The following is a 144,179-nucleotide window of genomic DNA, read 5'->3' as shown; positions in this document are numbered from 1 at the left end:
CCATGCGTTACACTAATACCACACGTTACACTATTATTACCATGCATTACACTATTACCATGTGTTGCACTATCGTAACCGTGCATTACACTATTACCATGCGTTACACTATTACCATGCATTACATTATAATTACCATGCGTTACACTATTACCATGTGTTACACTATTACCATGCATTACACTATTATTACCATGCGTAACACTATTACCATGCGTTACACTATTACCATGTGTTACACTATTACCATGCTGTTCTTCTCTGCATGAATGGACGAGAGGTACAGATTTTAAACAATGGGTCTGTATTGAAAATTGTTTCTTATCTATCCCCATTAATAAAGCTCCTTGGATACAGATGCCACCATCCCTGATACATCCGACGATTTCTCCTACGCTATCATGTTGGCTAAAACACAGGACTCTCCGACACATTTCCTCCTCATCTTCACCTCTTACTTCTCTCTTCCATCCACACTCATTCCCACATTGGTGCACATCTCACCCAATTCGCCTTGGTCAACTGGTGTAGAAGGACACTGTTGTCCCCTTCCCTGTCCTTTAGGAAAGATGGACTGGCGAATGGCGAGATATGGCGATACCTACAAGTGAAACCATTTATACAAACATGTCTTAGGAAATTCTCACTCCCTTTGAAGATTTATGCGCCTCTTCTGTAGTCACATACTTTCCGATGTATATAAATTGCTAGCTGAAATTCATTCTAGTTCTCTTCCCAATTTTATCACAGTCTGGCAGAGGGATACGGGACTCGCCATTTCTAGGAAAAAAAAAAATCTTTATACTCAAGTATCTTCTCAAAGTATATCCGTGATTGAGATGCACTTTAAATTTCTCACCAGATGGTATTGGTGTCCAAGTGTCTTGTGTAAAATGTTCCCGGGTCTTCCCAATTCCTGTTGGCGCTATGGAGATACACCAGGGTCCCCCTTCCATATTTGGTGGACTTGTCCTAAGCTCCGGGAGTTCTGGAATATGATTATTCAGATCACCAAGGTGGTGGTTGGAGACTGGGGGCCTCTTTCAGAGGCGGTTGGAGGATGCAAGCGGTTGCTCAGAAACTGGGCGGCCACTTGCATCCTGACCACCCGGCTCTGTTGCGGTCGTTTAGAGCTGTGGGTTAACACCCACAGCTCTAAAGACCGCTCCGGCGATGGTCAGAGACCATCACGACCATCGGGGCTTACGACGAGACCCTAGGGTAGGGTCTCACTTGTCGTAAGCCCTGGAGAGCTTCTGGCTCTGTCAGAGCCGGAAGCTCTCCACTGACATCACTAGTGATGTCAGTAGGGCCGCCCCCAAATGGCAGGCGTTCCCATGGGAACGCCTCCGTTTGGGCTGCCACCCCCCCGGCCAGCCTTCCAAACGGGGCGAGCTGTCAAACAACATCGACAGCTCGCTCACTTTGGATCGAAACCCGCTACGACCGGCGCTGTCGGTCGTAGCGGGTCTCACGCATGCGCACGACGGCGACGGCGCCGTCGTGCGCATGCTCTGTGGGGGCCATCGACCCGGTCCGAGCGCATCGGCGCTAATGACCGGGTCTGAATGACGCCCTGGGTGTCGGCTGACCCTGGTTCCTGGTTGCTTGACCTAATAGACTTACCTATCTCTGGATATAAGAAGTCTCTGCTTAAACATTTTAGATAGAGAGATAGATAGATATATAGATAGATATGAGATTGATAGATAGATAGTATGAGATAGATAGATATATATGAGATAGATAGATAGTATGAAATAGATAGATAGATATTAGATAGATAGTATGAGATAGATAGATAGATATGAGATAGATAGATAGTATGAAATAGATATGAGATAGATAGATAGATATTAGATAGATAGTATGAAATAGATATAAGATAGATAGATATGAGATAGATAGTATGAAATAGATAGATATGAGAGATAAATAGAGAGATAGATATATAGATAGATATGAGATTGATAGATAGATAGTATGAGATAGATAGATATATATGTGATAGATAGATAGTATGAAATAGATATGAGATATATAGATATGAGATAGATAGATACATAGATATGAGATAGATAGATATGAGATAGATAGATACATAGATATGAGATAGATAGATATGAGATAGATAGATATGAGATAGATAGATAGATACACATTATATTGAACGTGTTCATATATGCTCTAGAATAGATGATAATTAGAGAGAGAGTGATTGATCTTCACCTCCTTGTGATATAATGAATTATTTATGTGCAATTTAACTTTTTTTTTGTCTTAAGAATAAAATAAACATAACTTGCGTCAGGCTTATTCCATTATCGTTAAATAGACATGATTGATTAGGCGGCAGGAAATGTGTTATTACATGCAGTAGGAGACAGTGCCACCTTCTGGAATTACCAGTTAAATGCAGAATTATGACCTATTCCTGTGATGAATACCAGGGATTTTGTATTTTCTATAGCTGTTTAGTAATGAATAATGGGTGCTAAAACAGCGCACAGTCTACCTATAGCCTGCAGTCTACCAGCTGTTGTGTATTCTATAGCTTGTGCTCTGACAACTGATATGGACTCTGGGCCTGATTCAGAACCGCTCGCGAGCGCTGAGCGGTTCTGTGGGAGTCAGTGGGAGTGCTTTTGGCTCTACCGCAAGGGTCTCGTCGTAAGCCCGATGGTCGCGATGGTCTTGACCATCGCAACCATCATTTTGGCCGCTCGCTATAGCTGTGGGTGGTCACCCACAGATATGCGAGCGGCCAAGAGGCCACTCCAAAAAAGAGCAGGGACGGCCCTGATTCAGAGCGAGCGCTCTGTCAGAGCGTACGGCTCTGAATCAGGGCCTCTGTCGGATGCGATATACCACCTGATTACAGTAGTGTTGAAAGATTTCTACAGAGGTTTAATTTTGACCAAAAACAGTGCACTTGATTATTTACGTGGCATAGTCCATTTTCTTTTTCATTTTCTACTATACTAGATAAATGATAGCTAGAATCTATTAAATGTGTCAAAATAATTCACTGTGATGATTTATAACCATACTTACCTACATTGCTGGGCAGCTTTCCGGGAGCAGCAGGAGGGGACCTGCTGCTCTCCTCTTCGGGGGGCGGGGCCAGATGATAGACAGCATTAGGCCCCACCCCCTTTACAGAAAACCCCTGTGATTCGTGGGTCCGTGAGGAGGGGGCGGGGCTAAATGACGCGATTTGCCTAATTTAGCCCCGCCCCTTCCCGACTGACCCGATAATTTCAGGTAAAATCTCCCCATCCTGCCCACTTCACTAGGAAGTGGGCGGGATGTGGGAGATATGCCTACTCTTCCGGGATCGCGGGGGGTTACCCGAAAAATCGGGAGCCTCCCGCGATTCCCGGGAGAGTAGGCATGTATGTTTATAACACAGGTTCTCAAACTTGGTTCTCGGGACCCCGAACAGTGCATGTTTTCCAGGGCTCCTCACAGAATCACAAGTGAAATAATTAGCTCCTCCAGTGGATTTTTTAAACCGTGTCAGTGAGTAATGAATACACCTGTGCACCTGCTGGGTGACCTGGAAAACGTGACCTGTGTGGGGTCCTGGGGACCGAGTTTGAGAATCACTGCTCTACATCAAATCAGTGTTTGGTGTGACCACCCTTTGCCTTCAAAACAGCATGGCATCACATATAGATACCAAGATCATACATCTCAAAAGGAATACAAACCAATAACACATCAATTGAAACAATAACACACTAATAGCACCAATACCACACCATTAACACTAATTGTAACCTTAATAGCATATTAGCATACAAATAACACACCAATAACACATCAACAGCACCAATACAACACCATTAACACAAAAAATACACCAATAGTGCTAATAGCACAATAATGCACCAATAATACCAATAGCACACTAATAACATACAGTACCAATAACTAACAAATAGCACCAATAATACTGCTTTCATACCAAAATTCCGGGTCTGACCCGGAGGTTAGAACAGGGTTCCAATCCGGATAAGACCCGACACTTTCCCTGGGATATTCCCGAGTCGGCGCCGTTCTCACTGGAGCCGAGTCTGTAGTGACCCGGCTCTTCCAGCCTTGAAGTGGACGCTTGGAGATGACGTCATCTCCAAGCACCACTGAAGCCGGACAATCAGCCGGTATGCGGCACGATCCGGGTCATCATGAACAAGATCGCGCCGTTTACACTGCAGCGTGGCACGGGAACGACCAGTGGCCAACCCTGCAAAATACTCGAGTTGGATTCCCGGGTCCCTGGACCCAGGTGGATTCATTTAAAATCCTGTGTTGATGCTCATCAGCCCGGGATTTTTAGCTCGGTGTAGAAGGGGTATAAGACACCAATACAACACCAAAAGCACCAATAATACACATATAGAACCAATAACACATCAATAATACAAATAATACCGCTTTCAGACATAAGGACGTACCCAAGAAATACATGGGTACGTCCCAGACCTCCATTCACACTACGCCAAACACCCGGGAAATGCCAGGGTCGGATACGTTCACACAGAACCCGGGTCTGCCCTGGAATTTGGTGTGGATTTAAAGGAGACGCTTTGTTTTTTCTTCACAGTAATGACATAATATAAAAATTAGCATTTTTAGATTAAAGGCCACGAAGTTTGTTTGTTTACAATCTTTGTCTTGAAAACCATTAAATGTTTTATATCACAACAATATAAGAAAATTTTAAAAACTACTATAGCCTCTAGAAAGTTCTGTCCTATACAACGACACAAAATAATACACACTTATATTCGTTTGCTCTCCAGTCATGTGGTCTGGGCGCCTGAGGTTGATGTCATCTGCAGGCGCTCCAAACAGCCAATGAGAAACACATAGCGAAAACCTGGATTGATGTATGTTCACGGCCAAATACCGGGCTTTTGCTGTATGTCTGAAAGGGGTATAATACACAAATAGCACCACTAATGCCAATAGTACCCAAATAGAATCAATAATGCACCACTAATACCAATAACATTAACACACCAAAAGCATAAATAACACTATAGTAACACACCAATAGTACCAGTAATACCAAGAACATTAACAGCACCAATAACACACCAAAAGCATAAATAAAATTACAGTAACACACCAATAGTACCAGTAATACCAAGAACATTAACAGCACCAATAACACACCAAAAGCATAAATAACACTACAGTAACACACCAATAGTACCAGTAATACCAAGAACATTAACAGCACCAATAACACAAAAAAAGCATAAATAACACTACAGTAACACACCAATAGTACCAGTAATACCAAGAACATTAACAGCACCAATAACACAACAAAAGCATAAATAACACAACAGAAACACACCAAAACAATAGTACCAGTAATACCAAGAACATTAACAGCACAAATAGAGCCAAAAGCACTCCAGGTCTTGCGGCAGCGAGACCCTACCGGAGGGTCTCGTCGCAAGCCCAATGGTCGCGATGGTCTTGACCATCGCGACCATTTTTTTGGCCGCACGCATAAGCTGTGGGTGGTCACCCACAGCTTTGCGAGCGGCCAGGAGGCAGCTCCATTTTTAGGTAGGAGGGCCCTGATTCAGAGCGAGCGCTCTGGTCAGAGCGTCCGGCTCTGAATCAGGCCCAGTGCTTCTCCCCAAATTACCTGCTGCCTAGTACAGTGACACACAAGTCCCCTGCATTAGAAAGAAAGTGCTTCAAATTAATATTAGGCCCACAGGTTAGACAGTGAATAGTTAGACAGGGACAAAAGTCAGACACACTAAAGTTAAACATGTAAAAAGGTTGACATGTACAAAAGATCGACAGGGTAAAAAGTTCAATATGAAAATGGTCGACATATTTTTTATTATTAATTTTTTAGCCCTAATCTTCACCCTAACCCTAACCCTACCCTTAGTGCCAAACCCTAACCGTCTAGTAAGTGCTTAACCCTAAAAAAATAAAATAAATATGTGTTGATCATTTTTGCATTATCCATTTTCATGTCGATCTTTTGACCCTGTCGACCTTTTGTACCTGTCAACCTTTTTACATGTCTAACTTTAGTGTGTCTGACTTTTGTCCCTGTCTAACTATTCACTGTCTAACATCTGGTGTCTCTCTAAACATTGTCTAATTACTGTCTGTCTATAGTCGGGAACCCTGTATAGGCGCCCACATTAGGTGCATTGCGCCGACATATCCCCTTAATGGCATCGCAGCACACAAAAATGATGCAGTGGTGGCCCTTATAGCTGCATGGCTGGGGGCCCCCAACCCCAATATCAGTAAGATTAAATGTGATCACATGATCAGTGGTGGTGGAGGAGGGGGTCTGCTGAGTCTCTCGCAATCCCACCACCCAAAAAGGGTTATTTTTGTAGGGGTATTAGGGCCTGATCCAGAGATGTACGCTAATGCGATTCCGCAAGCAGCTGATGCGCGGATATATGCTAATGCTGTAGCCGGCTGGAAATGCATTGAGACGCTCACCGGCAGCTTCGCAACTGCGCACAAATGCACAGCCGCCCTCGCAGACCATTCACTAATCGCCCATCTGAGTAGCCCTACGGTTATGCAGAATGACCACCTGAACTGAGCCGTCGGAACCACTTTATCTGCGTATTGGGATCGCAGACGCGGACTACGACACATCTCAAAAATGTCCGGGACTAATCTTTCATATCTAGGCCGAGCAAACTTGGTCAAAATGATCCTATTTCCTAGACTACTATACCCTCTTCAGTCACTCCCCATTTTATTAACTAAAAAAGACACAATGGAGATTGAGAGGTTGATGCGCACATTTATTTGGAATGGTAGGAGAGCAAGAATCGGACTTGTAAAACTCCAACAACACCGGTCTAATGGTGGCATTAATCTACCCAACATCAGTGCATATAGGGCCTGATTCAGAGCCGGACGCTCTGACCAGAGTGCTCGCTCTGAATCAAGGCCCTCCTACCTAAACTTGGAGCGGCCTCTTGGACGCTCGCATAGCTGTGGGTTACCACCCACAGCTTATGCGAGCGTCCATGATGATGGTCGCGATGGTCAAGACCATCGGGCTTGCGACGAGACCCTGCGATAGGGTCTCAGTAACCGCAAGCCCTGGAGTGATTTTGGCTCTATCAGAGCCAAAATCACTCCCACTGACAGTGCTGGCGGCGATGTGTGTATTAACCACCAGCCAATGAGAGTCAGACGACTCTCATTGGCTGCTGCTGCTACTGCACACACATCGCTGCCGAGCGGCAGCGATGCGTGTGTGAATCAGCAGCCAATGAGGTCAGACAGACTCTCATTGACTGCTGCAGGCCCACTGCAAGAGCTGGTTCCCTTCCGGCTCCTGCAGTGGGTAATGGGAGAGACGTCATGAAGTCTCTCCCATAATGCAGAGCGCGCCAGCCCAGGAGGACTGACGTGCAGTGGGAGCAGTGGCCGGAGCTGGAGCGTGGATTCAGGTAAGTTTATTTTTTTGTGTAACTTGTGTGTGTGCACTACGCGGAACGGGGGGAGATACTACTACTACTGGGGGGCACAATTATTGGGGGGGAGATACTACTACTACTACTGGGAGTACCATTATTGAGGGGGGAGATACTACTACTACTGGGGGCAACATTATTGGGGAGGGAAGATACTACTACTACTGGGGGTACCATTATTGGGGGGGGAGATACTACTACTACTGGGGGGCACAATTATTGGGGGGGAGATACTACTACTACTGGGAGTACCATTATTGAGGGGGGAGATACTACTACTACTACTACTGGGGGCACCATTATTGGGGAGGGAAGATACTACTACTACTGGGAGTACCATTATTGAGGGGGGAGATACTACTACTACTACTACTACTGGGGGCACCATTATTGGGGGGGAGATACTAGTACTACTGGGGGCACCATTACTGGGGGGGGATTCTGCTACTACTACTACTGGGGGGGACCTCTACTGGGCGTGGGGCACTACTGGGGACTACAACTTGGGGGGCTACTACTGGGGGCACTGCATCGGGAGGGGGAACCTCTACTGGGGACGACTACTGGGGGGAAACTACTATGGGGGGGCACTATATAAGGGGCTTTCTACTAGGGGACCCACTACTGGGGGCACTAAATAGGGAGGACCACTACAGGGGGCACTGCATGGGGCGGGGACTAATGCTGGGTCACTAGGGGCACTGCACTGGGGGGACCACTACTGGGGGCACTGTATAAGGGGCTCGATAGGGGAATCACTGCTGTGGGCCTTAAGGAAACTATATTTGAAAATCTATACACTCCTGCCTATACCTTCTAATATCCTGCCTATAAACCTCTAAGGATGACGCTAATTTTGCGTACGCAGTCATACAGTAAATAATGACTCCAGACCTAGAACCTGTGGTTCAAAAGCACAAAGTATTATTCAAGAAAAAGTACAGTCAGTTACACGCTATGATCTAAGGGGGTCATTCAGACCCGCTTGCGAGCGCAGGACGCTCACAAGCGGGTCGATGTTGCCCCACTGTGCATGCGCACGATGGAGGGAGCTCCGTCGTGCGCATACGCGAGACCAGGATAGCGACGGGCTCTCCGTCGCTCCGGGTCTCGCACCATAGGGGGCGTGCTGTCGATGTTGATTGACAGCACGCCCCCTTTGGTGGGCGTGCCGGGGGCGTGGCTGCCAGACGGAGGCGTTCCCAAGGGAACGCCTAGCGTCTGAAACCGGCCCCACTGACATCACTAGTGATGTCAGTGGGAGTGATTTTTGGCTCTGATAGAGCCAAAATCACTCCAGGGCTTGCGGCAGCGAGACCCTACCGCAGGGTCTCCATCGCAAGCCCGATGGTCGCGATGGTCTTGACCATCGCGACCATCATCATGGACGCTCGCATAAGCTGTTGGTAGTAACCCACAGCTATGCGAGCGACCATAAGGCCGCTCCATTTTCAGGGAGGAGGGCCCTGATTCAGAACGAGTGTTCTGGTCAGAGCGTTCGGCTCTGAATCAGGCCCTAAGTACAATTTAACGCAAAGAAATTATACAGACCCAAGTACAGTATACATACGCAGCGCTCTGGACCAGGTGTAGGCATCAGCAAGAAACCCCTTGTCAATCAGCATTCAGCACGAAGACTAGAAACCCAGGGTCAGAGTACACATTAATACCCCCCAGAAATAGACAACACAATAGAGAAGTTTGTTGCTAATACCATTGGTCCTAAAGGAGAGGGCATATGTTACAAGGCATCTAATAAGTTGGTTCAAATAGACACAGTACAGCCTCTAACAACTGGTGGTCTCTGGTTTCCTGCCTCATGCAAATATAATGTACATTTTGTTGCTTGAAGTCTCTGCGGTCCATAAGTTGAGAATGCCTGTTGCGATCTCTACATCGATGTTACCGGAATACTGTTGAGAGAGTACACATCAGTACAATACCAAACATGGCTTACTTATCACGTATAAAACCTTAGTTATGAAATAACCTTTATTTCCTAGCAATGATAATAAATGTGCATACTCAAATCTTATACCTTATAGCTTATGGAACCTTGTATGTGAATATGCAATGTGTGAGTATGTGGGGTTTGATGTATAGTTAACTTGGGGCAGATGCGTGTGCATGGAGCTAATATTCAGCGTTTTCATACAGGGTCTTATGCATTCGCTAATATGTGACTAGTTAACAGCGCAATTGTGCGTATTAATGTGTGTATGAGAAATGGTGAAAGATGCAATTGCATGATGCTAATAGTAATATCGCCACATGTACTAAAGTGTGAGTTTATCTAAATTGGTGCTTAGGTGGCCATTCGCAAAATGGCGTCTTGCGATCTCATTTCCAAGATGGCGTCTTGCGGCCAGTCGCAAGATGGCGTCGCTGCGATCCAATTCTAAACTGATCTTGTCTCAGCCAATTATTCAGCTTCGACAGTCCACCCTTTGATAGCGAACAACATGCTATCACAATCTGATTTTAAAATATAATTTAGGCTTACATTTATATACTATTTAGAGTTATTATGGGATGGCACAAGGTGGTTCTTAATCCATCAATAATGTGTCTCTGAGTGGGGACATAAAACTACTATTATACGCACACCGCGGATCTTGGAAGATCATGTGAAAGGTGTGGGGATACACCAGTCCTATACTGGCAGTCTTGAAGGGGAAATTTGAGACTTTACATTATCTGAGGTGATTTAAAATAACTTTTCAATAACACATTCTATGCATGTCTAAATATAATACATTAAATGATGGTATTTCCTAGTTCAGGGTTGTAATGCAGTTCTGTATTTACCTCGGTATTCATACTGACCACCATCATAATTTCGTTCTTTCATTTCACTCTATTTTTACATTTTCCACACTTCAACACAATAGGAACACACCGGACACATATGCCAATTATTAAGATGACAATCAGTATAAGGATTAAGAATTTGCCGATGCTGGCGATCACTTCCTGGACCCATTCCCCTAGACCTGAGAACCATTTCACTGGGTTCAGCCATGAAACCCATCCTTCTATCTTCTCCCCTACTTCAGCCACTGAAGCATTATGGTTCTTACGAAATTCCCACTTTAGCTGCAGAATTTCATCCATCTTCCGGTCTATCACTTCCTTAGGGTCGCTGGTATCATTGGTGACATAGGTGCAACATTTTACTCCAAATTGGGTGGCCAACATTACGCAATACCCTCCAGTAACAGCAGTTAAATAATTTAACACTAGCCTGTGTTGCACCAGTTCTTTCTTGTACGCTTGCAATTCTCTCCCTGTATACCTGAATGTGTCATCGTACATCTCGGTGATATTATCTATTAATTTAGCAAGTTCCTGAATATATCTAAAGTTTAATGTACCCCGAGCGATCCTGGTGGGATCCAATGCGACTAGAACTTGAAAGCCAGTTATCTCACTAATTAACTGAGTGGCTTTGTGCACATCACCAGGTATCATATTTCGTTTGCCTCTGTGTTCATATTGTGTGTGAAGATATGGTGACGGTGTGTTTTTATGTATACCAAGCATTTCAACATGTGTGAGGGTCATAACTTCTGGGACTACTCTTCCCAGGTAACACAAACCTTCAGAACTCGGGGAGAGACACTTATACGCTTTTCTTCCACATATAAAATATACATTATCAGGTAGAACATAAGGAATGGTATGCATCATTATCATTAAGCACATTTCCCTTGCAAACAATCCTATTTCTGGGTCTTCCATCTGGTACATGCAAGTTTCTGGCTGTATTATTTTAGCACAATAACCATCTGGCACATTACCAATAATTTCTTTAGTGGAACTCAATGCATACCGGTACCTAAAATGTCTCCCACTAGATTTAATTGAGCGTAACAAATCATGGTTTATTGACTCATTATCAGCTCTTTGTGAGAAGGTCATCGTCTGATTATTCCCTGTCACTTCCCAACTCCCGGGTTTATTGGGGTTGGTTATGTTTAAACACAAAAGTGATCTATCTACTTGGAATTGATAGAGTTTGAAATGAGGTGGTTTGGATGAGAGGAATTTTCCATCCAAGGTTTTCCCTTTCTGGAATTCTAAAATTTCCGTGATATTCAGCGGAAATGGCACCAACCCTACATTATGCTGTCCCTGTGGCACATGTGAACACATCCAGCAATCAGTTTGATTTAACACTTTGCCTTCCATGCCATGATAATCCTCTAAAGGATACCCACCCCAGTACGGGTTATATTTAGGCTGGCACCGCTGGATACAATTCTCATCAACTAGGGACCCACAAAGCTCACAAATACAGGAATCTTCACACGATAAACCTCCACACCGTCCCCCGAGTATCCGGAATAACAGCTCTCTTAACAATAACAGTACTAAGATTGGTCAGACACTCCCCTGATTGGCATTGCACTCCTTCCGACTCCACTCCATCAGCACTGCCATCAACTCCCCTCTCCACAATCGGTCCCCTTTCACAGAAACCGGATATTCCTGAACCGACCAGGATGATGAACACTCTAAAAGAGAACATGAAAATGAACACAGCAGGCCCGTCCATTGCCACAACAAGACCTGCAGATTTCTTTTAGTTCAGGTATCTCACTACAACCTTTTCAATCCTCCCGGAACAAGTTTGCGAGCGACAGGTCCACGTTATCAGCCTAGTCTCCGACTTGTTTCTCCACCGGTTGATTGACCTTTTTGCAGTGAGTGGAATGGACCCAGGTATCTCTCTCAGCCACCTTCAACGATGTAGTACTTGTCAGCAGCACCTGGTACGGACCTTCCCACCGATCAGTCAAACAACCTGAACGCAAGAAATTTCTGATCATAACATATTCTCCTGGTTGAACATCATGACAGTTAGTTTCAGGCATATCATTGGACAACAATTTCAGTTTCTGCTGCTGTTGTTTTAACTGCTTACTCATTGATATAAGATACTTTACAGTTACCTCGTTGTTACCTTTCAAGTCTTCCTGTGGACTTATAATCAAATGAGGTTGTCTACCGAACAGTATTTCAAAGGGAGACAGATTTAGAGGGGGTCTGGGAGTGGTCCTTATACTATGCAGGACCAACGGTAATGCTTCTGGCCAACCTAGTCCAGTCTCTGCCATGATTTTACTTAACTTATTTTTAATAGTCCCGTTCATCCTCTCTACCTTGGCACTGGCTTGCGGTCGGTAGGGGGTGTGAAATCGACTATTAATACCAATCAGCTTACACATATTTTGAAAAATATCACCTGTGAAATGAGTACCCCTGTCACTCTCGATGATTTAGGGATACCGTATCTGCATACAAATTCCTGAACTATTTTCTTGGCGGTAAACGCAGCAGTATTAGTGGCCGCTGGGTAGGCCTCAACCCAATTAGAAAATACATCAGTGCACACTAATACATACTTAAGATTCCTGCAGGGTGGTAATTGGATGAAATCAATTTGTATCACCTGGAAAGGTCCATCAGTCGGTGGAATGTGGGACGGTTCGGTAGGAATCGCTTTCCCTATGTTCTTCCTCAAGCAGGTCAGACAGGACATTGCTATCTTTTCTGCTTGTGGAGAAAAACCTGGTGCGCACCAGTATGCTCTCACCAACTTGCACATAGCTTGTTTTCCCAGATGAGTCAGACCGTGTGCTGCCTAAGCCTTGGGGGCTACTGGCTTACCTTGTCCGTCCCTCCAGAGCCCGGAGGACTCTTGTCCACATCCCTTGGACTTCCAAATGGACTTTTCCTGAATTGAACACAAATTTTGCATCTCAATTAATTTCAGCATATCAATTGTTTAGAAAGACATAATTTTTTCAGTGGGAGAAAACATTTTTAACCCTGCTGCCCATTTTGCAGCTTCATCGGCTCTGTTGTTGCCCAGTGACACTGGGTCATCCTCACATGTATGGGCTTTACACTTGATTACTGCCACCGCTTTGGGCAGTTGGATTGCTTCTAAAAGATGTTTTATGTGTCGGGAATGTGCAACTGGTGTGCCTGCTGCAGTCATAAAATTTCTCAGCAGCCATAGAGCCCCGAAATCGTGCACCACCCGGAACACGTACCTCGAGTCAGTGTAAATGTTAGCAGATTTGCCTGCTGCCAGTCCACACACTCAAGTTAGTGCTACTAACTATGCCACCTGGGCTGAGTGAGGAGGACCAAGAGGTTTGGCTTCTATGATGTCTGTGTCATTTACAACAGCTTAACCTGTACATAATTCACCTGTGTCTGTTTGTCTATGACAACTCCCTTCTGTGTAAAAAGTCACATCTACATTCTCTAAAGGTGTGTCGTGTATGTCAGGTCTAGCAGTAAAGGTCTGGTTTAGATATTCCATACAATTGTGTGTATCATTATGTCCGCTGAACTCACCCTCCGCCAGCAACTCGTCTCCTTCCACCCTTTGTACATCATGTTGTACATATGGTAAATACGTTGCTGGATCCCATTTGGTAAACCTAGCCGAAGAGATGTGTCTGGTTTGAGCAGAGTTCAGCAGAGCAGATACAGCGTGGGGAGTATAGACAATCATATCATGACCCAATACTACGTCCTCACTTTTACTCACCAATAGAGCAGTAGCTGCTACACTTCTCAAACAGGTGGGGAGTGATCTCGCCACAGTGCCAATTGGGCACTGTAGTATGCTACGGGCCCACTGGCATCACCATGTTTTTGTGTAAGCACACCTGCAGCACAACCATCGGCTTCCGTACAATACAATCAAAAGGTTTTTCATAATCAGGTATTCCCAATGCAGGTGCTTTGGTCAGACTATCTTTAAGATTAAGGAAAGCCTGCTCTGACTCCTCTGTGTGTATGACACAATCGGGCTTTGAGGAAGAGATTAAGTCCTGTAAAGGCAAGGCCAAAATAGAAAAACCTGGGATCCACATTCTACAGTATCCATACATTCCCAAGAAGGTACAAATTTGCTGTTGATTCTGCGGCAGTGTCATGTTCTGTATAGCCTGGATTGTATCATTTGTGAGATGTCTTAACCCCTGGGTTAGGCAGTGTCCCAAATATTTTACTCTGGTTTGGCACGGCTGTAGTTTGTCCTTAGCCACCTTGTGTCCTGTATGCGAGAGATGAAGCAACAAAAGTTTAGTATCATTCAAACATGACATAAACGAATCAGAACACAGCAATAAATCGTCCACATATTGAATTAGAACAGATCCATTTGCAGGTTGAAAAGATTGTAAACAGTCATGCAATGCCTGGGAGAAGATACTGGGGCTGTCTATGAAACCTTGGGGAAACCGTGTCCATGTATATTGCACACCTCTGTATGTAAATGCAAATAGATACTGACAGTCAGGGTGGAGAGGCACAGAGAAGCAGAACAGAGGTCAATGAAAGTGAAATGGGTTGCGTTTGGAGGGATCTGCATAAGAATGACAGCTGGATTTGGCACTACGGGGAATTGGCTTTTTACTACCTTATTAACACCTCTAAGGTCCTGTACCAGCCTATAATCCCTCCCACCACTCTTCTTCACTGGAAAGATGGGACTGTTGGCTACACTAGCTGTACGAACTAAAATTCCCTGTTGCAATAATCGTTCAATTATTTCATCTACCTGGGATGGAATTTCATTTAAACTAGTAGAGTGATACATTATCCTTTGGGGAGTGTCCAACATATCCCGCACCTCGTGCGCAACTCCCTCAGGGATATCTAAAAATACACCATCAGGGGTGCAATATATAACACATCCCATCTTACTTAACAAGTCTCTACCCAGCAGGTTAGTAGGAGCCGCAGCAGCCAGAAGGAAAGAATGCCTGGTATGCAACGGCCCAATAGTAACCTCTGTGGACTTTGTTAAAGGATAATGTTGCACTTTACCTGTTACACCCATTGTTGGTACTGTCTCGTTGGTCACCTGCAAATTAACGGGAGATTTTATCACTGACCTGGTCGCCCCTGTGTCTACAAGAAAAGGATATTCAGTACCAGCTACATCAACCATCATGACTGGTTCTTCCCTAGTACTTCCCGTTAACCTGACTATCTGTAGACTACAGGTATGACCTGACCCCTAGCATTGGCTACCATTCTCCAATAAAGCATTAAAGACCTCATTCAGAGTCGGTCGAAGTGGCCGCTCAGTCATACGGGAAAAGGGTCCGGATATGCAAATGATTCCCTCGCATTACACGTCATCTCCGGGCATATAAGGATTAATCGAGACCATCGGGAACCATCGGAACTGGTCGTAGAGCTTAAGGTTGACCATACCCTCTCTTAAGCTCTACGATCATGTCAGTGTAAAAACCTCCCATGTCACATGTGCCATAACGCTACTTTGTTAATTATGCACTCCCATAAACCATATGCACTCCCATAAAACGCTGTTCGCATAATTAGGCACACCTGCGTTCGGATCTCCACTCCCCCGTTTTCAAGCACCTTCCCGTTACCACCCACAAACGCCTCATTCTGTCACTCAATCTACCGACCTGGCTGTGTTCAAGGAGAGAGAAATTTCTGATCGTAGCAGCTAGTTTGCGCACACGCATTGTGAACTTTACGCATGCGCAGTTTAGCAAACATCGGTGGCGTACGACCGTGCGGCCGCAACGACCGACTCTGAATGAGGTCCTAAATATCCAGTGCTGTTGCTTGGTTGATATTTGCTGGTCTCTGTGTGTATCCCTTATGGGGATATCCAAGTACTCTCTGGTTTGGGGGTCCTACCCTTTTTACTCTGCAGGTTCTACTTAAATGTCCTGGCTGGTTACAATTAAAACATATTCGTGGATCGGATGAAGACACGGGTTGTTGTGAAGTTTGAGCAGGGGGAAGAGGTGGTGGATATGGGTAGGGATATGGAGGATAAGGGTATTGTGGGGGATATGAAGTTTGTGAGTAGTGTGGGACCTGTGGTTGTGTAGGGTTAGTAGAATAGAGCTGTGTTTGCTGTTGCGTGGGATTAGTGAGGGCATATAACTGTTCAGGTGTAGGTGTGTGTGTAGATGGAAGTGTGTCTGTTGGCTGTGATGTTACCGTCATTCCTTCCAGAGCTTGAATACTGACAGCCATTAGTTTTTCGCTCTGGGTCTCTCTCTTCTTTGAGATGTTCTTATCATGGTCTATGGCAGATTCTATGAGGGTATCTATTGTGACTCCCCTCCAGCCAGGTTGTGAGGTCTGAACCTGAGTCTTTAAGTTTTCCTTAAGACCGTCCATGAGTACCGTGACTATCATTCCCCTGTGGTGAGTGCTATCTTTAATATCTTCTATCCCAGTGTACTGGGTGATAGCCTGCAGAGCCCGGTCGCAATACTCTTTTGCAGATTCACTCTCCTTTTGCTTTATGGTGAAGATTTTGTTCCAGTTAACTACTACCGGAAAATATATACCCAATTGAGTTACAATGCGGGAAATATTACCTTGGTTTACTTGGTCCGTGAAGAGAACGTCACCATCCAATGCACAATGCTTGATCAATTTTGTCACATCGGTATTGCGTGGTAGACAGGCCCTTAACACCACACACCAATCTTTATTAGTTGGCTCATGAGAACTACCCAAATTCCTTAAAAATCTCTGACATTTGGCTAGTTCCTTTTTGGGATCGGGGAAATCATTTATGATGGAATTTAGGCCCTCATTCAGAGCCGGACGCTCTGAGCAGAGCGCTCGCTCTGAATGAGGGCCGTCCTCCATAAAAATGGAGCGTCCTCCTGGACGCTCGTATAGCTGTGGGTCACCACCCACAGCCTATACGAGCGTGCAGGTTGATGGCCGCGATGGTCTTGACCATCGCCACTGTGAGCCGGAGCCTGCGGTTGAGTTTCTCAACCGCAAGGCCCGGAGTGATTTTGGCTCTATCAGAGCCAAAATCACTCCCACTGACATCACTAGTGATGTCAGTGGGCCGGCTTCTGACGGTAGGCGTTCCCTTGGGAACGCCCCCGTCTGGGAGGCACGCCCCCGGCACGCCCACCAAAGGGGGATTGCTGTCAATCAACATTGACAGCACGCCCCCTTTGATCAGACACAACGAGCGAAGGAAAGTCCTTCGCTCGTCGCGTCTGGCGCATGCGCACGACGGAGCTCCCGCCGTCGTGCGCATTCGCAGTGCACACCATCGACCCACTTGTGAGCGGACAGCCGCTTGCGAGTGGGTCTGAATCAGGGCCTTAGGCCCTGATTCAGAGCCGGACGCTCTGACCAGAGCGCTTCTCTGAATCAGGGCCCACCTCCATTAATATGGAGCGTCCTCCTGGACTCTCGTATAGCTGTGGGTCACCACCCACAGCATATACGAGCGTGAAACTGCGAAGAAAAGCCTGCGGTTGGGTTTTTCAACCGCAAGGCCAGGAGTGATTTTGGCTCTATCAGAGCCCAAATCACTCCCACTGACTATCACTAGTGATGTCAGTGGGGCCGGCTTCAGACGGTAGGCGTTCCCTTGGGAACGCCTCTGTCTGGCAGGCACGCCCCCGGCACGCCCACCAAAGGGGGCGTGCTGTCAGTCACCATCGACAGCACGCCCCCTTTGATGAGACACTCCGAGCGAAGGAAAGGCCTTCGCTCGTCGGGTCTCGCGCATGCGCACGACGGAGCTCCCTCCGTCGTGCGCATGCGCAGTGGGGACCATCGACCCACTTGCGAGCGGACAGCCGCTCGCGAGTGGGTCTGAATGAGGGCCTTTGTTCTGCTCTTGTCCAAGGACAATGCATTACCACTTCCCTCGTGGGCACTGCACCGTTCGCATCTGCATTTCCATTCGGAACAGTTATTGTCCGAATGGGATGCAGACCGGTAGAGCTGCTACCTTTGACCTGGTTACCTGGCTGGGGGTTTAATCTGTTGCTGCTACATGTGGTATTGACAACTTCCTCTACGGGTGCAGAGGGTGTTAGCACTTCCCTTGCTGTTACCGATGGAGATGGCGGCACCACTCGTGATTGTCGTGGCGTAGCATCTATCATTTGTACAGCATGGGAAATGGCAGACATTACAATAGGCTCATCATCCACATCATGAACATTTCCTTTATAGTTGCTTAAGAGAGGGTACAAATTGCTTGTTACATTTTTATGGGTATTTTTGATAACTGTACTTGCACCTCCATCCACATAAGGTGGGGGTGGTGCACGTGAACTGCTGGCAATACCTTCCGCAATGCTACCTTGCTGCACGTGCACGCCATTTTGCGGCTCGCCCGCATTGCAATTCAGCGTTGCGGATATATTCTCTGGCAATGCTTTCACAACGCTAGTTTGCGTCGCTTGCGCATTTTTAAGCCACGCATCCCCTTCATGCTGCCACAACTTTAAACATTCATAATATTTGACCTTTTTCTCTCGGGAGCGCATCAGACTGATGTGATCCCGGACATTATCTAATACATCTTTATCAAAACTACCAATTCTGGGAAACGGTCTAACACTCTTCTTCGTCATTTTAAACCATACATCACAATACCTTATTGCATAAGTACCGTACTTAGTATGCATAATATGACGGGCCAATCCAAACGGCGCTTCCATTAGCAGCACATCATTGTCTAACATCTCTATTGTTTGCATGGCTCCCATTCTGAGACAACTCCTATGTTTTTCAATAAAGATTTAAACTGGTGAAAGACAGTCAAGATACTTTCACTTACCTGTGGACGATTTAAACGGCAGCACCCACACACCTGTGAAGATTTGAAGACGGCTACTCCACACACCCGAATAAGATTTAAGAAGGCAACTTCCACACCTATGGAAGTTTAAGTCAGCTACTTCCACACACCTCTCTACAACAAAGACAACATGTATACCTGCTACTGTGTATAGAACAGTAAGCTACTTACCGAGCGGCTAGCACTTAGCCCTTAAAGGTCATACAGTACCTCTAACTTTAGGGAACAAGTTACCCCTACCAACAAATACTCACTGTTACACACTTTTTTCCTGCGCAAAAAAACTACACGTTAACCCAGATATTGACAACAATTGAAAAGAATGTAAACCTCAATGGCTTTGTTTAAACATGTGGCAGCACGACCGGAAGTACGTATACGCTATTGTGCGACCAGTCGCATACACAATAATGCGACTACCACACAACCGTATGACAACCTTTAGCTGCATACACAAAAGTGCATCTTTACTGTGCGCAAAACTGCGACTCAGCCGCGTGTTCAATACTGCGGCACCCCTTTAAATGTTAGGTTCTATCAACAAAGGAAAACAAACTTTTTCCTCTCTTGTCCCTGGATTCTAGTCAGCGTCCCTGACTCACACGAAAACGGGTAGCGATCTCTCAGTACCGAGCGGTTGCAGGTAAACCCTGCATGTGGCCACTCCACCCTTTGGTGAGAAATCGATAACCATAAGTGCCGTGTGAGCGGGTAAGTGACTTCACTACGAGCCCTGAACTAACGATACTGCCTTTGAACCTCTAAATACCCCTGCCTATACCTTCTAATATCCTGCTTAGAAACCTCTAAGGATGACGCAGTCATACAGTAAATAAAGACTCCAGACCTAGAATCTGTGGTTCCAAAGCACAAAGTTTTATTCAAGTAAAAATTCAGCAGTTACACGCTATGATCCTCATATAATCTTAGCGCAAAGAGATTATACAGACCCAAGTACAATTATACATACGCAGCGCTCTCTGGTCCAGATGTAGGCATCAGCAATCAGCATTCAGCACGAAGACTAGGAACCCAGGGTCAGAGCACACATAGGGGGTCATTCAGACCCGCTCGCGAGCGGCAGTACGCTCGCAAGTGGGTCGATGTTCCCCACTACGCATGCGCACGACGGAGGGAGCTCCGTCGTGCGCATGCGCGAGACCCGGGGAGCGACGGGCTTTCCGTCGCTCCGGGTCTCGCACCAAAGGGGGCGTGCTGTCGATGTTGATTGACAGCACGCCCCCTTTGATGGGTGTGTCGGGGGCGTGCCTGCCAAATGGAGGCGTTCCCATGGGAACGCCTACCGTCTGAAGCCGGCCCCACTGACATCACTAGTGATGTCAGTGGGAGTGATTTTGGCTCTGATAGAGCCAAAATCACTCCAGGGCTTGTGGCAGGGAGACCCTACAGCAGGGTCTCCGTCGCAAGTCCGATGGTCGCGATGGTCAAGACCATCGCGACCATCTTTTTGGCCGCTCGCATATGCTGTGGGTGGTCACCCACAGCTATACGAGCGGCCAGGAGGCCGCTCCATTTTCATGGTGGGCCCTGATTCAGAGCGAGCGCTCTGGTCAGAGTGTTCAGCTCTGAATCAAGCCCATATTTATACCCCCCAGAAATAAACAACACAATAGAGAAGTTTGTTGTTAATACCATTGGTCCTAAAGGACAGGGCATATGTTACAAGGCATTTAACAGGTTGGTTCAAATAGACACAGCCCAGCCTCTAACAACTGGGGGTCTCTAGTTTCCCGCCTCATGCAAATCCTAACAGTTGTTCATATAATGTACATTTTGTTGCTTGAAGTCTCTGCGGTCCATAAGTTGAGAATGCATGTTGCGATCTCTCCATCGATATTACCGGAATACTGTTGAGAGAGTACGCATCAGAACAATACCAAACATGGCTTACTTATCACGTATAAAACCTTAGTTACGAAATAACCTTTTTTTCCTAGCAATGATAATAAATGTGCATACTCAAATCTTATACCTTATAGCTTATGGAACCTTGTATGTGAATATGTAATGTGTGAGTATGTGGGGTTTGATGTAAAGACGCTAGTTAACTTGGAGCAGATGCGTGTGCATGGAGCTAATATTCAGCGTTTTCATACAGAATCTTATGCATTCGCTAATATGTGACTAGTTAACAGCGCAATTGTGCGTATTAATGTGTGTATGAGAAATGGTGAAAGATGCAATCGCATGATGCTAATAGTAATATCGCCACATGTACTAAAGTATGAGTTTATCTAAAATGGCGCTTAGGTGGCCATTCGCAAAATGGCGTCTTGCGATCTCATTTCCAAGATGGCGTCTTGCGGCCAGTTGTAAGATGGCATCGCTGCAATTCGATTTTAAACTGATCTTGTCTCAGCCAATTATCCAGCTTCGACACTACGCTACAGACAAAGCTTCCATACACGCTCACCGCCTATGGTCTATGCTACAGGCAAAGCTTCCATACATTGCTCACCGCCTGCCGGTCTATGCTACTGACAAAGCTTCTGTATAGGCTCACCGCCTGCCGGTCTACGCTACAGACAAAGCTTCCATACACGCTCGCCGCCTGCTGGTCTACGCTACAAAGCTTACATACACGCTCACCGCCTGCCGGTCTACGCTACAGACAAAGCTTCAATACACGTTCCCCGTCTGCCGGTCTATACTGTTCCCCTCTGCCGTTCTACGCTGCAAAGCTTCCGTACACACTCACCGCCTGCTGGTCTACGCTACAGACAAAGTTTACGTACATGCTCATTGCCTACCGGTCTAAGCTACAGACAAAGCTTCCATACACGCTCACCACCTGCCAGTCTACGCTACAGACAAAGCTTCAATACATGTTCCCCGTCTGCCGGTCTACGCTACAGACAAACCTTCCATACACGCTCACCTCTTGCTGGTCTACGCTACAGACAAACCTTCCGTACACGCTCACCGCCGGCCGGTCTACGCTACAGACAAAGCTTCCGTACACACTCACCACCTGACGGTCTACGCTACAGACAAAGCTTCAATACACGTTCCCCGCCTGCCGGTCTACGCTACAGACAAAGCTTCCATACACGCTCACCGCCGGCTGGTCTACGCTACAGACAAAGCTTCCATACACGCTCACCGCCGGTCGGTCTAAGCTACAGACAAAGCTTCCATACACGCTCACCGCGGGCCGGTCTATGCTACAGACAAAGCTTCCATACACGCTCACCACCTGCCGGTCTATGCTACAGACAAAGCTTCCATACATGCTCACCTCCTGCTGGTCTACGCTACAGACAAAGCTTCCGTACACGCTCACCACCTGCCGGTCTACGCTACAAAGCTTCCATACACGCTCACCACCTGCCGGTCTACGCTACAAAGCTTCAATACACGTTCCCCGTCTGCTGGTCTACACTACAGACAAAGCTTCCATACACGCTCACCGCCGGCTGGTCTACGCTACAGACAAAGCTTCCATACACGCTCACCGCCGGCCGGTCTAAGCTACAGACAAAGCTTCCATACACGCTCACCACCTGCCGGTCTACGCTACAGACAAAGCTTCAATACACGCTCACCTCCTGCTGGTCTACACTACAGACAAACCTTCCGTACACGCTCACCTCCTGCTGGTCTACGCTACAGACAAAGCTTCCGTACACGCTCACCTCCTGCTGGTCTACACTACAAAGCTACCATACACGCTCACCGCCGGTCGGTCTATGCTACAGACAAAGCTTCCATACACGCTCACCGCCGGCCGGTCTAAGCTACAGACAAAGCTTCCATACACGCTCACCACCTGCCGGTCTATGCTACAGACAAAGCTTCCATACACGCTCACCGCCGGCCGGTCTACGCTACAGACAAACCTTCCATACATGCTCACCTCCTGCTGGTCTACGCTACAGACAAACCTTCCGTACACGCTCACCGCCTGCCGGTCTACGCTACAGACAAAGCTTCCATACACGCTCACCGCCGGCCGGTCTATGCTACAGACAAAGCTTCCATACACGCTCACCACCTGCCGGTCTACGCTACAAAGCTTCCATACACGCTCACCACCTGCCGGTCTACGCTACAGACAAAGCTTCAATACACGTTCCCCGTCTGCCGGTCTACACTACAGACAAAGCTTCCATACACGCTCACCGCCGGCTGGTTTACGCTACAGACAAAGCTTCCATACACGCTCACCGCCGGCCGGTCTAAGCTACAGACAAAGCTTCCATACACGCTCACCACCTGCCGGTCTACGCTACAGACAAAGCTTCAATACACGCTCACCTCCTGCTGGTCTACGCTACAGACAAACCTTCCGTACACGCTCACCTCCTGCTGGTCTACGCTACAGACAAACCTTCCGTACACGCTCACCTCCTGTTGGTCTACACTACAAAGCTGCCATATACGCTCACTGCCTGCCGGTCTATGCTACAGACAAAGTTTACGTACATGCTCACTGCCTACCGGTCTACGCTACAGAGAAAGCTTTCGTACACGCTCACCACCTGCCGGTCTACGCTACAGACAAAGCTTCCATACACGCTCACCGCCGGACGGTCTATGCTACAGACAATGCCTGCGTAGGCGCTCACTGCCTGCCGGTCTACGCTACAAAGCTTGTGTAGATGCCCACCACATGCCGGTCTACATTACAAATAAAGACACGCATCTTTGTAAGTACATACCGTATTTATTCCGGACCAACATTTACCTGTATATCCTTTCATAACTTACCTTTTATGTGTGAAACCATTTTGCAGATAGAGCCTATTTTTGGCGCAGTTATTATGTATAGAGTCAGCCCAGCAGGAGTCGCCATTTTATCATCACTTTTTTTTTGCTTGTATAGATTTGCTCAGAGTCCTTTGTAATATGAAGTGTTTTCCCGGCAGGAGACACATCACCCCCGGCTGCTGGCACAAGTGAAATGTGGAAATAAACTCCTTTGACAGGTATTTAGCTGCCTGGGTAAAATGGGCATGAGAGTGACATCTGTCATTGAAAACGCCCCAGGGGTGTCTGTATTATCTCTGCAATGCTCTGGTGTGTATGTACTAAGCAGACGGCCTGCAGTGTCCTCGTAACCAGAGAAAGGCGCAGAGTGGATCTGGGCCTCCGATGATTAAAGATCCTTGTTCTGATGAGAATAACATTACTGAAACCACAGGGAGACCTGCTCCTAATAACACTCAGATACACGGGGCGATTGTGCTGCTGCTGCTTCTGTCTCCTTCATAGCTACCAGAAGCCAATTCTCCAGCACTTGACGTGACATTCAAAACATCTTCATGCTGAAGACCACCTACCGCTCGCAGCTCATTAAAGTAGCAAATGACAGAGCCCCAAGGGGGATCCCAGATTGCCTATAATGCAATGGCTTCTGGAAGATATTCCAGCTATAGATTAGGGACCCGCTGTGCGTTTTAAAGAAAATTGAATTAAAAAAACAGCTCTCAGTGGTCAATGAAGACTCCACCCCTTTTCAACAGGCTTCTGTTAGCCCCCCCTCAAAACAACTCCCTCCTATGGAGGTCACTTACCAGGCCTTGACTTCGTTATGGTCTACTCAGCGACCAAGGAGGCGTGCAAGAGTGTAAGGGCCTGATTCAGAGCCGTTCGCTATTTGTGGTCGTTCGTTCAAAAACAAGGGGTGGCTATTCAAATGATCCGTTCGCAAATTGCAGTCTGTTCCCACCTCTAAGTCTGAACGAGCGAGCAAAACATACGCTCGTTTTTTTGATAAAAACGCCTCCTGGCCGCACGCACCATACGTCATGTCCGCTATTTATTAGATTAATCGAGTACATCGTACAGCGTATGAACTGCTCGCTATTCTTGTGGTTGGTGTTTTCAACCGCTATTTTGCGAGCAGTTCTGAGTTAAAAAAAAACAAGTGACGTGGTCAATGACGCTGCTGTATTAATTATGCACTCCCTTAAAACGCCCGTTTTGACCTTTAAGCACGCCTGCGTTCGGATCTCCACTCCCCGTTTTCAAGCACCTTCCCCTGTTACCACCCACATACGCCTCATTCTGTCACTCAAAATAGCAGGCCCTCGCTATATTGCGTACCAACGATTTTCGGCCGCACTGACTGGTTCGCGCATGCGTACTAAAAACCGTACGCATGCGCAGATGTGCGAACATCGCTCGGAACGAGCGTACTGCCGCTAGCGAGTGGCTCTGAATGAGGGCCTAAGTGTCATGTCAAAGTACATCATTCCACCCCGATCAATAATGTACCTTTTCTTCTGAATAGGGATGGACAGTGTAAACCGATGGTTAGCAACCATCGATGTTTCCGATTCGATGGAGGTACTTTTTCCATTGAATACCGGGAATTTGATGGTTGCCAGCCATTGGATGCAGCTTTCCGATGCCCATCCGATGGCTGGCTGTGGGTGTACAGAATGAGATGCGCACGGCATCTATTCAGTGTTAGGGGGAGCCTGGGGGCAGCCCAGCTTCTTGGAGAATGCTGGGCACGACCCCACAGTGACATGGGCGGGGGAGCCACGAGGCTTTAAGGACTACAGGTGACGTAATTAGTACCTCGGTCGATTTGATTTAACCACCTGTGCTCCACCATAGATATCTCTAAAACCTGAACTGTTGGGGGGTCTTCTTAAGCAGCACCTCCGGTATAAAAATGTTGCCCTGTGCTATCATGGCTGCTTCCAGTCACGGCTATTAAAGGCCTAGTTGTGTGTGGCTCACAAGCCGGCCCCAGTATAGATGTTCCCCTCTGTGCCAGGGAGGTGGGTGCAATGTAATTGTGTGTTGGGCATATATGGTGACGTAGGGACTTGCAGAGAGTTGGGGTACCTTGATGAAGGGCTGCAAGCTTATGTTCCCCTGGTGTATATGCCTGAGTCTGAATGAGCAATCACTGAGACCCCCACTCTCAGCTTCTCTGCGAGCCAGTGATCAGGGACACGCGCCCTATTGACACTTAGAGCAGCCCTACGGCAGGTGCAGTTTCTCTGACTGAACGCAGCCTCTGTGGCTGCGTCTGAGAACACACCCGCTATCACTGACACATCCGCAGTCACTGACACACCCGTTGTCACTGACACACCCGCTACCACTGACACACCCACTATCACTGACACACCCACAATCAGCCACACCCGCTACCACTGACACACCCACTATCACTGACACACCCACAATCAGCCACACCCGCAGTCACTGACACACCCACTATCACTGACACAACCGCAGTCACTGACACACCCGCAGTCACTGACACACCCGCTACCACTGACACACCCGCTACCACTGACACACTCATTGTCACTGACACACCCGCTACCACTGACACACCCGCTATCACTGACACACCCGCTACCACTGACACACCCACTATCACTGACACACCCGCAGTCACTGAGACACCCACTGTCACACCTGCTGTCACATCCGCTATTACTGACACACTCGCTGTCAATGACACACCCCAAATCACTGACACAACCGCTGTCACTGACACACCCGCTATCACTGACACACCCACAATCAGCCACACCCGCTATCACTGACACACCCGCAGTCACTGACACTCCCGCAGTCACTGACAAACCCGCTGTCACTAACACACCCACTAACACTGACACACCCATTGTCACTGACACACCCGCTACCACTGACACACCCACTATCACTGACACACCCGCTATCACTGAGACACCCACTGTCACATCCGCTATTACTGACACACTCGCTATCACTGAGACACCCACTGTCACACCTGCTGTCACATCCGCTATTACTGACACACTCGCTGTCAATGACACACCCCAAATCACTGACACAACCGCTGTCACTGACACACCCACTATCACTGACATCCGCTATCACTGACACACCCACAATCACTGACATCCGCTATCACTGACACACCCATCAGCCACACCCGCTATCAATGATACACCAACAATCAGCCACACTCGCTATTAATGTCATACCCACTGTCATTGACACACCCACAATCAGCCACACCCACCATCACTGACACACCCCACTATCAATGACACACCCGTTATCACTGACACACCCACAATCAGCCACACCCACTATCACTGACACACCCGCAATCACTGACACACCCACAATCAGCCACACCCGCTATCACTGACACACCCACAATCAGCCACACCCGCCATCACTGACACTCCCATAACACGCCCATGAGGTGAAGATTTTTGCATTAAATTCAGATCACTTTCCAGTCACCGCCCGGGAACGCCCATCACTTTGCCGACCCGATTCTGATACCATCTGTCCCGGACGCAGCAGCATCTTACACGTCAGGGTTAGAATACTGACACTTTGTTGGTCGGCATCCTAACCCTCCTCCTCTCCCTACCCTAACTTCTCCCCCCTTAGTGCCTAACCCTCCTCCTCCCTACCCTAACTTCTCCCCCCTAAGTGCCTAACCCTCCTCCTCTCCCTACTCTAACTTCTCCCCCCTTAGTGCCTAACCCTCCTCCTCTCCCTACCCTAACTTCTCCCCCCTAAGTGCCTAACCCTCCTCCTCTCCCTACTCTAACTTCTCCCCCCTTAGTGCCTAACCCTCCTCCTCTCCCTACCCTAACTTCTCCCCCCTTAGTGCCTAACCCTCCTCCTCTCCCTACCCTAACTTCTCCCCCCTAAGTGCCTAACCCTCCTCCTCTCCCTACCCTAACTTCTCCCCCCTTAGTGCCTAACCCTCCTCCTCTCCCTACCCTAAGTGCCTAACCCTCCTCCTCTCCCTACCCTAACTTCTCCCCCCTTAGTGCCTAACCCTCCTCCTCCCTACCCTAACTTCTCCCCCCTAAGTGCCTAACCCTCCTCCTCTCCCTACCCTAACTTCTCCCCCCTAAGTGCCTAACCCTCCTCCTCACCCTACCCTAACTTCTCCCCCCTTAGTGCCTAACCCTCCTCCTCTCCCTACCCTAAGTGCCTAACCCTCCTCCTCTCCCTACCCTAACTTCTCCCCCCTTAGTGCCTAACCCTCCTCCTCCCTACCCTAACTTCTCCCCCCTAAGTGCCTAACCCTCCTCCTCTCCCTACCCTAACTTCTCCCCCCTTAGTGCCTAACCCTCCTCCTCTCCCTACCCTAACTTCTCCCCCCTTAGTGCCTAACCCTCCTCCTCTCCCTACCCTAACTTCTCCCCCCTTAGTGCCTAACCCTCCTCCTCCCTACCCTAACTTCTCCCCCCTAAGTGCCTGACCCTCCTCCTCTCCCTACCCTAACTTCTCCCCCCTTAGTGCCTAACCCTCCTCCTCTCCCTACCCTAACTTCTCCCCCCTTAGTGCCTAACCCTCCTCCTCTCCCCACCCTAACCCTCCTCCCTACCCCACCCTAACCCTCCTCCCTACCCCACCCTAACCCTCCTCCTCTCCCTACCCTAACCCTCCTCCCTTAGTGCCTAAACCTAACCTGATGGGACTGTAGCTGATGGCAGACACGCAGACTTAGCCACAATCAAGTTTGCCAAGAGCCGCGGTGGGCCCGGTTAACAGGGGGCGTGGCCTAATCGCGGCAGGCGTGGCCATGCCCTCTTCGAAAAAAAAAAAGATTTTCAGCGGCGCGAGGCGGCGCTGTTCGCTGGCGAGGCGGGCGCTCTGAGCCCCCTCAGCCCGGCACAAAGCCGGGGGGGGCGCGATAAGTGTGATCGCTCCCCCCCACAGGCATAGGAGACTGCTGTGGCTGCTGCTCAGCAGCCACGAGCAGTCTCCCACTGCAGCTCAGCACACGCTGTGTGCTGGGCTGCTGTGAGGGAGGGGGGATGGCATCGGACCCGGGCCCTCGCCAGGCCCCTCAGGAAGCCCAGGCCCGAGTAATTTGCACCCGCTTCCCCCCCTTCTCTGCGCCCCAATTTTGTCCAGATCAGGGCCAAACAGGACCTGTCCATTAAAGCATTCCGAACTCTTTTTGGAATCCACGTCCGCTTTCCAAGAGCGCAACCATAGGGTGCGGCGATCCGCCGCTGCTGCCGAGGAGATTCTGGAAGTGAGGAGACCTATATCCAAGGCTGCCTCATTAATGTACATGGCTGAGTCTCTGAGATTACCCACTAACTCCACCTGCTCAGGTGTCGAGTCAGAGTCCAGAGACGCCTCCAAGCTATCAGCCCAACGCTCCATGGCTCTGGCCACCCAGCACACGGCCATATCTGGTCTGGACGCCCCCCAGCAAGGGAATAGATGGATTTCAGGCATATTTCAACCGTCTGATCTGTAGCAACCTTTAAGGAGGACATGGAGGGCATGGGCAATGTAGCACTCCTCACTAGGCACGTGACATGAGAATACACTTGTGGAGGAGTTTCCCACTTGGAAAAATAATTATCCGCAAAGGGGTATGCAAAGGCCAAAAGTTTTTGAGTCTGGAACCGCTTACCCAGATTTTTCCATGCCTCCTCTAAATGATCCACTAACTGAGCAGATAGAGGGAATACAGTGGCATCAACTTTAATATCCTAAAAGAAGGAGTATTTGAATTTGGCCAGGGGGGGATCTTCATCCTCAATAACCAAGGCCGCACTGACTGCCCGTATAAGGCCAGGTATATAGACTTTAGACTTAGACTCCGCCTCCTTAGCACGAAGGGGCTCTTGGTCTGAAAAGTCAATAATTTCACCGTCATCAGACGACATATAATCCTCATCATACTGAGCCGTCTGAGCCACTAAAGGCCGCAATGATGACTCCCCCTGTAAAACGTCCAACAGGTGTTGTACCATGTTGGACAATGAATTCACCCACACAGGCTCCTGCGAGACCTGGGGGAGGTGAAAGCGGGAGACACCGGGGTATCATCAACTGCCTGGGGAACCCCTGCATAGGTGATGACACTACCGACTGCTGTGATAACCCCATCTGGGGGAACGCAGGGGGCGTCGCCAGCTGGCCCACAAGGGTTGTAAGTGCCTTAGCAAAACAAGCCAAGGGCGGTTCCTGCACAGGCGCAGTGACAGAAATCGGGCATGATATAAGGTAACATGCCCTACATAAACCCTTAGTGTTTCCATCACCCTCCGCTAACTGTACAATGCATGTGGTACACTTTAGCTGAAGAGGAAAATCACGTTCACTCTCAGACATGATGAGTGTAACGGAGTGTGTGTGACTCCCCTCACAGATAAATGCTCTTACTGTGAGGCAATGACCACCCTGCAACACCTCACCGCAAGGGCTTTAGCAGAGGAAGAACAGGGATAGTAAAATGGCTGACAAGTCAGAAGTGAAAGTACAGGCAGACAGCGTTAGCATTAAGTCACATACAATGCAGAAATAAATCCCTGCACTACCAGCACTGAGATCAACTACACAGACACAGAGCCTGGTAGGAAACAGTGCTGCATACTCTGACCTTAATCGCAGGAGAGGTATGCGGAGGCACCCGGACCGCAATGCCACCTGTATCTAGCATCCAGCAGCGTTTGCAGACTTCATTAAAAAATGGCCGCCGAGGAGCAGAGAGGAGGCGGGCCCGGGGGAGGAGCGCTGACACAGACCGCTATGGAAAGGCACTGTGCAGCGGGGGAGGCGCCGGCTGTGAGACAGGGAACGCGCTCTCCCCTGGCATGCTATTAACCCCTGGGAAGCCGCGCTGTACCACACATGCTGCGGCCAGCTGTCCCTGGTGGTCTAGTGGAAGCGCAGGTTAATACCTGGCACCACACGCAGCCTGTCCCCATGGAGCCCCTGCCTGGGGACTTAGGACTGTGTTACCGGCGGGTACCTTTCGCGGGACCCCGCCGCTTACCTGCCCCCTTGAATCCGGCCACAGTCCAGGTAATCCGGGGTCACCTCTAGCTGTGACCCCAGACCCCCACCAGCATCCCCGGATCAGTACCGGCGTTCTGGTCCGGCGGGGTGGAGGAGAGACAGCATAGACGTCAGTACTGACTGTCTATGCTGTGAGGCTCATCTTGTGTAGCCACAGCCCCCCTCTGTTCAATGGTGATCCGACTCTGAGCCGGGCACCTAAGAAACTAGTTTTTCTTGGCTCGGGGCGGGGTATAGGAGAGGGACCCCAGTGCATCCTGGGAGGCTGAAAACTTTAACTCTGTGGTGCCCGATGTCTGACGTCATCCGCCTATACCCCAAGGTATCCTGTGGAACCCCTATGGACCCTGAAGTAGAAATTGGAGATATCTGTGGTGATTCCCTGTTTTAAACAGCAAAAGCAGCCGCCATAGGAACCTATGAGCTTGTCCCCAGTAGCTAATGACATCTGAGGCACTCACCGGTCACGCCTGAGCAGTCAGCACACGCACATTGGGGTACCGGGCCCTGGAAAGTAAAGTGTTCGCTAATGAGATCACTTTACTGTTACACATCGCAGGGTCAGGCTCCTATCAGAGATCAATAATACATCAAATTATAATTATTGTCTCAAAACCGGGATAAATGGGCCTCTTTGTCACATGTCAATGAGGGCTGATCCTTCTATTTCTGCGTCTGTTGCCAGAGTCGCGTCTGCGATAACATGCAAATGGTAGTTTCAGCCTTCCCCTGGTGTGAGAAAGGAAAATGCTCGCATTCAGTTTTAGCCATATTGCATATGGTGCCTATAGGTGAGTGTGATAGATGTGTTTGCTGGCTCAGTCCCCCCACTAATAATGCTCTCACTATGGTCAACAACGACCTGCCAAATGTTTCAACCAGGTAAATTCTCCAGTTGCCCTCCAGCCCTTGGTTACACCTCTGATTAAAGAAACCTACTCTGGTTTTCAAACTATTACTGTTATATATATATATATATATATATATATATATACACATATATATATTCAACGTTGCAAGAGTATATCACCATGCGCAGAGTAGTAGTCCCAATTTATAATGTAAAAAAGAACACAAACTCAGCGCTTCCACTCCAGTAAACACAATAAAGAATAATGTGTATTTAGATAGTGTACTAAGGACAATAACCTAGCAATGAGATGTATAAAAGTGAGCATTTATTAGCCAATACTAATACATAAAACCAATAATCTAGACAATAAAAGAAAGATAATAAATAACATTAAAAAAATACATAAAACGCAAACAGTAAACCAATAATGGGACATGAATGTAACCCAGTTATTGGTATACCTAAGCACTGTGCTCCTTGTTACACATCATAAGTAACCTTGGCCCTGATTCAGACCCACTCGCGAGCGGCTGTCCGCTCGCAAGTGGGTCGATGTTCTGCACTGAGCATGCGCACGACGGAGGGAGCTCCGTCGTGCGCATGCGCCAGACGCGACGAGCGAAGGAAAGTCCTTCGCTCGTTGTGTCTGATCAAAGGGGGCGTGCTGTCGATGTTGATTGACAGCACGCCCCCTTTGGTGGGCGTGCCGGGGGCGTGCCTCCCTGACGGGGGCGTTCCCACGGGAACGCCTCCCGTCAGAAGCCGGCCCACTGACATCACTAATGATGTCAGTGGGAGTGATTTTGGCTCTGATAGAGCCAAAATCACTCCGGGGCTTGCGGTTGAAAACCTCAACCGCAGGCTCCGGCTCGCAGTGGCGATGGTCGCGATGGTCAAGACGATCGCGGCCATCAAACTGCACGCTCGTATAGGCTGTGGGTGGTGACCCACAGCTATACGAGCGTCCAGGAGGACGCTCCATTTTTATGGAGGGCGGCCCTCATTCAGAGCGTGCGCTCTGCTCAGAGCGTACGGCTCTGAATGAGGGCCCTTGTGTTAACTTTGATACAAAATAACTATATGCTCCTGTGAGCTAGTGCTATAGCAGATAAATGTGGCTCGATATCCAGAAGGTTTTGATATAAGGAAAAATATTTATGGAAATCAGACAGTCTGTCCAAAAACATATATGTTTTTTGTATGTTTCCTTCCAGCTTTCAATAAGCAATCTCTGTAGATAAAATCAAGATGTGATGTCGGCTCCTATTAGCATATTCTGAGGCATGTATTACAGACTGCGCCTATTAACACTTCCACCGCTAATCGAAAAATAAATAAAATTCAAAAGCCACATTTATCTGCTACAGCACTAGCTAAATACACATTATTCTTTATTGTGTTTACTGGAGTGGAAGCACTGAGTTTTTGTTCTTTTTTATATCTATTATTTTTGCAAATATACACAGAGTTTGCAACTTGGCTGCATTACTCCAGTAATATACTTATAAATATATTTATTATAAACAGTTCAACACTAATCGGTACAAGCGCCAGTACTTCGGTGGTTCCAATTTATAATGTAGTGAGCGTCCTCTTTATGTATTCACTGTTTGCAGCACTGGTTATTCTCCAAGCCTCCACCTCAGGAATTAGTTTATGGAAATTTCTGGTCAAAGAAGGAGAAGAACGGTGCGCACCACAGTAAGTATAGTAAAATTCTCTTTAATTACAGCACACATCTAAGTTTCCAGCAATCAGCATACAGGTAACATCAATAATCGCGGGAGTCCCGAGGCACAGGAGCAGCGCCAGCAGCTTAGATATTGAACGCAAAGTTTTGCTCGCACAGCAGTGTTTAGCGGAGACCGCATCCCGGCTCCAGCTCCCTAGCTCAGACCTCACTCAGATCGCGGCGGCGGCGTCACGACGTCACCAAGCCACGCCTCAAACGCGTTTCGTCAAAAGGACTTCGTCAGTGGGTGTGGCTAGACAGTGCCTTAAGCCCTTTTTAAAGTGCTGGCACTTTGCATATAACAATTTGCATAATACAAATGATCATTTATAATAATAATAATACATTCTGCCTTCTCATATTAACACCATAGATTATGTTCTTTTTGTGGTCATATCTTTTTCATGGTTTAAAAATAGCCATACAGTCCGCTGCTCCCATTGAAATAATAATCAGTGAGACACCATTTTTTTGTAGTCTCTTTTGTAATTCATTCTGTTTGATATTTACAAAGACTTGTCTCCAATAGTGGAAAGCGCCATTTTGCCATAGAGGATATATACTCATAGTATTTTTAAGGGAACCTTGTTCTGCACAGTCACTTTCTCAGAATACAAATTACATTTAACACATTATGTAAAACATACTTAATATACTATACACTTTGATAAGGAAACCAAACAGATAAATTAAATATCTATTTAAAGTAATTTTTTATAATTCGAATTTTTTTATATATAGATGAATTTTGTAAAGGAAAAATTTTCATATATGAAACGTGACACCGCCGCCGCGATCTGAGTGAGGTCTGAGCTAGGAAGCTGGAGCCGCGACGTGATCACCGCTAAACACTGCTGTGCGAGCAAAACTTTGCTGCTAATACCTGCTGGTGCTGCTCCTGCGCCCAGGAAATCCCGCGATTATTGCTGATTGCTGGAAACTTAAATGTAAGTTTTTTTATGTGTGCTGTAATTAAAGAGAATTTTACTATACTTACTGTGGTGCGCACTGTTCTTCTCCTTCTTTGACTATATATATATATATATATATATATATATTAGGGTTAGGTCTAAAATCCGCTGAACATGCTTTAATGACCGCACCCTCCCAAACACTAAAACGCCACGGCACGCTCCACCGTCCTTTGTACAGCAAACGTTACGTAACAAACTTTTCTTATTGATGAAGAGACGGATCCGTCTTATTAGGAGATGTATATTTTCCAGGGAGTGAATTTAGCTGTGCTGTGCAAGGTTACGTCACATTCAATTGAGTTGTTTGGGGCATTTACAAAGCAATTTATCTCCGTCTGTTTGTACACTGGGATAGTAGGCCCGGGGCCCCGGCGTTCTAAATCAGTTCAGCTGTTTTCACTCCTGGGATTTACAGAAGGAAAGGCGACATCACAGATGGAGGAGGAACGTGCTCCTAAGGTTTCCTGATACATTTATTTTTAGCCCCATATTGTGGCGAGGACAGGAGGGAAATAATTGGGAGATTCTTCATAGTCGCTTGTGTGATTTATTGCGGGCGTTTTGCGTGTTCTGACACTGACGTCACTAGACCTGACCAGCTATCCTTCTGCACGGAACGCTGGGAACCCATGTCTTGTGCAAGTTACAGCTCTCCGAAGACCTGTCGCCAGCCTAACAGAGGCGTATTAGCTTATTGCAGCCGATTAATCCAACTTTTGAAAAAAAAAACAACACTTTCCCACGTCTCCCTCAATTACAAATCTGGTCCATGTAATGGTTCTGATTCAGAGGTGGATGCTATTACAGCCTTTATGCTAATGTTGCAGTCAATGGGCTTCCTAATGAGGCGCCGACCGGCTGCACCACTAATCCACCGCTGTGCGTAGACAGACATACCATCGGTTGCACCATTGGACATTCACGCCAGCCCTAAGGAGGCGTGGAATGTCGGTCTGAACGTGGCCGCCGATGACAGTGCTGACCGCGACACGCCCGTGTCTGGTTAGCCACCCCGTTACCTTCCGGAAACGCCCATTCGCCCATTGAAACTGTCTCTCCTCATCCAAGTTTGTTCTGCGTCTCCCGGCGGTAACTCAGCAGGACCGGCCTGTGCGCAGCCAGTAGTAAAATATCCTCTATTTGCAAGTGGTGTAATTTTTTTTTTTTTTTTGTCTATAAATGTTCAGTAAAATAGATAATTGTAATGGGAGCTGCCATCCCGATTTTTTAAACAAGACATCAACAATAAGCTCCAATTCAACACTGCCCCCCGGTGGCTAAATGTTTATTACATACAGTATGATCTTGCATGACTTTACCCACAGATAACTTCTAAAGAAAGCCCCTCTCAAGCATGGGAGTAATCTTGTTTTATTCTGCATATCGTCTTTTAAAACAAATATCAGCGTTATCCCGTAAAATAACAGTAAGATGCAGGACATTCGGACTTCGACTACAACTCATCATTAATTCTGCAAGTGACATGTAAAACTCAAGAGGCTCCTCATGTAGTATTCCTCTATTACCATGTGCATGATATGTATCAAAGGGGAAATAGGCTAAATCTATGTATCTATAATAAAGCAGCACAGCAATCATTTGCGGAAACTTAATGAATATTTTCTTAGAAAAAGTTACAGCTTACGTTATCTAAAGAAACACAACTTAGCAGTGTCCTGACCAATGATCATGTAATGTATAAAGCTACATGTATGACACATGATAATTAACCGTGTCTGCCAGGCGGGTACGTCCCATAACATATGGCGCCGGCTTTCCTGCCCTCTCCTCTTACGCTGAAGCCCCTAAAACCAGCATGGCAGCCAGATGAGAGTGCTGAGGGCGGAAGTGGTGAGAGCTCCGGCCAGCAGGCCCAGCGTCATTTGTTCTCCAAACGCGTTGCGGTCGTCTCTCACGATGACATGCGTCAGTCCAGGAGCTGGAGGGAAAATCGGTGGTTTAGACAGCAATAGTGAATATATTATTATTATTATATTTTATGTATAGAGCACCGACATATTACATAGCGCGGCACATTGAGGGGGATTATAATATATATATAATATTACATTGTACCACATAGGTCTATTGCCAGGTTTCTATGCCATGCAGCGCACCCATGCTTCATCCCTCTGATAGAACAGTCACAGACAAGCTTAATTGCGTCGCTTCAAGACCATCCTGCGCACTGATCAGCGCCGCGTGTCCCAGGGGGGCCGAGGTTTGGTGCATGTCTGACACGTTCTCCAAATCACCCTGTGCTGTGACAGTGCCGGGGTATTGGGTCTCCTACGGAAGAACGGCCCCAAATCTCCATCAGCTGGGGCTGTAAGGCCCTTTAGGGCAGGAGCGGTCTAAGAAAGGAGGGGTCCCGTGTGCAGTCTGCAAGCGCCCCCCGCCCCCACGCTAAAGCATGTTCTGAGTAGGCTCTGGCACTTTGCCAGCGTCTCACTTTGCCCACGCCATTTTCCCCGGTGTTTACAGCGGCATCGCTGGGGAGTATAAGTTTATGGGTGCAGGGTGTTCTGTGTGGTCCGCTCTCGACCCATGTGCACCGCACACCCTCCCCCCATTAAAGATAAGGGCCTCAGGACCAGGTCTGCCGCAGCATCTATGGTGTGCCGGTGGTCTACATACAATGTGATTTCAGCATCCGCTGTGTGTAAGGGACAAGTCCACATTCAGCGTAAAGAGACTGCAAAACAGTGCAGTCAGCTGATAGGAGAATCCATGAGGTTTCTACATTGTAAGAATATTACTGGTGAGCAGCGATTAGTAAACTGCCAGGATGGTGCAGAAATAGCTTCTTGTTATGTTCTGTGACCAGCAGAGGGCAGCACTGCACTATCCATACGTAGAACAGCAGTTCTCTATCATTTCCCACCTTGAGTACTCTCAGGCAGCCCATTTACGTTAATTTGTACCCCCCAACATCCGCGTAGCAATACATCAGCACTGACTATAATTGTCATTAGGTGAAATGTGCAGACACCGCTTAATAAATGTGCTATAAACATGGTATGAAAACAATGTCACACAAGTGTAACCAATCAGATTCTAGCTACTATGTTCTAGAAGGTGCTAGATAAATGAGAAGTAGAGTGTGATCGGTTGCTATAGGCAACAACCTACACTCCTATAAACCAACACTTTAGTAAATATAGCCCTTACTGTGATGCACGGGGCCAGTGCTCCCTCGGACACTGCTTTCCCTGTGTGCAATAATTATAAGTCCTACTCCGCTATTATAGTACATTATAGACCACATATTATTACAGACCACCGAGGGCCCTGCTCTCAAGAGCTTACCTTCTAGTATGTATTTAATGGGCCTGATTCTGCGTCACACGCAGTCCGCATGTGGCCACATTCGGAATCTAGATACTATGCCACAGGTTCTCAAACTCGGTCCTCAGGACCGGAAACAGTGCATGTTTTCCAGGTCTCCTCACAGAATCGCAAGTTAAATAATTAGCTCCACCTGTGAAACTTTTAAAATGTGTCAGTGAGTAATGATTACACCTGTGCACCTGCTGGAAAACATGACCTGTTTGGGGTGCTAAGGACCGAGTTTGAGAACCACTGTACTATGCTAACAGAATGCTAATGCAAATTTCTCGTGTGTACAAATCACGCTGCGCCACATTTACAGTGCGCTATTGCAGCCGCCATCACTAGTATCACCACTTACACCTTTCTGTCTGAATCGCCCAGAGACAGGCTACACTGCAGATGATCGCTGTGACGCATGTACCATTTGCTAACATTCGATATTTGCAGCCGCATACGGCCCTGCGCGCGACACAGAGTAAGGCCCAATATGTTGCGCGACATTTGACGCAAAATCTTATAAAAATTAAAAGTACGTTCTCACTGGTGCTTAAACATCCAGCTGTGGCGCATTTCCCTCCGGCGCTAACGTATTCTGCAGCAGACGCAGGAAATGCAAATACTACTAATATAGAAAACTAAGGGCCTGATTCAGACCCACTCGCGAGCGGCTGTCCGCTCGCAAGTGGGTCGATGGTGTGCACTGCACATGCGCACGACGGAGGGAGCTCCGTCGTGCGCATGCGCGAGACACGACGAACGAAGGACTTTCCTTCGCTCGTTGTGTCTGATCAAAGGGGGTGTGCTGTCGATGTTGATTGACAGCATGCCCCCTTTGGTGGGCGTGCCTGCCAGACGTAGGCGTTCCCATGGGAACGCCTACCGTCAGAAGCCGGCCCCACTGACATCACTAGTGATGTCAGTGGGAGTGATTTTGGCTCTGATAGAGCCAAAACCACTCCGGGCCTTGCGGTTGAGAAACTCAACCGCAGGCTTCTGCTCGCAGTGGCGATGGTCGCGATGGTCAAGACCATCGCGACAATCAACCTGCACGCTCATATATGCTGTGGGTGGTGACCCACAGCTATACGAGCGTCCAGGAGGACGCTCCATAATTATGGAGGTGGGCCCTGATTCAGAGCGAGCGCTCTGGTCAGAGCGTCCGGCTCTGAATCAGGGCCTAAGATTTGTGCCTCCTAACATGTTCCTCTGTCAGGGATCTCTCACCAGAAGGATTTGGGTTACCAGACGCTGGGGGAAATTTATCAAATATTGGAGAGAGATAAAGTACTAACCAATCAGCTTGTAGCTGTCATTTTACAGGCTGTGCTAGTAAAATGACAGTTAGAAGCTGATTGGTTGTTCTGAGCAACTTCTATGCAAGATTTGATAAATCTCCCCCTATGGACTTGTAACGTGTTACTATGGTAACAGGATAAGTGACAGCATTTTCATCACAGCACAGGACAGAGGCAGGTCAGCACAATCAGCAAAGCTAATGCTGGGTACACACTGACAGATATATTGGGAGATCAATATATCTGCTGCCCGTCGGCCAGTGTGTACCAGCGATATGTCTGTGAACGTTGGTGTTGACAGACATATCGCATTGGCTGCGCTGCACAGCCGATGTACAGATACGTCTGCAAACTGCCCATACACACACAGCGGCACTCGCCCCCGACCAGGACCCGCTGCAGCATGCAAATGATGGTTGTTCAGTGGGTATGAACGCCCATCAACGGCAGATATATCGCTTAGGTATGTACCCACCTTAAGGGGCATATCCAATTAGCTGCAAGCTTTTTCAGGCTGAAATGAATGCGCCTATCGCGCCCAATTTCCGATTAACACACCATCCAATTGAAAAAAACTTGCGCAGTCACTTCTGATGTTAACAGCCACATTAATTATGTTGAAAAATGGGGAAATCAGGCTGTACCCCAAAACACTGCAAATAAATATTGGATAAAAGTATAGATGTCTCTTACTGACCAAATGCTAAATTATTGGCGCTTTTAAAAAGTTACAAATGGCTGTTTTTTGTTTATATAGCAACAGCAAATTAATGCTCTAGTTATATTAATGAGTCTAAAATATGTCTGTAAGTATATTTTTGAGTCATTTAAGCCATTTAAAAAAAATAGTTAATATACACCTATAACTCCCACCTGCAATCTTGAAGACATCTGTCCCATCCATACAGCACCCCCATATACCTGTCCCATCCATACAGCACCCCCATATACCTGTCCCATCCATACAGCACCCTCATATACCTGTCCCATCCATACAGCACCCCATATACCTGTCCCAACATACAGCACCCTCATATACCTGTCCCACCATACAGCACCCCATATACCTGTCCCACCATACAGCAACCCCATATACCTGTCCCATCCATACAGCACCCCATATACCTGTCCCAACATACAACACCCTCATATACCTGTCCCACCATACAGCACCCCATATACCTGTCCCACCATACAGCAACCCCATATACCTGTCCCACCATACAGCAACCCCATATACCTGTCCCATCGATACAGCACCCTCATATACCTGTCCCACCATACAGCACCCCCATATACCTGTCCCATCCATACAGCTACCCCCATATACCTGTCCCACCATACAGCAACCCCATATACCTGTCCCATCCATACAGCAACCCAATATACCTGTCCCATCCATACAGCTACCCCAATACACCTGTCCCATCCATACAGCACCCCCATATACCAGTCCCATCCATGCAGCACCCCCATATACCTGTCCCACCATACAGCAACCCCATATACCTGTCCCATCCATACAGCACCCCCATATACCTGTCCCACCATACAGCACCCCCATATACCTGTCCTACCATACAGCACCCTCATATATCTGTCCCACTATACAGCAACCCCATATACCTCTCCCATCCATACAGCTACCCCCATATACCTGTCCCACCATACAGCAACCCCATATACCTGTCCCACCATACAGCAACCCCATATACCTGTCCCATCCATACAGCACCCTATACCTGTCCCATCCATACAGCACCCCCATATACCTGTCCCATCCATACAGCACCCCATATACCTGTCCCACCATACAGCACCCCATATACCTGTCCCACCATACAGCACCCCATATACCTGTCCCATCCACACAGCATCCCCATATACCTGTCCCATCCATACAGCACCCCCACATACCTGTTCAATCCATACAGCACCCCCATATACCTCTCCCACTATACAGCACCCCCATACAACTGTCCTACCCATACAGCAACCCCATATACCTGTCCCATCCATACAGCACCCCCATATACCTGTCCCATCCATACAACACCCCAATATACCTGCCCCACTATACAGCAACCCCATATACCTGTCCCACCATACAGCACCCCCATATACCTGTCCTACCCATACAGTACCCCCATATAACTGTCATACCCATATACATGTCCCTCCATACAGCAACCCCATATACCTGTCCTATCCATACAGCACCCCCATATACCTGTCCCACCATACAGCACCCCCAAATACCTGTCCCATCCATACAGCACTACCATACACCTGTCCAACTATACAGCACCCCATACACCTGTCCAACCATACAGCAACCCCATACACCTGTCCCACCATACGGAACCCCCATATACCTGTCCCACCATACGGCACCCCAATATACCTGTCCCATCCACACAGCACCCCCATATACCTGTCCAAAACATACAGCACCCCATATACCTGTCCTATCCATACAGCAACCCCGTATACCTGTCCCACCATACAGCACCCCCATATACCTGTCCCATCCATATGGCACCCCCATATACCGGTCCCACCATACAGCACCTCCATATACCTGTCCTAAACATACAGCACCCCATATACCTGTCCAATCCATACAGCAACCCCATATACCTGTCCCACCATACAGCACCCCCATATACCTGTCCCATCCATACAGCACCCCTTTATCTGTCTCACCCAGACAGCACCCCTATATCTGTCTCACTATACAGCAACCCCATATACCTGTCCCACCATACAGCACCCCCATATACCTGTTTCACCATACAGCACCCTCATATACCTGTTCTAACCATATAACACTCCTGTATACCTGTCCCATCCATACAGCACCCCCATATACCTGTCTCATCCATACAGCACCCCCATACACCTGTCCAACCATACAGCACCCCCATACACCTGTCCAACCAAACAGCAACCCCATACACCTTTCCCACCATACAACAACCCCATACACCTGTCCAATCCCTACAGCATCCTGTCCCATCCATACAGCACCCCCATATACCTGTCCCGCCATACAGCACCCCATATATCTGTCCCACCATACAGCACCCCCATATACCTGTCCCATCCATACAGCACCCCCATATACCTGTCCCACCACACAGCACCCCCATATACCTGTCCCATTCATACAGCAACCCCATACACCTGTCCAACCATAAAGCACCCCATATACCTGTCCAATCCATACAGCACCCCCATATACCTGTCCCATCCATATGGCACCCCCATATACAGGTCCCACCATACAGCACCTCCATTTACCTGTCCCATCCATACAGTACCCCCATATACCTGTCCCACCATATACCTGTTCCATCCATACAGCACCCCATATACCTGTCCCATCCATACAGCAACCCCATATACCTGTCCCACCATACAGCACCCCCATATACCTGTCCCATCCATACAGCACCCCTATATCTGTCTCACCCAGACAGCACACCCACATACCGGTCCCACCATAAAGCACCCCCATATACCTGTCTCATCCATACAGCACCCCCATACACCTGTCCAACCATACAGCACCCCCATACACCTGTCCAACCATACAGCAACCCCATACACCTGTCCAACCATACAGCAACCCCATACACCTGTCCCATCCATACAGCACCCCCATATACCTGTCCCACCATACAGCACCCCCATATACCTGTCCCACCATACAGCACCCCCATATACCTGTCCCACCATACAGCACCCCCATATACCTGTCCCATCCATACAGCACCCCTATATCTGTCTCACCCAGACAGCACACCCACATACCGGTCCCACCATAAAGCACCCCCATATACCTGTCTCATCCATACAGCACCCCCATACACCTGTCCAACCATACAGCACCCCCATACACCTGTCCCACCATACAGCAACCCCATACACCTGTCCCATCCATACAGCATCCCCATATACCTGTCCCATCCATACAGCACCCCCGTATACCTGTCCCACCATACAGCACCCCCATATACCTGTCCCACCATACAGCACCCCCATATACCTGTCCCATCCATACAGCATCCCCATATACCTGTCCCATCCATACAGCACCCCCATATACCTGTCCCACCATATACCTGTTCCATCCATACAGCATCCCATATACCTGTCCTAAACATACAGCACCCCATATACCTGTCCCACCATACAGCACCCCCATATACCTGTTCTAACCATATAAAACTCCCGTATACCTGTCCCATCCATACAGCACCCCCATATTTTTGTCCCACATCTTTTAACCCATAATTCTGTACTTTGCAGAATATCATTCCAAAAATGACGTAATTATTAGCCAAAGTAAGCTAATTAAAAACTTCCAAATGCCGAATTGATTATTATGGGGAAGGTGTGTGCCCCAGGGGTTCTGACATTTTTTATCTTAAAATATAGATTTTTTCCTGATTTTGCACTCGCTCTGGGGCTGCACGAAAAAAGCAGCATTAAATCCTACTGAAAGTTAACGCAGCTAAATTTGCGCGGCAGATTGAATACCAAAAGCCTTGCGCCCGGCCATGTCAATTCGCAAATCGGGTTAACGCGGCTAACTGAGTATGCCCCTAAGTCTGCTTCGGCAGTGCTTCGCCCTGTATTTAGGCACAAATCACAGTGTACAAAATCAGTTTTCTTCCAAACTTCCCAATAAACTACAGTGCTCCAGTACCTGCCGCGCTCACCTGGGGGAAGGGCAGGTTTATGCCAGTTATACAGTCACATTATGTTATCCCCTTCCCTTTGCTTGGGACCTGTTGTTCCGTTTACTGACACAGGAGGGGTGAGCGTTCATAAATTACTATTTAAATTCTCAAAATATTGCATTGATACAATGCAATGTAATAAGTTAATTAAAACAGTCTGTGGCCGGAGGCTGGCCACATGTGGTTAATGGCGGCCGCGGCACTGAAGGGGTTAATGCAGGAACCAGACAGCAGACAGGGTGTACTCAGATACGGCAGGAACACAAACTGGAGGCAGCGAGGTGGAGAACACTGCAGGTAACATTAGCTGAATGCAGACTGACACGACTAGACAGGACTGTGGTAATAATATAGCAGGACTGAGTACTGACAGGATCAGGATACAGGAACAGTTGAACTTGGTAAACTGGCAAGAACTCAGGTAACAGAGCAACATACACTGGTAGTCAGACAGTATAACCGGTACTGAGTGCAGGGTTGGCTGTAACATAGGAGATGCAGGATCCAATCAGAGCCATTTCCAGCAGAGAGCTTTTCCTAATCACAGGCTAGTGTGCACCTGAGCTCTGCCCAGAGACAGATGATAAATCAGTGGGCACCAGAGATCTGCACACACAGGCACCAATGACAGGCTATGAGCTGCACACAGACAGGCAGTAATGACAGGTTATGAGCTGCACACACACAGGCAGCAATGACAGGCTACGAGCTGCACACAGACAGGCAGCAATGACAGGCTACGAGCTGCGCACAGACAGGCAGCAATGACAAGCTATGAGCTGCATACACAGACAGGCAGCAATGACAGGTTATGAGCTGTACACAGACAGGCAGCAATGACAGGCTATGAGCTGCACACACACAGGCAGCAATGAAAGGTTATGAGCTGCACACAGACAGGCAGCAATGACAGTATATGAGCTGCACACACACAGGCAGCAATGACAGGTTATGAGCTGCACACAGACAGGCAGCAATGACAGGCTATGAGCTGCACACACACAGGCAGCAATGACAGGTTATGAGCTGCACACAGACAGGCAGCAATGACAGGCTATGAGCTATACACAGACAGGCAATGACAGGCTATGAGCTGCACACAGACAGGCAGTAATGACAGGCTATCAGCCGTACACAGACAGGCAGCAATGACAGGCTATGAGCTGTGCACAGACAGGCAGCAATGACAGGCTATGAGCTGCGCACAGACAGGGTCACTGACAGGCTATGAGCTGCGCACAGACAGGCAGCAATGACAGGCTATGAGCTATACACAGACAGGCAGCAATGACAGGCTATGAGCTACACACAGACAGGCAGCAATGACAAGCTATGAGCTATACACAGACAGGCAGCAATGACAGGCTATGAGCTATACACAGACAGGCAGCAATGACAAGATATGAGCTGCACACACACAGGCAGCAATGAAAGGTTATGAGCTGCACACAGACAGGCAGCAATGACAGGTTATGAGCTGCACACAGACAGGCAGCAATGACAGGCTATGAGCTGCACACACACAGGCAGCAATGACAGGTTATGAGCTATACACAGACAGGTAGCAATGACAGGCTATGAGCTATACACAGACAGGCAATGACAGGCTATGAGCAGCACACAGACAGGCAGTAATGACAGGCTATCAGCCGTACACAGACAGGCAGCAATGACAGGCTATGAGCTGTGCACAGACAGGCAGCAATGACAGGCTATGAGCTGTGTACAGACAGGGGCACTGACAGGCTATGAGCTGTGCACAGACAGGCAGCAATGACAGGCTATGAGCTATACACAGACAGGCAGCAATGACAGGCTATGAGCTACACACAGACAGGCAGCAATGACAAGCTATGAGCTATACACAGACAGGCAGCAATGACAGGCTATGAGCTATACACAGACAGGCAGCAATGACAGGCTATGAGCTGCACACACACAGGCAGCAATGACAGGCTATGAGCCATACACAGACAGGCAGCAATGACAGGCTATGAGCCGTACACAGACAGGCAGCAATGACAGGTTATGAGCCGTACACAGACAGGCAGCAATGACAGGCTATGAGCCGTACACAGACAGGCAGCAATGACAGGCTATGAGCCGCACACAGACAGGCAGCAATGACAGGTTATGAGCCGCACACAGACAGGCAGCAATGACAGGCTATGAGCTGTACACAGACAGGCAGCAAAGACAGGTTATGAGCTGTACACACAGACAGGCAGCAATGACAAGCTATGAGCTATACACAGACAGGCAGCAATGACAGGCTATGAGCTATACACAGACAGACAGCAATGACAGGCTATGAGCCGCACACAGACAGGCAGCAATGACAGGCTATAAACCGCACACAGACAGGCAGCAATGACAGGCTATGAGCCGCACACAGACAGGCAGCAATGACAAGCTATGAGCTATACACAGACAGGCAGCAATGACAAGCTATGAGCTATACACAGACAGGCAGCAATGACAAGCTATGAGCTATACACAGAGAGGCAGCAATGACAGGCTATGAGCTATACACAGACAGGCAGCAATGACAGGCTATGAGCCGCACACAGACAGGGGCAATGACAGGCTATGAGCCGCACACACACAGGCAGCAATGACAGGCTATGAGTCGCACACACAGGCAGCAATGACAGGCTATGAGCTGCACACAGACAGGCAGCAATGACAGGCTATGAGCTGCGCACAGACAGGCAGCAATGACAGGTTATGAGCTGCGCACACACAGGCAGCAATGACAGGTTATGAGCTGCACACAGACAGGCAGCAATGACAGGCTATGAGCTGCACACACAGAGGCAGCAATAAAAGGTTATGAGCTGCACACAGACAGGCAGCAATGACAGGATATGAGCTGCACACACAGGCAGCAATGACAGGTTATGGGCTGTACACACACAGGCAGCAATGACAGGTTATGAGCTGCACACAGACAGGAAGCAATGACAGGCTATGAGCTGCACACACACAGGCAGCAATGACAGGCTATGAGCTGCACACACACAGGCAGCAATGACAGGTTATGAGCTGCACACAGACAAGCAGCAATGACAGGCTATGAGCTATAGACAGACAGGCAGCAATGACAGGCTATGAGCTATACACAGACAGGCAGCAATGACAGGCTATGAGCCGCACACAGACAGGAGCAATGACAGGCTATGAGCCGCACACAGACAGGCAGCAATGACAGGCTATGAGCCGCACACAGACAGGCAGCAATGACAGGCTATGAGCCACACGCACACAGGCAGCAATGACAGGCTATGAGCTATACACAGACAGGCAGCAATGACAAGCTATGAGCTATACACAGACAGGCAGCAATGACAAGCTATGAGCTATACACAGACAGGCAGCAATGACAAGCTATGAGCTATACACAGAGAGGCAGCAATGACAGGCTATGAGCTATACACAGACAGGCAGCAATGACAGGCTATGAGCTGCACACAGACAGGCAGCAATGACAGGCTATGAGCTGCACACAGACAGGCAGCAATGACAGGCTATGAGCTGCACACAGACAGGCAGCAATGACAGGTTATGAGCTGCGCACACACAGGCAGCAATGACAGGTTATGAGCTGCACACAGACAGGCAGCAATGACAGGCTATGAGCTGCACACACAGAGGCAGCAATAAAAGGTTATGAGCTGCACACAGACAGCAATGACAGGATATGAGCTGCACACACACAGGCAGCAATGACAGGTTATGGGCTGTACACAGACAGGCAGCAATGACAGGCTATGAGCTGCACACACACAGGCAGCAATGACAGGTTATGAGCTGCACACAGACAAGCAGCAATGACAGGTTATGAGCTATAGACAGACAGGCAGCAATGACAGGCTATGAGCTATACACAGACAGGCAATGACAGGCCATGAGCCGCACACAGACAGGCAGCAATGACAGGCTATGAGCCGTACACAGACAGGCAGCAATGACAGGCTATGAGCTGCGCACAAACAGGGGCAATGACAGGCTATGAGCTGCGCACAGACAGGCAGCAATGACAGGCTATGAGCTATACACAGACAGGCAGCAATGACAAGCTATGAGCTATACACAGACAGGCAGCAATGAAAAGCTATGAGCTATACACAGACAGGCAGCAATGACAGGCTATGAGCTATACACAGACAGGCAGCAATGACAGGCTATGAGCTGCACACAGACAGACAGCAATGACAGGTTATGAGCCGTACACAGACAGGCAGCAATGACAGGCTATGAGCCGCACACAGACAGGCAGCAATGACAGGCTATGAGCTGCACACACACAGGCAGCAATGACAGGCTATGAGCTATATACAGACAGGCAGCAATGACAAGCTATGAGCTATACACAGACAGGCAGCAATGACAAGCTATGAGCTATACACAGACAGGCAGCAATGACAAGCTATGAGCAATACACAGACAGGCAGCAATGACAGGTTATGAGCTATACACAGACAGGCAGCAATGACAGGCTATGAGCCGCACACAGACAGGAGCAATGACAGGCTATGAGCCGCACACAGACAGGCAGCAATGACAGGCTATGAGCTATACACAGACAGGCAGCAATGACAGGCTATGAGCTGCACACAGACAGGCAGCAATGACAGGCTATGAGCTGCACACAGACAGGGGCAATGACAGGCTATGAGCCGCACACACACAGGCAGCAATGACAGGCTATGAGCTGCACACAGACAGGCAGCAATGACAGGCTATGAGCTGCACACAGACAGGCAGCAATGACAGGCTATGAGCCGCGCACACACAGGCAGCAATGACAGGCTATGAACTATGCACAGACAGGCAGCAATGACAGGCTATGAGCTGCACACAGACAGGGGCAATGACAGGCTATGAGCTGCACACAGACAGGCAGGAATGATAGGCTATGAGCTGTACACAGACAAGACAGGATTTCCAGTTGCCTGCTGCAGCCCGAACAAGGACAGGACATGATGCAGTGTCCCAGTCGCAACTATGGCTGGGACCTGCCACAAAGATGATCCGCTACCGGGGAAGCTGGCTCCCAGTGCAGTGCGGCAGCAGGACTGTCCAGGTTAGCTGGCGCACTGGGGGACCGGGCTAGCCGGCTCCCTGTGCGGCACTAGACGGTGCACTGAGGACTGGGAGCCTAGCTAAGGGCGCCCCAGCTCCACAGTGCAGCGTGGCCGGCAGTTAACCCTCGGTGTGCTGCACCAAGAGGAGGACTGAGATAGTTGCACGCTGGAGGTCAGGAGCGTCGGCTCCTTGTACCCCAGAGCTGCCAAAGGAGAGCATGGCTGGGGCTAGTGCGATGGGGACCGGGAGAGTAGCTCCCCGGAACCACCAGCGCTAAAATGGTCAAAAGGCTGAGCGCTGGGCACAGAGTAAAATGTCAAGTAAATATATAAATATGCTTTAATTGCTGAAGTGTGTAACAGCCTTTTGCAGGGCACAGGCTTGGTGTATATATAATAACATATAATGTATTTTAAAAGTGTATATTTAATGTATGTATCAGTTTCAAGTGCACTCACCTTGATTTCTCTGGACGTCCAGGGGATCCCGAGTCCTCAGTGGGCTGCTGGATCCTCCAGCACCTTCCAGAGAAATAAACTGTCCTCCTATGCAGCCTTATGCCTGAAAGTGGTATAAGAAGGCTGGCTAATGCAGCTAGCTAATTGTTTTCAGGGAGCTCCAAAGGAGCTTCCACTCCGTGGCCAGGAAACTCTGCCCGGGGACCTTAGTTGCCTACCTCTGGAGCTCAGATTCAGGTAGAGGTGGCAGGCTTGGTCCCTTAGCAGGTTCCTGGCAGTCCATTTTGGAGGGAACAATTTGTTCATCCCAGTCGGGAGAGAGCCGGTAGCGTCGCTGAGCCCTGCGGGTGGGCTCAGGCACAGGGGAGTGACCACTCCCCACCGTGAGTATCTTCTTGAACATCCATGACTGAACTGCTGTAACATCTGTATGCTGACCCCCTTAAAGCAGAGGGAAGAGTCTTTTTTTAAGACTATTGAGCAATAAACATCTTTGCCTTTACAACGACTGCATCTAAGTCCTTCAACAACAGAATTGCGCAAAACGCTATTCCGCTCTTCGGCTGTTCTGGGTTGAGCCCAGGTATCTCCAAGCTCAAGCCCTCTGCCAGCTACCGTGCAGAGCCTGGTCCATTGCGAGTGATCAGGTGGAATCAGCCGACACCAATCAGGAGGTGCTGCTGCAGCTCGTCGACACATACGCAGCAACAGCGGTTCAAGGTGCCGGCGGTAGGAGCCTGATCGTACGTAAGAAGCGGTTCCAAACGCCGATGGTAGAGTTTGGTGGTGGCAGCATCGTTACACGCCCACTGCGCCGTGGGCAGAGTCAGTGACAGGCGGTTACTAACGGTAAGCGGGAATCCCTGATACCCCAAGATCCAGTGGGGATCAAAACCCAATCTGTGATCGGGTGTCAAGTTGAGGTCATCTGGTCACACAGTCCATAAAAATAAACCGTGTTTAGTCTCCATCACCCACATGGCACAAACACCTATGGACTGCTGAGACCTGCCCCTCACCGTGACCAGTAGGATCATTCCTACAGTAGTGACGAGATTATATACATCCTTCTCATTGAATGCAGAGACAGCAGCGATTATTGGACGCGGCCTGAGATCACCATGGGAATGGTGCTTCTCCTACAAACTGCTCAGGCCCTAAAAATAAAATTTCTTACATGTTTATGGAACATACCATAGCCGTGCCCATAGTAGCCTTGATCGACGTAGACGGCCTGGTGAGCGTTTATTGGAACCGTCTGGTAATTATCATCATATGGGTTGTACTCGTGCACCTAGAAGAGGGAACACAACTGTAATCATTAGTATGGCCTCAGCTTTCTATGTTTGTCATCAGATCAGGCTCTGTATAATACACTGCTCATAAAAATAAAGGGAAGACTAAAATAACACATCCTAGATCTGAATGAATGAAATATTCTTATTAAATGCTTTGTTCTTTACATAGTTGAATGTGCTGACAACAAAATCACACAAAAATTATCATTGGAAATCAAATTTATTAACCCATGGAGGTCTGATTTTGGAGCCACACTGAAAATTAAAGTGGAAAAACACACTACAGGCTGCTCCAACTTTGATGTAATGTCCTTAAAACAAGTCAAACTGAGGCTCAGTAGTGTGTGTGGCCTCCACGTGCCTGAATGACCTCCCTACAACGCCTGGGCATGCTCCTGATGAGGTGGCGGATGGACTCCTGAGGGATCTCCTCCCAGACCTGGACTAAAGCATCTGCCAACTGCTGGACAGTCTGTGGTGCAACGTGGCATTGGTGGATGGAGCGAGACATGACGTCCCAGATGTGCTCAATTGGATTCAGGTCTGGGGAACGGGCAGGCCAGTCCATAGCATCAATGCCTTCGTCTTGCAGGAACTGCTCACACACTCGAGCCACATGAGGTCTAGCATTGTCTTGCATTAGGAGGAACCCAGGGCCAACCGCACCAGCATATGGTCTCACAAGGGATCTGAGGATCTCATCTTGGTACGTAATGGCAGTCAGGCTACCTCTAGCGAGCACATGGAGGGCTGTGCGGCCCCCCAAAGAAATGCCGCCCCACACCATTACTGACCCACTGCCAAACCGGTCATGCTGGAGGATGTTGCAGGCAGCAGAACGTTCTCCATGACGTCTCCAGACTCTGTCACGTCTGTCACATGTGCTCAGTGTGAACCTGAGCACATGTGACAGACGTGAAGAGCACAGGGCACCAGTGGTGAATTTGCCAATCTTGGTGTTCTCTGGCAAATGCCAAACGTCCTGCACGGTGTTGGGCTGTAAGCACAACCCCCACCTGAGGACGTCGGGCCCTCATACCACCCTCATGGAGTCTGTTTCTGACTGTTTGAGCAGACACATGCACATTTGTGGCCTGCTGGAGGTCATTTTGCAGGGCTCTGGCAGTGCTCCTCCTGTTCCTCCTTGCACAAAGGCGGAGGTAGCGGTCCTGCTGCTGGGTTGTTGCCCTCCTACGGCCTCCTCCACGTCTCCTGATGTACTGGCCTGTCTCTTGGTAGCGCCTCCATGCTACGCTACAGTATCAGCGGTTGTGATACTGCAACGTAGTATTTCGCATGTAGATTGACCTGCAGTTACACACAGAATATAGGCATGCTACAGGTGGGTCCCGGCGCGTTAAACAGCCCTTCTAGTCGCGCCATGCCGTGGCGTGACTCGGTAGTGCTGAGCGTCTTTTCGTGCGTCTTTTTACCTTTAAATGCGTCTTATGTGCACAGTGATGTGAATAGATAGCACAAGCAGCTTCTGCTGATTAAAATGATATGTGGCATGCCTATGTTCTGTGTGTGACTGTGGGTGTGTCTGTGAGCGAGTGCAGGTGTATCTGCATGTGAAATGCTACGTTACAGGGTCAGCGGCTGTAAAACTGTAACGTAGCATTTCGTATGCAGATACACACGCAGTCACACAGAGAACACAGGCATGCCGCATATCATTTTAATCAGCAGAAGCTGCTTGTGCTATCTATTCACATTGCTGTGCGAATAATTTGGAGGTAAAAAAACGCACGGAAAAACGTTCTGCGCTACGAGTCACACTGAGCTCCCGCGTTATGTGTGGCGCGACTTGTAGCGCAAGGAGGATAGATGTATGTGGGCACATCTGTACATATCATTTTAACCAGTGGATCATCACTTCGCGAATAAGATGCATTTTAAGGGAAATAGTCACACGAAAAGACGCTAGGCATTAAGTAGTCACACAGCTCTCACGTGACTTGTAGCGCACTGAGGATCGACATATGTGTACACATCGGTATGTTTGTGAGTGTATATACATATATATATATATATAACCTGACATGGTTGCTTGTGTCCCAGAGCAGTAATCAGCTTGCATCAATTTTTCTTTACATTTTTATTGTTTCATGAACGGTTCCCAATGCTGCAACATTTGCAACAGTACAATCAACGATATAATATGTACTACTAGGCCAGGGCACAACTAGACAACTGTGGGCACCATAAAGTTAAATTCTAAAGGACCCCGTGTACATGATGCAGATAATTTCCCACCTCCTTACTGAAGCTCCCTCCATTGATCAGGCCATAGCATTGTAACCTTTCGGAAGCAGCCTACACTGTTAACCAATGGCAGTTTTCTTTTTAGTTACCCTGACGATAGCCACGGCCTGATCACTAGAGGGAGCATCAGTAAGCCAGATAAGGTGAGAAGTTGTCTGTAGCTCCACTGCTGCTGTCAAAAGGCACACCTCAAAACAGCTCAAAGGATATAAACATTGGGCTTTGACCTCCTGCTGCCACAGCAGTTCTGCCCCTCATTACTACTAATAATTAGTGAGAGCAGACAGAGACAACAATGTATAATTGCCCCAGGCCTGCTACACAATACAACCCCTCTGGCTGTGCACAACACTGGACACTGGGCCTGATTCAGACCCGCTCGCAAGCGCTATGCGCTCACAAGCGGGTCGATGGCCGGGCAGTGCGCGTGCATGCGCGAGCCCCGGAGCGAGCGAGACATCACTCGCTCTGGGGCTCGCACCAAAATGTGGCGGCTGTCGTTGTTGATCGACTGCTCGCCTCGTTTTGTAAGCGGGGAGGGGGGGGGGTGGCTGGCCAAACGGAGGTGTTCCCGAAGGAACGCCTGCCGTTTGAGGGCGGCCCTACTGACATCACTCGTGATGTCAGTAGTTGAGCTTCCTGCTCTATTAAAGCAGGAAACTCACTGGGGCTTGCGGGAACGAGACCCTACCACAAGGGTCTCGTCGCAAGCCCGATGGTTGCGACCATCACCTGGCCGCTCGCAAAAGCTGTGGGTGGTCATCCACAGCTTAGCGAGCGGTCAGCAGGCTGCACTTAAAAAAAAAAGCCAACGCCCTGATTCAGAGCGAGCGCTCGCTTTTTGCGAGCGGCTCTGAATCAGGGCCACTGTTCTGGGCGGTGCTAAACACACCTGTGGGTGGGGCTAGATGCTCCCCTCGGGAATAGTTGTCCTTTGCACACTCTTCCGGAAATGGGATTTTAAACGGATACGGATGGAATGATACGTAGGTGGAAATGGCGTCTCAGCACCTGAATGGGCCATACTTACAGTACCCAGTGGGTACAGATTTGGTACATAGCGCTGCCATGTAAAAGTCACACTTACCGGCTGGTATCTTGCGTCCTGTAGAGCCATCTTCCAAGCTCTGAGCACAAACACAAGACAATCAGAAAGAGTTTGCATTAGTAAATTACATTCCTCACACTATAGACTTCATTAAACATTTTGAGGACTGGTTCCAAATTGGCTTCAGGGAACTTACAATATTCCCAATGGAACTGGCTGATTTGTTATCTAGAGTTCTAACACTAATGGATATCTAGGAACGTCGCTACAGATCTACGTTAACATTGGATGGGGCAGTCACAAGGATATTGACACTATAGGAAAACACAGACTCAACAACCAAGGCCTCTAATTGATCCTCTAAAGTTAAACATGAAATAAATCCACTCATCATATAAGTATTGTGTTTGAAGTGCACCCGTCCCCTGTATACAGTGGAGGCGGCCATTTTGCGGGCTGAACATGTTTATGAGAATCAGCCTGTTGGGAGCCGGTGACATCACGTAGCAGCTGGGAGATGTCGCTGGATCCCAGAACATTGATTGGTGGCATTTTCATGAAGATTAGTTTAGCCCACAAAATGGCTGCCTCCGGTATGTGCAGCTAAAGGATGCACAATACATAAAAACAGGATTTGTGTCATTATCTTCTCACTCTTCCTTCCACGAGATACAGAGTTATGCTCCATTTTTTTTTTTAACTAATTACTGGAATTGCCTGATGACCCAATCTTCTCCCTATGCATTATGTCTGTCAGCAGTCCTGATTTTTCAGGGGCAGTCTCGATTTTTCAGGGGCAGTCCCGATTTTGACGACCGAAAAGGGTGTGCTGGAAAATGGACGTGGTGTTACTGAAATGGATGAGGCTCGGACAAGCGCACTGGGTGATACCGAAGTAGTTGCGTCCCCTTCTACAGTTCTAATCCCATGTGTCCTGCTCTGTCCCTGTCTAGGTCCCGCATACTGTCTGTGATAACAAAGCCAAATAGTACATCAGACACTAGCTCTTATTGACTATACTGCACTAGAACAATCAAAGCTAATTGCTGACTGGTTACATCGCCTCACTTTAGTGTATGAGGGATGTGTCTATTATATAACGGTATATATTTGGGATTTGTAGATACAAGAAACTCAGGTTTGGTTGGAGTGAACGAATTTTTGGCAAGATCCTACAAATCCATAGAGCTTGAAGTATGAAGTATGTTAGGTGACTCATGCTATAATATTATAATACATAAGTGGTGCTAATATATAGGAATACATGCCTGTAAATAATATTTGTATAATGGATGAGTTATAAATGTCATGGCATATAATAATCAGTGGCTTCTGGGGGGGGATGCAATCGTTTTTGCGCACCCAATTGCCCTATTAAACTGACGGGGCGATATTCAATCACTTTTTTGCACATTTGTCGCTCCCAAATAGACCTGGTTTAGATGCTTAAAGCGTCTAAACGCATCTAAAGTCCTGCTTAGCGCGCTCAAACGGCAGTTTGGGTGCCCAAAAGATGGTCTTTTCGCTGGATTCTGGTTGGCACCTCAGGTGGGTGCGAGCAGAAACCATGCATTCCTTCGCCCGCCGGCAGAAACAATTGAATAGCTCTGATGAGCTTATTACATACATTAGAAGTGACCAGACCTGTATAAAGGCAATCAGCCCGTTATCTTGTGCCATTACTTGGTCGAGGAACTGCAAGCTGACATAATATATTTATAATTCCCATCAGGACAGTATATGCCATATTTAAGCCTAGTTACACAACCACACATAGGTCTCAGGCCCTGATTCAGAGCCGCTCGCAAACAACTGTTGCGAGCGGCCAGGTGATGGTCTCGACCATCGGGCTTGCGACCAGACCCTTGTGGTAGGGTCTCGTTCCCGCAAGCTCCAGTGAGCTTCCTGCTCTAATATAGCAGGAAGCTCACTACTGACATCACGAGTGCATAGCGCTTGCGAGCGGGTCTGAATCAGGCTCTCAGTACCGTGAGGTCACACAGGAGACAGAGGTCATCCCGTGGTGGCTGATATCGTAAAGTTTGTGCCAATAATTCAGATTCTCTCTAATCTGCAAACCAGCCAACTGGCAGGATCAACCTGTAATCTACCTGTAATCCCGCTCACCTGCCCTCATTTGCTGGTATGCCGACTACTGGGAACTGCAGTAATTAAAATGATTAAATACCGTTATGAAGCGGAAAAGTGAGATCCACCCAGGAAGAACTTTATTTGGAAAAGGGTTAGGTAAATGCTGCACTGCGCAGGATGGCGGCGGGTGGGCAACTAAGCAATTCACACTAACACGCAGATGACAATTGACGGATCCATTTTTATAGTCTTAACAAAACAACCTGCAGTCGATATTAAGGCAGATAATTACATTTCTTTACCACCAGTATTGCCATAAAGTTACATCTGAGGCCATATATGCCGCTTTCCCAGTGATCAGGCAGAGCCATCGGCGCAGAGTGGAAAGACCAGAGCGCAGAGAGGGACCACGGCGGGTATGGCAAACGCAGAGCGCAAGCCAAGTCGGTCATTGTTTTTTTTTTTTAGCTTTGGCCGCAGTAATCCGTTCTCTGTAGAAGATCTAGAGCAGCCAAATAACAATGAGACAGCTGGAGGGGTGTGCAGTGAATGTGGAACCTGATTGGGCAGTAGATGAGACCATCCAATCAGAATCTGCCTTCGCTACACACACCTCAAGTCTCAGCAGTTCTAGTCCTCCATACGTCTCAGGTCATCCAGCCCTCTAGGGGGCAGTCTCTAGCACATTACTGCATTCACTTTGGGCTCAGTAGTTATCTAAATTGGGGATCAGATTTACTAATCTCCAAGCACACTGCCCCGAGCTGGAGCAATAGGAGATAAGACACACAGATATGTACTAGGATTGACAGTGTATTACAGCGCTAGATGTCACTATTATAAATTCTAGCACTGTGCTGTCACTACAGAACTTGGTCAGCGCTGGATTACTGGCTAGGTAAGTATGTGGGCCAGGCAGAGCAACAGGAGCCTTTGTAGGTTCTGCTTCAGATTAACGCTGCTTTCTAAAAGGTGCCCGGACTGCAAAGCACATACTGGGCGATTCAGACCCGGACGCTAAGCTGCGCTCTCTCGCAGCTAAAAGGGGCCAGGTATACAAATTCCGCGATCGCATTGTCTGGTGTTAGGACGCCCTCTATGTCTTAGACAGCGACGGCACGCCGGTCTAAAGACGCCCACTTTATTTCTTAACACACGTCATCTCCAGGAAGTGTGTGATTAATCAGAACCATCGGAGCTGCTCGCAGCGCTTGAGGTAGACCCTACCCCACCGCAACCACTGTGATCACTGCAGGCTGAAATCCAACCAAGTGACGTGTACCATGATGCATCTTTGCTAATTATGCACACCCATAAAACGCCATTTAGACGCCCAGACACGCCTGCGTTCGCAGCACCACTCCCCCGTTCACAATTACCTCCACCACTTACCACCCACAAACGGTGCTATCTGTCACTCAAATTAGCGTCCAGTCTGTGTACTGCGAGCACACAATTCCCGAGCGCAGTGAGTTACTTGCATATTGACGCAAATGCATGCGCAAACGGGCGATTATCGGCCATAGTGTGCGTCCGCAGCTTAGCGTCCGGGTCTGAATTAGGCCCAATGTACTAAGCTTAAAGCCGGGTACACACTTAGCAATGTGTACCTGGACTACATGTTGGCCCGACATATCGTACTGCGTACACACTGAGCGATGTAATGAACAACTATCCCTTGTTCCGTCCTTCATTACCTGCAACGGCGCTGTATGCGATATCGTTGCATGTGACCGCGGGAGCGCGCAGATAGTCTGTACACACTGGACGGTCCGGCCGATAAGTCACTCGGATTCGGACGGAAATTATATATTGGGCCGACATTGTCCCTAGTGCCCCAGTTTTAGAAAGAGACAAAGTGGACGGATATAAAGTACCAACCAATCAGCTCCTAGCTGTAAATTTTTAAACACAGCCTGTAAAGTGATAGTTAGGAGCTGATTGGTTGGTACTTTACCTCGCTCCAGGGCTTAGTACATAGACCCCAAAGTGCTTTTACTGCTTTATACCCCAACACACAGCGCCTGACTTATAGCTGATGCTGTATCACGTAGGGAGCGGCTCAGGAAAGGACCGGCTTTCAGGTTACAGTTATTCATCTCTCTAACACGCCCCGGATACTCACACAGCGTCATCCTCGCTCTCCGCGCACAGGTGCAGTTTGGAGCGGTCTCTCATCTCTATGGTGAGTAAGGAGGCCTGAGTGCTGCCCTCTGGTGGCTGCATATCTGCTGAACAGAAAGGTGGCATCTTACACAATACATAGGATGAACGTCTGTACTCTCCGCCATGTCTGAGGAACCCCGTAACGTCACTTTGTCATGTTTCATTGCGATTACGTGATAGGACTATGGCTTCCCTATATGTAGGGCACAAGCGCAGGTGACACTGGGGCACTTCTACCCCCACGTGTCAGTAATCGGACCTAGGAAGAGTCATTTGTGGGCAGCTAAAAACGGCAAATTGTATGTGGGCCTCATTCAGAGATGGACGCTAAAATTCCGTCGCCGCTGCGTCTTTGTACTGTGAGAGAATATATACAAATGCCGCAGCCACCGGGATATGTATCGAGACGCATCTCAAATCCAAGCCGCTGTGTATAAGGACGCAGCCGCAGATTCTTCGCTAATCGCCTTTCTGAGTAGCCCTGCGGTCACGCAGAACGGCGGCATGTACTGAGACGCCGGTGCCCGACTGTCAATCACCCTGCGTGAAAATATTCACTGCGAGCGACTACGGTTATGGCGTCTGACGCATGCGCCGTGCGACTCAGACGCATGCACAGATTGATACTTGGCGCTCAACTGCGTAAACAATCGGAAAAGCGTACATCTCTGAATCAGATCCTATGTGCGCACCTCCGATAAACGCATAGGTCCACGCCCACTTCACCCGCATAAAAACTTTCTATGGATAGGTCGGCTGATAATTAAAAATTTATATATATATTTATTTAGTTATTTTTTTACTGCTTGGCTTAACCTCCATCATGTCCTAAACTAGTCAGAAATGGTCAGTGGACAATGGGATAGAGAAGCCAAATGAATGAAGGCAAAGCTCCAGTAGAACAGCTATTGTACAACGGGAGCACCCAGGGGTGGGAGTACCAGAAGTCACATTGCACCCACCTCCGCACTCCTGACCAGACTTCACATTCACACAGTTATATTTCAGGAGGATCCGTTCCTCCATGTTCCGCCGAGTACCATCGGGGTAGTAGACCAGGGCGCCGTCCAACCAGAGGTCAAACCAGTGCTTCTTCCAACGGCGCAAAACAGAGCCTGCGGATTGTGCCGGGATTACAGACATTTATTTACGCAGATTATCTAGGACTGTAGAAGGGCTAGTCAGCAAAGACTAGTAATGTATGGAGTATATAAATGCAATAACATCAATGACGCACCCCAACCATCCACAGCTGCCCATGTTTATGGTAATTTTGTTAACCAATGTAATCAATAGAATCCCAATTCGCCTAACACCGCCATGTGTGTCCGCTCCCACCTACCGCTAACGATCTTCTAATTGGTCACATTTTTATCAGTCACACTGGAAATATCTGATTGGCCAATTACTGTATGAGCGAGTGCATTCATTGGCTTGTGATCAAGTCATTCTACCTGACCCCTAAGAGGCTGTCCTACGTGTATAACCAGTATGTGCGGCCATATTGCCCAGCCAGCCAGTCACCTGTCTATCAGCTATAAGTAATTGCTCAGACTATGTGTCGGTACATCGGGCCGGATACAGAGATGTGCGCTATTTCCCTCGCAGCTGCTGTAGGAAAATATGCAAATGTTGCAGCCGCCAGGAGCTGTATTGAGACGCTGATCAGATCAGTCCTGAGTAACTCTATGGTGGCGCAGAATGGCTGCGGGAAATTAGATGCCGGAGCCATGTTTACTGCATACGGGATGAGAGACGCAGGATGTGACACGCCCCCAAAGCGGTCCTGAGACATCTGTGTTTTTAGCCGACACTCCCTGTTACCTCCCCCAAACGCTTCCTGACTGTCATTCATGCTGCAAATAAATACTCGCTGAGGGCGACTACGATAACGTACCATGGCGTACATCACTGACTCAGGCCCTATGTGTGTACCATGGCGTACATCACTGACTCAGGCCCTATGTGTGTACCATGGCGTACACCACTGACTCAGGCACAATGTGTGTACCATGGCGTACATCACTGACTCAGGCACAATGTGTGTACCATGGCGTACATCACTGACTCAGGCACAATGTGTGTACCATGGCGTACATCGCTGACTCAGGCACGATGTGTGTACCATGGCGTACATCACTGACTCAGGCACAATGTGTGTACCATGGCGTACATCACTGACTCAGGCACAATGTGTGTACCATGGCGTACATCGCTGACTCAGGCACGATGTGTGTACCATGGCGTACACCACTGACTCAGGCACAATGTGTGTACCATGGCGTACATCGCTGACTCAGGCACAATGTGTGTACCATGGCGTACACCACTGACTCAGGCACAATGTGTGTACCATGGCGTACACCACTGACTCAGGCACAATGTGTGTACCATGGCGTACACCACTGACTCAGGCACAATGTGTGTACCATGGCGTACATCGCTGACTCAGGCACAATGTGTGTACCATGGCGTACAAAACTGACTCAGGCACAATGTGTGTACCATGGCGTACATCACTGACTCAGGCACAATGTGTGTACCATGGCGTACATCACTGACTCAGGCACAATGTGTGTACCATGGCGTACATCACTGACTCAGGCACAATGTGTGTACCATGGCGTACATCACTGACTCAGGCACAATGTGTGTACCATGGCGTACATCACTGACTCAGGCACAATGTGTGTACCATGGCGTACATCACTGACTCAGGCACAATGTGTGTACCATGGCGTACATCACTGACTCAGGCACAATGTGTGTACCATGGCGTACATCACTGACTCAGGCCCTATGTGTGTACCATGGCTTACATCACTGGCTCAGGCACAATGTGTGTACCATGGCGTACATCACTGACTCAGGCCCTATGTGTGTACCATGGCTTACATCACTGACTCAGGCACAATGTGTGTACCATGGCGTACATCACTGACTCAGGCACAATGTGTGTACCATGGCGTACATCACTGACTCAGGCACAATCTGTGTACCATGGCGTACATCACTGACTCAGGCACAATGTGTGTACCATGGCGTACATCACTGACTCAGGCCCTATGTGTGTACCATGGCTTACATCACTGACTCAGGCACAATGTGTGTACCATGGCGTACATCACTGACTCAGGCCCTATGTGTGTACCATGGCTTACATCACTGACTCAGGCACAATGTGTGTACCATGGCGTACATCACTGACTCAGGCACAATGTGTGTACCATGGCGTACATCACTGACTCAGGCACAATGTGTGTACCATGGCGCACATCACTGACTCAGGCACAATGTGTGTACCATGGCATACATCACTAACTCAGGCACAATGTGTGTACCATGGCGTACATCACTGACTCAGGCCCTATGTGTGTACCATGGCTTACATCACTGACCAGGCACAAAGTGTGTACCATCACGTACATCACTGACTCAGGCCCTATGTGTGTACCATGGCTTACATCACTGACTCAGGCACAATGTGTGTACCATGGTGTACATCACTGACTCAGGCACAATGTGTGTACCATGGCGTACATCACTAACTCAGGCACAATGTGTGTACCATGGCGTACATCACTGACTCAGGCACAATGTGTGTACCATGGCATACATCACTAACTCAGGCACAATGTGTGTACCATGGCGTACATCACTGACTCAGGCCCTATGTGTGTACCATGGCTTACATCACTGACCAGGCACAATGTGTGTACCATCACGTACATCACTGACTCAGGCCCTATGTGTGTACCATGGCTTACATCACTGACTCAGGCACAATGTGTGTACAATGGCGTACATCACTGACTCAGGCACAATGTGTGTACCATGGCGTACATCACTGACTCAGGCACAATGTGTGTACCATGGCGTACATCACTGACTCAGGCCCTATGTGTGTACCATGGCTTACATCACTGACCAGGCACAAAGTGTGTACCATCACGTACATCACTGACTCAGGCCCTATGTGTGTACCATGGCGTACATCACTGACTCAGGCCCTATGTGTGTACCATGGCTTACATCACTGACTCAGGCACAATGTGTGTACCATGGCGTACATCACTGACTCAGGCACAATGTGTGTACCATGGCGTACATCACTGACTCAGGCACAATGTGTGTACCATGGCGCACATCACTGACTCAGGCACAATGTGTGTACCATGGCATACATCACTAACTCAGGCACAATGTGTGTACCATGGCGTACATCACTGACTCAGGCCCTATGTGTGTACCATGGCTTACATCACTGACCAGGCACAAAGTGTGTACCATCAGGTACATCACTGACTCAGGCCCTATGTGTGTACCATGGCTTACATCACTGACTCAGGCACAATGTGTGTACCATGGTGTACATCACTGACTCAGGCACAATGTGTGTACCATGGCGTACATCACTGACTCAGGCACAATGTGTGTACCATGGCGTACATCACTGACTCAGGCCCTATGTGTGTACCATGGCGTACATCACTGACTCAGGCACAAAGTGTGTACCATGGCGTACATCACTGACTCAGGCACAATGTGTGTACCATCACGTACATCACTGACTCAGGCCCTATGTGTGTACCATGGCTTACATCACTGACTCAGGCACAATGTGTGTACCATGGTGTACATCACTGACTCAGGCACAATGTGTGTACCATGGCGTACATCACTAACTCAGGCACAATGTGTGTACCATGGCGTACATCACTGACTCAGGCACAATGTGTGTACCATGGCGTACATCACTGACTCAGGCACAAGGTGTGTACCATGGCGAACATCACTGACTCAGGCACAATGTGTGTACCATGGCGTACATCACTGACTCAGGCACAATGTGTGTACCATGGCGTACATCACTGACTCAGGCACAATGTGTGTACCATGGCGTACATCACTGACTCAGGCCCTATGTGTGTACCATGGCGTACATCACTGACTCAGGCACAATGTGTGTACCATGGCGTACATCACTGACTCAGGCACAATGTGTGTACCATCACGTACATCACTGACTCAGGCCCTATGTGTGTACCATGGCTTACATCACTGACTCAGGCACAATGTGTGTACCATGGCGTACATCACTGACTCAGGCACAATGTGTGTACCATGGCGCACATCACTGACTCAGGCACAATGTGTGTACCATGGCATACATCACTAACTCAGGCACAATGTGTGTACCATGGCGTACATCACTGACTCAGGCCCTATGTGTGTACCATGGCTTACATCACTGACCAGGCACAAAGTGTGTACCATCACGTACATCACTGACTCAGGCCCTATGTGTGTACCATGGCTTACATCACTGACTCAGGCACAATGTGTGTACCATGGTGTACATCACTGACTCAGGCACAATGTGTGTACCATGGCGTACATCACTAACTCAGGCACAATGTGTGTACCATGGCGTACATCACTGACTCAGGCACAATGTGTGTACCATGGCATACATCACTAACTCAGGCACAATGTGTGTACCATGGCGTACATCACTGACTCAGGCCCTATGTGTGTACCATGGCTTACATCACTGACCAGGCACAATGTGTGTACCATCACGTACATCACTGACTCAGGCCCTATGTGTGTACCATGGCTTACATCACTGACTCAGGCACAATGTGTGTACAATGGCGTACATCACTGACTCAGGCACAATGTGTGTACCATGGCGTACATCACTGACTCAGGCACAATGTGTGTACCATGGCGTACATCACTGACTCAGGCCCTATGTGTGTACCATGGCTTACATCACTGACCAGGCACAAAGTGTGTACCATCACGTACATCACTGACTCAGGCCCTATGTGTGTACCATGGCGTACATCACTGACTCAGGCCCTATGTGTGTACCATGGCTTACATCACTGACTCAGGCACAATGTGTGTACCATGGCGTACATCACTGACTCAGGCACAATGTGTGTACCATGGCGTACATCACTGACTCAGGCACAATGTGTGTACCATGGCGCACATCACTGACTCAGGCCCTATGTGTGTACCATGGCTTACATCACTGACCAGGCACAAAGTGTGTACCATCAGGTACATCACTGACTCAGGCCCTATGTGTGTACCATGGCTTACATCACTGACTCAGGCACAATGTGTGTACCATGGTGTACATCACTGACTCAGGCACAATGTGTGTACCATGGCGTACATCACTGACTCAGGCACAATGTGTGTACCATGGCGTACATCACTGACTCAGGCCCTATGTGTGTACCATGGCGTACATCACTGACTCAGGCACAAAGTGTGTACCATGGCGTACATCACTGACTCAGGCACAATGTGTGTACCATCACGTACATCACTGACTCAGGCCCTATGTGTGTACCATGGCTTACATCACTGACTCAGGCACAATGTGTGTACCATGGTGTACATCACTGACTCAGGCACAATGTGTGTACCATGGCGTACATCACTAACTCAGGCACAATGTGTGTACCATGGCGTACATCACTGACTCAGGCACAATGTGTGTACCATGGCGTACATCACTGACTCAGGCACAAGGTGTGTACCATGGCGAACATCACTGACTCAGGCACAATGTGTGTACCATGGCGTACATCACTGACTCAGGCACAAAGTGTGTCATGGCGTACATCACTGACTCAGGCACAATGTGTGTACCATGGCGTACATCACTGACTCAGGCCCTATGTGTGTACCATGGCGTACATCACTGACTCAGGCACAATGTGTGTACCATGGCGTACATCACTGACTCAGGCACAATGTGTGTACCATCACGTACATCACTGACTCAGGCCCTATGTGTGTACCATGGCTTACATCACTGACTCAGGCACAATGTGTGTACCATGGTGTACATCACTGACTCAGGCACAATGTGTGTACCATGGCGTACATCACTAACTCAGGCACAATGTGTGTACCATGGCGTACATCACTGACTCAGGCACAATGTGTGTACCATGGCGTACATCACTGACTCAGGCACAATGTGTGTACCATGGCGTACATCACTGACTCAGGCACAATGTGTGTACCATGGCGAACATCATTGACTCAGGCACAATGTGTGTACCATGGCGTACATCACTGACTCAGGCACAATGTGTGTACCATGGCGTACATCACTGACTCAGGCCCTATGTGTGTACCATGGAGTACATCACTGACTCAGGCACAATGTGTGTACCATGGCGTACATCACTGACTCAGGCCCTATGTGTGTACCATGGCGTACATCACTGACTCAGGCACAATGTGTGTACCATGGCGTACATCACTGACTCAGACCCAATGTATGTACCATGGCGTACATCACTGACTCAGGCACAATGTGTGTACCATGGTGTACATCACTGACTCAGGCACAATGTGTGTACCATGGCGTACATCACTGACTCAGGCACAATGTGTGTACCATGGCGTACATCACTGACTCAGGCCCTATGTGTGTACCATGGAGTACATCACTGACTCAGGCACAATGTGTGTACCATGGCGTACATCACTGACTCAGGCACAATGTGTGTACCATGGCGTACATCACTGACTCAGGCACAATGTGTGTACCATGGCTTACATCACTGACTCAGGCACAATGTGTGTACCATGGCGTACATCACTGACTCAGGCACAATGTGTGTACCATGGCGTACATCACTGACTCAGGCACAATGTGTGTACCATGGCGTACATCACTGACTCAGGCACAATGTGTGTACCATGGCGTACATCACTGACTCAGGCACAATGTGTGTACCATGGCGTACATCACTGACTCAGGCACAATGTGTGTACCATGGCGTACATCACTGACTCAGGCACAATGTGTGTACCATGGCGTACATCACTGACTCAGGCACAATGTGTGTACCATGGCGTACATCACTGACTCAGGCCCTATGTGTGTACCATGGAGTACATCACTGACTCAGGCACAATGTGTGTACCATGGCGTACATCACTGAGTCAGGCCCTATGTGTGTACCATGGCGTACATCACTGACTCTGGCACAATGTGTGTACCATGGCGTACATCACTGACTCAGGCACAATGTGTGTACCATGGCGTACATCACTGACTCAGGCACAATGTGTGTACCATGGCGTACAAAACTGACTCAGGCACAATGTGTGTACCATGGCGTACATCACTGACTCAGGCACAATGTGTGTACCATGGCGTACATCACTGACTCAGGCACAATGTGTGTACCATGGCGTACATCACTGACTCAGGCACAATGTGTGTACCATGGCGTACATCACTGACTCAGGCACAATGTGTGTACCATGGCGTACATCACTGACTCAGGCACAATGTGTGTACCATGGCGTACATCACTGACTCAGGCCCTATGTGTGTACCATGGCTTACATCACTGACTCAGGCACAATGTGTGTACCATGGTGTACATCACTGACTCAGGCACAATGTGTGTACCATGGCGTACATCACTGACTCAGGCCCTATGTGTGTACCATGGATTACATCACTGACTCAGGCACAATGTGTGTACCATGGCGTACATCACTGACTCAGGCCCTATGTGTGTACCATGCCTTACATCACTGACTCAGGCACAATGTGTGTACCATGGCGTACATCACTGACTCAGGCACAATGTGTGTACCATGGCGTACATCACTGACTCAGGCACAATGTGTGTACCATGGCGCACATCACTGACTCAGGCACAATGTGTGTACCATGGCATACATCACTAACTCAGGCACAATGTGTGTACCATGGCGTACATCACTGACTCAAGCCCTATGTGTGTACCATGGCTTACATCACTGACCAGGCACAATGTGTGTACCATCACGTACATCACTGACTCAGGCCCTATGTGTGTACCATGGCTTACATCACTGACTCAGGCACAATGTGTGTACCATGGTGTACATCACTGACTCAGGCACAATGTGTGTACCATGGCGTACATCACTGACTCAGGCAGAATGTGTGTACCATGGCGTACATCACTGACTCAGGCACAATGTGTGTACCATGGCGTACATCACTGACTCAGGCCCTATGTGTGTACCATGGCTTACATCACTGACTCAGGCACAATGTGTGTACCATGGCGTACATCACTGACTCAGGCCCTATGTGTGTACCATGGCGTACATCACTGACTCAGGCACAATGTGTGTACCATGGCGTACATCACTGACTCAGGCACAATGTGTGTACCATGGCGTACATCACTGACTCAGGCACAATGTGTGTACCATGGCGCACATCACTGACTCAGGCACAATGTGTGTACCATGGCATACATCACTAACTCAGGCACAATGTGTGTACCATGGCGTACATCACTGACTCAGGCCCTATGTGTGTACCATGGCTTACATCACTGACCAGGCACAAAGTGTGTACCATCACGTACATCACTGACTCAGGCCCTATGTGTGTACCATGGCTTACATCACTGACTCAGGCACAATGTGTGTACCATGGTGTACATCACTGACTCAGGCACAATGTGTGTACCATGGCGTACATCACTAACTCAGGCACAATGTGTGTACCATGGCGTACATCACTGACTCAGGCACAATGTGTGTACCATGGCGCACATCACTGACTCAGGCACAATGTGTGTACCATGGCATACATCACTAACTCAGGCACAATGTGTGTACCATGGCGTACATCACTGACTCAGGCCCTATGTGTGTACCATGGCTTACATCACTGACCAGGCACAATGTGTGTACCATCACGTACATCACTGACTCAGGCCCTATGTGTGTACCATGGCTTACATCACTGACTCAGGCACAATGTGTGTACCATGGTGTACATCACTGACTCAGGCACAATGTGTGTACCATGGCGTACATCACTGACTCAGGCACAATGTGTGTACCATGGCGTACATCACTGACTCAGGCACAATGTGTGTACCATGGCGTACATCACTGACTCAGGCCCTATGTGTGTACCATGGCTTACATCACTGACCAGGCACAAAGTGTGTACCATCACGTACATCACTGACTCAGGCCCTATGTGTGTACCATGGCGTACATCACTGACTCAGGCCCTATGTGTGTACCATGGCTTACATCACTGACTCAGGCACAATGTGTGTACCATGGCGTACATCACTGACTCAGGCACAATGTGTGTACCATGGCGTACATCACTGACTCAGGCACAATGTGTGTACCATGGCGCACATCACTGACTCAGGCACAATGTGTGTACCATGGCATACATCACTAACTCAGGCACAATGTGTGTACCATGGCGTACATCACTGACTCAGGCCCTATGTGTGTACCATGGCTTACATCACTGACCAGGCACAAAGTGTGTACCATCAGGTACATCACTGACTCAGGCCCTATGTGTGTACCATGGCTTACATCACTGACCAGGCACAAAGTGTGTACCATCAGGTACATCACTGACTCAGGCACAATGTGTGTACCATGGCTTACATCACTGACTCAGGCACAATGTGTGTACCACGGTGTACATCACTGACTCAGGCACAATGTGTGTACCATGGCGTACATCACTGACTCAGGCACAATGTGTGTACCATGGCGTACATCACTGACTCAGGCCCTATGTGTGTACCATGGCTTACATCACTGACCAGGCACAAAGTGTGTACCATCACGTACATCAATGACTCAGGCCCTATGTGTGTACCATGGCGTACATCACTGACTCAGGCCCTATGTGTGTACCATGGCTTACATCACTGACTCAGGCACAATGTGTGTACCATGGCGTACATCACTGACTCAGGCCCTATGTGTGTACCATGGCTTACATCACTGACCAGGCACAAAGTGTGTACCATCACGTACATCACTGACTCAGGCCCTATGTGTGTACCATGGCGTACATCACTGACTCAGGCCCTATGTGTGTACCATGGCTTACATCACTGACTCAGGCACAATGTGTGTACCATGGCGTACATCACTGACTCAGGCACAATGTGTGTACCATGGCGTACATCACTGACTCAGGCACAATGTGTGTACCATGGCGCACATCACTGACTCAGGCACAATGTGTGTACCATGGCATACATCACTAACTCAGGCACAATGTGTGTACCATGGCGTACATCACTGACTCAGGCCCTATGTGTGTACCATGGCTTACATCACTGACCAGGCACAAAGTGTGTACCATCAGGTACATCACTGACTCAGGCCCTATGTGTGTACCATGGCTTACATCACTGACCAGGCACAAAGTGTGTACCATCAGGTACATCACTGACTCAGGCACAATGTGTGTACCATGGCTTACATCACTGACTCAGGCACAATGTGTGTACCACGGTGTACATCACTGACTCAGGCACAATGTGTGTACCATGGCGTACATCACTAACTCAGGCACAATGTGTGTACCATGGCGTACATCACTGACTCAGGCCCTATGTGTGTACCATGGCTTACATCACTGACTCAGGCCCTATGTGTGTACCATGGCTTACATCACTGACCAGGCACAATGTGTGTACCATCACGTACATCACTGACTCAGGCCCTATGTGTGTACCATGGCTTACATCACTGACTCAGGCACAATGTGTGTACCACGGTGTACATCACTGACTCAGGCACAATGTGTGTACCATGGCGTACATCACTGACTCAGGCCCAATGTGTGTACCATGGCGTACATCACTGACTCAGGCCCTATGTGTGTACCATGGCTTACATCACTGACCAGGCACAAAGTGTGTACCATCACGTACATCAATGACTCAGGCCCTATGTGTGTACCATGGCGTACATCACTGACTCAGGCCCTATGTGTGTACCATGGCTTACATCACTGACTCAGGCACAATGTGTGTACCATGGCGTACATCACTGACTCAGGCCCTATGTGTGTACCATGGCTTACATCACTGACCAGGCACAAAGTGTGTACCATCACGTACATCACTGACTCAGGCCCTATGTGTGTACCATGGCGTACATCACTGACTCAGGCCCTATGTGTGTACCATGGCTTACATCACTGATTCAGGCACAATGTGTGTACCATGGCGTACATCACTGACTCAGGCACAATGTGTGTACCATGGCGTACATCACTGACTCAGGCACAATGTGTGTACCATGGCGCACATCACTGACTCAGGCACAATGTGTGTACCATGGCATACATCACTAACTCAGGCACAATGTGTGTACCATGGCGTACATCACTGACTCAGGCCCTATGTGTGTACCATGGCTTACATCACTGACCAGGCACAAAGTGTGTACCATCAGGTACATCACTGACTCAGGCCCTATGTGTGTACCATGGCTTACATCACTGACCAGGCACAAAGTGTGTACCATCAGGTACATCACTGACTCAGGCACAATGTGTGTACCATGGCTTACATCACTGACTCAGGCACAATGTGTGTACCACGGTGTACATCACTGACTCAGGCACAATGTGTGTACCATGGCGTACATCACTAACTCAGGCACAATGTGTGTACCATGGCGTACATCACTGACTCAGGCACAATGTGTGTACCATGGCGAACATCACTGACTCAGGCACAATGTGTGTACCATGGCGTACATCACTGACTCAGGCACAATGTGTGTACCATGGCGTACATCACTGACTCAGGCCCTATGTGTGTACCATGGCGTACATCACTGACTCAGGCACAATGTGTGTACCATGGCGTACATCACTGACTCAGGCACAATGTGTGTACCATCACGTACATCACTGACTCAGGCCCTATGTGTGTACCATGGCTTACATCACTGACTCAGGCCCTATGTGTGTACCATGGCTTACATCACTGACTCAGGCACAATGTGTGTACCATGGCTTACATCACTGACTCAGGCACAATGTGTGTACCATGGCGTACATCACTGACTCAGGCACAATGTGTGTACCATGGCGTACATCACTGACTCAGGCACAATGTGTGTACCATGGCGCACATCACTGACTCAGGCACAATGTGTGTACCATGGCATACATCACTAACTCAGGCACAATGTGTGTACCATGGCGTACATCACTGACTCAGGCCCTATGTGTGTACCATGGCTTACATCACTGACCAGGCACAAAGTGTGTACCATCACGTACATCACTGACTCAGGCCCTATGTGTGTACCATGGCTTACATCACTGACTCAGGCACAATGTGTGTACCATGGTGTACATCACTGACTCAGGCACAATGTGTGTACTATGGCGTACATCACTAACTCAGGCACAATGTGTGTACCATGGCGTACATCACTGACTCAGGCACAATGTGTGTACCATGGCGCACATCACTGACTCAGGCACAATGTGTGTACCATGGCATACATCACTAACTCAGGCACAATGTGTGTACCATGGCGTACATCACTGACTCAGGCCCTATGTGTGTACCATGGCTTACATCACTGACCAGGCACAATGTGTGTACCATCACGTACATCACTGACTCAGGCCCTATGTGTGTACCATGGCTTACATCACTGACTCAGGCACAATGTGTGTACCATGGCTTACATCACTGACTCAGGCACAATGTGTGTACCATGGCGTACATCACTGACTCAGGCACAATGTGTGTACCATGGCGCACATCACTGACTCAGGCACAATGTGTGTACCATGGCGTACATCACTGACTCAGGCACAATGTGTGTACCATGGCGTACATCACTGACCAGGCACAAAGTGTGTACCATCACGTACATCACTGACTCAGGCCCTATGTGTGTACCATGGCGTACATCACTGACTCAGGCCCTATGTGTGTACCATGGCTTACATCACTGACTCAGGCACAATGTGTGTACCATGGCGTACATCACTGACTCAGGCACAATGTGTGTACCATGGCGTACATCACTGACTCAGGCACAATGTGTGTACCATGGCGCACATCACTGACTCAGGCACAATGTGTGTACCATGGCATACATCACTGACTCAGGCACAATGTGTGTACCATGGCGTACATCACTGACTCAGGCCCTATGTGTGTACCATGGCTTACATCACTGACCAGGCACAAAGTGTGTACCATCACGTACATCACTGACTCAGGCCCTATGTGTGTACCATGGCTTACATCACTGACTCAGGCACAATGAGTGTACCATGGCATACATCACTAACTCAGGCACAATGTGTGTACCATGGCGTACATCACTGACCAGGCACAAAGTGTGTACCATCACGTACATCACTGACTCAGGCCCTATGTGTGTACCATGGCTTACATCACTGACTCAGGCACAATGTGTGTACCATGGCTTACATCACTGACTCAGGCACAATGTGTGTACCATGGCGAACATCACTGACTCAGGCACAATGTGTGTACCATGGCGTACATCACTGACTCAGGCACAATGTGTGTACCATGGCGTACATCACTGACTCAGGCCCTATGTGTGTACCATGGCGTACATCACTGACTCAGGCACAATGTGTGTACCATGGCGTACATCACTGACTCAGGCACAATGTGTGTACCATCACGTACATCACTGACTCAGGCCCTATGTGTGTACCATGGCTTACATCACTGACTCAGGCACAATGTGTGTACCATGGTGTACATCACTGACTCAGGCACAATGTGTGTACCATGGCGTACATCACTGACTCAGGCACAATGTGTGTACCATGGCGTACATCACTGACTCAGGCACAATGTGTGTACCATGGCGTACATCACTGACTCAGGCACAATGTGTGTACCATGGCGTACATCACTGACTCAGGCCCTATGTGTGTACCATGGCTTACATCACTGACTCAGGCACAATGTGTGTACCATGGCGTACATCACTGACTCAGGCCCTATGTGTGTACCATGGCTTACATCACTGACTCAGGCACAATGTGTGTACCATGGCGTACATCACTGACTCAGGCACAATGTGTGTACCATGGCGTACATCACTGACTCAGGCACAATGTGTGTACCATGGCGCACATCACTGACTCAGGCACAATGTGTGTACCATGGCGCACATCACTGACTCAGGCACAATGTGTGTACCATGGCATACATCACTAACTCAGGCACAATGTGTGTACCATGGCGTACATCACTGACTCAGGCCCTATGTGTGTACCATGGCTTACATCACTGACCAGGCACAAAGTGTGTACCATCACGTACATCACTGACTCAGGCCCTATGTGTGTACCATGGCTTACATCACTGACTCAGGCACAATGTGTGTACCATGGCATACATCACTAACTCAGGCACAATGTGTGTACCATGGCGTACATCACTGACTCAGGCCCTATGTGTGTACCATGGCTTACATCACTGACCAGGCACAAAGTGTGTACCATCACGTACATCACTGACTCAGGCCCTATGTGTGTACCATGGCTTACATCACTGACTCAGGCACAATGTGTGTACCATGGTGTACATCACTGACTCAGGCACAATGTGTGTACCATGGCGTACATCACTAACTCAGGCACAATGTGTGTACCATGGCGTACATCACTGACTCAGGCACAATGTGTGTACCATGGCGCACATCACTGACTCAGGCACAATGTGTGTACCATGGCATACATCACTAACTCAGGCACAATGTGTGTACCATGGCGTACATCACTGACTCAGGCCCTATGTGTGTACCATGGCTTACATCACTGACCAGGCACAATGTGTGTACCATCACGTACATCACTGACTCAGGCCCTATGTGTGTACCATGGCTTACATCACTGACTCAGGCACAATGTGTGTACCATGGTGTACATCACTGACTCAGGCACAATGTGTGTACCATGGCGTACATCACTGACTCAGGCACAATGTGTGTACCATGGCGTACATCACTGACTCAGGCACAATGTGTGTACCATGGCGTACATCACTGACTCAGGCACAATGTGTGTACCATGGCGTACATCACTGACTCAGGCCCTATGTGTGTACCATGGCTTACATCACTGACCAGGCACAAAGTGTGTACCATCACGTACATCAATGACTCAGGCCCTATGTGTGTACCATGGCGTACATCACTGACTCAGGCCCTATGTGTGTACCATGGCTTACATCACTGACTCAGGCACAATGTGTGTACCATGGCGTACATCACTGACTCAGGCACAATGTGTGTACCATGGCGTACATCACTGACTCAGGCACAATGTGTGTACCATGGCGCACATCACTGACTCAGGCACAATGTGTGTACCATGGCATACATCACTAACTCAGGCACAATGTGTGTACCATGGCGTACATCACTGACTCAGGCCCTATGTGTGTACCATGGCTTACATCACTGACCAGGCACAAAGTGTGTACCATCAGGTACATCACTGACTCAGGCCCTATGTGTGTACCATGGCTTACATCACTGACCAGGCACAAAGTGTGTACCATCAGGTACATCACTGACTCAGGCACAATGTGTGTACCATGGCTTACATCACTGACTCAGGCACAATGTGTGTACCATGGTGTACATCACTGACTCAGGCACAATGTGTGTACCATGGCGTACATCACTAACTCAGGCACAATGTGTGTACCATGGCGTACATCACTGACTCAGGCACAATGTGTGTACCATGGCGAACATCACTGACTCAGGCACAATGTGTGTACCATGGCGTACATCACTGACTCAGGCACAATGTGTGTACCATGGCGTACATCACTGACTCAGGCCCTATGTGTGTACCATGGCGTACATCACTGACTCAGGCACAATGTGTGTACCATGGCGTACATCACTGACTCAGGCACAATGTGTGTACCATCACGTACATCACTGACTCAGGCCCTATGTGTGTACCATGGCGTACATCACTGACTCAGGCCCTATGTGTGTACCATGGCTTACATCACTGACTCAGGCACAATGTGTGTACCATGGTGTACATCACTGACTCAGGCACAATGTGTGTACCATGGCGTACATCACTGACTCAGGCCCTATGTGTGTACCATGGCTTACATCACTGACTCAGGCACAATGTGTGTACCATGGCGTACATCACTGACTCAGGCACAATGTGTGTACCATGGCGTACATCACTGACTCAGGCACAATGTGTGTACCATGGCGCACATCACTGACTCAGGCACAATGTGTGTACCATGGCATACATCACTAACTCAGGCACAATGTGTGTACCATGGCGTACATCACTGACTCAGGCCCTATGTGTGTACCATGGCTTACATCACTGACCAGGCACAAAGTGTGTACCATCACGTACATCACTGACTCAGGCCCTATGTGTGTACCATGGCTTACATCACTGACTCAGGCACAATGTGTGTACCATGGTGTACATCACTGACTCAGGCACAATGTGTGTACTATGGCGTACATCACTAACTCAGGCACAATGTGTGTACCATGGCGTACATCACTGACTCAGGCACAATGTGTGTACCATGGCGCACATCACTGACTCAGGCACAATGTGTGTACCATGGCATACATCACTAACTCAGGCACAATGTGTGTACCATGGCGTACATCACTGACTCAGGCCCTATGTGTGTACCATGGCTTACATCACTGACCAGGCACAATGTGTGTACCATCACGTACATCACTGACTCAGGCCCTATGTGTGTACCATGGCTTACATCACTGACTCAGGCACAATGTGTGTACCATGGTGTACATCACTGACTCAGGCACAATGTGTGTACCATGGCGTACATCACTGACTCAGGCACAATGTGTGTACCATGGCGTACATCACTGACTCAGGCACAATGTGTGTACCATGGCGTACATCACTGACTCAGGCCCTATGTGTGTACCATGGCTTACATCACTGACCAGGCACAAAGTGTGTACCATCACGTACATCACTGACTCAGGCCCTATGTGTGTACCATGGCGTACATCACTGACTCAGGCCCTATGTGTGTACCATGGCTTACATCACTGACTCAGGCACAATGTGTGTACCATGGCGTACATCACTGACTCAGGCACAATGTGTGTACCATGGCGTACATCACTGACTCAGGCACAATGTGTGTACCATGGCGCACATCACTGACTCAGGCACAATGTGTGTACCATGGCATACATCACTGACTCAGGCACAATGTGTGTACCATCACGTACATCACTGACTCAGGCCCTATGTGTGTACCATGGCTTACATCACTGACTCAGGCACAATGTGTGTACCATGGTGTACATCACTGACTCAGGCACAATGTGTGTACCATGGCGTACATCACTGACTCAGGCACAATGTGTGTACCATGGCGTACATCACTGACTCAGGCACAATGTGTGTACCATGGCGTACATCACTGACTCAGGCACAATGTGTGTACCATGGCGTACATCACTGACTCAGGCCCTATGTGTGTACCATGGCTTACATCACTGACCAGGCACAAAGTGTGTACCATCACGTACATCAATGACTCAGGCCCTATGTGTGTACCATGGCGTACATCACTGACTCAGGCCCTATGTGTGTACCATGGCTTACATCACTGACTCAGGCACAATGTGTGTACCATGGCGTACATCACTGACTCAGGCACAATGTGTGTACCATGGCGTACATCACTGACTCAGGCACAATGTGTGTACCATGGCGCACATCACTGACTCAGGCACAATGTGTGTACCATGGCATACATCACTAACTCAGGCACAATGTGTGTACCATGGCGTACATCACTGACTCAGGCCCTATGTGTGTACCATGGCTTACATCACTGACCAGGCACAAAGTGTGTACCATCAGGTACATCACTGACTCAGGCCCTATGTGTGTACCATGGCTTACATCACTGACCAGGCACAAAGTGTGTACCATCAGGTACATCACTGACTCAGGCACAATGTGTGTACCATGGCTTACATCACTGACTCAGGCACAATGTGTGTACCATGGTGTACATCACTGACTCAGGCACAATGTGTGTACCATGGCGTACATCACTAACTCAGGCACAATGTGTGTACCATGGCGTACATCACTGACTCAGGCACAATGTGTGTACCATGGCGAACATCACTGACTCAGGCACAATGTGTGTACCATGGCGTACATCACTGACTCAGGCACAATGTGTGTACCATGGCGTACATCACTGACTCAGGCCCTATGTGTGTACCATGGCGTACATCACTGACTCAGGCACAATGTGTGTACCATGGCGTACATCACTGACTCAGGCACAATGTGTGTACCATCACGTACATCACTGACTCAGGCCCTATGTGTGTACCATGGCGTACATCACTGACTCAGGCCCTATGTGTGTACCATGGCTTACATCACTGACTCAGGCACAATGTGTGTACCATGGTGTACATCACTGACTCAGGCACAATGTGTGTACCATGGCGTACATCACTGACTCAGGCCCTATGTGTGTACCATGGCTTACATCACTGACTCAGGCCCTATGTGTGTACCATGGCTTACATCACTGACCAGGCACAATGTGTGTACCATCACGTACATCACTGACTCAGGCCCTATGTGTGTACCATGGCTTACATCACTGACTCAGGCACAATGTGTGTACCATGGTGTACATCACTGACTCAGGCACAATGTGTGTACCATGGCGTACATCACTGACTCAGGCACAATGTGTGTACCATGGCGTACATCACTGACTCAGGCACAATGTGTGTACCATGGCGTACATCACTGACTCAGGCACAATGTGTGTACCATGGCGTACATCACTGACTCAGGCCCTATGTGTGTACCATGGCTTACATCACTGACCAGGCACAAAGTGTGTACCATCACGTACATCAATGACTCAGGCCCTATGTGTGTACCATGGCGTACATCACTGACTCAGGCCCTATGTGTGTACCATGGCTTACATCACTGACTCAGGCACAATGTGTGTACCATGGCGTACATCACTGACTCAGGCACAATGTGTGTACCATGGCGTACATCACTGACTCAGGCACAATGTGTGTACCATGGCGCACATCACTGACTCAGGCACAATGTGTGTACCATGGCATACATCACTAACTCAGGCACAATGTGTGTACCATGGCGTACATCACTGACTCAGGCCCTATGTGTGTACCATGGCTTACATCACTGACCAGGCACAAAGTGTGTACCATCAGGTACATCACTGACTCAGGCCCTATGTGTGTACCATGGCTTACATCACTGACCAGGCACAAAGTGTGTACCATCAGGTACATCACTGACTCAGGCACAATGTGTGTACCATGGCTTACATCACTGACTCAGGCACAATGTGTGTACCATGGTGTACATCACTGACTCAGGCACAATGTGTGTACCATGGCGTACATCACTAACTCAGGCACAATGTGTGTACCATGGCGTACATCACTGACTCAGGCACAATGTGTGTACCATGGCGAACATCACTGACTCAGGCACAATGTGTGTACCATGGCGTACATCACTGACTCAGGCACAATGTGTGTACCATGGCGTACATCACTGACTCAGGCCCTATGTGTGTACCATGGCGTACATCACTGACTCAGGCACAATGTGTGTACCATGGCGTACATCACTGACTCAGGCACAATGTGTGTACCATCACGTACATCACTGACTCAGGCCCTATGTGTGTACCATGGCGTACATCACTGACTCAGGCCCTATGTGTGTACCATGGCTTACATCACTGACTCAGGCACAATGTGTGTACCATGGTGTACATCACTGACTCAGGCACAATGTGTGTACCATGGCGTACATCACTGACTCAGGCCCTATGTGTGTACCATGGCTTACATCACTGACTCAGGCACAATGTGTGTACCATGGCGTACATCACTGACTCAGGCACAATGTGTGTACCATGGCGTACATCACTGACTCAGGCACAATGTGTGTACCATGGCGCACATCACTGACTCAGGCACAATGTGTGTACCATGGCATACATCACTAACTCAGGCACAATGTGTGTACCATGGCGTACATCACTGACTCAGGCCCTATGTGTGTACCATGGCTTACATCACTGACCAGGCACAAAGTGTGTACCATCACGTACATCACTGACTCAGGCCCTATGTGTGTACCATGGCTTACATCACTGACTCAGGCACAATGTGTGTACCATGGTGTACATCACTGACTCAGGCACAATGTGTGTACTATGGCGTACATCACTAACTCAGGCACAATGTGTGTACCATGGCGTACATCACTGACTCAGGCACAATGTGTGTACCATGGCGCACATCACTGACTCAGGCACAATGTGTGTACCATGGCATACATCACTAACTCAGGCACAATGTGTGTACCATGGCGTACATCACTGACTCAGGCCCTATGTGTGTACCATGGCTTACATCACTGACCAGGCACAATGTGTGTACCATCACGTACATCACTGACTCAGGCCCTATGTGTGTACCATGGCTTACATCACTGACTCAGGCACAATGTGTGTACCATGGTGTACATCACTGACTCAGGCACAATGTGTGTACCATGGCGTACATCACTGACTCAGGCACAATGTGTGTACCATGGCGTACATCACTGACTCAGGCACAATGTGTGTACCATGGCGTACATCACTGACTCAGGCCCTATGTGTGTACCATGGCTTACATCACTGACCAGGCACAAAGTGTGTACCATCACGTACATCACTGACTCAGGCCCTATGTGTGTACCATGGCGTACATCACTGACTCAGGCCCTATGTGTGTACCATGGCTTACATCACTGACTCAGGCACAATGTGTGTACCATGGCGTACATCACTGACTCAGGCACAATGTGTGTACCATGGCGTACATCACTGACTCAGGCACAATGTGTGTACCATGGCGCACATCACTGACTCAGGCACAATGTGTGTACCATGGCATACATCACTGACTCAGGCACAATGTGTGTACCATCACGTACATCACTGACTCAGGCCCTATGTGTGTACCATGGCTTACATCACTGACTCAGGCACAATGTGTGTACCATGGTGTACATCACTGACTCAGGCACAATGTGTGTACCATGGCGTACATCACTGACTCAGGCACAATGTGTGTACCATGGCGTACATCACTGACTCAGGCACAATGTGTGTACCATGGCGTACATCACTGACTCAGGCACAATGTGTGTACCATGGCGTACATCACTGACTCAGGCCCTATGTGTGTACCATGGCTTACATCACTGACCAGGCACAAAGTGTGTACCATCACGTACATCAATGACTCAGGCCCTATGTGTGTACCATGGCGTACATCACTGACTCAGGCCCTATGTGTGTACCATGGCTTACATCACTGACTCAGGCACAATGTGTGTACCATGGCGTACATCACTGACTCAGGCACAATGTGTGTACCATGGCGTACATCACTGACTCAGGCACAATGTGTGTACCATGGCGCACATCACTGACTCAGGCACAATGTGTGTACCATGGCATACATCACTAACTCAGGCACAATGTGTGTACCATGGCGTACATCACTGACTCAGGCCCTATGTGTGTACCATGGCTTACATCACTGACCAGGCACAAAGTGTGTACCATCAGGTACATCACTGACTCAGGCCCTATGTGTGTACCATGGCTTACATCACTGACCAGGCACAAAGTGTGTACCATCAGGTACATCACTGACTCAGGCACAATGTGTGTACCATGGCTTACATCACTGACTCAGGCACAATGTGTGTACCATGGTGTACATCACTGACTCAGGCACAATGTGTGTACCATGGCGTACATCACTAACTCAGGCACAATGTGTGTACCATGGCGTACATCACTGACTCAGGCACAATGTGTGTACCATGGCGAACATCACTGACTCAGGCACAATGTGTGTACCATGGCGTACATCACTGACTCAGGCACAATGTGTGTACCATGGCGTACATCACTGACTCAGGCCCTATGTGTGTACCATGGCGTACATCACTGACTCAGGCACAATGTGTGTACCATGGCGTACATCACTGACTCAGGCACAATGTGTGTACCATCACGTACATCACTGACTCAGGCCCTATGTGTGTACCATGGCGTACATCACTGACTCAGGCCCTATGTGTGTACCATGGCTTACATCACTGACTCAGGCACAATGTGTGTACCATGGTGTACATCACTGACTCAGGCACAATGTGTGTACCATGGCGTACATCACTGACTCAGGCCCTATGTGTGTACCATGGCTTACATCACTGACTCAGGCCCTATGTGTGTACCATGGCTTACATCACTGACCAGGCACAAAGTGTGTACCATCAGGTACATCACTGACTCAGGCACAATGTGTGTACCATGGCTTACATCACTGACTCAGGCACAATGTGTGTACCATGGTGTACATCACTGACTCAGGCACAATGTGTGTACCATGGCGTACATCACTAACTCAGGCACAATGTGTGTACCATGGCGTACATCACTGACTCAGGCACAATGTGTGTACCATGGCGAACATCACTGACTCAGGCACAATGTGTGTACCATGGCGTACATCACTGACTCAGGCACAATGTGTGTACCATGGCGTACATCACTGACTCAGGCCCTATGTGTGTACCATGGCGTACATCACTGACTCAGGCACAATGTGTGTACCATGGCGTACATCACTGACTCAGGCACAATGTGTGTACCATCACGTACATCACTGACTCAGGCCCTATGTGTGTACCATGGCGTACATCACTGACTCAGGCCCTATGTGTGTACCATGGCTTACATCACTGACTCAGGCACAATGTGTGTACCATGGTGTACATCACTGACTCAGGCACAATGTGTGTACCATGGCGTACATCACTGACTCAGGCCCTATGTGTGTACCATGGCTTACATCACTGACTCAGGCACAATGTGTGTACCATGGCGTACATCACTGACTCAGGCACAATGTGTGTACCATGGCGTACATCACTGACTCAGGCACAATGTGTGTACCATGGCGCACATCACTGACTCAGGCACAATGTGTGTACCATGGCATACATCACTAACTCAGGCACAATGTGTGTACCATGGCGTACATCACTGACTCAGGCCCTATGTGTGTACCATGGCTTACATCACTGACCAGGCACAAAGTGTGTACCATCACGTACATCACTGACTCAGGCCCTATGTGTGTACCATGGCTTACATCACTGACTCAGGCACAATGTGTGTACCATGGTGTACATCACTGACTCAGGCACAATGTGTGTACTATGGCGTACATCACTAACTCAGGCACAATGTGTGTACCATGGCGTACATCACTGACTCAGGCCCTATGTGTGTACCATGGCTTACATCACTGACCAGGCACAATGTGTGTACCATCACGTACATCACTGACTCAGGCCCTATGTGTGTACCATGGCTTACATCACTGACTCAGGCACAATGTGTGTACCATGGTGTACATCACTGACTCAGGCACAATGTGTGTACCATGGCGTACATCACTGACTCAGGCACAATGTGTGTACCATGGCGTACATCACTGACTCAGGCACAATGTGTGTACCATGGCGTACATCACTGACTCAGGCCCTATGTGTGTACCATGGCTTACATCACTGACCAGGCACAAAGTGTGTACCATCACGTACATCACTGACTCAGGCCCTATGTGTGTACCATGGCGTACATCACTGACTCAGGCCCTATGTGTGTACCATGGCTTACATCACTGACTCAGGCACAATGTGTGTACCATGGCGTACATCACTGACTCAGGCACAATGTGTGTACCATGGCGTACATCACTGACTCAGGCACAATGTGTGTACCATGGCGCACATCACTGACTCAGGCACAATGTGTGTACCATGGCATACATCACTGACTCAGGCACAATGTGTGTACCATCACGTACATCACTGACTCAGGCCCTATGTGTGTACCATGGCTTACATCACTGACTCAGGCACAATGTGTGTACCATGGTGTACATCACTGACTCAGGCACAATGTGTGTACCATGGCGTACATCACTGACTCAGGCACAATGTGTGTACCATGGCGTACATCACTGACTCAGGCACAATGTGTGTACCATGGCGTACATCACTGACTCAGGCACAATGTGTGTACCATGGCGTACATCACTGACTCAGGCCCTATGTGTGTACCATGGCTTACATCACTGACCAGGCACAAAGTGTGTACCATCACGTACATCAATGACTCAGGCCCTATGTGTGTACCATGGCGTACATCACTGACTCAGGCCCTATGTGTGTACCATGGCTTACATCACTGACTCAGGCACAATGTGTGTACCATGGCGTACATCACTGACTCAGGCACAATGTGTGTACCATGGCGTACATCACTGACTCAGGCACAATGTGTGTACCATGGCGCACATCACTGACTCAGGCACAATGTGTGTACCATGGCATACATCACTAACTCAGGCACAATGTGTGTACCATGGCGTACATCACTGACTCAGGCCCTATGTGTGTACCATGGCTTACATCACTGACCAGGCACAAAGTGTGTACCATCAGGTACATCACTGACTCAGGCCCTATGTGTGTACCATGGCTTACATCACTGACCAGGCACAAAGTGTGTACCATCAGGTACATCACTGACTCAGGCACAATGTGTGTACCATGGCTTACATCACTGACTCAGGCACAATGTGTGTACCATGGTGTACATCACTGACTCAGGCACAATGTGTGTACCATGGCGTACATCACTAACTCAGGCACAATGTGTGTACCATGGCGTACATCACTGACTCAGGCACAATGTGTGTACCATGGCGAACATCACTGACTCAGGCACAATGTGTGTACCATGGCGTACATCACTGACTCAGGCACAATGTGTGTACCATGGCGTACATCACTGACTCAGGCCCTATGTGTGTACCATGGCGTACATCACTGACTCAGGCACAATGTGTGTACCATGGCGTACATCACTGACTCAGGCACAATGTGTGTACCATCACGTACATCACTGACTCAGGCCCTATGTGTGTACCATGGCGTACATCACTGACTCAGGCCCTATGTGTGTACCATGGCTTACATCACTGACTCAGGCACAATGTGTGTACCATGGTGTACATCACTGACTCAGGCACAATGTGTGTACCATGGCGTACATCACTGACTCAGGCCCTATGTGTGTACCATGGCTTACATCACTGACTCAGGCACAATGTGTGTACCATGGCGTACATCACTGACTCAGGCACAATGTGTGTACCATGGCGTACATCACTGACTCAGGCACAATGTGTGTACCATGGCGCACATCACTGACTCAGGCCCTATGTGTGTACCATGGCTTACATCACTGACCAGGCACAAAGTGTGTACCATCACGTACATCACTGACTCAGGCCCTATGTGTGTACCATGGCTTACATCACTGACTCAGGCACAATGTGTGTACCATGGTGTACATCACTGACTCAGGCACAATGTGTGTACTATGGCGTACATCACTAACTCAGGCACAATGTGTGTACCATGGCGTACATCACTGACTCAGGCACAATGTGTGTACCATGGCGCACATCACTGACTCAGGCACAATGTGTGTACCATGGCATACATCACTAACTCAGGCACAATGTGTGTACCATGGCGTACATCACTGACTCAGGCCCTATGTGTGTACCATGGCTTACATCACTGACCAGGCACAATGTGTGTACCATCACGTACATCACTGACTCAGGCCCTATGTGTGTACCATGGCTTACATCACTGACTCAGGCACAATGTGTGTACCATGGTGTACATCACTGACTCAGGCACAATGTGTGTACCATGGCGTACATCACTGACTCAGGCACAATGTGTGTACCATGGCGTACATCACTGACTCAGGCACAATGTGTGTACCATGGCGTACATCACTGACTCAGGCCCTATGTGTGTACCATGGCTTACATCACTGACCAGGCACAAAGTGTGTACCATCACGTACATCACTGACTCAGGCCCTATGTGTGTACCATGGCGTACATCACTGACTCAGGCCCTATGTGTGTACCATGGCTTACATCACTGACTCAGGCACAATGTGTGTACCATGGCGTACATCACTGACTCAGGCACAATGTGTGTACCATGGCGTACATCACTGACTCAGGCACAATGTGTGTACCATGGCGCACATCACTGACTCAGGCACAATGTGTGTACCATGGCATACATCACTGACTCAGGCACAATGTGTGTACCATCACGTACATCACTGACTCAGGCCCTATGTGTGTACCATGGCTTACATCACTGACTCAGGCACAATGTGTGTACCATGGTGTACATCACTGACTCAGGCACAATGTGTGTACCATGGTGTACATCACTGACTCAGGCACAATGTGTGTACCATGGCGTACATCACTGACTTAGGCCCTATGTGTGTACCATGGCTTACATCACTGACTCAGGCACAATGTGTGTACCATGGCGAACATCACTGACTCAGGCACAATGTGTGTACCATGGCATACATCACTAACTCAGGCACAATGTGTGTACCATGGCGTACATCACTGACTCAAGCCCTATGTGTGTACCATGGCTTACATCACTGATCAGGCACAATGTGTGTACCATCACGTACATCACTGACTCAGGCCCTATGTGTGTACCATGGCTTACATCACTGACTCAGGCACAATGTGTGTACCATGGTGTACATCACTGACTCAGGCACAATGTGTGTACCATGGTGTACATCACTGACTCAGGCACAATGTGTGTACCATGGCGTACATCACTGACTCAGGCACAATGTGTGTACCATGGCGTACATCACTGACTCAGGCACAATGTGTGTACCATGGCGTACATCACTGACTCAGGCCCTATGTGTGTACCATGGCTTACATCACTGACTCAGGCACAATGTGTGTACCATGGCGTACATCACTGACTCAGGCCCTATGTGTGTACCATGGCTTACATCACTGACTCAGGCACAATGTGTGTACCATGGCGTACATCACTGACTCAGGCACAATGTGTGTACCATGGCGTACATCACTGACTCAGGCACAATGTGTGTACCATGGCGCACATCACTGACTCAGGCACAATGTGTGTACCATGGCATACATCACTAACTCAGGCACAATGTGTGTACCATGGCGTACATCACTGACTCAGGCCCTATGTGTGTACCATGGCTTACATCACTGACCAGGCACAATGTGTGTACCATGGCGTACATCACTGACTCAGGCACAATGTGTGTACCATGGCGTACATCACTGACTCAGGCCCTATGTGTGTACCATGGCGTACATCGCTGACTCAGGCACAATGTGTGTACCATGGTGTACATCACTGACTCAGGCCCTATGTGTGTACCATGGCGAACATCACTGACTCAGGCACAATGTGTGTACCATGGCGAACATCACTGACTCAGGCACAATGTGTGTACCATGGCGTACATCACTGACTCAGGCACAATGTGTGTACCATGGCGTACATCACTGACTCAGGCCCTATGTGTGTACCATGGCTTACATCACTGACTCAGGCACAATGTGTGTACCATGGCGTACATCACTGACTCAGGCACAATGTCTGTAGCATGGCGTACATCACTGACTCAGGCACAATGTGTGTACCATGGCTTACATCACTGACTCAGGCACAATGTTTGTACCATGGCGTACATCACTGACTCAGGCCCTATGTGTGTACCATGGCTTACATCACTGACTCAGGCACAATGTGTGTACCATGGCGTACATCACTGACTCAGGCACAATGTGTGTACCATGGCGTACATCACTGACTCAGGCCCTATGTGTGTACCATGGCGTACATCACTGACTCAGGCACAATGTGTGTACCATGGCGTACATCACTGACTCAGGCACAATGTGTGTACCATCACGTACATCACTGACTCAGGCCCTATGTGTGTACCATGGCTTACATCACTGACTCAGGCCCTATGTGTGTACCATGGTGTACATCACTGACTCAGGCACAATGTGTGTACCATGGCGTACATCACTGACTCAGGCCCTATGTGTGTACCATGGCTTACATCACTGACTCAGGCACAATGTGTGTACCATGGCGTACATCACTGACTCAGGCCCTATGTGTGTACCATGCCTTACATCACTGACTCAGGCACAATGTGTGTACCATGGCGTACATCACTGACTCAGGCACAATGTGTGTACCATGGCGTACATCACTGACTCAGGCACAATGTGTGTACCATGGCGCACATCACTGACTCAGGCACAATGTGTGTACCATGGCATACATCACTAACTCAGGCACAATGTGTGTACCATGGCGTACATCACTGACTCAAGCCCTATGTGTGTACCATGGCTTACATCACTGATCAGGCACAATGTGTGTACCATCACGTACATCACTGACTCAGGCCCTATGTGTGTACCATGGCTTACATCACTGACTCAGGCACAATGTGTGTACCATGGTGTACATCACTGACTCAGGCACAATGTGTGTACCATGGTGTACATCACTGACTCAGGCACAATGTGTGTACCATGGCGTACATCACTGACTCAGGCACAATGTGTGTACCATGGCGTACATCACTGACTCAGGCACAATGTGTGTACCATGGCGTACATCACTGACTCAGGCCCTATGTGTGTACCATGGCTTACATCACTGACTCAGGCACAATGTGTGTACCATGGCGTACATCACTGACTCAGGCCCTATGTGTGTACCATGGCTTACATCACTGACTCAGGCACAATGTGTGTACCATGGCGTACATCACTGACTCAGGCACAATGTGTGTACCATGGCGTACATCACTGACTCAGGCACAATGTGTGTACCATGGCGCACATCACTGACTCAGGCACAATGTGTGTACCATGGCATACATCACTAACTCAGGCACAATGTGTGTACCATGGCGTACATCACTGACTCAGGCCCTATGTGTGTACCATGGCTTACATCACTGACCAGGCACAATGTGTGTACCATGGCGTACATCACTGACTCAGGCACAATGTGTGTACCATGGCGTACATCACTGACTCAGGCCCTATGTGTGTACCATGGCGTACATCGCTGACTCAGGCACAATGTGTGTACCATGGTGTACATCACTGACTCAGGCCCTATGTGTGTACCATGGCGAACATCACTGACTCAGGCACAATGTGTGTACCATGGCGAACATCACTGACTCAGGCACAATGTGTGTACCATGGCGTACATCACTGACTCAGGCACAATGTGTGTACCATGGCGTACATCACTGACTCAGGCCCTATGTGTACCATGGCTTACATCACTGACTCAGGCACAATGTGTGTACCATGGCGTACATCACTGACTCAGGCACAATGTGTGTAGCAAGGCGTACATCACTGACTCAGGCCCTATGTGTGTACCATGGCTTACATCACTGACTCAGGCACAATGTGTGTACCATGGCGTACATCACTGACTCAGGCACAATGTGTGTACCATGGCGTACATCACTGACTCAGGCACAATGTGTGTACCATGGCGCACATCACTGACTCAGGCACAATGTGTGTACCATGGCATACATCACTAACTCAGGCACAATGTGTGTACCATGGCGTACATCACTGACTCAGGCCCTATGTGTGTACCATGGCTTACATCACTGACCAGGCACAATGTGTGTACCATCACGTACATCACTGACTCAGGCCCTATGTGTGTACCATGGCTTACATCACTGACTCAGGCACAATGTGTGTACCATGGTGTACATCACTGACTCAGGCACAATGTGTGTACCATGGCGTACATCACTAACTCAGGCACAATGTGTGTACCATGGCGTACATCACTGACTCAGGCACAATGTGTGTACCATGGCGTACATCACTGACTCAGGCACAATGTGTGTACCATGGCGTACATCACTGACTCAGGCACAATGTGTGTACCATGGCGAACATCACTGACTCAGGCACAATGTGTGTACCATGGCGTACATCACTGACTCAGGCACAATGTGTGTACCATGGCGTACATCACTGACTCAGGCCCTATGTGTGTACCATGGAGTACATCACTGACTCAGGCACAATGTGTGTACCATGGCGTACATCACTGACTCAGGCCCTATGTGTGTACCATGGCGTACATCACTGACTCAGGCACAATGTGTGTACCATGGCGTACATCACTGACTCAGACCCAATGTATGTACCATGGCGTACATCACTGAGTCAGGCCCTATGTGTGTACCATGGCGTACATCACTGACTCAGGCACAATGTGTGTACCATGGCGTACATCACTGACTCAGGCACAATGTGTGTACCATGGCGTACATCACTGACTCAGGCACAATGTGTGTACCATGGCGTACATCACTGACTCAGGCACAATGTGTGTACCATGGCGTACATCACTAACTCAGGCATAATGTGTGTACCATGGCGTACATCACTGACTCAGGCACAATGTGTGTACCATGGCGTACATCACTGACTCAGGCACAATGTGTGTACCATGGCGTACATCACTGACTCAGGCACAATGTGTGTACCATGGCGTACATCACTGACTCAGGCATAATGTGTGTACCATGGCGTACATCACTGACTCAGGCACAATGTGTGTACCATGGCGTACATCACTGACTCAGGCCCTATGTGTGTACCATGGCGTACATCACTGACTCAGGCACAATGTGTGTACCATGGCGTACATCACTGACTCAGGCCCTATGTGTGTACCATGGAGTACATCACTGACTCAGGCACAATGTGTGTACCATGGCGTACATCACTGACTCAGGCCCTATGTGTGTACCATGGCGTACATCACTGACTCAGGCACAATGTGTGTACCATGGCGTACATCACTGACTCAGGCCCTATGTGTGTACCATGGCGTACATCGCTGACTCAGGCACAATGTGTGTACCATGGTGTACATCACTGACTCAGGCCCTATGTGTGTACCATGGCGAACATCACTGACTCAGGCACAATGTGTGTACCATGGCGAACATCACTGACTCAGGCACAATGTGTGTACCATGGCGTACATCACTGACTCAGGCACAATGTGTGTACCATGGCGTACATCACTGACTCAGGCCCTATGTGTGTACCATGGCTTACATCACTGACTCAGGCACAATGTGTGTACCATGGCGTACATCACTGACTCAGGCACAATGTGTGTACCATGGCGTACATCACTGACTCAGGCACAATGTGTGTACCATGGCTTACATCACTGACCAGGCACAATGTGTGTACCATGGCGCACATCACTGACTCAGGCACAATGTGTGTACCATGGCATACATCACTAACTCAGGCCCTATGTGTGTACCATGGCTTACATCACTGACCAGGCACAATGTGTGTACCATCACGTACATCACTGACTCAGGCCCTATGTGTGTACCATGGCTTACATCACTGACTCAGGCACAATGTGTGTACCATGGCGTACATCACTGACTCAGACCCAATGTATGTACCATGGCGTACATCACTGAGTCAGGCCCTATGTGTGTACCATGGCATACATCACTGACTCAGGCACAATGTGTGTACCATGGCGTACATCACTGACTCAGGCACAATGTGTGTACCATGGCGTACATCACTGACTCAGGCACAATGTGTGTACCATGGCGTACATCACTAACTCAGGCATAATGTGTGTACCATGGCGTACATCACTGACTCAGGCACAATGTGTGTACCATGGCGTACATCACTGACTCAGGCACAATGTGTGTACCATGGCGTACATCACTGACTCAGGCACAATGTGTGTACCATGGCGTACATCACTGACTCAGGCCCTATGTGTGTACCATGGAGTACATCACTGACTCAGGCACAATGTGTGTACCATGGCGTACATCACTGACTCAGGCCCTATGTGTGTACCATGGCGTACATCACTGACTCAGGCACAATGTGTGTACCATGGCGTACATCACTGACTCAGGCCCTATGTGTGTACCATGGCGTACATCGCTGACTCAGGCACAATGTGTGTACCATGGTGTACATCACTGACTCAGGCCCTATGTGTGTACCATGGCGTACATCACTGACTCAGGCACAATGTGTGTACCATGGCGTACATCACTGACTCAGGCACAATGTGTGTACCATGGCGTACATCACTGACTCAGGCACAATGTGTGTACCATGGACTTAGGGCCTGATTCAGAGCCACTCGTAAGCGGCAGCTCGTTCGCTCCGAGCGATGTTTGCCCAACTGCGCATGTGTACGGATCGTTATACGCATGCGCGAACCAGTCAGTGCGGCCGAAATTCATGTGCTCGCAAAATAGCGAATGCCTGATAATTTGAGTGACAGAATGAGGCGTATGTGGGTGGTAACAGGGGAAGGGGCTTGAAAACGGGGAGTGGAGATCCGATCGCAGGCGTGCTTAAAGGTCAAAACGGGCGTTTTATGGGTGTGCATAATTAATACAGCAGCGTCATTGACCACGTCACTGGGTTATTTTATAGCCAGAACTGCTCGCAAAATTGTGGTAGCAAAAACCAACCCCAAGAATAGCGAGCAGTTCATACGCTGGTCGATGCACTCGATTAATCTAATAAATAGCGGACATGACGTAGGATGCGAGTGGCCAGGGGGCGTAGTTTCCCAAAAAACGACCGCAAGTTTTGTTCGCTCATTCAGACCAAGAGGCATGAACAGACCGCAAAGAGCGAACGGTTGATTGGAATAGACACCCCTATTTTCTGGACCAGCGAGCGCTAATTGCGTCCGGCTCTGAATCAGGCCCTTAGTTGGCCAATGGGAATCAGTTATTTCTGAAGCATGAAATCTTTATATCCCCCTATAGATAATGTGGACCCCCTGACCTGCGCCTCCGTCACCACACGAGCTGTACAACACTCACACATACACATGTATGGGAGTAGCCAGGGAATGAGACCGCACTTACTCTTCCGCCACAGCCACCCGCTCTTCACCAACGCCATCTCCTGAGGGTCACCCTGCAAGAAACACAGAGAGGACAGTGAGCTAGGAGTTATGTGCCACACACGGCCACATGGGGGGGCTAATGTCGCCATTATTTACATGTAAGGGTTATGTAATACTCACCAATGTGAGCACAGTGCCACCTCTCTTGTCCTTATGCTGGGTGTAATTCTCAGTATTTGTCTCTATCCTATATGTAGGGAGAGCTGCACAGTGCCACTTCTCTTGTCCTGTATGCTGGGTGTAATTCTCAGTATTTGTCTCTATTCTATATGTAGGGAGAGCTGCACAGTGCCACCTCTCTTGTCCTGTATGCTGGGTGTAATTCTCAGTATTTGTCTCTATCCTATATGTAAGGAGAGCTGCACAGTGCCACCTCTCTTGTCCTTATGCTGGGTGTAATTCTCAGTATTTGTCTCTATTCTATATGTAGGGAGAGCTGCACAGTGCCACCTCTCTTGTCCTTATGCTGGGTGTAATTCTCAGTATTTGTCTCTATTCTATATGTAGGGAGAGCTGCACAGTGCCACCTCTCTTTTCCTTATGCTGGGTGTAATTCTCAGTATTTGTCTCTATTCTATATGTAGGGAGAGCTGCACAGTGCCACCTCTCTTGTCCTGTATGCTGGGTGTAATTCTCAGTATTTGTCTCTATTCTATATGTAGGGAGAGCTGCACAGTGCCACCTCTCTTGTCCTTATGCTGGGTGTAATTCTCAGTATTTGTCTCTATTCTATATGTAGGGAGAGCTGCACAGTGCCACTTCTCTTGTCCTTATGCTGGGTGTAATTCTCAGTATTTGTCTCTATTCTATATGTAGGGAGAGCTGCACAGTGCCACCTCTCTTGTCCTGTATGCTGGGTGCAATTCTCAGTATTTGTCTCTATCCTATATGTAAGGAGAGCTGCACAGTGCCACCTCTCTTGTCCTTATGCTGGGTGTAATTCTCAGTATTTGTCTCTATTCTATATGTAGGGAGAGCTGCACAGTGCCACTTCTCTTGTCCTGTATGCTGGGTGTAATTCTCAGTATTTGTCTCTATTCTATATGTAGGGAGAGCTGCACAGTATCACCTCTCTTGTCCTGTATGCTGGGTGTAATTCTCAGTATATGTCTCTATTCTATATGTAGGGAGAGCTGCACAGTGCCACCTCTCTTGTCCTTATGCTGGGTGTAATTCTCTGTATTTGTCTCTATTCTATATGTAGGGAGAGCTGCACAGTGCCACCTCTCTTGTCCTTATGCTGGGTGTAATTCTCAGTATTTGTCTCTATTCTATATGTAGGGAGAGCTGCACAGTGCCACCTCTCTTGTCCTGTATGCTGGGTGTAATTCTCAGTATTTGTCTCTATCCTATATGTAGGGAGAGCTACACAGTGCCACCTCTCTTGTCCTTATGCTGGGTGTAATTCTCAGTATATGTCTCTATCCTATATGTAGGGAGAGCTGCACAGTGCCACCTCTCTTGTCCTTATGCTGGGTGTAATTCTCAGTATTTGTCTCTATCCTATATGTATGGAGAGCTGCACAGTGCCACCTCTCTTGTCCTTATGCTGGGTGTAATTCTCAGTATATGTCTCTATCCTATATGTAGGGAGAGCTGCACAGTGTCACCTCTCTTGTCCTTATGCTGGGTAAATTCTCAGTATATGTCTCTATCCTATATGTAGGGATAGCTGCACAGTGCCACCTCTCTTGTCCTGTATGCTGGGTGTAATTCTCAGTATATGTCTCTATCCTATATGTAGGGAGAGCTGCACAGTGCCACCTCTCTTGTCCTGTATGCTGGGTGTAATTCTCAGTATTTGTCTCTATTCTATATGTAAGGAGAGCTGCACAGTGCCACCTCTCTTGTCCTTATGCTGGGTGTAATTCTCAGTATTTGTCTCTATTCTATATGTAGGGAGAGCTGCACAGTGCCACCTCTCTTGTCCTGTATGCTGGGTGTAATTCTCAGTATATGTCTCTATCCTATATGTAGGGAGAGCTGCACAGTGCCACCTCTCTTGTCCTGTATGCTGGGTGTAATTCTCAATATTTGTCTCTATTCTATATGCAAGGAGAGCTGCACAGTGCCACCTCTCTTGTCCTGTATGCTGGGTGTAATTCTCAGTATATGTCTCTATCCTATATGTAGGGAGAGCTGCACAGTGTCACCTCTCTTGTCCTTATGCTGGGTGTAATTCTCAGTATTTGTCTCTATTCTATATGTAGGGAGAGCTGCACAGTGCCACCTCTCTTGTCCTGTATGCTGGGTGTAATTCTCAGTATTTGTCTCTATCCTATATGTAGGGAGAGCTGCACAGTGCCACCTCTCTTGTCCTTATGCTGGGTGTAATTCTCAGTATATGTCTCTATCCTATATGTAGGGAGAGCTGCACAGTGCCACCTCTCTTGTCCTTATGCTGGGTGTAATTCTCAGTATTTGTCTCTATCCTATATGTATGGAGAGCTGCACAGTGCCACCTCTCTTGTCCTTATGCTGGGTGTAATTCTCAGTATATGTTTCTATCCTATATGTAGGGAGAGCTGCACAGTGTCACCTCTCTTGTCCTTATGCTGGGTGTAATTCTCAGTATATGTCTCTATCCTATATGTAGGGATAGCTGCACAGTGCCACCTCTATTGTCCTGTATGCTGGGTGTAATTCTCATTATATGTCTCTATCCTATATGTAGGGAGAGCTGCACAGTGCCACCTCTCTTGTCCTTATGCTGGGTGTAATTCTCAGTATTTGTCTCTATTCTATATGTAAGGAGAGCTGCACAGTGCCACCTCTCGTCCTTATGCTGGGTGTAATTCTCAGTATTTGTCTCTATTCTATATGTAGGGAGAGCTGCACAGTGCCACCTCTCTTGTCCTGTATGCTGGGTATAATTATCAGTATATGTCTCTATCCTATATGTAGGGAGAGCTGCACAGTGCCACCTCTCTTGTCCTGTATGCTGGGTGTAATTCTCAGTATATGTCTCTATCCTATATGTAGGGAGAGCTGCACAGTGCCACCTCTCTTGTCCTGTATGCTGGGTGTAATTCTCAGTATTTGTCTCTATCAGGCAGATAGACATACTTTTATAAAGTTTTATCGTTTTGATACTTTTGCGGACTCTGCTTCAGAGTTTGGCCATGCAGTTTTGCAGGGTTCTCAGCGCTCAGGGCATGCTGGTTCTAGTAGTGCTAGTTGGAGTTCCCAGGGGTGACTCCCAGGTAAGCTGGCTCTCAGTTTGGATGCATTTATGTACTGTATGTGCCTTTATCATGAGGCCTTACATTTGCCAAAATACATATGTGCCTTTATTATGAGGCTTTAATTGGTATATATTACATTTGGGGTAAGAGTTTGGGCGTAGGGCCCCCGAGGCTACTCTGGCTGGGCCTCCTCAGGGCATCACCACTTAATACACATAGTGACTTTTCACATCACCTTATATGTTTGTTTTTTATTCATGTATTATTTCACATATATTTTAATCTCTTTCATCACTTATTAATTACTCGCACACATCTATACTTTACACTGCACTGTCACTCTTTTTACATTTATATGTGTGATGCCTTGGGGGGGTCCTGGGCTGGATGTTTTTTGGGGTGCTCTGTGCCCTGGACGTGAACCCGTTAGTGTTTAGGGACTGCTAGTGACAGAGACGAGGCCTAGTGACAGAGACGAGGCCGTGACGAGGCCTAGCAGCTTCCCATGTATTTGCAAATGCATGCAACCAATATTCTCTGAAATTCTATTACCATATAGTGTTCATATATTGTTGCTAGTATTATTCAGTGTGCTGAGGAACAATAGGGGGTTAAAACCCCCTCCCTTTTCTACTTGGTATGACCCCTTACTTTCATGCACCTGAAAAAAGTACTACCAGATTGATTGAGCAGCTGCCATTATTTTGCAAGTGGCCGCTCGACAGAGATGATTTAAGGAGACCCCACGAGCATCCGCCCATGAAAGACCTAATGAGCGCGTTGAATGCGCCGTAATGGAAACAGGTGGTTGCCTTGAAGCTGCTTTATAAGCCTGTCTGATAGTCAGACGAATTCATCTAGAAATGGTTTGTTTTAAAGCCGGACAACCTGGTCGCGCCAGATCAAACCGAACAAAAAGTGCATTCGACTTTCGGAGAGAAGCAGTTCTGTCGACATAAATCCGGAGCACTCTAACAACATCTAAGGATATAGAGGCTGGAGAGTCATCCTTGAACACTGGGACCACAAATGGTTGGTTTATATGAAAAGCAGATACAACTTTAGGAAGAAAAGACATCTGTGTACGCAACTCCGCTCTATTGTCATGGAAAATGAGATAAGGTGGACTACAGGATAGAGCACCGAGCTCAGACACGCGCCTCGCTGAGGCGAGCGCCAAAAGAGGAACAACCTTCCAGGTTAAATACTTTATCTCCACCCTCTGTAACGGCTCAAAGGTGTCAGACTGGAGAAAAGATAGGACCAAATCCAAGTCCCATAGTGCCGTTGGAGGCACAAAAGGAGGCTGAATTCTGACTACTCCCTGTAGGAACGTTTGGATATTCGGCAATAATGCCAATTTCCTCTGAAAGAAAATTGACAGCGCAAATAGCTGTACCTTTAAGGAGCCTAGATGAAGGCCTGCTGTTAAACCAGCCTGTAGAAAAAGAAGGAGACATGATACCTTAAATTCTGATGGAGGTGAACTGCGGCGTTCACACCAAGCTACGTACGTCTTCCATACCCTGTAGTAATATTTAGACGTAACCTCCTTCGAGCCCGAATCATGGTAGGAATCACGCTGGACGAGATACCCTTTTTTCTGAGGATGGCCCTTTCAATAGCCACGCCGTCGAACGAAGCCGCCTTAAGTCCTGATAAATAAACGGACCCTGAAGAAGGAGGTCTTCTTGTAGAGGAAGCGGCCATGGCTCGTCTATCAACAGACTCCGTATGTGGGAGTACCACGCTCGTCTGGGCCAATCTGGAGCTACTAGTAGCACCTTGACATTTCTCGCTTGATTCTTTGAAGCAATCGAGGAATGAGCGGAAATGGAGGGAACAGGTATACGTAGTGAAACGGCCACGCTGTTGCCAGTGCATCCACTGCGGCTGCCTGTGGGTCCGTCGTTCGGGAACAGTAAACTGGCAATTGGTGGTTCAACCTCGAAGCCATGAGGTCGGCCTGAGGTCGACCCCAACGCAGAGTCAGCTGGTGAAATACTTGTGGATTGAGCGACCATTCCCCCGGATGAATGTCCTGCCGACTGAGGTAGTCGGCCTCCCAATTTTCTACTCCAGGGATGAAAATCGCAGAAATCGCCACTGCAAATTCCTCTGCCCAACACAGAATTCGGCTTACTTCCCTCATAGCAGCCCGGCTTTTGGTGCCGCCCTGCCTGTTTATATATGCCACAGCCGTGGCATTGTCCGCCTGTACTCTGTTTGCCTGACCCTGCAACAGAGGATGCGCCAGCTGGAGCGCATAAAACATTGCCCATAATTCTAGGATGTTTATAGGCAGTCCTGCCTCCCGCTGAGTCCAGTGACCCTGAAAATGCCTTCCCAGAGTCAGTGCCCCCCACCCTCTCAGACTTGCGTCCGTGGTGAGGAGAATCCAATCCCAGACTGAAAACCGTCTCCCTGCCAACAGATGAGAGGGATTCATCCACCAAATAAGAGATGTTCGAGTTTTGGGGAACAGTAGAACTCGCTGGTGGAGAAAGAGGTGGGATCCTGACCACTGGGAGAAAAGGTCCAATTGAAATGGCCGGGCATGAAATCTCGCGTATTGAATCGCCCCTCGAAGGTCGCCACCATCTTCCCCAGAAGGCGAATACACAGATGTACAGCCACTCTGCGATGTCGCAGTATCATACGCACCTTTTGTTCTACCGTGTCCAAGATCATTCCCAGGAATAGCATGCATTGTGTTGGTATTAGAGAGGATTTTTGGAAATTGAGAATCCACCCATGTTGTAAGAGAAGACTCTGAGTTAATTGAATATCCAGTAACAAATGAGCTACTGACGGGTCCTTGATCAGGAGATCGTCCAAATATAACCCTCTGAAGCCGATGTAGGGCCATCATAACGGCCATGACCTTTGTGAACACTTTTGGTGCCGACGAAAGACCGAAAGGTAAGGCCTGAAATTGCAAATGAGAGTCTAGCACCGCAAACCGAAGAAATGTCTGATGAGGGGGCCAGATGGGGATGTGGAGATAGGCATCTTTTATGTCTAAGGACAAAAAGAAACTCGTCCTTCTCGAGTCCTGCTATAACAGACTGGAGGGACTCCATCTTGAACTTGAAGGCTCGAAGATAAGGGTTGAGATCCCTGAGGTTGAGAATTGGTCTCATTGATCCGTCTGACTTGGGCACCACAAACAAGCTGGAATGAAAACCCTGACCTCTCTGATTGGTCGGGACATTCACTACCACCTGAGACAATAGCAGTTTTTGTATTGCTTCCTGAATTACCACCCGCTTTTCTGATGCCAGTGGTAAACCGGTCGTGAAAAAACGAGAAGGCGGTTGGATTTTGAAGTCCAACTTCAGTTCCTGAGTAATGATGTCCCGGACCCAGGCATCCGGACAAGATTTGATCCACGCTTCTTTGAAGTTCAGAAGACGAGCTCCCACCCTGGGATGCCCCAAGTAAGAAGGGAGAGTGTCATGCAGAGGGCTTCGTTGCGGCCTTGTCCTGCTGGGACGAGGATGCAGAAGCTCTACCACGGCCTCTGGAACCTTGGGAGTAAGCCGGAGCTCCTCTGGAACGACCTCTAAACCTTCCTGGGGCACGAAAGGACCGAAAGGACGGTCCTGCAGCAGGTCTTCTAGGAGGAGCAGCGGATGGTAGATAAGTGGATTTACCACCTGTGGCCTGTGAGATCCACCTATCTAACTCCGTTCCGAATAGAACATCTCCTGTAAAAGGAAGAGCATCTACTGCTCTCTTAGATTCGGCATCTGCTTGCCATTGTCACAGCCAAAGAGCTCTTCTGGCCGAGATAACTAAAGCCGAGGATCGAGCAGAAAGACTACATATGTCCTTAGAATCTTCCCCAAGGAAGGAAGCTGATTCAGCAATCTGTTTTCGGCCAGCTGAATGAGATCCTCGGTTTGTACTCTGGTCTTAAGACCCTCCGAAAGCTGCATAGCCCAACCTTCTATAGCCTTGTTTCCCCAACAGCTAACTAGTGCTGGACGCAGGGATACCCCTGCAACTGTATATATAGATTTTAACGTGTTTTCCAGCTTCCTGTCAGAGGATTCTTTAAGGGAAACTGCCCCTGGTACCGGGAGTACTGTCTTTTTAGTAAGACAGGACACTGAGGGATCCACTGCTGGAGGAGTCTCAGATAATTTCCTGCTCCCTGTGGGAAAGGGGTAATAAGAAGTTTTAAATATCAAAGAAACTTTTATCTTATCTGGGTGCTTCCACGCTGAGGTTAGGATCTCATCCAATTCCTCCGACGCTAGAAAAGTGGCAGCCTGTCTCTGTCTTTTACTAAAGATAGGCGGTCTAGCAGCCACCTCGAAGTCCTCCACATGTAAAACTTGGCGTACTGCAGTAATTAATTCTTCGCCCTGAGTTGCAGGTTCCGACTCTTCAAGAATCTGAACGTCCTCTGGTTCTTGAACCTCTCCCTCCTCTGGCTCCTGCATCTCTTCCTCCTCCGAGTCATCCCACCTTAAGGGATTCTGCATCAGTCTCTTATTAGGGACATTAGAAGACAAGGTGGCAGAGGGGGCCTGGGACATCACCTTTGTGGCTAATGAACGAGCCCAGTCTGGTTCTGAGATGGAAGACGTCTGTCTGATCACCTCCCTGTCTCTGCGAGCTGCTTCCAGCTCTGCAGACAGATTAGACATAACTGCTGTTAATTATTCAGACCATATAGGCTGAATAGGTGAGACAGCAGTCTGAGGATGAGAAACACACTTGTCACACAGCAGGGAAGTATTAGACTGTCCCTGTGTGAATTTCTCTGCACAATTCTTGCAGGAGAATGATTTTTGTGCAGCCTTTCAATCCTTGGTTGACTTGACTAACAATTCACTGTCAGACACAGACACACACACACATGAAAGAACAGTGAGATCAATACAAAGACTGTAAAGAAATGAAAAGGGGCATAGAGGGAGATATGCTATGACCCTGGCAGCGCTAATTGAATAGTGCTGTATAAATGCTGTGAAACAGCTGTACTGGCCTGACTTCTGTGTCACAGAGCCGGGATGCAGACAGTCTCCGCGTGCAGCAGACAGCTAAAATGGCCACCAGCCTCCCTCTGGAAGCGCTGGGGCTGCTGGGAGGCAGGAGCAGAAGCATACCTTAGGCTCTGCCCCAACCCCCCCGCTATGGCGCGATTTTCATCGCTCTGCGGACCGCTTGTATTAGTATGCCCGCCTAATGTCCTGGCTCCCCTGCTATTCAGAGTGCCAGGACACACTAACCCGGAGGCTGCCTTATGCTGCCGGCGGCGGGCTCTGCTGTGGGAGACCACGACATGCGCCACATGCAGTGCGTCTTGGTTCCCCAGAGACTGAGGTCTTTGTAGCAGGAGACCCCAGCGCACACCGCAGCAGCTGCGGTGAGGTCTCCCCGGCAGCTCCAACGGAGCAGACAGGCAGGGGCAGTGAGCTGCCTGTCTGTGTCCTCAAAGCTTGTTCTTGCTTGAGTTTAGAGAGAGAGAGCCTTAAAGAGAATAGGTCCAGCTCACAGGGCACAAATTTAAGACTGACCTGTAGGGGGGTATAGAGGGGGAGGAGCTAGCTACCAAACACATTTTTAAAGGTGCCAGCTCTCAGTTAACCCACTTCTATACCCCATTGTACTGAGACTCCAGTGTCCCCAAGTGGAAGAAGGAGAAATGGGTGTGGCGGACACTTTCCAGGCGATTTTGACAGTGCTGCTACTGGCGCCGACATGGGACTCCGGAGGCACACCCTGCACCCAATATAGATACGCCCCAGAGAGCAAGGCACCATATACCTGCAGAATACGATTATAGTAGCTGTGACTGTACACTGGCCCTGGATGGGAAATGCAGATTTATGTCCCCTATGAGTGACAGCTACAGATACATCCAGCTCTATACTGTACTGTACAGAACATACACACGGGATGTGCAGCGTAAGGCACCATACACCTGCAGAATACTATTATAGTAGCTGTGACTGTACACAGGCCCTGGTGGGGAAATGCAGATTTATGTCCCCTATGAGTGACAGCTACAGATACATCCAGCTCTATACTGTACTGTACAGAACATACACACGGGATGTGCAGCGTAAGGCACCATACACCTGCAGAATACTATTATAGTAGCTGTGACTGTACACTGGCCCTGGATGGGAAATGCAGATTTATGTCCCCTATGAGTGACAGTTACAGATATATCCAGCTCTATACTGTACTGTACAGAACATACACACGGGACGTACAGCGTAAGGCACCATACACCTACAGAATACTATTATAGTAGCTGTGACTGTACACAGGCCCTGGATGGGAAATGCAGATTTATGTCCCGTAAGAGTGACAGTTACAGATACATCCAGCTCTATACTGTACTGTACAGAACATACACACAGGATGTGCAGCGTAAGGCACCATACACCTACAGAATACTATTATAGTATCTGTGACTGTACACGGACCCTGGTTGTGAAATGCAGATTTATGTCCCCTATGAGTGACAGTTATAGATACAGCCAGCTCTATACTGTACTGTACAGAACATACACACGGGATGTGCAGCTTCAGGCACCATACACCTGCAGAATACTATTATAGTAGCTGTGACTGTACACGGGCCCTGGATGGGAAATGCAGATTTATGTCCCCTATGAGTGACAGTTACAGATATATCCAGCTCTATACTGTACTGTACAGAACATACACACGGGACGTGCAGCATAAGGCACCATACACCTACAGAATACTATTTTAGTAGCTGTGACTGTACACAGGCCCTGGTGGGGAAATGCAGATCTATGTCCCCTATGAGTGACAGTTATAGATACAGCCAGCTCTATACTGTACTGTACAGAACATACACACGGGATGTGCAGCGTAAGGCACCATACACCTACAGAATACTATTATAGTAGCTGTGACTGTACATGGGCCCTGGACGGGAAATGCAGATTTATGTCCCCTATGAGTGACAGCTACAGATACATCCAGCTCTATAATGTACTGTACAGAACATACACACGGGACGTGCAGCGTAAGGCACCATACACCTACAGAATACTATTTTAGTAGCTGTGACTGTACACAGGCCCTGGTGGGGAAATGCAGATTTATGTCCCCTATGAGTGACAGTTATAGATACAGCCAGCTCTATACTGTACTGTACAGAACATACACACGGAACGTGCAGCGTAAGGCACCATACACCTACAGAATACTATTATAGTAGCTGTGACTGTACACAGGCCCTGGACGGGAAATGCAGATTTATGTCCCCTATGAGTGACAGCTACAGATACATCCAGCTCTATACTGTACTGTACAGAACATACACACAGGCTGTGCAGCGTAAGGCACCATACACCTACAGAATACTATTATAATAGCTGTGACTGTACACGAGCCCTGGAGGGGAAATGCAGATTTATGTCCCCTATGAGTGACAGCTACAGATACATCCAGCTCTATACTGTACTGTACAGAACATACACACGGGACGTGCAGCGTAAGGCACCATACACCTACAGAATACTATTATAGTAGCTGTGACTGTACACAGGCCCTGGACGGGAAATGCAGATTTATGTCCCCTATGAGTGACAGCTACAGATACATCCAGCTCTATACTGTACTGTACAGAACATACACACGGGATGTGCAGCGTAAGGCACCATACACCTACAGAATACTATTATAGTAGCTGTGACTGTACACAGGCCCTGGACGGGAAATGCAGATTTATGTCCCCTATGAGTGACAGCTACAGATACATCCAGCTCTATACTGTACTGTACAGAACATACACACGGGACGTGCAGCGTAAGGCACCATACACCTACAGAATACTATTATAGTAGCTGTGACTGTACATGGGCCCTGGACGGGAAATGCAGATTTATGTCCCCTATGAGTGACAGTTATAGATACATCCAGCTCTATACTGTACTGTACAGAACATACACACGCAACGTGCAGCGTAAGGCACCATACACCTACAGAATACTATTATAGTAGCTGTGACTGTACACAGGCCCTGGACGTGAAATGCAGATTTATGTCCCCTATGAGTGACAGTTATAGATACATCCAGCTCTATACTGTACTGTACAGAACATACACACGGAACGTGCAGCGTAAGGCACCATACACCTACAGAATACTATTATAGTAGCTGTGACTGTACACAGGCCCTGGACGGGAAATGCAGATTTATGTCCCCTATGAGTGACAGCTACAGATACATCCAGCTCTATACTGTACTGTACAGAACATACACACGGGACGTGCAGCGTAAGGCACCATACACCTGCAGAATACTATTATAATAGCTGTGACTGTACACGAGCCCTGGAGGGGAAATGCAGATTTATGTCCCCTATGAGTGACAGCTACAGATACATCCAGCTCTATACTGTACTGTACAGAACATACACACGGGACGTGCAGCGTAAGGCACCATACACCTGCAGAATACTATTATAGTAGCTGTGACTGTACACAGGCCCAGGAGGGGAAATGCAGATTTATGTCCCCTATGAGTGACAGTTATAGATACATCCAGCTCTATACTGTACTGTACAGAACATACACACGGGACGTGCAGCGTAAGGCACCATACACCTACAGAATACTATTATAGTAGCTGTGACTGTACACGGGCCCTGGTGGGGAAATGCAGATTTATGTCCCCTATGAGTGACAGCTACAGATACATCCAGCTCTATACTGTACTGTACAGAACATACACACGGGACGTGCAGCGTAAGGCACCATACACCTGCAGAATACTATTATAATAGCTGTGACTGTACACGGGCCCTGGAGGGGAAATGCAGATTTATGTCCCCTATGAGTGACAGCTACAGATACATCCAGCTCTATAATGTACTGTACAGAACATACACACGGGACGTGCAGCGTAAGGCACCATACACCTGCAGAATACTATTATAATAGCTGTGACTGTACACAGGTCCTGGATGGGAAATGCAGATTTATGTCCCGTATGAGTGACAGTTACAGATACATCGAGCTCTATACTGTACTGTACAGAACATACACACGGGACGTGCAGCGTAAGGCACCATACACCTACAGAATACTATTATAGTAGCTGTGACTGTACACAGGCCCTGGACGGGAAATGCAGATTTATGTCCCCTATGAGTGACAGTTATAGATACAGCCAGCTCTATACTGTACTGTACAGAACATACACACGCAACGTGCAGCGTAAGGCACCATACACCTACAGAATACTATTATAGTAGCTGTGACTGTACACAGGCCCTGGTGGGGAAATGCAGATTTATGTCCCCTATGAGTGACAGCAACAGATACAGCCAGCTCTATACTGTACTGTACAGAACATACACACTGGACGTGCAGCGTAAGGCACCATACACCTACAGAATACTATTATAGTAGCTGTGACTGTACACAGGCCCTGGTGGGGAAATGCAGATTTATGTCCCCTATGAGTGACAGTTATAGATACATCCAGCTCTATACTGTACTGTACAGAACATACACACGGGATGTGCAGCGTAAGGCACCATACACCTACAGAAAACAATTATAGTAGCTGTGACTGTACACAGGCCCTGGAGAGGAAATGCAGATTTATGTCCCCTATGAGTGACAGTTACAGATACATCCAGCTCTATACTGTACTGTACAGAACATACACACGGAACGTGCAGCGTAAGGCACCATACACCTACAGAATACTATTATAGTAGCTGTGACTGTACACAGGCCCTGGATGGGAAATGCAGATTTATGTCCCCTATGAGTGACAGTTACAGATACATCCAGCTCTATACTGTACTGTACAGAACATACACACGGAACGTGCAGCGTAAGGCACCATACACCTACAGAATACTATTTTAGTAGCTGTGACTGTACACAGGCCCTGGTGGGGAAATGCAGATTTATGTCCCCTATGAGTGACAGCTACAGATACATCCAGCTCTATACTGTACTGTACAGAACATACACACGGGACGTGCAGCGTAAGGCACCATACACCTGCAGAATACTATTATAATAGCTGTGACTGTACACGGGCCCTGGAGGGGAAATGCAGATTTATGTCCCCTATGAGTGACAGTTATAGATACATCCAGCTCTATACTGTACTGTACAGAACATACACACGGGATGTGCAGCATAAGGCACCATACACCTACAGAATACTATTATAATAGCTGTGACTGTACACGGGCCCTGGAGGGGAAATGCAGATTTATGTCTCCTATGAGTGACAGCTACAGATATATCCAGCTCTATACTGTACTGTACAGAACATACACACGGGACGTGCAGCGTAAGGCACCATACACCTACAGAATACTATTATAGTAGCTGTGACTGTACACGGGCCCTGGTGGGGAAATGCAGATTTATGTCCCCTATGAGTGACAGCTACAGATACATCCAGCTCTATACTGTACTGTACAGAACATACACACGGGACGTGCAGCGTAAGGCACCATACACCTGCAGAATACTATTATAGTAGCTGTGACTGTACACAGGCCCTGGACGGGAAATGCAGATTTATGTCCCCTATGAGTGACAGTTATAGATACATCCAGCTCTATACTGTACTGTACAGAACATACACACGCAACGTGCAGCGTAAGGCACCATACACCTACAGAATACTATTATAGTAGCTGTGACTGTACACAGGCCCTGGACGGGAAATGCAGATTTATGTCCCCTATGAGTGACAGTTATAGATACATCCAGCTCTATACTGTACTGTACAGAACATACACACGGGACGTGCAGCGTACGGTACCATACACCTACAGAATAGTATTATAGTAGCTGTGACTGTACACAGGCCCTGGACGGGAAATGCAGATTTATGTCCCCTATGAGTGACAGTTATAGATACATCCAGCTCTATACTGTACTGTAAAGAACATACACACAGGCTGTGCAGCGTAAGGCACCATACACCTGCAGAATACTATTATAATAGCTGTGACTGTACACGAGCCCTGGAGGGGAAATGCAAATTTATATCCCCTATGAGTGACAGCTACAGATACATCCAGCTCTATACTGTACTGTACAGAACATACACACGGAACGTGCAGCGTAAAGCACCATACACCTACAGAATGCTATTATATAGCTGTGACTGTGCACAGGCCCTGGACGGGAAATGCAGATTTATGTCCCCTATGAGTGACAGTTATAGATACATCCAGCTCTATACTGTACTGTACAGAACATACACACAGGCTGTGCAGCGTAAGGCACCATACACCTGCAGAATACTATTATAGTAGCTGTGACTGTACACGGGCCCTGGATGGGAAATGCAGATTTATGTCCCCTATGAGTGACAGTTACAGATATATCCAGCTCTATACTGTACTGTACAGAACATACACACGGGACGTGCAGCGTAAGGCACCATACACCTACAGAATACTATTATAGTAGCTGTGACTGTACACAGGCCCTGGACGGGAAATGCAGATTTATGTCCCCTATGAGTGACAGTTACAGATACATCCAGCTCTATACTGTACTGTACAGAACATACACACGGAACGTGCAGCGTAAGGCACCATACACCTACAGAATACTATTTTAGTAGCTGTGACTGTACACAGGCCCTGGACGGGAAATGCAGATTTATGTCCCCTATGAGTGACAGTTATAGATACATCCAGCTCTATACTGTACTGTACAGAACATACACACAGGCTGTGCAGCGTAAGGCACCATACACCTGCAGAATACTATTATAGTAGCTGTGACTGTACACGGGCCCTGGATGGGAAATGCAGATTTATGTCCCCTATGAGTGACAGTTACAGATATATCCAGCTCTATACTGTACTGTACAGAACATACACACGGGACGTGCAGCGTAAGGCACCATACACCTACAGAATACTATTATAGTAGCTGTGACTGTACACAGGCCCTGGACGGGAAATGCAGATTTATGTCCCCTATGAGTGACAGTTATAGATACATCCAGCTCTATACTGTACTGTACAGAACATACACACAGGCTGTGCAGCGTAAGGCACCATACATCTACAGAATACTATTATAGTAGCTGTGACTGTACACAGGCCCTGGACGGGAAATGCAGATTTATGTCCCCTATGAGTGACAGTTACAGATACATCCAGCTCTATACTGTACTGTACAGAACATACACACGGGATGTGCAGCTTCAGGCACCTTACACCTACAGAATACTATTATAGTAGCTGTGACTGTACACAGGCCCTGGATGGGAAATGCAGATTTATGTCCCCTATGAGTGACAGTTACAGATATATCCAGCTCTATACTGTACTGTACAGAACATACACACGGGACGTGCAGCGTAAGGCACCATACACCTACAGAATACTATTATAGTAGCTGTGACTGTACACAGGCCCTGGATGGGAAATGCAGATTTATGTCCCCTATGAGTGACAGTTACAGATATATCCAGCTCTATACTGTACTGTACAGAACATACACACGGGACGTGCAGCGTAAGGCACCATACACCTACAGAATACTATTATAGTAGCTGTGACTGTACACAGGCCCTGGATGGGAAATGCAGATTTATGTCCCCTATGAGTGACAGTTACAGATACATCCAGCTCTATACTGTACTGTACAGAACATACACACGGGATGTGCAGCATAAGGCACCATACACCTACAGAATACTATTATAATAGCTGTGACTGTACACGGGCCCTGGAGGGGAAATGCAGATTTATGTCCCCTATGAGTGACAGCTACAGATACATCCAGCTCTATAATGTACTGTACAGAACATACACACGGGACGTGCAGCGTAAGGCACCATACACCTGCAGAATACTATTATAATAGCTGTGACTGTACACAGGTCCTGGATGGGAAATGCAGATTTATGTCCCGTATGAGTGACAGTTACAGATACATCGAGCTCTATACTGTACTGTACAGAACATACACACGGGACGTGCAGCGTAAGGCACCATACACCTACAGAATACTATTATAGTAGCTGTGACTGTACACAGGCCCTGGACGGGAAATGCAGATTTATGTCCCCTATGAGTGACAGTTATAGATACAGCCAGCTCTATACTGTACTGTACAGAACATACACACGCAACGTGCAGCGTAAGGCACCATACACCTACAGAATACTATTATAGTAGCTGTGACTGTACACAGGCCCTGGTGGGGAAATGCAGATTTATGTCCCCTATGAGTGACAGCAACAGATACAGCCAGCTCTATACTGTACTGTACAGAACATACACACTGGACGTGCAGCGTAAGGCACCATACACCTACAGAATACTATTATAGTAGCTGTGACTGTACACAGGCCCTGGTGGGGAAATGCAGATTTATGTCCCCTATGAGTGACAGTTATAGATACATCCAGCTCTATACTGTACTGTACAGAACATACACACGGGATGTGCAGCGTAAGGCACCATACACCTACAGAAAACAATTATAGTAGCTGTGACTGTACACAGGCCCTGGACGGGAAATGCAGATTTATGTCCCCTATGAGTGACAGTTACAGATACATCCAGCTCTATACTGTACTGTACAGAACATACACACGGGATGTGCAGCTTCAGGCACCATACACCTAGAGAATACTATTATAGTAGCTGTGACTGTACACAGGCCCTGGAGGGGAAATGCAGATTTATGTCCCCTATGAGTGACAGTTACAGATACATCCAGCTCTATACTGTACTGTACAGAACATACACACGGGACGTGCAGCGTAAGGCACCATACACCTACAGAATACTATTATAGTAGCTGTGACTGTACACAGGCCCTGGACGGGAAATGCAGATTTATGTCCCCTATGAGTGACAGTTATAGATACAGCCAGCTCTATACTGTACTGTAAAGAACATACACACAGGCTGTGCAGCGTAAGGCACCATACACCTGCAGAATACTATTATAATAGCTGTGACTGTACACGAGCCCTGGAGGGGAAATGCAAATTTATATCCCCTATGAGTGACAGCTACAGATACATCCAGCTCTATACTGTACTGTACAGAACATACACACGGAACGTGCAGCGTAAGGCACCATACACCTACAGAATACTATTATAGTAGCTGTGACTGTACACAGGCCCTGGACGGGAAATGCAGATTTATGTCCCCTATGAGTGACAGTTATAGATACATCCAGCTCTATACTGTACTGTACAGAACATACACACGCAACGTGCAGCGTAAGGCACCATACACCTACAGAATACTATTATAGTAGCTGTGACTGTACACAGGCCCTGGACGGGAAATGCAGATTTATGTCCCCTATGAGTGACAGTTATAGATACATCCAGCTCTATACTGTACTGTACAGAACATACACACGGGACGTGCAGCGTACGGTACCATACACCTACAGAATAGTATTATAGTAGCTGTGACTGTACACAGGCCCTGGACGGGAAATGCAGATTTATGTCCCCTATGAGTGACAGTTATAGATACATCCAGCTCTATACTGTACTGTAAAGAACATACACACAGGCTGTGCAGCGTAAGGCACCATACACCTGCAGAATACTATTATAATAGCTGTGACTGTACACGAGCCCTGGAGGGGAAATGCAAATTTATATCCCCTATGAGTGACAGCTACAGATACATCCAGCTCTATACTGTACTGTACAGAACATACACACGGAACGTGCAGCGTAAAGCACCATACACCTACAGAATGCTATTATATAGCTGTGACTGTGCACAGGCCCTGGACGGGAAATGCAGATTTATGTCCCCTATGAGTGACAGTTATAGATACATCCAGCTCTATACTGTACTGTACAGAACATACACACAGGCTGTGCAGCGTAAGGCACCATACACCTGCAGAATACTATTATAGTAGCTGTGACTGTACACGGGCCCTGGATGGGAAATGCAGATTTATGTCCCCTATGAGTGACAGTTACAGATATATCCAGCTCTATACTGTACTGTACAGAACATACACACGGGACGTGCAGCGTAAGGCACCATACACCTACAGAATACTATTATAGTAGCTGTGACTGTACACAGGCCCTGGACGGGAAATGCAGATTTATGTCCCCTATGAGTGACAGTTATAGATACATCCAGCTCTATACTGTACTGTACAGAACATACACACAGGCTGTGCAGCGTAAGGCACCATACATCTACAGAATACTATTATAGTAGCTGTGACTGTACACAGGCCCTGGACGGGAAATGCAGATTTATGTCCCCTATGAGTGACAGTTACAGATACATCCAGCTCTATACTGTACTGTACAGAACATACACACGGGATGTGCAGCTTCAGGCACCTTACACCTACAGAATACTATTATAGTAGCTGTGACTGTACACAGGCCCTGGATGGGAAATGCAGATTTATGTCCCCTATGAGTGACAGTTACAGATATATCCAGCTCTATACTGTACTGTACAGAACATACACACGGGACGTGCAGCGTAAGGCACCATACACCTACAGAATACTATTATAGTAGCTGTGACTGTACACAGGCCCTGGATGGGAAATGCAGATTTATGTCCCCTATGAGTGACAGTTACAGATATATCCAGCTCTATACTGTACTGTACAGAACATACACACGGGACGTGCAGCGTAAGGCACCATACACCTACAGAATACTATTATAGTAGCTGTGACTGTACACAGGCCCTGGATGGGAAATGCAGATTTATGTCCCCTATGAGTGACAGTTACAGATACATCCAGCTCTATACTGTACTGTACAGAACATACACACGGAACGTGCAGCGTAAGGCACCATACACCTACAGAATACTATTTTAGTAGCTGTGACTGTACACAGGCCCTGGTGGGGAAATGCAGATTTATGTCCCCTATGAGTGACAGCTACAGATACATCCAGCTCTATACTGTACTGTACAGAACATACACACGGGACGTGCAGCGTAAGGCACCATACACCTGCAGAATACTATTATAATAGCTGTGACTGTACACGGGCCCTGGAGGGGAAATGCAGATTTATGTCCCCTATGAGTGACAGTTATAGATACATCCAGCTCTATACTGTACTGTACAGAACATACACACGGGATGTGCAGCATAAGGCACCATACACCTACAGAATACTATTATAATAGCTGTGACTGTACACGGGCCCTGGAGGGGAAATGCAGATTTATGTCTCCTATGAGTGACAGCTACAGATATATCCAGCTCTATACTGTACTGTACAGAACATACACACGGGACGTGCAGCGTAAGGCACCATACACCTACAGAATACTATTATAGTAGCTGTGACTGTACACGGGCCCTGGTGGGGAAATGCAGATTTATGTCCCCTATGAGTGACAGCTACAGATACATCCAGCTCTATACTGTACTGTACAGAACATACACACGGGACGTGCAGCGTAAGGCACCATACACCTGCAGAATACTATTATAATAGCTGTGACTGTACACGGGCCCTGGAGGGGAAATGCAGATTTATGTCCCCTATGAGTGACAGCTACAGATACATCCAGCTCTATAATGTACTGTACAGAACATACACACGGGACGTGCAGCGTAAGGCACCATACACCTGCAGAATACTATTATAATAGCTGTGACTGTACACAGGTCCTGGATGGGAAATGCAGATTTATGTCCCGTATGAGTGACAGTTACAGATACATCGAGCTCTATACTGTACTGTACAGAACATACACACGGGACGTGCAGCGTAAGGCACCATACACCTACAGAATACTATTATAGTAGCTGTGACTGTACACAGGCCCTGGACGGGAAATGCAGATTTATGTCCCCTATGAGTGACAGTTATAGATACAGCCAGCTCTATACTGTACTGTACAGAACATACACACGCAACGTGCAGCGTAAGGCACCATACACCTACAGAATACTATTATAGTAGCTGTGACTGTACACAGGCCCTGGTGGGGAAATGCAGATTTATGTCCCCTATGAGTGACAGCAACAGATACAGCCAGCTCTATACTGTACTGTACAGAACATACACACGGGACGTGCAGCGTACGGTACCATACACCTACAGAATACTATTATAGTAGCTGTGACTGTACACAGGCCCTGGACGGGAAATGCAGATTTATGTCCCCTATGAGTGACAGTTATAGATACATCCAGCTCTATACTGTACTGTACAGAACATACACACAGGCTGTGCAGCGTAAGGCACCATACACCTGCAGAATACTATTATAATAGCTGTGACTGTACACGAGCCCTGGAGGGGAAATGCAGATTTATGTCCCCTATGAGTGACAGTTATAGATACATCCAGCTCTATACTGTACTGTACAGAACATACACACAGGCTGTGCAGCGTACGGTACCATACACCTACAGAATACTATTATAGTAGCTGTGACTGTACACAGGCCCTGGACGGGAAATGCAGATTTATGTCCCCTATGAGTGACAGTTATAGATACATCCAGCTCTATACTGTACTGTACAGAACATACACACAGGCTGTGCAGCGTAAGGCACCATACACCTGCAGAATACTATTATAATAGCTGTGACTGTACACAGGCCCTGGAGGGGAAATGCAGATTTATGTCCCCTATGAGTAACAGTTATAGATACATCCAGCTCTATACTGTACTGTACAGAACATACACACGGAACGTGCAGCGTAAGGCACCATACACCTACAGAATACTATTATAGTAGCTGTGACTGTACACGAGCCCTGGAGGGGAAATGCAGATTTATGTCCCCTATGAGTGACAGCTATAGATACATCCAGCTCTATACTGTACTGTACAGAACATACACACGGGACGTGCAGCGTAAGGCACCATACACCTACAGAATACTATTATAGTAGCTGTGACTGTACACGAGCCCTGGAGGGGAAATGCAGATTTATGTCCCCTATGAGTGACAGCTACAGATACATCCAGCTCTATACTGTACTGTACAGAACATACACACGGGATGTGCAGCGTAAGGCACCATACACCTACAGAATACTATTATAGTAGCTGTGACTGTACACAGGCCCTGGACGGGAAATGCAGATTTATGTCCCCTATGAGTGACAGTTATAGATACATCCAGCTCTATACTGTACTGTACAGAACATACCCACGGGACGTGCAGCGTAAGGCACCATACACCTACAGAATACTATTATAGTAGCTGTGACTGTACACAGGCCCTGGACAGGAAATGCAGATTTATGTCCCCTATGAGTGACAGTTATAGATACAGCCAGCTCTATACTGTACTGTACAGAACATACACACGCAACGTGCAGCATAAGGCACCATACACCTACAGAATACTATTATAGTAGCTGTGACTGTACACAGGCCCTGGACGGGAAATGCAGATTTATGTCCCCTATGAGTGACAGTTATAGATACAGCCAGCTCTATACTGTGTTGAAAAGAAGAAAACACTTTTATCTTATCTTCTCCTACAACATAAAGATCAGCCCTCCGCTAATTATTTCATTTCTGGCAAATTATACGTATGATGTGGTATCTGCAGAGAGGTTAATTCACTTACACAGAAGCACGATCAGGGTCAGCATTACCAGCCGTATTATTAAGTTGCTTTCAGCTGAGTCATAATTAAAAAATGTAATTTCATTAACTGTGATAAAATACAGGGTGAGTTATTCAGTATAACAGATATGCAGCGGCCGTCTGTGCTCTACAGAGAACCCCGTTTGCATCTCTGTCACTGTGACAAATGGCCTCCAACAACTTCTAATACTAGGGGGGAGCATTAGCAAATCTTGGAGAAGTTTCCCATAGCAACCAATCACCTTACAACAGTCATTTTACATCTGTGCTCGTAAAATCACAGTTACAAGCCGATTGGTTGCTATGAGTAACTTCTCCACTCTAGCGTTCCCGTATGGTAAAACAATCTGCAGGGTGCCATCACCACCCGTGGGCTGCAGTGTCTTGCGGATGGATAAAATAGCGGTGAAGCGATTACCGCCGGTGAATAGATGGCGGGCGCAAATGCCCAGCATCTATTCACAGAGACAGGAGAACTTGGGGGAGACCCAGCATGTCCGTAAGTGCCGGGCACACCCCCAAGAGTAATGAAAAGGGGGTGCGTCTTAAAGACACGCCCCCTTTTCTTATGGCCACGCCTATTTTCTGACTCTTTTCGGACAGAAGTGCCCCTTTGTAGGTCCGACGCCCTATCGCTCTCCAAGATATGATAAATCTCCGACTTCCCGAGGGAAAGCGTCAGCACTGACTCCATCCAGATTTATGGACTGGGGCTCAGTGGATGTGGCCCCCTATACTGTTCTAGTCCAAGGGCCAGCTAGTATCAGAGGAGCAGGGAGAGGTGGCGGAGCAGGTACTAATTATCAGGGGCCTGGGCTTGTTCGAGGGGAGGGACCAACAAACTCATTAAAAGGGAACTTAATGTAAGTATGACCTCAGGGTGATGTCACTCATGTCCCATAATGCTGCCTTTACTGGTTTAGAAAACTCTGCATTCAGCTATAGTGATTGGGGACTGTCACACAGTATGGCCGTGTCTCCAAATGCCTTTATAGCACGCTGCCCTCTGACGCATTCAGGGTTGGACTGGCCCACAGGGGTACAGGGGAAATCCCCGGTGGGCCCCACTGCCTGTGGGCCCACCCCCTCCTCTAGGTGTCAGGTTCCAGACCTCAAATTATAGATTGTTACTCTATTATATGGTCAGTTACCTGGTGGAGCAGAACCACTGATCAAAATGGGAGCTTGGTTCCCTTCTATAGAAACTACACCAACATTTGTCTAATGGTAAGCCAAGTATCCGGTGGGCCCTTCATGTCCCAATCCGACACTGGACGCATTAAATGATTTTGTGTACATTGCTGTAAATCATACATGCCTACCCTCCCGATTTTTCGGGTAACCCCCCGCACCCCCGGAAGGGTAGGCATTTCTCCCACATTCTGCCCACTTCCTAGTGAAGTGGGCAGAATGAGGAGAATACCCGTAGCGATCGCGGGTCTCCGTGTAGGGGGCGGGGCTTAAAACATGATTCTACATGAATCATGTCATTTGGCCCCACCCCCTATGCAAATTCTAGCCTATCGCGGCAATTTAACCGTGAGGGGGCGGGGCTTAATGACACTAATCATCAGGCCCCGCCCCCATCACGCTCCCCCCTGCTTCTCTTACCCGGGCTTCTCCCGGGAAGAGATCTGAAAAGGTAGGCAACTCTGCTGTAAATATAGCTATAAAAAGGTATTTTCCTGCATCGTGCAAAGTGAATCCTGGAATATTCAGGCTGTTTTGCAGGAAACTGAGCCACAAATCTACCAGATGTCCCATTAAAGAAAGGAAATTTGTGCAAGTATAACTGCAAAATGGTACAATCACTGCTGGTGACGCACGTTTTGTACTGTCCTTAAAATGGCCATGGAATAGTATTGGGCAGACTCTGTGTGGGGAACAATGCCAATTTTTTTTTAAAAAAAGCAAGTTACTTTTCATCTTGGTAAAACCATGCTGCACTGCAGAGAGATTTAAGCTGGGTACACACTACCAGGGGTGTCAAACACGTGGCCCTCCAGTTCCAGTGGAACTACAAATCCCAGCATGCACCTCCACAGTTTTGCTATTAGGGCATGCTAAAACTGTGGCAGGGCATGCTAGGATATGTAGTCCCACAGCAGATAAAGGGCCGCATGTTTGACAACCCTGCACTAGACGATATACTGGACAATTTGTCGTCTTGAAGCGAAACTTAACAACAAATCGTCCACATCGTCCAGTGTGTACGCACTATTACGCGCTCCTGTGCGTCGTTCGTCTTATCTTCAGACCTGTCTGCAGTGCAGGGTAATCTGAAGATCCGCCCGACGACACTATGGACCTCATTCAGAGTCGGTCGTTGCGGCCACACGGTCAAAACGTAAAAGGGGCCGGATATGCAAATGAAGCGCTCGCAAGTTGCGTCGTTAAGATAGGATCGTTAGCTGGACGAGCGAGGGGAGGATGCGGCCGTAAGACTAAAAATACGCCCCCTTCTCGTTCCCATTACACGTCATCTCCGGGCATATAAGGATTAATCGAGACCATCGGTAACCATCGGAACTGATCGTAGAGCTTAAGGTTGACCATACCCTCTCTTAAGCTCTACGATCAGGTCAGTGTACAAACCACCAATGTCACATGTGCCATGACGCTACTTTGTTAATTATGCACTCCCATAAAACGCCGTTCGCATAGTCAGGCACGCCTGCGTTTGGATCTCCACTCCCCGTTCACAAGCACCTTCCCCTGTTACCACCCACAAACGCCTCATCCTGTCACTCAAACTAACGACCTGGCTGTGATCAAGGAGAGAGAAATTTCTGATCGTAATAGCTAGTTTGCGCACGCGCATTGTGAATTTTACGCATGCGCAGTTTAGCAAACATCGGTGGCGTGCGACCGTGCAGCCGCAACGACCGACTCTGAATGAGGTCCTGTGTTTCTGGAAGCGGCAAAAGTACAATATATCAGGCGGTCGTACATCAGATCGTGCAATGTGTACAGACCGCGCAATGTATCATGCCGTCACATCTGCTCGTGTTTACCTAGCATTAGATGGGAGGGGCCTGTCCTAGCTCACATCTACATTGCAGTGTACAAATAAAGCTGTGCAGCATCTGTGGGCTACATGCAGAAGCAGCCAGTATTTACCCTGCATGCAAAAATAATAAATGTATTTGCCCCTCTTGCACTGCAGCATAGGAATCAGAGGGGTGTCCATCGATGGCAAAAAAACCATCTATGGTGAACCATCGATGATTTGCAATCCTCGATGGCCACTGCTGCCGTGGGGAACAGCGTGTGGCGGGCCTATCAAAAACAGGGGTGGGGTTTAGCGGGTGCCAGGGGTGTGGCTAAGCTCCGTCCTTTCCAGTAAAAATAAAAACAAAACACTGGCTTCCACTCGTCAATCGATGGGAAAAAAAAACATTGGCTCCCTGCCATCGATGGTAAAACTATTCAACATCGGCCATAAACCATCTATGATTTTGAAGCATCGATGGTCGTTGGCCATCCCTACTGCGGCATTGCTTGTCCAGGTGCAAAGTTACTTGCATTTTTTTGGTTTATTCCCCAGTCAGAATCAGACCCTATCTGACAGACTGTCTGACTGATGTCTTCCTTTGTACATTACGTTACCGGTGTACTGTTGTTGTACGGTTATCAGTAATTATAAATAATGATCATTTATCAAATACATTCTGAGGCCCATTACACAGGTTTTGCACCTTTGGACTGTAACCCATTGATGACAGAGATAATACATGCAGTAAAAACACATTTTGTTCCAGGTACAGAATAACATAAAACCTACATATCATTGTGAGGATGTTTGGGGACTTTATAGTAAAATAAAGGCAGTATTCCTCCCTATGGGTTATATCCCAGACATGTACCAGCCTTTGTACGTCTACTGGCCTGATTCAGGGGTGCGCGCAAATCCTGTCGCGGCTGCTATTCCGTATGCAGCGGACATGAGAAAATATGACTTTGCTGATGTCTTGTACACAGACGCGCCCACCTCCGCCATCTCACATCCGCCGCTTGTGTACATAAGTGGAAACATCAGAGGCACCTAGAACCCCTGAGTAACCCTATGCTCAGAATGTCCGTCTCACCTAGGATGCTGCGTAGGTATTCGCAGAGGATCGCTGGGAGACACCCGAAAAATGGTCCCGACACATCTGCAGACCCTCCAACTATACCGATTTGGCCGGTACAGTACCGTTTTTTAATGGTCTGTACCGGCAAAACATGCGCTGTACCGATAGTACCAGATGAGTACAATCTCCTGAAATCTATAGCAGCGCTGCCGGGACACAGACTCCCGCAGCGCTGCTGAGTGACAGGTGGCTCCGTCCGCCGTAGTTCTTGGCAGCAGACGCTGACATTACCACCAGGGCCAGCTGCCTCCAGTACCCGTGGACACGCCCCCTTTATATGACCACGCCCCCTTTAAAAGTGGTCACGCCCCTGTACCGGATCGCAACTGAAAGATGTTGGAGGGTATGCATTTGCGTTTTTTAGCATCCACTTCGGAACCATGCCCTTTGTTTCTTAAGTGAGACAGTAAATAACATGGCTGGTATTAGTCATATTGGGCTTATCCCAGGCAGGAATAATATAGTATATATGTTATAGATATAGATATATATATATATTATATATATATATATATATATATATAGATCTGATACGTCATAGAGAGAAGGGAGCGAATCATACCACCAAGAGACCCCTGAAGTGTTTAGTGCTGTTGAGTCTCATCAATCGGACAATAGTCTCTCAGCCATATCACAAAGAATCTAAGGAGAGGTAAATAGAACGAGACAGATTAGGGAACAATCCAAGGCTTGTTTGTTTTTCCTGAGACCTGGAACGATCATATGAACATCGGATTCCATTGTACACACTACTCAATTATCGTTCTGACAGAAACAATAAAAGTCCCTCGCTGAGGTGCCGATTTTAAATGTACTATCATGGCCCGATCGCGTACACACTACATTTGCGGCATGATATCGGCTCAGGATGCAATAAATGTCACTCATGTAGCCTTCCTGATATCGGGTGCAGATCCAGTGTAGGAAGATCTCAAGGCCCAGACCATGCTTCTGGATGCGGCAGAGAAACAATATATCGGGCAGTCGTACACACTGCGTGTATGGACCGTCCGATATATTGTGCCGTCGCTGGATACACACGTCGTCTAGTGTGTACCCGGCATAACAGGAATGTATATGTAATTATACAGCGGTTATTGCAGGCAGCGGTGTAAGGACCATTCACTCACTTTACAAGACGTGCGCAAATAAAGAAAGGAAGGAAAAGTATAAACAAAAAAAGTGTAATTCTACTACAAAGTGGTTCATTTAAGCGCAAATGTAAAATAATAATCAGCAATGAGAATATTGTACATTTTGCAGAAAAAAAAAGTTGAGTAATAAAAATAATATATATTTATGTGGAAAATTTTACCAGTTGACAACTTGTATTCTGCAGAACAGCGTGCTTAGGGCCGGATTCAGAGATGTACGCCGACAGTGACGGAGCCGAGCGACTATCGGTAAACTGCGCAGGCATCTAAGTCGCACTGCGCATAAGTCAAGGTGCATTACCGTTGTTGCTCGCTGCAACTATTTACTCGCAGTGTGATTGATGGTCAGGGAGTATTTGGGGGAGGTACTGGTGAGTGGCCAAAAAAACGCAGGTGTCTTGCAACCGTTTCGGAGGCATGTTGCATACTGTGTTAGCGATCCCGTGCCTCAGTTCCCGTGGCCATTCTGCTCGACCAGAGGACTAAATAGAAGACCGATAATCGAATGACCTGTGACCGATGAGGCGTCTTTGCACGCTGCTTGGATATGCAAAGCTGCTGGTGAGCGTCTCAAAACATTCCTCGGTGTCTGCGACATTTGCACATTTCCGCATAGCAGCTGCGTACGGGATTGAAGCTGCAATGGCATTAGCGTACAAATGTGAATGAGGCCCTCAGTACATCAGCAGTATTGCAACATTTCCAGTCGGGGCCACAGCAGGGCTCAGAGGCGCCCTGTATCAGCACAGCCCCACAAACCACCTTTGGCGCAAGTGACGTCATGATGGCACACAACAAGCGCCTTGGGCGCAGGAAGATTGGCACTGGGGGCATCCTAGGGACGTGCCCTGCGATTTTCTATGTAGCGGGGGGGGGCCTTCCAAGGCGAGCTGCAAACAGGCGTCGTGGCTGGCGCCTTGGAACCGGTCGCACAGTCCGTGTTGCAGTCCTGATTGCAGCAAAACATTTATTATTCAGTTGTAGTACATCCGCGTTCCAATTATACACGTATAGATTCCGACACACTTATCATTACAGGCTAAAAAGTGACAACTTTTAAGTTTATCTGAATACTATTACAGAACAGATACAGCTACAAGTGCCAATATCCCTTGTAGGGACATGCTGGAACTTGTAGTTCCACAGCACCTGGACAATGACAGGTTGTCTACATCTGTTATAAAAAGTAGACTAATACAATGATACAGATAATGTACCCAATAAACACCGCAGGAGGTTCTATGTTGGGCACACAGTCCCTACCTGTGCTCTGCAGACACCTGTACTGTACCCCGGGGTAACTCCAGTCCAGTCCCTGCGATCAGATGGGCTCAGAACATTTAAGCAAAGGAGGCATCAGGTAGGATTAGGCGGTGCATTATGGGAGTTGTAGTCCGGAGCCCGGTCTTGGCAGCAGGGTGGAGCCGATGCGAGGCCGCTGATGGACTACACTTCCCAGCATGCAGCGCGCAGCTCTGGTCTGTTCCAGAAACGCATCATCCAGTGACATTTATTGAGTAAACTAATTATCTACCCACTGTGTGTGCAATCTCCAGCTGCTGTGGAACTACTAGTACCTGCATGGCCTAGACAATGCACTCAATTCCCTACATCAGAGGGGCCTTGTTGGGACTTGTAGTTCCACAAGACAGAGCCTTGTATCTTTGGTCAAACATTTTAGTATTTGTAACTATTTACTGATATAGTGTGCACTATGTTTTATGAATCCTATAATTGCTATTATTATTATTATTATTATTATTATTATTATTATTATTATTATTATTATTAATAATTGTTATCAATATTATACCTAATTTTAATTATTTCTAATTATTATTATTGATTTTATGATTATCCTTACTAATTTTAATTATTTCCTTATTACTAGTATGGTAATTATCATTATTTTGTAATTATTATCATTATTATATTATATTGATTTCTGTCCCTTCCTAAGTGTAAGGTTAACATGAAAATATATTTTTAATAACATGTAAACACATCCACTTTAATTGTAGGGACCATAGTATCTGTGTTCTCAGTCTATTATGGTGTTCACGCACGTGCACTGCGCACATTGCAAACATCGGCAGGCTACGTGCGAACGCAGCCTAGCGAGCGGGTCTGAATCGGGCCCTAAGAGCGGGAAGAAGGTTTTTGAAAATAATCAGTGTCACCCTTTGTATGGGTTCAGATTAATAAAATAAAATGAGAGTATACGGATTAAAATCCCAGACATAGTCCCCGTCAGCACAAATATAACGCTTTTCAGACGTGATCCATAACGTGTGTGTAGAGTAGAAAGAGGATGGATATTAATATATTATATCTACAGACAGTGGTGGCAGCCATTTTATGTGCTGATCGAATACTCAATAGAGTAGAGATTGTCAGTTCATTAGGAATCACCTTGTCAGAGCTTTCCAGCTCTGCCTCGACCTAGGCGCACTTCTAGTTCCTGGCAGCGTCTTCCGGGAGCGTAGATTGGGCTTGCGACTAAATATGTGCTCGGAGGATCATCCAAAGCAAGAGCGCCTTGCGTTAAGCAATCGATGCGCTCAGGAAATGATCTGGAGTCCACTCTTAGGGCCTGATTCAGAGCCGCTCGTTCGCTCCGAGCGATGTTCGCACATCTGTGCATGCGTATGGGTCGTAATGCACATGCGCCAACCAGTCAGTGCGGTCGGAAAACGTGTGTTCGCAAAATTGCGAGTGCCTGCTAATTTGAGTGACAGGATGAGGCGTTTGTGGGTGGTAACAGGGGAAGGTGCTTGAAAACGGGGAGTGGAGATCAGAACGCAGGCGTGCCAAACGGTCAAAACGGGCGTTTTAAGGGTGTGCATAATTAACAAAGCAGCGTCATCGACCACGTCACTTGGTTGTTTCTTAGCCTGAACTGTTCGCATGATTGCAGTAGGAAAATCCAACCACAAGCACTGCGAGCAGTTCAGACGCCTTTCGATGTACTCGATTAATCAAATAAATAGTGGAGATAAAGTATGATGCGAGCGGCCAGGGGGCGTCTTTACAAAATAGTGAGCGCATGTTTCGTTCGCTCGCTCAGACATAGAGGCGTCAACAGACCGCAAAGAGCGAGCGCTCAATTTAAATAGCCGGCCCCTTTTTCCGAACGAGCGAGCACAAATAGCGTCCGGCTCTGAATCAGGCCCTTAGTTCCTAGTAAACTGAGAGTGTTCATTGTGATTAATTAATATATATATATATATATATATATATATATATACACACACACACACGGCCGATTAGCACAAAAAAAATTGCAATCTTTCCAACTAAAACGACATTTTACCTCAGTCCAGTGATTCAGGTACAGCTGAGATTACAGCCCTGAGCTGGAGCTCCCATCCCACTAATAAGAGCAGTAATACTGTAGGTGACTATTTATAGACCGGCTGTAGATCAGAGGAGATTTACCAGCATTATCATCCGCGACTTATCCCTATTTACATGGCCACTGCCCGGCTTATACCTGATACTCACATAATTTAATGCACTATAATGTAAATATTTCTCATCAATATCGCGTAATAGCTATTACCAGGGTCAGGTAGTGCCCATAATACCAGGGGGTACATTTACTAAAGTGAGAGTTTTTAGAAGTGAGTTTTAGAAGAGATGTTGCCCATAGCAACCAATCAGAGTCTAGCTATTATCTTCTAGAAGGTGATAGTTAAATGTTAAGTAGAATCTGATTGGTTGCTATGGGCAACATCTCTTCTAAAACTCACTTCTAAAATCTCTCACTTTAGTAAATTTACCCCGAGGAGTCCATGTACAAACTTTCAGTGATATCACAGTAGACACAATTCCAAACATTGCAAACACCATGTAATGTTATAATACTGGAATTAAATAGTGTCCACCGCGGGAAATCATCACCAATGTATATTTTGTTGACAAATTCATAATTTGTTTCCAAGTTGACTTTTATTTTCGCTAATTCTGACACATGGTGATCGTATTCCTGGGAAAATGGTCTGAGACGCACAGCTGCAAACCGGCCTATTACACTTATCAGATTTAGGGGTCTAGTTACTAAGCAGTGTTAGGAGACAGAGTGAAAAGTGATAAGGTACCAGCCAATCAGCTCTTAACTGCCATCTCACAGGCTGTGTTTGAAATATGACAGTTGGGAGCTGATTGGCTGGCACCTTATCACTTTTCACTCTGTCTCCTAACACTGCTTAGTAAATAGACCCCGCAGTCTGGAAACATACCTACAGTATATGGGAAGTACAAAATGGCGGTGGCGGAACACAAAATCCTATTTGGAGGTGCAGTGCGCCTGGATTCCTGCCAGAACATTAAAATTATGACGACTTATTTGGAAGGGACAGGCAGTGGGGAATTTCGCATTAGCCACGTAAGACACATGCCTAGGTGCGTCACTTGCAGGGGGTGGCACATGGGGGCATCTTTTATTAGTCCGCCTGAAACTTCCCAGTAACTACAAAATACTTCCACTGTATTATACTGTATGCTGACTTCAGTGGAAGGATAAGACATGGCCCGACCCATCCAGGCTACACTCAGGATAGCACACGATACAGTGGAAATATTTTGTAGTTAATGCGAAATGGATGGAGCAGGCAGCGTGCGCCTGGGCCAGGGAGCTGTCCAATCAGCAGGCAGGCCTGAGCGGTGGCTTCCCTGTTATCAGGGGCATCTCTCAATCTGGGTTCCATATGCAGTGGGGTAAGTGTGACCTGCCCATACTCCACTCAAGAGGGCATACGGTATAATGGAAATATGTAAGTATTGGGACCATATGGACAGACAGACCGTTAAAACAAGCATCCACGTGCCGTCCTGCCTACATTAAAATATATTATACTGGCAGTCGTTCAATTAGTGCTTATTACCTAATAATGACAATAACTTAATTGGAGGGGGTGGAGCAGCCATTAATGTTGTGCCTATGGCTCACCTGACCCTTAAATTCGCCCGAGGACAGGTTTTAGTAAATATCATAAATAAAGTGGTAATCAGCTTTAAGGCGGATAGACAGAAACAGGACTTTCCAAACTAAATGAGTTATGTGCATATATGACCATTCGATACCTCGCCCCACTATCGCTGTATGCTTCTGCTGGAGAGTGCATGAGTTTTGTAGCACTTCTCCTGTGATGCAGCCTTTCCTGTGGGTTATATAGCTAATTTATTAGACTACTGATTCCCGTGCAAGGTCCCATTTGGGGTCTTGCGACTGTGAGGCAGAAGACAGTCGGTGACCTCCGGGGACTCCACATAGTGGGAGATATATGAATAGAAGGGGTATTAGGGGTATTTAATGGTTAGTTAAAGGACATTTATTTTATGCTTAGGGCGGCAGGTAATGAGAGGAGGTAACTGCGTCTACATTTTAATGATCAATAAACCTTGCGTACAATTTGCTTCTACGCCATGCAGGTTGTGTCAGTATTAGCGTTACATTTATGTACAACGTGCGGAGGAATAGTTTGTGCTGCAAGTGATTTACACCATACCTTATAATCCATTGTATCTGGGCCTGATTCAGAGCCGCTCGTAAGCGGCCGCTCCTTCGTTCCTACCGTTGTTCGCACAACTGCGCATGCGTACGGATTTTAATACGCATGAACGAACCAGTCAGTGCAGCCGAAAATCGAGTGCTCGCTAAATAGCGAATGCCTGCTATTTTGAGTGACAGGAGGAGGCATTTGTGGGTGGTAACAGGGGAAGGTGCTTGAAAATGGGGAGTGGGCAGGCGTGCTTAAAGGTCAAAATGGGCGTTTTAAGGGTGTGCATAATTAACAAAGCAGCGTCATTGACCACGTCACTTGGTTGTTTTATAGTCAGAACTGCTCGCATGATTGTGGTAGGAAAAACCAACCACAAGAATAGCGAGCAGTTCAGACGCCTTTCGATGTACTCGATTAATCTAATAAATAGCGGACATGACATATGATGCGAGCGGCCAGGGGGCGTTTTTTTCAAAATTACGTTTGCATGTTTTGTTCGCTCGTTCAGACATAGAGGCGTGAACAGACCGCCAAGAGCGAACGGTTCATTTAAATAGCCAGCCCCTTTTTCTGAACGAGCGAGCGCAAATAGCGTCCGGCTCTGAATCAGGCCCTCTATACGGTATGCAGTTGGGAAGCCGGCAGACATAATCCCGACAGCCGGCTTCCCGACTGTCATATCACGGCAAGGGTCTAAAGACAGGCGTCAATATGCCAACGCCTGTCATTAGACATACCCTGGGAGCCTGACGCCCGGCATCCCAATCGAAGGGATGCCAGGCGCCGAGCACGTATAGCTGCAGGGGGGGGGGAGGGTTAGGTTTAGGGTTCTTGGGGGGGACTTTGGGTTAGGCACTCCCCCGGGAGGTTAGGGTTAGGCTAGGGGAAGGCGGGGTTAGTGTTAGGCACCCCCCCTGGAGGACTTAGGTTTAGGTGGCGGGGAAGGGGGGGTTAGGTTTAGGCACTTAGAGGGGAGATTAGGTTTAAGTACTGGGGGGAGGTTAGGGTTAGGCACCCTAAAGGAGGGTTAGGGTTAGGGGGTAGAATTAGGTTAGCTAATACTTACCTGAGGACAATCGGGATTTCCACTGCTACCGGGATGCTGGTGTTGGGAATCCAACCGCTGGTCATGTGTCCGGCGGTAAATCATACCGTTCCATCTATACTAAGCTTATCAAACTCAGGGCCTGATTCATCAAGGATCGCTTTTGCTAAAGCGTACGCAAACGGGCGATTGTTGCGTACTGCGCATGCATCGCAGTGCATTTGTGCAAAGGCACCGCTGTGATTGCGCTGCAGTCGTGTAGACCACGCAGAGCCATCGCAGAGTGATTGCCAGGCAGTGAGCATTTGGGAATGGTGACAGTGGGTGGTCGTAGAAACGCAGGCGTGCATGACCGTTTGAACGCCGTTGCATGGGCGTGCATAAATTAGCCATTGCGATTGCCTACGCAGCTTGTGTACTCACTGCGTGCAACGAGGTCGGCAATCTCTAAGTAAGGTCAGGGCTGCTGTAATTCTGCGTGAGGGGCAGATGGTACTCGATGTTACCGATGTTTATGGAGGATTGCAAGGTATTACGGATGTGAGATAGCGGTAGTGGGCGGCAGTGGGCGTCTCTACGCTGGCAGTGCGACGACATTGTGATAATAATCGTCAGCAAATTTTCGCAGCAGATCTGCGTGTGGTTACTGAGCTGCGATCGCAATAGTGATCCTTAATGAATCACCCCCTATGTTTTGTATATGTACAGTATGTATATATGAGCTGTACTAAATCCCACCCAACTCTCACCGTAGCTCTCCATGATCCAGCCCTCACAGCAGCCCATCTCCCGCTTGTAAATGATACATAAATGGATATTATTTGGGCCATGGCTGAAATATTGTTAAATGTTTGTAATATGTAAAAATCTAATGAATATTAAATACAGCACCGGCTTCAGGGGGAGTCGCGCCCTGTGCAGGGCGGCAACTTGTCACCCCATAATGATAACGCGCGTGCGGGTGAAAATGGGGTGTGGCCTAATTACCATAGGTCATGCCCCTAAATGACGTTATTTGGGGGGCGTGCCCAAAAGGCACGCCTCCTGTTAACGTCAGGTTTGGGGGCGATTCCAGCACTACGTCAGTAGCTGGTCTGCCCCCAGCCCTCTTCCTGCACTGAATGGATGCTGCTCCGGGGCCGGCACTGCCGCACAGCTGTACAGTAACACCGGCAAAGATGCACCTCCACCTCGCTAGGCACAGGCCTATCTCATCTCTCCTCTAATCTGGCCCTGGCCACGTTATATAATACATTGGGGTCTATTCATAAAGAAAACGAAAACTGAATTGTTATCACTATATATCGCATCTGTTTGATGCGATATATAGCTTTGTTAAGTAGCAATTCATGTATACTTACCTCTCCGACATCTTCATGCGCTGTACAGGGGTCCGGCGGTCCTGTCTTTGGTTGCAGTCCAGGCTGATGGTGTTCAGATTACACTATCCTGAGATGGCGAATCTGAACACAAAGGGAAAGTGGAAAGCTGAGCTTTCCGTCCTTTAATGAATTGCACTCACCATACTAAAGTATGCTGATGCGATTCATCCACGGAGCGGGGGTGCCGCTGGGCGAAGTAATGAACTTCTCCACGGTAACCTTCTCTGGCCAGGATGTACTAACCTTGTGGTGTACATCCCGCTAGTCAACGCAAAATTACCGTACTAACATATGCGATTAGTATCGCAAAGGACACCTCTTGCGATAAGAGCTGCCCTTTGCAAAGCTGCCGAAACCGGGTGAGGGGGTCTACGCGGGTCTCCTTCCCCTCATAGCCCAGGAGCTTCCTGCTAGTGACCTGTGCAGGAAGTCCCGGACTCCTCCTCCCTGCACCCGGAAGTAGAATTGGAGGAGAAAGAGGTGGGGGACCCAGGAGGTTGAGTGGCGCGGCAGTGAGAGATGCTGGGCGACTGCGGGGCGGCGGCGAAGCATCGGGAGTGGTATGGGGTAAGAAGCCTATAGGCTTCTATAGGGTAACACCAGAAAAAACTGACGTTACCCTCCGCTTCGAAAATCGGACGGTCGGGGCTTAGGAGCTCATTCAGAGCCACTCGCAAGCGGCTCGATGGTGCCCCACTGCGCACGCGCCGCGTCCGGCGTGCGCGAGTCACGTCCAGCAACTGCAGCTCAGTCGCTGCGGGGCTCAATACAAGACGGGGCGGCTTTCGATGGTGAGTGAAGTGACAGCTCGCCCCGTTTTGTAGGCGGGGAGGGGGGGTGGCTGCACAAACACAGGCGTTCCCTTAGGAACACCTGCCGTTTGTGGGAGGCGTTACTGACATCACTAGTGATATCAGTAGTGGACTTGGCCTTGCAGTAGCCGAGACCCTACCATAGGGTCTTGTCGCAAGGCCGATGGTCACGATTATCGGCCTCCTGCCCGCTCGCACAACAGCTTTGCGAGCGGCCAGACACAAAAAAAAAACGCCCACTGTCCCTGCGAGCGGGTTTGAATCAGGCCCTTAGTACATATGAAAATGTGGTAAAAAAAAACAAAAACTTTTTTACCGCATTTTTCCTTTAGTACATTCTGCAAAATAGGGCTTTTCTCTGCTCTATAAATAGACCCCATTACGTCTTCTGGAAGGCATGACAAGAGAGATGGGCGAGGTTTGATGTTCTTTCGTCAATCAGTGTGTACGATGACTCTAATTGTGTAATCCAGAGGCTTACAAACTTTTTTGTACCGTGACACGCTGAAGTTACACTGCACTGTCACTCTTTTTCCATTTTTCGTGTGATGCCCTGGGGGGGTCCTGGGCTGTACGTAGTTTTGGGGTGCTCTGCGCCTGTACGTGAACCGTTTAGTGTAGGGACTGCTAGTGACAGAGAAGCCTTGACGAGGCCTAGCAGCATCCCATGTATTTGCAAATGCATGCAACTAATATCTCTGAAATTCTATTACCATATAGTGTTCATATATTGTTGCTAGTATAATTCAGTGTGCTGAGGAACAATAGGGGGTTAAACCCCCCTCTCTTTTCTACTTGGTATGACCCCTCCCTTTCATGCACCTGAAAAAAGTACTACCTGATTGATTGAGCAGCTGCCATTTTTTGTTTGTCGGTCAGGGCGTGTCCTGGAGCAGTGGGGAGATAGCGGGAAAGCACACTCTCCTCCCCGTACTCTGCTGATTGGTCAGGGCGTGTCCTGGAGCAGTGGGGAGATAGTGGGAAAGCACACTCTCCTCCCCGTACTCTGCTGATTGGTCAGGGCGTGTCCTGGAGCAGTGGGGAGATAGCGGGAAAGCACACTCTCCTCCTCGTACTCTGCTGATTGGTCAGGGCGTGTCCTGGAGCAGTGGGGAGATAGCGGGAAAGCACACTCTCCTCCTCGTACTCTGCTGATTGGTCAGGGCGTGTCCTGGAGCAGTGGGGAGATAGCGGGAAAGCACACTCTCCTCCCCGTACTCTGCTGATTGGTCAGGGCGTGTCCTGGAGCAGTGGGGAGATAGCGGGAAAGCACACTCTCCTCCCCGTACTCTGCTGATTGGTCAGGGCGTGTCCTGGAGCAGTGGGGAGATAGCGGGAAAGCACACTCTCCTCCCCGTACTCTGCTGATTGGTCAGGGCGTGTCCTGGAGCAGTGGGGAGATAGCGGGAAAGAACACTCTCCTCCTCGTACTCTGCTGATTGGTCAGGGCGTGTCCTGGAGCAGTGGGGAGATAGCGGGAAAGCACACTCTCCTCCCCGTACTCTGCTGATTGGTCAGGGCGTGTCCTGGAGCAGTGGGGAGATAGCGGGAAAGCACACTCTCCTCCCAGTACTCTGCTGATTGGTCAGGGCGTGTCCTGGAGCAGTGGGGAGATAGCGGGAAAGCACACTCTCCTCCCCGTACTCTGCTGATTGGTCAGGGCGTGTCCTGGAGCAGTGGGGAGATAGCGGGAAAGCACACTCTCCTCCCCGTACTCTGCTGATTGGTCAGGGCGTGTCCTGGAGCAGTGGGGAGATAGCGGGAAAGCACACTCTCCTCCCCGTACTCTGCTGATTGGTCAGGGCGTGTCCTGGAGCAGTGGGGAGATAGCGGGAAAGCACACTCTCCTCCCCGTACTCTGCTGATTGGTCAGGGCGTATCCTGGAGCAGTGGGGAGATAGCGGGAAAGCACACTCTCCTCCCCGTACTCTGCTGATTGGTCAGGGCGTGTCCTGGAGCAGTGGGGAGATAGAGGGAAAGCACACTCTCCTCCCCGTACTCTGCTGATTGGTCAGGGCGTGTCCTGGAGCAGTGGGGAGATAGCGGGAAAGCGCACTCTCCTCCCCGTACTCTGCGGATTGGTCAGGGCGTGTCCTGGAGCAGTGGGGAGATAGCGGGAAAGCGCACTCTCCTCCCCGTACTCTGCTGATTGGTCAGGGCGTGTCCTGGAGCAGTATGGAGATAGCGGGAAAGCGCACTCTCCTCCCAGTACTCTGCTGATTGGTCAGGGCGTGTCCTGGAGCAGTGGGGAGATAGCGGGAAAGCACACTCTCCTCCCCGTACTCTGCTGATTGGTCAGGGCGTGTCCTGGAGCAGTGGGGAGATAGCGGGAAAGCACACTCTCCTCCCCGTACTCTGCTGATTGGTCAGGGCGTGTCCTGGAGCAGTGGGGAGATAGCGGGAAAGCACACTCTCCTCCCCGTACTCTGCTGATTGGTCAGGGCGTGTCCTGGAGCAGTGGGGAGATAGCGGGAAAGCACACTCTCCTCCCCGTACTCTGCTGATTGGTCAGGGCGTGTCCTGGAGCAGTGGGGAGATAGCGGGAAAGCACACTCTCCTCCCCGTACTCTGCTGATTGGTCAGGGCGTGTCCTGGAGCAGTGGGGAGATAGCGGGAAAGCACACTCTCCTCCCCGTACTCTGCTGATTGGTCAGGGCGTGTCCTGGAGCAGTGGGGAGATAGCGGGAAAGCACACTCTCCTCCCCGTACTCTGCTGATTGGTCAGGGCGTGTCCTGGAGCAGTGGGGAGATAGCGGGAAAGCACACTCTCCTCCCCGTACTCTGCTGATTGGTCAGGGTGTGTCCTGGAGCAGTGGGGAGATAGCGGGAAAGCACACTCTCCTCCCCGTACTCTGCTGATTGGTCAGGGCGTGTCCTGGAGCAGTGGGGAGATAGCGGGAAAGCACACTCTCCTCCCCGTACTCTGCTGATTGGTCAGGGCGTGTCCTGGAGCAGTGGGGAGATAGCGGGAAAGCGCACTCTCCTCCCCGTACTCTGCTGATTGGTCAGGGCGTGTCCTGGAGCAGTATGGAGATAGCGGGAAAGCGCACTCTCCTCCCCGTACTCTGCTGATTGGTCAGGGCGTGTCCTGGAGCAGTGGGGAGATAGCGGGAAAGCACACTCTCCTCCACGTACTCTGCTGATTGGTCAGGGCGTGTCCTGGAGCAGTGGGGAGATAGCGGGAAAGCACACTCTCCTCCTCGTACTCTGCTGATTGGTCAGGGCGTGTCCTGGAGCAGTGGGGAGATAGCGGGAAAGCACACTCTCCTCCCCGTACTCTGCTGATTGGTCAGGGCGTGTCCTGGAGCAGTGGGGAGATAGCGGGAAAGCACACTCTCCTCCCCGTACTCTGCTGATTGGTCAGGGCGTGTCCTGGAGCAGTGGGGAAATAGCGGGAAAGCACACTCTCCTCCCCGTACTCTGCTGATTGGTCAGGGCGTGTCCTGGAGCAGTGGGGAGATAGCGGGAAAGCGCACTCTCCTCCCCGTACTCTGCTGATTGGTCAGGGCGTGTCCTGGAGCAGTGGGGAGATAGCGGGAAAGCGCACTCTCCTCCCCGTACTCTGCTGATTGGTCAGGGCGTGTCCTGGAGCAGTATGGAGATAGCTTGAAAGCGCACTCTCCTCCCCGTACTCTGCTGATTGGTCAGGGCGTGTCCTGAAGCAGTGGGGAGATAGCGGGAAAGCACACTCTCCTCCCCGTACTCTGCTGATTGGTCAGGGCGTGTCCTGGAGCAGTGGGGAGATAGCGGGAAAGCACACTCTCCTCCTCGTACTCTGCTGATTGGTCAGGGCGTGTCCTGGAGCAGTGGGGAGATAGCGGGAAAGCACACTCTCCTCCCCGTACTCTGCTGATTGGTCAGGGCGTGTCCTGGAGCAGTGGGGAGATAGCGGGAAAGCACACTCTCCTCCTCGTACTCTGCTGATTGGTCAGGGCATGTCCTGGAGCAGTGGGGAGATAGCGGGAAAGCACACTCTCCTCCTCGTACTCTGCTGATTGGTCAGGGCGTGTCCTGGAGCAGTGGGGAGATAGCGGGAAAGCACACTCTCCTCCCCGTACTCTGCTGATTGGTCAGGGCGTGTCCTGGAGCAGTGGGGAGATAGCGGGAAAGCACACTCTCCTCCTCGTAATCTACTGATTGGTCAGGGCGTGTCCTGGAGCAGTATGGAGATAGCGGGAAAGCACACTCTCCTCCTCGTACTCTGCTGATTGGTCAGGGCGTGTCCTGGAGCAGTGGGAAGATAGCGGGAAAGCACACTCTCCTCCTCGTACTCTACTGATTGGTCAGGGCGTGTCCTGGAGCAGTGGGGCGATAGCGGGAAAGCACACTCTCCTCCTCGTACTCTACTGATTGGTCAGGGCGTGTCCTGGAGCAGTGGGGAGATAGCGGGAAAGCACACTCTCCTCCTCGTACTCTGCTGATTGGTCAGGGCATGTCCTGGAGCAGTGGGGAGATAGCGGGAAAGCACACTCTCCTCCCCGTACTCTTCTGATTGGTCAGGGCGTGTCCTGGAGCAGTGGGGAGATAGCGGGAAAGCACACTCTCCTCCTCGTACTCTACTGATTGGTCAGGGCGTGTCCTGGAGCAGTGGGGAGATAGCGGGAAAGCACACTCTCCTCCTCGTACTCTACTGATTGGTCAGGGCGTGTCCTGGAGCAGTGGGGAGATAGCGGGAAAGCACACTCTCCTCCTCGTACTCTGCTGATTGGTCAGGGCATGTCCTGGAGCAGTGGGGAGATAGCGGGAAAGCACACTCTCCTCCCCGTACTCTGCTGATTGGTCAGGGCGTGTCCTGGAGCAGTGGGGAGATAGCGGGAAAGCACACTCTCCTCCTCGTACTCTGCTGATTGGTCAGGGCGTGTCCTGGAGCAGAATGGAGATAGCGGGAAAGCACACTCTCCTCCTCGTACTCTGCTGATTGGTCAGGGCGTGTCCTGGAGCAGTGGGAAGATAGCGGGAAAGCACACTCTCCTCCTCGTACTCTACTGATTGGTCAGGGCGTGTCCTGGAGCAGTGGGGAGATAGCGGGAAAGCACACTCTCCTCCCCGTACTCTGCTGATTGGTCAGGGCGTGTCCTGGAGCAGTGGGGAGATAGCGGGAAAGCACACTCTCCTCCTCATACTCTGCTGATTGGTCAGGGCATGTCCTGGAGCAGTGGGGAGATAGCGGGAAAGCACACTCTCCTCCCCGTACTCTGCTGATTGGTCAGGGCGTGTCCTGGAGCAGTGGGGAGATAGCGGGAAAGCACACTCTCCTCCTCGTACTCTACTGATTGGTCAGGGCGTGTCCTGGAGCAGTGGGGAGATAGCGGGAAAGCACACTCTCCTCCTCGTACTCTACTGATTGGTCAGGGCGTGTCCTGGAGCAGTATGGAGATAGCGGGAAAGCACACTCTCCTCCTCGTACTCTGCTGATTGGTCAGGGCGTGTCCTGGAGCAGTGGGAAGATAGCGGGAAAGCACACTCTCCTCCTCGTACTCTACTGATTGGTCAGGGCGTGTCCTGGAGCAGTGGGGAGATAGCGGGAAAGCACACTCTCCTCCTCGTACTCTACTGATTGGTCAGGGCGTTTCCTGGAGCAGTGGGGAGATAGCGGGAAAGCACACTCTCCTCCTCGTACTCTGCTGATTGGTCAGGGCATGTCCTGGAGCAGTGGGGAGATAGCGGGAAAGCACACTCTCCTCCCCGTACTCTGCTGATTGGTCAGGGCGTGTCCTGGAGCAGTGGGGAGATAGCGGGAAAGCACACTCTCCTCCTTGTACTCTACTGATTGGTCAGGGCGTGTCCTGGAGCAGTGGGGAGATAGCGGGAAAGCACACTCTCCTCCTCGTACTCTACTGATTGGTCAGGGCGTGTCCTGGAGCAGTGGGGAGATAGCGGGAAAGCACACTCTCCTCCTCGTACTCTGCTGATTGGTCAGGGCATGTCCTGGAGCAGTGGGGAGATAGCGTGAAAGCACACTCTCCTCCCCGTACTCTGCTGATTGGTCAGGGCGTGTCCTGGAGCAGTGGGGAGATAGCGGGAAAGCACACTCTCCTCCTTGTACTCTGCTGATTGGTCAGGGCATGTCCCTGAGCAGTGGGGAGATAGCGGGAAAGCACACTCTCCTCCCCGTACTCTGCTGATTGGTCAGGGCGTGTCATGGAGCAGTATGGAGATAGCGGGAAAGCACACTCTTCTCCTCGTACTCTGCTGATTGGTCAGGGCGTGTCCTGGAGCAGTGGGGAGATAGCGGGAAAGCACACTCTCCTCCCCGTACTCTGCTGATTGGTCAGGGCGTGTCCTGGAGCAGTGGGGAGATAGCGGGAAAGCACACTCTCCTCCCCGTACTCTGCTGATTGGTCAGGGCGTGTCCTGGAGCAGTGGGGAGATAGCGGGAAAGCACACTCTCCTCCTCGTACTCTGCTGATTGGTCAGGGCGTGTCTTGGAGCAATGGGGAGATAGCGGGAAAGCACACTCTCCTCCCCTACTCTGCTGATTGGTCAGGGCGTGTCCTGGAGCAGTGGGGAGATAGCGGGAAAGCACACTCTCCTCCTCGTACTCTGCTGATTGGCCAGGGCGTGTCCTGGAGCAGTGGGGAGATAGCGGGAAAGCACACTCTCCTCCCTGTACTCTGCTGATTGGTCAGGGCGTGTCCTGGAGCAGTGGGGAGATAGCGGGAAAGCGCACTCTCCACCCCGTACTCTGCTGATTGGTCAGGGCGTGTCCTGGAGCAGTGGGGAGATAGCGGGAAAGCACACTCTCCTCCCTGTACTCTGCTGATTGGTCAGGGCGTGTCCTGGAGCAGTGGGGAGATAGCGGGAAAGCACACTCTCCTCCCAGTACTCTGCTGATTGGTCAGGGCGTGTCCTGGAGCAGTGGGGAGATAGCGGGAAAGCAAACTCTCCTCCCCGTACTCTGCTGATTGGTCAGGGCGTGTCCTGGAGCAGTGGGGAGATAGCGGGAAAGCACACTCTCCTCCCTGTACTCTGCTGATTGGTCAGGGCGTGTCCTGGAGCAGTGGGGAGATAGCGGGAAAGCACACTCTCCTCCTTGTACTCTGCTGATTGGTCAGGGCATGTCCCTGAGCAGTGGGGAGATAGCGGGAAAGCACACTCTCCTCCCCGTACTCTGCTGATTGGTCAGGGCGTGTCCTGGAGCAGTATGGAGATAGCAGGAAAGCACACTCTTCTCCTCGTACTCTGCTGATTGGTCAGGGCGTGTCCTGGAGCAGTGGGGAGATAGCGGGAAAGCACACTCTCCTCCCCGTACTCTGCTGATTGGTCAGGGCGTGTCCTGGAGCAGTGGGGAGATAGCGGGAAAGCACACTCTCCTCCCCGTACTCTGCTGATTGGTCAGGGCGTGTCCTGGAGCAGTGGGGAGATAGCGGGAAAGCACACTCTCCTCCTCGTACTCTGCTGATTGGTCAGGGCGTGTCCTGGAGCAGTGGGGAGATAGCCGGAAAGCACACTCTCCTCCCCGTACTCTGCTGATTGGTCAGGGCGTGTCCTGGAGCAGTGGGGAGATAGCGGGAAAGCACACTCTCCTCCTCGTACTCTGCTGATTGGTCAGGGCGTGTTTTGGAGCAGTGGGGAGATAGCGGGAAAGCACTCTCTCCTCCCAGTACTCTGCTGATTGGTCAGGGCGTGTCCTGGAGGAGTGGGGAGATAGCGGGAAAGCACACTCTCCTCCCCGTACTCTGCTGATTGGTCAGGGCGTGTCCTGGAGCAGTGGGGAGATAGCGGGAAAGCACACTCTCCTCCCCGTACTCTGCTGATTGGTCAGGGCGTGTCCTGGAGCAGTGGGGAGATAGCGGGAAAGCACACTCTCCTCCCCGTACTCTGCTGATTGGTCAGGGCGTGTCCTGGAGCAGTGGGGAGATAGCGGGAAAGCACACTCTCCTCCCCGTACTCTGGTGATTGGTCAGGGCGTGTCCTGGAGCAGTGGGGAGATAGCGGGAAAGCACACTCTCCTCCCCGTACTCTGCTGATTGGTCAGGGCGTGTCCTGGAGCAGTGGGGAGATAGCGGGAAAGCACACTCTCCTCCCCGTACTCTGCTGATTGGTCAGGGCGTGTCCTGGAGCAGTGGGGAGATAGCGGGAAAGCACACTCTCCTCCCCGTACTCTGCTGATTGGTCAGGGCGTGTCCTGGAGCAGTGGGGAGATAGCGGGAAAGCGCACTCTCCTCCCCGTACTCTGCTGATTGGTCAGGGCGTGTCCTGGAGCAGTATGGAGATAGCGGGAAAGCGCACTCTCCTCCCCGTACTCTGCTGATTGGTCAGGGCGTGTCCTGGAGCAGTGGGGAGATAGCGGGAAAGCACACTCTCCTCCCCGTACTCTGCTGATTGGTCAGGGCGTGTCCTGGAGCAGTGGGGAGATAGCGGGAAAGCACACTCTCCTCCTCGTACTCTGCTGATTGGTCAGGGCGTGTCCTGGAGCAGTGGGGAGATAGCGGGAAAGCACACTCTCCTCCCCGTACTCTGCTGATTGGTCAGGGCGTGTCCTGGAGCAGTGGGGAGATAGCGGGAAAGCACACTCTCCTCCCCGTACTCTGCTGATTGGTCAGGGCGTGTCCTGGAGCAGTGGGGAGATAGCGGGAAAGCACACTCTCCTCCCCGTACTCTGCTGATTGGTCAGGGCGTGTCCTGGAGCAGTGGGGAGATAGCGGGAAAGCACACTCTCCTCCCCGTACTCTGCTGATTGGTCAGGGCGTGTCCTGGAGCAGTGGGGAGATAGCGGGAAAGCGCACTCTCCTCCCCGTACTCTGCTGATTGGTCAGGGCGTGTCCTGGAGCAGTATGGAGATAGCTTGAAAGCGCACTCTCCTCCCCGTACTCTGCTGATTGGTCAGGGCGTGTCCTGGAGCAGTGGGGAGATAGCGGGAAAGCACACTCTCCTCCCCGTACTCTGCTGATTGGTCAGGGCGTGTCCTGGAGCAGTGGGGAGATAGCGGGAAAGCACACTCTCCTCCTCGTACTCTGCTGATTGGTCAGGGCGTGTCCTGGAGCAGTGGGGAGATAGCGGGAAAGCACACTCTCCTCCCCGTACTCTGCTGATTGGTCAGGGCGTGTCCTGGAGCAGTGGGGAGATAGCGGGAAAGCACACTCTCCTCCTCGTACTCTGCTGATTGGTCAGGGCATGTCCTGGAGCAGTGGGGAGATAGCGGGAAAGCACACTCGCCTCCTCGTACTCTGCTGATTGGTCAGGGCGTGTCCTGGAGCAGTGGGGAGATAGCGGGAAAGCACACTCTCCTCCCCGTACTCTGCTGATTGGTCAGGGCGTGTCCTGGAGCAGTGGGGAGATAGCGGGAAAGCACACTCTCCTCCTCATAATCTACTGATTGGTCAGGGCGTGTCCTGGAGCAGTATGGAGATAGCGGGAAAGCACACTCTCCTCCTCGTACTCTGCTGATTCGTCAGGGCATGTCCTGGAGCAGTGGGAAGATAGCGGGAAAGCACACTCTCCTCCTCGTACTCTACTGATTGGTCAGGGCGTGTCCTGGAGCAGTGGGGCGATAGCGGGAAAGCACACTCTCCTCCTCGTACTCTACTGATTGGTCAGGGCGTGTCCTGGAGCAGTGGGGAGATAGCGGGAAAGCACACTCTCCTCCTCGTACTCTGCTGATTGGTCAGGGCATGTCCTGGAGCAGTGGGGAGATAGCGGGAAAGCACACTCTCCTCCCCGTACTCTGCTGATTGGTCAGGGCGTGTCCTGGAGCAGTGGGGAGATAGCGGGAAAGCACACTCTCCTCCTCGTACTCTACTGATTGGTCAGGGCGTGTCCTTGAGCAGTGGGGAGATAGCGGGAAAGCACACTCTCCTCCTCGTACTCTACTGATTGGTCAGGGCGTGTCCTGGAGCAGTGGGGAGATAGCGGGAAAGCACACTCTCCTCCTCGTACTCTGCTGATTGGTCAGGGCATGTCCTGGAGCAGTGGGGAGATAGCGGGAAAGCACACTCTCCTCCCCGTACTCTGCTGATTGGTCAGGGCGTGTCCTGGAGCAGTGGGGAGATAGCGGGAAAGCACACTCTCCTCCTCGTACTCTGCTGATTGGTCAGGGCGTGTCCTGGAGCAGAATGGAGATAGCGGGAAAGCACACTCTCCTCCTCGTACTCTGCTGATTGGTCAGGGCATGTCCTGGAGCAGTGGGAAGATAGCGGGAAAGCACACTCTCCTCCTCGTACTCTGCTGATTGGTCAGGGCATGTCCCTGAGCAGTGGGGACATAGCGGGAAAGCACACTCTCCTCCCCGTACTCTGCTGATTGGTCAGGGCGTGTCCTGGAGCAGTATGGAGATAGCGGGAAAGCACACTCTTCTCCTCGTACTCTGCTGATTGGTCAGGGCGTGTCCTGGAGCAGTGGGGAGATAGCGGGAAAGCACACTCTCCTCCCCGTACTCTGCTGATTGGTCAGGGCGTGTCCTGGAGCAGTGGGGAGATAGCGGGAAAGCACACTCTCCTCCCCGTACTCTGCTGATTGGTCAGGGCATGTCCTGGAGCAGTGGGGAGATAGCGGGAAAGCACACTCTCCTCCTCGTACTCTGCTGATTGGTCAGGGCGTGTCTTGGAGCAGTGGGGAGATAGCGGGAAAGCACACTCTCCTCCCGTACTCTGCTGATTGGTCAGGGCGTGTCCTGGAGCAGTGGGGAGATAGTCGGAAAGCACACTCTCCTCCCCGTTCTCTGCTGATTGGTCAGGGCGTGTCCTGGAGCAGTGGGGAGATAGCGGGAAAGCACACTCTCCTCCTCGTACTCTGCTGATTGGTCAGGGCTTGTTTTGGAGCAGTGGGGAGATAGCGGGAAAGCACTCTCTCCTCCCAGTACTCTGCTGATTGGTCAGGGCGTGTCCTGGAGCAGTGGGGAGATAGCGGGAAAGCACACTCTCCTCCCTGTACTCTGCTGATTGGTCAGGGCGTGTCCTGGAGCAGTGGGGAGATAGCGGGAAAGCACACTCTCCTCCCTGTACTCTGCTGATTGGTCAGGGCATGTCCTGGAGCAGTGGGGAGATAGCGGGAAAGCACACTCTCCTCCCCGTACTCTGCTGATTGGCCAGGGCGTGTCCTGGAGCAGTGGGGAGATAGCGGGAAAGCGCACTCTCCTCCCCGTACTCTGCTGATTGGTCAGGGCGTGTCCTGGAGCAGTGGGGAGATAGCGGGAAAGCACACTCTCCTCCCTGTACTCTGCTGATTGGTCAGGGCATGTCCTGGAGCAGTGGGGAGATAGCGGGAAAGCACACTCTCCTCCCAGTACTCTGCTGATTGGTCAGGGCGTGTCCTGGAGCAGTGGGGAGATAGCGGGAAAGCAAACTCTCCTCCCCGTACTCTGCTGATTGGTCAGGGCGTGTCCTGGAGCAGTGGGGAGATAGCGGGAAAGCACACTCTCCTCCCTGTACTCTGCTGATTGGTCAGGGCGTGTCCTGGAGCAGTGGGGAGATAGCGGGAAAGCACACTCTCCTCCTTGTTCTCTGCTGATTGGTCAGGGCATGTCCCTGAGCAGTGGGGAGATAGCGGGAAAGCACACTCTCCTCCCCGTACTCTGCTGATTGGTCAGGGCGTGTCCTGGAGCAGTATGGAGATAGCGGGAAAGCACACTCTCCTCCTCGTACTCTGCTGATTGGTCAGGGCGTGTCCTGGAGCAGTGGGGAGATAGCGGGAAAGCACACTCTCCTCCCCGTACTCTGCTGATTGGTCAGGGCGTGTCCTGGAGCAGTGGGGAGATAGCGGGAAAGCACACTCTCCTCCTCATACTCTGCTGATTGGTCAGGGCGTGTCTTGGAGCAGTGGGGAGATAGCGGGAAAGCACACTCTCCTCCCGTACTATGCTGATTGGTCAGGGCGTGTCCTGGAGCAGTAGGGAGATAGCGGGAAAGCACACTCTCCTCCTCGTACTCTGCTGATTGGTCAGGGCGTGTTTTGGAGCAGTGGGGAGATAGCGGGAAAGCACTCTCTCCTCCCAGTACTCTGCTGATTGGTCAGGGCGTGTCCTGGAGCAGTGGGGAGATAGCGGGAAAGCACACTCTCCTCCCTGTACTCTGCTGATTGGTCAGGGCGTGTCCTGGAGCAGTGGGGAGATAGCGGGAAAGCACACTCTCCTCCCAGTACTCTGCTGATTGGTCAGGGCGTGTCCTGGAGCAGTGGGGAGATAGCGGGAAAGCACACTCTCCTCCCTGTACTCTGCTGATTGGTCAGGGCGTGTCCTGGAGCAGTGGGGAGATAGCGGGAAAGCACACTCTCCTCCCTGTACTCTGCTGATTGGTCAGGGCATGTCCTGGAGCAGTGGGGAGATAGCGGGAAAGCACACTCTCCTCCCTGTACTCTGCTGATTGGTCAGGGCGTGTCCTGGAGCAGTGGGGAGATAGCGGGAAAGCACACTCCCCTCCTCGTACTCTGCTGATTGGTCAGGGCGTGTCCTGGAGCAGTGGGAAGATAGCGGGAAAGCACACTTTCCTCCCCGTACTCTGCTGATTGGTCAGGGCGTGTCCTGGAGCAGTATGGAGATAGCGGGAAAGCACACTCTTCTCCTCGTACTCTGCTGATTGGTCAGGGCGTGTCCTGGAGCAGTGGGGAGATAGCGGGAAAGCACACTCTCCTCTCCGTACTCTGCTGATTGGTCAGGGCGTGTCCTGGAGCAGTGGGGAGATAGCGGGAAAGCACACTCTCCTCCCCGTACTCTGCTGATTGGTCATGGCGTGTCCTGGAGCAGTGGGGAGATAGCGGGAAAGCACACTCTCCTCCTCGTACTCTGCTGATTGGTCAGGGCGTGTCTTGGAGCAGTGGGGAGATAGCGGGAAAGCACACTCTCCTCCCGTACTCTGCTGATTGGTCAGGGCGTGTCCTGGAGCAGTGGGGAGATAGCCGGAAAGCACACTCTCCTCCCCGTACTCTGCTGATTGGTCAAGGCGTGTCCTGGAGCAGTGGGGAGATTGCGGGAAAGCACACTCTCCTCCTCGTACTCTGCTGATTGGTCAGGGCGTGTTTTGGAGCAGTGGGGAGATAGCGGGAAAGCACTCTCTCCTCCCAGTACTCTGCTGATTGGTCAGGGCGTGTCCTGGAGCAGTGGGGACATAGCGGGAAAGCACACTCTCCTCCCCGTACTCTGCTGATTGGTCAGGGCGTGTCCTGGAGCAGTATGGAGATAGCGGGAAAGCACACTCTTCTCCTCGTACTCTGCTGATTGGTCAGGGCGTGTCCTGGAGCAGTGGGGAGATAGCGGGAAAGCACACTCTCCTCCCCGTACTCTGCTGATTGGTCAGGGCGTGTCCTGGAGCAGTGGGGAGATAGCGGGAAAGCACACTCTCCTCCCCGTACTCTGCTGATTGGTCAGGGCGTGTCCTGGAGCAGTGGGGAGATAGCGGGAAAGCACACTCTCCTCCTCGTACTCTGCTGATTGGTCAGGGCGTGTCTTGGAGCAGTGGGGAGATAGCGGGAAAGCACACTCTCCTCCCGTACTCTGCTGATTGGTCAGGGCGTGTCCTGGAGCAGTGGGGAGATAGTCGGAAAGCACACTCTCCTCCCCGTTCTCTGCTGATTGGTCAGGGCGTGTCCTGGAGCAGTGGGGAGATAGCGGGAAAGCACACTCTCCTCCTCGTACTCTGCTGATTGGTCAGGGCGTGTTTTGGAGCAGTGGGGAGATAGCGGGAAAGCACTCTCTCCTCCCAGTACTCTGCTGATTGGTCAGGGCGTGTCCTGGAGCAGTGGGGAGATAGCGGGAAAGCACACTCTCCTCCCTGTACTCTGCTGATTGGTCAGGGCGTGTCCTGGAGCAGTGGGGAGATAGCGGGAAAGCACACTCTCCTCCCTGTACTCTGCTGATTGGTCAGGGCATGTCCTGGAGCAGTGGGGAGATAGCGGGAAAGCACACTCTCCTCCCCGTACTCTGCTGATTGGCCAGGGCGTGTCCTGGAGCAGTGGGGAGATAGCGGGAAAGCGCACTCTCCTCCCCGTACTCTGCTGATTGGTCAGGGCGTGTCCTGGAGCAGTGGGGAGATAGCGGGAAAGCACACTCTCCTCCCTGTACTCTGCTGATTGGTCAGGGCATGTCCTGGAGCAGTGGGGAGATAGCGGGAAAGCACACTCTCCTCCCAGTACTCTGCTGATTGGTCAGGGCGTGTCCTGGAGCAGTGGGGAGATAGCGGGAAAGCAAACTCTCCTCCCCGTACTCTGCTGATTGGTCAGGGCGTGTCCTGGAGCAGTGGGGAGATAGCGGGAAAGCACACTCTCCTCCCTGTACTCTGCTGATTGGTCAGGGCGTGTCCTGGAGCAGTGGGGAGATAGCGGGAAAGCACACTCTCCTCCTTGTTCTCTGCTGATTGGTCAGGGCATGTCCCTGAGCAGTGGGGAGATAGCGGGAAAGCACACTCTCCTCCCCGTACTCTGCTGATTGGTCAGGGCGTGTCCTGGAGCAGTATGGAGATAGCGGGAAAGCACACTCTCCTCCTCGTACTCTGCTGATTGGTCAGGGCGTGTCCTGGAGCAGTGGGGAGATAGCGGGAAAGCACACTCTCCTCCCCGTACTCTGCTGATTGGTCAGGGCGTGTCCTGGAGCAGTGGGGAGATAGCGGGAAAGCACACTCTCCTCCTCATACTCTGCTGATTGGTCAGGGCGTGTCTTGGAGCAGTGGGGAGATAGCGGGAAAGCACACTCTCCTCCCGTACTCTGCTGATTGGTCAGGGCGTGTCCTGGAGCAGTAGGGAGATAGCGGGAAAGCACACTCTCCTCCTCGTACTCTGCTGATTGGTCAGGGCGTGTTTTGGAGCAGTGGGGAGATAGCGGGAAAGCACTCTCTCCTCCCAGTACTCTGCTGATTGGTCAGGGCGTGTCCTGGAGCAGTGGGGAGATAGCGGGAAAGCACACTCTCCTCCCTGTACTCTGCTGATTGGTCAGGGCGTGTCCTGGAGCAGTGGGGAGATAGCGGGAAAGCACACTCTCCTCCCAGTACTCTGCTGATTGGTCAGGGCGTGTCCTGGAGCAGTGGGGAGATAGCGGGAAAGCACACTCTCCTCCCTGTACTCTGCTGATTGGTCAGGGCGTGTCCTGGAGCAGTGGGGAGATAGCGGGAAAGCACACTCTCCTCCCTGTACTCTGCTGATTGGTCAGGGCATGTCCTGGAGCAGTGGGGAGATAGCGGGAAAGCACACTCTCCTCCCTGTACTCTGCTGATTGGTCAGGGCGTGTCCTGGAGCAGTGGGGAGATAGCGGGAAAGCACAATCCCCTCCTCGTACTCTGCTGATTGGTCAGGGCGTGTCCTGGAGCAGTGGGAAGATAGCGGGAAAGCACACTTTCCTCCCCGTACTCTGCTGATTGGTCAGGGCGTGTCCTGGAGCAGTATGGAGATAGCGGGAAAGCACACTCTTCTCCTCGTACTCTGCTGATTGGTCAGGGCGTGTCCTGGAGCAGTGGGGAGATAGCGGGAAAGCACACTCTCCTCTCCGTACTCTGCTGATTGGTCAGGGCGTATCCTGGAGCAGTGGGGAGATAGCGGGAAAGCACACTCTCCTCCCCGTACTCTGCTGATTGGTCATGGCGTGTCCTGGAGCAGTGGGGAGATAGCGGGAAAGCACACTCTCCTCCTCGTACTCTGCTGATTGGTCAGGGCGTGTCTTGGAGCAGTGGGGAGATAGCGGGAAAGCACACTCTCCTCCCGTACTCTGCTGATTGGTCAGGGCGTGTCCTGGAGCAGTGGGGAGATAGCCGGAAAGCACACTCTCCTCCCCGTACTCTGCTGATTGGTCAAGGCGTGTCCTGGAGCAGTGGGGAGATTGCGGGAAAGCACACTCTCCTCCTCGTACTCTGCTGATTGGTCAGGGCGTGTTTTGGAGCAGTGGGGAGATAGCGGGAAAGCACTCTCTCCTCCCAGTACTCTGCTGATTGGTCAGGGCGTGTCCTGGAGCAGTGGGGAGATAGCGGGAAAGCACACTCTCCTCCCTGTACTCTGCTGATTGGTCAGGGCGTGTCCTGGAGCAGTGGGGAGATAGCGGGAAAGCACACTCTCCTCCGCATACTCTGCTGATTGGTCTGGGCGTGTCCTGGAGCAGTGGGGAGATAGCGGGAAAGCACACTCTCCTCCCTGTACTCTGCTGATTGGTCAAGGCATGTCCTGGAGCAGTGGGGAGATAGCGGGAAAGCACACTCT

At 49.2% G+C, this 144,179-nt stretch overlaps 1 protein-coding gene across 2 annotated transcripts; it reads right to left on the bottom strand.

The window, feature by feature from the left end:
• Positions 1–35,756: 35,756 nt before the first annotated feature.
• On the bottom strand, positions 35,757–122,686 carry PLEKHB1 (pleckstrin homology domain containing B1). Of its 2 annotated transcripts, XM_088462457.1 has the most exons (8): positions 122,640–122,686; positions 118,735–118,814; positions 92,218–92,269; positions 59,233–59,385; positions 58,230–58,332; positions 54,053–54,092; positions 50,597–50,696; positions 35,757–36,419 (listed from the first exon to the last, which is right to left on the bottom strand). In XM_088462457.1, the coding sequence occupies exons 2-8, from the start codon at positions 118,774–118,776 to the stop codon at positions 36,286–36,288; spliced, it is 624 nt and encodes a 207-aa protein (XP_088318583.1). In that variant the 5' UTR covers positions 118,777–118,814; positions 122,640–122,686; the 3' UTR covers positions 35,757–36,285. The 2 variants fall into 2 exon arrangements, with proteins under 2 accessions (XP_088318583.1, XP_088318584.1); XM_088462458.1 differs by lacking the exons at positions 118,735–118,814; positions 122,640–122,686 and adding an exon at positions 120,590–120,691 and having other exon boundaries at positions 58,230–58,335.
• Between the last annotated feature and the right edge of the window lie 21,493 nt (positions 122,687–144,179).

Source organism: Taudactylus pleione, unplaced genomic scaffold (genome assembly GCF_031769625.1).
Source record: "Taudactylus pleione unplaced genomic scaffold, aTauple2 ptg001248l, whole genome shotgun sequence".
NCBI classification, from domain to species: Eukaryota; Metazoa; Chordata; class Amphibia; order Anura; family Myobatrachidae; genus Taudactylus; species Taudactylus pleione.
The sequence above is the reverse complement of the archived record's forward strand: the minus strand, read 5'-3'. Positions and strand labels throughout refer to the sequence as shown.

Coding starts and splice junctions, on each gene's coding strand:
- PLEKHB1 (XM_088462457.1), bottom strand. CDS start 118,776: ATGAGACTCAACAGCACTAAACACTTCAGGGGTCTCTTGGTG. Junction 58,333..59,232: donor GTCTGGTCAGGAGTGCGGAG/GTGGGTGCAATG, acceptor TCTGTTCAGCAG/ATATGCAGCCACCAGAGGGC. Junction 36,420..50,596: donor CTACTATGGGCACGGCTATG/GTATGTTCCATA, acceptor TTTTCCCTCCAG/CTCCTGGACTGACGCATGTC.